Source organism: Mugil cephalus, chromosome 4 (genome assembly GCF_022458985.1).
Source record: "Mugil cephalus isolate CIBA_MC_2020 chromosome 4, CIBA_Mcephalus_1.1, whole genome shotgun sequence".
Classification (NCBI taxonomy): domain Eukaryota; kingdom Metazoa; phylum Chordata; class Actinopteri; order Mugiliformes; family Mugilidae; genus Mugil; species Mugil cephalus.
The window spans coordinates 17,516,344-17,629,912 of NC_061773.1; the positions used below are offsets into that span (position 1 = coordinate 17,516,344).

At 42.0% G+C, this 113,569-nt stretch overlaps 1 protein-coding gene and 1 long non-coding RNA gene across 4 annotated transcripts; one reads left to right on the forward strand and one right to left on the reverse strand.

Annotated features, from left to right (window-relative positions):
- Window positions 1-1,197: 1,197 nt before the first annotated feature.
- On the reverse strand, window positions 1,198-112,608 carry chd6 (chromodomain helicase DNA binding protein 6). Of its 3 annotated transcripts, none has more exons than XM_047582317.1 (45): window positions 109,916-112,608; window positions 91,804-91,853; window positions 62,796-63,441; window positions 60,657-60,792; window positions 50,638-50,791; window positions 49,663-49,812; window positions 48,726-48,791; window positions 48,502-48,563; window positions 45,427-45,544; window positions 44,596-44,682; window positions 44,342-44,479; window positions 42,347-42,468; window positions 40,202-40,445; window positions 38,791-38,967; window positions 37,888-38,031; window positions 37,147-37,245; window positions 36,059-36,215; window positions 34,265-34,475; window positions 33,847-34,042; window positions 32,034-32,198; window positions 31,694-31,873; window positions 31,292-31,402; window positions 29,854-30,056; window positions 28,432-28,512; window positions 28,196-28,314; window positions 27,685-27,844; window positions 27,001-27,090; window positions 24,702-24,805; window positions 24,274-24,403; window positions 20,905-20,983; window positions 19,773-19,830; window positions 17,821-18,190; window positions 17,475-17,683; window positions 16,786-16,883; window positions 14,876-15,709; window positions 14,486-14,740; window positions 14,025-14,346; window positions 12,165-13,628; window positions 11,912-12,057; window positions 11,155-11,418; window positions 9,159-9,824; window positions 8,745-8,984; window positions 8,445-8,585; window positions 8,232-8,336; window positions 1,198-8,148 (listed from the first exon to the last, which is right to left on the reverse strand). In XM_047582317.1, exons 2-45 carry the CDS (start codon window positions 91,831-91,833, stop codon window positions 6,901-6,903), a joined length of 10,779 nt encoding a protein of 3,592 aa, XP_047438273.1. In that variant the 5' UTR covers window positions 91,834-91,853; window positions 109,916-112,608; the 3' UTR covers window positions 1,198-6,900. The 3 variants fall into 3 exon arrangements, with proteins under 3 accessions (XP_047438273.1, XP_047438274.1, XP_047438272.1); XM_047582318.1 differs by lacking the exon at window positions 109,916-112,608 and adding an exon at window positions 108,995-109,138 and having other exon boundaries at window positions 9,159-9,758; XM_047582316.1 differs by lacking the exon at window positions 109,916-112,608 and adding an exon at window positions 108,995-109,138.
- On the forward strand, window positions 72,035-73,504 carry LOC125006359. The gene is made up of 2 exons (XR_007112565.1): window positions 72,035-73,100; window positions 73,297-73,504. It is a non-coding gene; the product is annotated as an uncharacterized LOC125006359 (long non-coding RNA).
- Window positions 112,609-113,569: the final 961 nt, after the last annotated feature.

The window sequence follows — 113,569 nt, forward strand, 5'->3', positions numbered from 1 at the left end:
AAAAAACATTCACAATTATGTAATTAGACCGGAAAATCACCAAATTAATTCTTACTTGAAGACTTTGAAAAAACAAACAAACAAAGATAAACAACGACATTAACAACACTTTTAACACATGCTAAATAAGAAGTCAAAGCATCAGCAGGACCAGAACAAGAGACATCTTATTAAATCTGAAACCTTCAACTGTGTCTGAGGAACAAACAGGATGTGGGGTAAGAAATGATTTATAGTGAAGATTTTTCTAATGTATTTCAGCTGAGCACAGTACAGAGCATTTACTCGGTTTTGAGGTTCTTGAATTTCTTGCTACTACTTCAAATCTACTGTGCATGTCACTGCACTTGATTTTCTGATTCACAATAGTACAAGACATAACTATTAAATCGGGACTATTACAGATTAAACTGCTCTGCGCTGATGCATAATTATTGTCAATTTGAGTAAAATTATTTTTTTCAGTTCATTGCATTGCTATTACTTTTAGTTTTTTTTGTTATTGGTACTTTGACTTAAAGGTCTAGTGTGTATCAGAGCCGTATATAAGAGAGAGTCTGGCCAACTGGGGAATGGACCATCTGAGCCATCCCGCTATGTTGATTGGTTCTGAGCTGGTCAGGTGTTTCACGGGCGCCATGTTAGATACATCTAACCTATATTCACCCACCGAGAAGCGGCAATAACAGAGAATAAAGTTGGATTAAAAGTTAAAATATGCCACAGGGCTCAACCTATGGCTCCAGCACAGGATCAGGAAAACTTCCCCAGTGAACAAAAATGGAGAAAGTTATTGGAGCAGAAGATTAAATGGAAGAACTGGATGTCAACTGATTTCTCCCTATTATGTGAGGTAAATATCAATATCTCTATGTGACGTTTGCTAAGATTTTATATAGGAAAAATTAAGTCATACCATCATTAATGTGAACCTTGATCTCAAAAACACCCAACACTGCCTTACAAATTAATTAAGTTTGAAGTCAACCAAGCCTTATGTTAGCTAGTTAGTTATTAAGCATGTCTTGGTGTGGGGTAGTTTTTTTTTCCCTCCACCTCATCAGTTTAGTTTTCCAGTATTAAGAAACTACTACTGCCTGTGAATCTGACCAAACGCCCAGATATAACAGAGGCAATGTCGGAAAAAAATTCAGTCAAAAACCTCTGCGTTTAATGAATTACTCACCGCGGACAGGGGAAAGTTGAAAGTCATCTTTTATTGCACAATAAAAGATCACACATACCATGTTTTGACTCATGAGATTGGTCCACATGGGAATACAGAGAGCTATAGTTACAAATAAGAAAAAAAAAAAAAAAAAGAAGATAAAAACCCCACAACATAACTTATTTATTAATGACCGTGTTTCTGACGTCAGAATCAGCCAGTTTCTCAACATCCTTGTGAATTACTTTGCACTTGGTTCAGTGATGATAGCATGAGCGGCTGCGAACAGTCAAATGTTATTCAACTTGACCGGCCTTAGTCATACTGAGGTGCTTCCACAGACAAAAACTGCACGAGGGTGGTGACGTTCTCATGTGTTGATATCTAAACCTGCAGTCATCCATTCAAAAGTCTTCATTTTACAGCTTTCTACTGTCACGGTTTGTCGTCATCGTACATTTTAAATAAAACTACAATTACTTTGTTTTTCCTGTCTCAGCTGCTTTTTTCCTTTTTTTTTTTAAATGTCTGTTTCTCTTCAGCTGTGCCTCTTGAAAACAAGGAAAGAAAGTTGAAGACAAGAGTCGCAGATGTTTAGTTAAAGGTCATTTGTGTTTGCTTCTGCACTCGTTTTCAGTTAATATGGAGTTTGTGCGCTTGGTTTAAGTGGGAGCTACGAGAAGTAGTTTCAAGTTTTACGCCACATTAACACGTGAATATTACGAAGGAGGAGAAAGTCGACCCGTGAGCTGTGGATCAAACGATGTACGTTGCATCTTCTACCCAGAAAATATTTCAGTGCGTAGGCTGCGATGGCTTGAGAGAAGAGAAACACATTTTAACACAGAGGTCCGTCAGCTTAGTTTGGCGCGTAGTTTTTTACGGAGCGGGTTCCGAAAGCGGTTCTGAAGCCGCGTGCGTATGGAGCGTCACATTTCCCAATCTATAACGAACGACAACCTACAATCTTCAACAGCGAGGGCCAAAGGTTAGAGTCAGCTACGAATCAGGTGGCAGGGAGTCCGTGTTTTAGTTAAAGACACTTGAGCAGGATGCGCAGTTCCCAACTAGGAGGCCAGAACATGGACGTGTAAAAATATAAAAGCAAATAAGCTGCGTGATGGTGGTAAAACCTGTGACACGACAGAAAATAAAAACACAAAACGTGCTGCACATCTGTTCACTGATTTAGTGAGTCGTCAAATCGCATTCATGGACGTTCAGAATATTTTAAATCAACCTGTTGATTCTGCTGAAACTAAATCTATCTCACCAAAAATTTATATTTATGATTTATTAAAAAAAAATCATGTTGAGGTTTTCAGATTCTGAAGCAGCGCAGATTAACTCCACTGTTTGTTTCAGAAGCTGCAACTTTTCAGTCATATTCTGTCTAGAAACAACAAAAAGCACTTGATTTATTATTTTCTCCCCCCCCAACAGTTAGCTGCTACCCTCGGGCCTAAGAAAGAATCCTGCAAATTTAATCAGCACGATAATCCCCCGATAAAGTGCCTCAAGTTCAATTAATATGGCAACTATGTGACGAAAATAAAGTAGGAAGTGCTCGTAATTCAGATGTGAATCTGCAGATCAGCGTGTGACAGGGGCTGTAAAGAAACTTCCATGTGAACCAAAATGCTTTTGTCTTTCAGGAAACATTCCAGAGTAAATAAAAAAATAAAATAAAATAAAAAAATCAGTCACGAGACAACAATGCAAAGACAAGAACTGTACAATAAATACATTATTTATGATAAAAGATAAATGTTGACATTTTGAGGTGAATGTTCTGGAGAACTTTAAAAAAAAAAAAAACAGGACTTTGGAGAAAACAAAGAAAGAAAAAAAAAAAACACTGTGGTGTGACATGAAGAGACAATACAGAGCCAACGCCATGATTGACCTCCAGCTGGAGTCACTGCACTGATGGGTTTGTTCCCAGTTTTTCCACAAGAACAAGCTGGTGGCAAGAAATGGCCAACAACTAAAAGTTTGCTCTTTAATTTTAAAAACCTTCAGATAATTTAGCTGCGGTGCAGCACAGCCAGCTCCCCCCCTCTCTGATTTGCTTACTGTTTCAGGAATCTCAAATAATACACAAAAACAATCAAATACTTAGGTTGGATACATATTGTGTGCGCGTTATCGTTCTCGATGTGCTAAATACCAAACAGAAGGCCTCGTGCAGTAAGGGAATGGTATGACATGAGACAGCCATCCTTAAAGGGAAATCCTGATATTTCTACATAAAGTATTTAATCACCACTTGGTTTGTAGAGGTTTGAGAAGTCATTGACTACAGCAGTAAAGGCAACAGCAGCAATCTCAGGTTAGTTTATTTGCAATTTTAATTGCAATTAGATTCTTCTGTGTGTTTGAAAATAAAGAGAATTGACAATAAAAATGTTTGAGTCTTATGTCTGTGAAGGTTCTCAGCCATCCAGGTCATGGTAACACAAAGGGTGTCAAAAAGGCAACCGGGATCGTAGAGTTTTGAGAAGAAGTTTGAGTTCTTCTCAAAACTCTACTTGAGAAATTTGGTGCTCTACGGTGGGCAGAACCTCTTTCTACATGTCAAAAAAAAATCTAAATTTTATTTAGTGTCCACGTAAAAAGTTAAGTTGGAATATTTGTAGTCATGTCTAGTAACTACTGTTACTGTGAACGCAGCCAGTGGATCTCATAGAGGTGAAGTTCATGAACCCACTTGCAATTACCGCTTGCTACCACGGGTGTTGCCAGATATAACAAAAAGTAAAACTTGGAGATTGCCATCTGTTTTCTTTAGGACTGAGGTCAAGACTCGAGTGAATAAAGTAAAACTTTCCCTTTAATGAACAGCGTGGCATCATTTATATGGTGAAATCAACATATTTTTACCACTTTCCAGAGGTGGAAACGTGACGTCAACATAGTGTGCAAGTTAAGCCGACAAAAAGAGAAGCTATTTAAAGTAATTTTAGAGGCACTGGTAAGCAAACAGTCACTTTTTGTTGACTCTCCATTTGTGCTTTGAGGGATGACTGATTGACTTTTAGGAATAAATGTAGTGATCTGGACTGTGGTACCTCCCGTTACTGTTGGCTTTTGAAGATAATGCACATCACCAAGGCTGTGTACGCATAAAAAACTAACGGACAAACTGAAAACAAACACGATATAACATGTCCCTATAAAGAGATGTAGCAGAACATCTATACAAAAAATACTATCTAAATAAGGCATTTTACTTTGAATAATACATAATGAAACTAGGAGAGAAAAGAATGTCATATTTGGTGAAAGTTTGGCAAAGCAAAAGAAAAGTATAATAAATTATATGTAGCCACAAACTTGTGACAAGGCAACAACTATGTTTTTTTTTGTTTGCTTTTTTTTTCCCGGACAAGAAACGTGATCTGTAAGGACGAGACGGAAACAGAAACCACGACAAAACGTGTGCGCATGCATGCACACATACACGCTTTCTCCCGCTGTCGCACACGCACACGCACACACACACACTCTCTCACGCACACATAACGCAAAGAAAAGACAATACAGAAACAGGTTAACATTCACAAGAAAAGACAATGTGCAAAAATAATGTTTTCATGGATGAAAACCAAAAAAAAAGAAAAAAAAAGTGAAGTCATACGTAACATTTTGACATATATCCCCAAAATACACACCCTGTTGTGAAAAGACTGAATAAAACCAGCAACTTGCATCCATTTCATTTACAGTACAGTCTGTTTGATACAGAAAACACTGGGACTAACCTCAATGCAAAAAAATCCCCCTCGCATGTGTCAAGTATTTTTTTTTCCCCCAATGGAGAAAACAAACGAAAGAAGGAAATTAACGGTGCGCTTAAAAAAAGACAGCAATATACAGCGATAGATTTACATATTAAGAAACTCTTAGTATGAACTGCTATTAAAACTAATCTGAGGAGAACAAACGAGACACAGAGCAACGAGACACTCAGCCAGAGTGAATTGCACCACGTAGTATCCCTCCACCTCCTGTTTTTTTTTTTTTTTTTTTTTTAATCTGTTCCTTAAAAAAAAAAAAACAGACTATTCCCTTTCCCTGGACAGATGGTCGACGACGCACAGATAAATCCTCTCTGAACACAGAATCCTGTGGTGGATAAAATGATGCTACAGGTCATGATTGCAACCGTCATGCAGCAGTCATTTTGCACCATTCCTGATGAGCTGCTGTTTCACTGATTTCTTGTAATGGAATTAAATTTGAGACACGAGCATCTACATGGCAAAAGAGCACCTTTTTTTTCCCTCTCCCACTATCTGCCTCCCTCAAATAATCAAAGTGTTTGCAGGACAGGGAAACAATCTCATCTGCGTCCTATCGCCCCCTGGTGGTGGCCCGAGCGAGCTCCTCGACATTCCTGTCCTTCATGTTTTCTGATCTGATCCGACCACTTGAGGGGGCGAATCTCTCAAAGTGACTTTGTGGCTGAGTTAAGTGAAACAAAAGAAGAAAGCATGATCGAAAAGCAATAAAACAAATGAACCACATGATTGTTCTTTGCTTTTAACCTTTTTTTTTTATCAACAAAAGCAAATAAAGAGATCTGAATATGCTCCTGTTCTTTAACTCCCAGTGGAAAAAAACAACCTTTTGAAACTATTTTGAGTTAGTGCAGTAACAGCACAGCAGTGATAATAACAAATATATGTATAAGAGCAGTCTGAAGGACTGGCAGGGAGCGCAAAGTTAAAATTTGGATAAAACAAAAATTGTGGCTTTTTTCTTAACCTCAATATTAATGTCACAATTTTGTTCATTTTAGTGGCTATAAAACTAGTACAGACGTTTTTTTCTTTTTTTATTATTTGGCTGAACTTTAAAATGTACTAAATGGGCCTTTTATTCAAGCGTTCACGTCGAGGTGATTTTGAAAAGGGCTGAACTTTGAAATGTATTGTGGCCGCTGTCTGTTTCCTGCTGCGCATGGTGAGTCTTGCATATTGAGGTTAACTTCCACCACTCGGTAAAAGGTGTTTTAGTGTTACATGTATCCGAGAATGCCGGGTTTTTCAACATTGCACAAATACAATCTCCCAAAAAAAAAAAATTAGTGGAGTGTGTCACAACAATAGATAGTTGCACAAATTGCGTGGTGAGCTTCTCAGGACTCTGTGACAAGAACTTTTGATGAACAACTTCAGAAAAAACCACCTGTGACAGCTGTGCTGCAACTTTCCAGTCATGCCCGTGTCCACGCAAACACAGCAAAACAAAACAAAAGAAAGAAAGAAAAGAAATGATAAAAAAAAAGACGAAGCGTGTCCCAATCTTTGCAAAAACGCCACCTTGGAATCACTTGAAAACTGCATCAGTGTTACAGCCGAAGCCGCTCCCCAGTTTAGCTCGTGTTGCCTGCAGCGCGCGTGTTCTTGCTGAGAAGTGTTCCTCCCGACTCGAGTCTCGATGCAGAATGAATGGGAAGAATACAGACGGTCATTTCTTTTTTTTTTCTTTTTTTTTCTGTATACAATAAGGGAGTGGAGAGGGCGGGAGGGCGAGAGGGCGGGCGGGGGCGGGTGGGGTCTTGGTATATAAACATGACCAAGTTGAATATAATCATCATCATCATTATTAGTCATCATCATAATAAAAGTCTTTACATGGACATTGACTGACAGACACGGCACAAACTTTACACTGTTGCTCAGCCGAGAAAAGGGAGCAACAAAGGAGACAGGAGGAGAGAGCTTCTACGCCTCCTCTTGTCCCGCCTGTCTCTGCTCCTCAGTGTCCTGGTCCTGCTTCTCGTTCGCCTCTTCTCCTGTCTCCTCCAGTCTTTCCTCGTTGTCCTCTGCCGCCGCTCCCTCAGTGTGGTTATTGGAGTCCGGTTCCTGGGGCTCTGAGGGCCCGTCCTCGGCGTCCCCCTGCCCAGTCTGGAGCTCGTCCTGCGGCGGCGGATCCGGGTCGGAAGCTGAGGTAGAGGGGGGCGAGGAGGCGGCCGGGTGGGAGGCGGCGCAGGCCTGAACTGTACTTTCTTTCTCCTCCACGTCTCCCACCGCCGCCTTCTCTTTCTCCTCCTCTCGGTCCCCTTCCTCCCTCCCTCTCTTCCTTCTCCTCTTGGGGCTGCCGGGGGATCCATCCACTGCGCCGGGAGGCATGGCGGGCAGCGCCATGATGCCGCCGTGCGGCAGGAACATGTGCGGATACAGCAGGCCGTGGGACATTCCCGGGATCAGGAAGGGGTTGAAGGTGAGGTGGCTGCCGGTGCCGGACGCCAGGTGCGCCGAGGTGATGTGGGCCCTACTGGTGGAGGTAATGATGGCCGCCGCCGCCGCCGCCTCCGCTCCCAACGCTCGTTTGCTGCCCTCCGTCGATCCTTTCTCCTCCCGGCCCCTCTCCTTTTCGCCGGCGCCGGCGGCTCCGGAGGCGGCGCCCTCTCTCTCGGCGGGCGTCGTCGAAGAGGGGCTGCTCGCCTCGGATGTGGACGGCGCAGTCGTCGTGGTGACCTTCGCGGCGGAGAGTAAAGAAGAGGAGGAGGAGGAGGTGGAGGGGTGAGAAGGCGGCGCGTGCGCCATCATCGTGCCGACGCTGAACAGGGCGTGCTGCGGGATCCCGGCGCCGTGAGGGTGCGGGATGCCGTGCAGCATCATGGGCAGCATGCTCAGCCCGTTCTTGGCGTCTTCCGCCGACGCTCCGGCGCCTCCCGCCTGGATGGCCGCGGAGAAGCCGTGCGGGAATCCAGCCGCCATGATCCCGGAGATGGGGATCCCTGGAATGCCGCCGCGGAGGTTCTGCATGGCCACCATGGAGTCCATGCTGCCGATCAGGCCGCCGTTCATGAAGAGCGGCGGGCCGAGGCCGGACGAGGAGGAATCGGAGACGGACAGGAGGGGTTTGGGCATCTCGCTGCGAGGCCGGCGCCCGCGGCGCCGAGAGCCCGGGTCCCTGTTGACTGGCTCTGTCAGGATGCGGGAGAACTTCCCTTCGGGGAGGAAACCCTGCGAGAGGAGAACAGAAAATTTTTGATTATAGTATCTGGGATTGACAGAGAATAACAACCAATATTTGGAACGCTACTCACAGAGTGTTTGACCACATCAGCCCAGTCTGGAGCCACGTAGTACTCTGAGTTTGCATCTAGCCACCTGGAAAGCTCCTTTATTGCAGGAGCCATAGCGCCTCCAAGCTGCAAAGTAAGAAAAACCAGTGCAATATTCAACACAACAACGCCAATTCCTGTTTAAGATTTTTTTGTTCATTGTGTGTGTTTTTCTAATTGTTTTTTAAAAAATACCCTGCGTCCGGTGCCTCGGTGCACGACTGGGACCCTCTCCTCCCCAGTCAAAGAGTTTATATCCAGCTTGGTGGGATCTTTGCAGCGATGCCTCCTCTGTTTTGGACGCTCCACGAAACCATGTAAGAGACCTGCTCCTGACTGCACAGAGAAATAAAACGACAAGATCTTCTTAAATTGTCTTGATGTCATTCGAATGTCGCGAATGACTGCTGCGGCAAACGACGGCAAATGCCTCAGACTCGGAAACAAGCACCTCGAAATCGGCAAGGTTTACACAACAACAGCCTTCGGACTCACGTGAGCGAACGCGGGAAGGTCCATGCTGTAGCCGGGATTCTGTCTGAGCCACTCGATCAGACCTTTGCTGGCCGCCTCTCTGTCGATGGCCACGATCTCCGGCTGAGGAGGCGTCTGGGTGGGCGTGGGCGTGGAGGAGGAGGACGGCGTGGGGGGCCCCGCGGGCCGCTCCGACGGCGACGGGGACGGCGAGGAGGTGGAGGAGGAGACAGAGGAGTGGCTGATCACCTCCACTCGGCCCTGCAGACGGAGAGAACCACACACAGGCGCGGGCGCTTTAACGTTTTCCCCGCAAACCCAATCCGACTGTTTGCCCCAAAATGCCCGTGGTGAGGTTTCTGTCACTCTAACTCTGACGCACATACAACAGTCATACCTGCCCTCACGCTGAAAGGCCCCCCTCCCTCTACCCACCTGTGTCTCAGAGAGGTGCAGTCCTCGGCTTTTGGTGAACTCAGAGTACAGAGCCTCCACATTTCTCCTCCTCCCTCTCCTCCTCCTCAATGAATCATCTCCCCTCAGGCTCCCGTTAACTATCTGTCCCGTTACAGGATGGATGAGCCCGGCCTGCAGTATCCCAGCCATGTCGATGCCCACAGAGCCTTGCAGCGGAGCTGTGATGGGAGGCGGCTGCGGCAGTTTATGACCGCCGCCCGCCCCGGCACTGTGGTGGCCGATTCCCGGCGCGACCACGGCTTCGCTCGTCCCAATGCCACTAGTGGTGCTTATTTCTCCCGAAGACTTGGTCAGATCCATGGCCGCTTCTTGCCAACCGTTTATCAACAAGGCCCCTGAGCGGTGAGACGTCGGGGCCACCACCGGCACTTTCTCACCGCCGGAGCTCGTGTTGGAGGCGGCGTGGCACGACGACGACGGCGACGGCGACGACGACGATGCAGATTTCCCGGCTAAAACCTTGGCAGCTGCAGCGGCAGCAGCAACCTCATAGTCGAAAGACCTCCGACCCCCGGCTCGTTTGAGCTCGGGGAGGAAGGGAGGAGCCACGAGCCTCTCCTGTAAGAGAGGCAAGGAGGTGAGGCGCCAAGCTCCGCGCCCGCATGAGCCGCCCCGCGGCACGTACTGTTCAGGGTGGACAGGGTGGGTGAGGGGTAGACAAGAATGGGAAAGAGATGATGACTTTGTTAAACACACATATGGACTGAGACACAACACAGTGGCAGCTGACAACTAGACCTGGGTAAAATAGATATCCAGAAAGACGCTTCGAGAGCGATATGTCATCTTTGTGAGCTGCTTCAATCGTTTATCTCAAACATATGAGATATCGAGTTAAAAAAAAAGAGCTCATGACCATCTGTGCCCTGGTCTCTAGTGAGCAGCCTTCAGGAAACCATCCATCAGGTTTAATGCTAGGTGTAGTCGGACTACAAATTGGGCGTAAATAATACATATTCCCAAGTCTAATATCCACATATATAATATCAACAGTACACATTACACAGACGGTCAACTTGACAAGTAAGCAACAAAGCAATGGTGTGAACTAGAGGTGCCCAGTGCAACGAACCTAATATAAACTGCTACACATTTAACATCTGAACATCTTTTACCTGGAGACGTCATGTCATTTAGAAATTGTTCTGATGTCTCTGCTACTTCCTGCTTCACTAAGCTACATGTTATTCATTTTAAACCACTACACTTTTTTGACAACTATTTTTCAAATTAAGATTGATAATAAAAAATGTGTTTTTTAAAAATAAAGCGTGATGTGACGAGACTGTACTGTTCTCAAGGGAGAATTTACAAACTACCTGTCTGTATTTGTATTAACACGTTAGTGCTATTCCAAAACATCTAAATCTGCTGCCACGCACGTCGTCCATCTCATCAGCCTCCGTGACTTTGTTTGTCTGATGGTTCTAATTCTAAAGCTGCGAATCGAGCAAAACTCAAATCAAATAGAGGCTGATTCTCACTGTTTTATCACTGGACCTCTGTTTTAGTAGAAATAAATTAGGCTATCTGCAGTGTAAATTTGACTTTGACAAATGCCGTACATGGACAATTCACACAGTCACGCAGGCGTTATCTGCAATTATTACAAATTACCAGAGGTCCCTAGATAAAATTAATCCTGTTCGAAGTAGGGCTTTATTCTCAGTACTGCTTCAAGCTTTAAGGTGATGCATCAACTTTAGTTATGACATATTGTATTTGAACAAAGATGCTGTGTTTTATCAAGTGCATGTGAATGAAATGTTTTAGCCAACTGAAAAAGCACGTCTACTCTACAATTATCCTAATTATTAGCACTTTAAGCAAACTGGACACCACTTGTATGAACCATGGTATGAGAAAGAGATAAATGTAGACATATGATAGATACATTGATATGTACAAACAAAGGGAGTCCATTCATTCAATCGGGTCCCAGAGATGTTCTCACCTTAGGTAGTCTTGTGAGAGGGGGAGGGATGGAAAAGCCTAGTCCAGGATTCGCCTGCTGGACTCTGGCCTGGCCTGGGACGGAGCCTGAGGCCGTGGTGGGGAGGTAACCTGCTCGGTGTTGGTGGTGCTGGGCTAAGCTGTTGGCCAGGCAGGAGTTGGCGGCCAGGGAGCCCGGTGAGTCATACTGCTCACTGGACGAAGGCCACTTCCCCTTTAGGATGGCGTGACAGATGCTGTCCAGGCGGTTGATGATGACTCGGTCCTACGGGGAGCAACACATCCAAAAAAGGACGCAACCTAATCAGCTACACTGACAGATTGCGAGGTGACACAGAAATAAAAATCGATCTAGAAAAGCAGCTTGTTTGCATTTTCTTCTAACATTTCTCAGACTTTCTAAGCTATGCTCATTACAACAGAGCACTGCGCTCACTCAGACTGCGCACCGAACAGCCATAACATTAAAACCCCTGACAGGAGAACATTAATCATCTTGTGACAATTCAGCGTTCTGCTGGGAAACTTGTGGACCTGGCATTCGTGTGGATGTTACTTGGACATATAGCACCCACCTAGACCACACCTACACAATATTATTAAGGTGGTCATAATGTTATGTCCAGTGTCTCTCAAGACAGTTTAAATCCATACATTTGTAGCATTATGGTACCACTATAATTAACACAAACACTGAGCACATCGTGTCATTCTAAAAACCACCTTAACAGATATTATAATCATGAACCGCACTTTACCTTGGGCCACTCGGAGAACGAGTACAGTGCTTTTTCCTGTAACAGCTGAGCGATGGTTGGCTCCCTGGCTTCATGGAGACCGTCGGGAATCTCACACATGGAAATAGGAGCCGCAAACCTGGGACTTCCTGCGTAACTATCCACCACTATGGAAGAGAAAAAAAGGTCTACACTCAACAATGCGCTCGAAAGACGTCACTGGGAACGTGTCTTGTTTTAAAGTGAATAAAATGTGACAATGAATTGTTCTTACCTGGTGTACTTGGCCTCTCCTCCTTCACTTGGCCTTTCACCATCGCGCTCTCCGACGTGTCTACCAGCCCATCGGCCTGCTCAACCTTCGGAGTCAGGACAGTGCTGTCTGCCTCCAACATCTCTTGTTTCGTCTCGGCTTCGGCTTTGACCTCAGATAGAGCGGCAAACTCTGGCTTGGCCTCATGTTTTATCTCAGAGCTGTCTGGGTATGCTGTGAAACCCAGACACTCTGTCTTGGCTTCAGGCTTGATGGCAGATGCGACAGCGAAGGCTGTTAATCCAAAACTTTCAGGTTTTGTTTCAATCTTAAGCTTGGCACCAGCTGGATACGCGGTAAACGCCAGAGCTAATGGTTTGGCTTCAGTTTTGACTTCGCTGCCATCTGAGTAGGCTACAAATTGAAGAACTTCAGGTTTCGTATCTAAGTTCTCAGGCTTCACAGGAAGGCTCAGATCTTCAGGTTTAGTCTCCAGCGTTTCAGATTTAACTGGAGAGTGTAACTGCTCGGTTTTGGTGACCAAGTCTTCTGCCTTTACAGGGTATGAAAACAAATGAGCATGTTTAACTTGAGAACTATCAGGGCAGATATCATCAACAATCTCCATCTTGGTCTCCTCTACCTTGACTGGTAGCACCAATTGCTCTGGTTTCTTGTCAACATCACCACCTGGTAAAAGATCTGATGGGGTTTTGTCAGTGCTGTTCACGGGGAGATTTGGGGTTATTTTAAATTGATTTTGATCAAGCAGATTGTCCTTTCTATCTTGATCAAGGGAGAATCTGCTGCCATCTGGCAAGTTCAGGTTTTCATCCTGATCCGTACAGTTTTCCGTGCTGGCTCCAGCCCCGCCATCACTTTCCCTGGTGGTTTCAGAGGACTTTGATGGTACTGTAGGGGAGGGACAGGATGGCTGTGCATATTCTGAGTAAATGCTCTCCAGCTCCATCTCTGTGGTTTTGGCGTTTTCATCGCAGTACTGTTCCACTGGAGCATCAATAGAGGAAACATGTTCCACCTGGCCTTCTGAGATTTCATCCACTTGATCTGCAAGATCTGTGTGAGCCGTTGGACCGCCCTCTCCAGATTTTTGTGGAATTCCTTTCATTTGTACAAACTCACCAGTTGCATTTCCCACCAAAGCGTCGGTGTCGAGGGAATTTTCGGGAGCCTGTTCCTCCACCGTCTGATACAAAATCAAGCCGTCCACCTCCTCCACAGGCTCTTCAATAGACTCAGGACACACAAGGCTACCCTCCTGCTCCAGCTTTCCAAGATAGGGGTGCACGTCCTGGGGTAAGTCGTCTTTATTCAGTTCTGCTTGGTCAAAGTGGTCCTGCAGGTCTTCGGACACTTGGTTTAAGTCCTCCGTCCTTTTGTCCGGTTCACCCAGGCTGGCATGTGGCCCTATCCCATCCATCTCTGGCAGTACTACGGGTGGATGCAAGACTTCCAAACTTTGGTCTGCACCAAGGAGCATAAAACATCAAAATGTAAAGCAGTTTGAGGCAACAAGTGGGAGGAAATAGTGGCGGGCATGGGAGATGCAGAGGTATTCTGATATATGAGTGGGCTTTAACGTATGACGTATGACTTTTTGTGTTATATTTGGTATAACATCTTCAAAACATCAGCTTCCAAATTCAGAAATGGCTTATAATTTAGTCTAATTGTTTAATTTTCCTCTCAGGAAATACAATTATGTTCACAGCACTGTCTGAAAAACAAAATGATAGCATAATTGTACGGCATACAATTATGCTATCAACTATTTTAAGCCACCTCTACACCTTTGGTAACGTTACAAATACAATATCTAGTAATAAACTAGTAATGTCATGCTGGATATTTTAAACATACCTTGCTGTGTGTTACACTCCTCTCCTTCCAGACTCATATCTCTTTGTGTCTCTGCGTTCTGCTCCGTGGTCTGTCTCGACAAATCCTCCACCTCATCTTCCTCCTTGTCGTCAAACTCAAAACCGGCACTCCCCTCCCGGTCCTCTCCTTCCTCCACAGGATTGGTCAGGCCCTCGGAGACGTCAGAGTGACCCAGGCCATCCTGCGGCTCGTGGGCAGTGATGTCAGACAGAGAGAGGGGAGGCGGAGGGACATAGGGCAGAGGGGGACTGGCCGACAGGTCTGTTTGATCGGCACTGGGCTCCTCGTTCACACCAATGTCCTGAAAAGACAAAACAAAACAGTTAGATTTAAGGCCCAATGTATTCCCCAATAACAATACAATACAGATGAGTTTCAAAATATTGTTACATCTCTAGGTTGCTAATGTTACCCCTATGTCACGGAAAGCCAAAACCAACCTTGAAGAGCATGTAACTCGAGGACAGAGGCTCAACAGAGTCTCCTGCTGAGGGATGGGACGGAGAGGACGAGGGTGGGAGGCCTAAGCACTCCTCCAGCGTCCCACCTTCCTCCCCTCCTCTGTCTCCCCCCTGTGCCTCCTCATCGTCCTCCTCCAGAAAGCCCGTCTCCAGGGCAGAGGGGCCCAGGATTGGATCAGATTCATTGAACATGTGGTGAGCAGGACTGGTGTGGTCCGTACTGTCCCAAGGAGCCTGCGGGAATGGAGGCCATGGCAGAATTAAAGACGACCAAGTACAAAAAAAAAAACAAACGTGTGGATGGACGTGATGTTAAAAATAAATAAAGTAATCCATGAGAGAAATATATATCTGTAGCACAGCACATACCTGTAACTGATCCAGCTCCACTGATGGTGCCATCAGGCCAGTTTCCTCAGACGAGCCCTGCTCACCGACCAACACGTCACTCCTTAGTTTTGAGTCCAGGTCCGTTCCCCCGACGCCGTATGAGTTGAGCATGCTTTGACCTCCTGCAGCCGAGTTAAACGGGAAGCCGTTGAGGGCATCTTTAGACACCTTCCCCCCATGTAGAGCATCAGCTGACATGGCGTCGTGCTGCAGCGCACCCAGCTCCAGAGTCTCATCCAAGGGAGGACAGTCGAGGAAGTCTCCCCGCGACCCGGGAACCATGCCCAGACTCGGTGAAGCCGAATCGTGGGCATCCAGCGTCGGAGGGTGCAGGTGGGGGTGGGATGACGAGGACGAGGAGGAGGAAGGGGAGGGAGCAGACTGAGGCACTGCGTGCTGCTGGTGGTGGTGGTGGTGGTGGTGGTGGTGAGACGACTGGTGGGGGTACTCCGGAGGCTGAGGGGAGTGACGACCAAGGCCCGAATCATACAGGCAGCAGTGAGGATGGGGCAGCTGCGGGTGCGACGATGAGGAGGGGGAGATGCCGGGGTGAGCGGCCAGGCCCGGGTGGTGAGGGTGATGGTGACTTTGGGGGTGAACGTGGGATGGGTGCCCCCTGACGTAGTTCCTGTGAGCCTCGAGGAAGCTCAGCTGGGGGTCGTTCAGGATGTAGAAGTCGGTGCGGCTCAAGCCGTGACGGGCCGCCCCGATGAGGAGGTCCCGGTCGTGTTTGCCAGACTCCCACCAGACGGGTAGGTAGAGGGAGGGGCGGCACAGCTGGAGGCGGGCAGAGAGTAACGGGTGTCGGAGAACCTGAGAGAGACATGCACGTTATTAGACCAGTTTGCATTAACAGGGCATGTTTCCAATCTAATGTCAGCCTCATTATTTACAGGATACAGTACGGTATGTGCCATAAACGTCATCAATAATTTACTAAGTAAGTCACTAAGAAGGGTCATCATTTGACATACAAGTGTAATTTAACAATTTCTGGGACTATTTTTGTTGATTTCAAAGCTTTTCAACACACAGCAACTGTATGGAGGAAAGTCTCACTGGATGCTCTCATTTGTTTCCCTCTAGTAATTTCAAAAAAGCTCATGAGTAATAGCTCATGAATTTGTTTTTAAGAAATGTTCCCATTTATTTTTATGTATTTTATACATTGACACTATATTGTCTTTTCACGGGATGCAACAGAAATAGTGAGTCAAGCTACTTTAACGTTTCTATACCACAGCCTGGCATGCCCCTCCCACCCCAGGAGACGCCAGACTACACGTAGCGGCGTTTTGCAATTGATCCAAAACGTGTTTCCTCATCCACATCTCACGCCGGTGCAGAAAACTCTCTTTACTTTTGGTTTACTGCACGCAACATCTGCTCGGATGTCTCCTGTGTCTACTACACTGCAGCGATTTCAGTGAAAGAAACGGTTATTCAACATTTATTAACTGTTTATTTATTTATTAACTGCAACTCGACATGAGCCGCTCAGTCCAGCTAGCGTTTGAGCTGCATCACAGAGCGATCCCAACACGCCAGCGTAGGCTGGGGCGTACTCTAATATAAATCCAACACTAGTTGAGCTGAATTCACTTTCTTTATCCTGTAATTGTTTGTTTTTATGAATTTTAAGGTTGTAGGGAGTTCCTGTTTTAAACGCCTGTTGGACATGTTTAAGGATATTTACCTGTAGGCTTTGAGTTATGTCACTGAAAAGGTGTTATTTTAAAGAGCTATACTTGACATGAAACGCAACATATAAAAGAGACACCATTAAGTTTCATTTGACGTTTAAGTTTCATCACCAGCGAAACAACTCGACTGATGCTATGATACTGCGATAGTATTTATGTTGACGTTCATTTCTTCAAAGGGCCAACCTGCTCTCTGATCTTCCGCAGCAGCTCGATGCGATATAACGTCCTCGCCGCTCTCTCCTCGGTGAGAGGCTCCACGAGCACAGCAGGATCCACCAAGCCTGGAAGGAACCAGAGGGAGGCACGGCCAGATGATGTGAATGATGAACACAGATGAAAGAACGGGGGATGGGGAAAAAAAGAAGGTCAATACGTTTGCGCAAACGTGTCTTCTGTCTTTGATGAGCTTGCGCTTCATCCTGTAGCGGATTTAAGCGGGTGTGTGCGGCTGTGCTCTCCGCTCTTCATTAAAAATATGTTGCTTGATGCTGATGTTTTGGTTAGAAGATGGAAGATGAACCCCGTTTACGTTCATTTGAGGGCTACATGTAGGATTACTGCACATTTGACATGATACTCTCATTTGTTAAGCGACTATGGAAAGTAAATTGAATGTAAACGAACTGTTAATAAAGATCAAGTGAATCTTTGCACCAGTAGGGGTCAGTAAAACTACCAACTACGAAGTGTACATTCATCGAGAACCTCTTACTACCAGGACACAAGAATGACACCAATAACAGTAAAATGTATTTTCTACTGCAGGTTACAGCAGACAAGCTTAGAGTTGGGGAAACAGCCGATAAGTGTCCATCAGTCATGTCTGAGAAAACCTTGAAGGCATGTTTAGATTAGTTTACCATGTACAGTACCTTCTTCCTTCCTGGGGGGGAGCTTGCAGGCAGTCCTGCACATGTTGACGAAGGAGTTGAAGTATCTCTCCAAACTCTCGTCCGTCTTCCTCTCCAGCCGGGCCAGCGCTCTGAACTGGGACCAGTCAAATGTCTTCCTCTCCGAGTCATACACCACACCGAACGACGACACCGTGCGGTAAAAATCGGCTTGCTCTCGGCGGGTCCACCTTAAACACGACAGAAACGGACAGAAACGAGCAAAATGTGACTAAAACAAAAAGAGTGACACAACAATCATTTAGTAGCTTTAAATCAGATGTGAATTTGTCATTGTGTTTATTCTCGTCTTCTCCAAAAACGTCACCTTCGCTGCCACTCCAGGAACAACGGGTCGGGCTCGGTGGCGACCACAGAGCACCTCCTCAGCTCTTCGCCCAGCTGCCAAGCCAGCGGCCCGCCGGCGTGATGACTGTGAGCCCCGGCTCCTCCGATCCCCATGCCAACGAGGCCGTCGTGAAGCAGGAAGTCGTGCCTGAGCAGCGGCTCGCGCCGCAGCGTGAAGCGCTGGTAGGCGGTGATCAGACGCCGTAAACGCGCCGTCAGCGCGGGGCCGGTGGGCCACAGGGGCCGGGCCTGCACCACATGCAGGGACGCCACCCCGGTCCCGGTGCCTGCTGTCGTCGTCGTGACCAGAGTCGCGTCCTGAGCGCACAAGTCGCCTGACATCTGGGAGTCTGTGGAGAAAAGACGCATCGGGATTCGGGTCATGCGTTTAGTTTAGTCGCTACAAGGTTTATATGAGGCTACTTTGCTTTATTAACACAGAATCCAAACATGCATTATAAAAGACTTGGATATGAACTGGTGCGGGTGCTGTGGGGAAGTGATGAGAGAAGCAGCTTTGAGTTATAAAAGGTTGCCTCTTCTAGGTGGAAAAGAGTGGACAGGATATTGGCAAAAGGCAAAAGTGTAAAGAGCTCCTAAATACAATGAAATGGAACGACTGAGCTATGGTTTGAGACGCAACAATGAAAAATGTGAAAATACTGAAAAAGGCGTATGTTATATATTCTGTATGTGAATTTAGGTTGGAGCATTTTGTTCTATTATCCTCTTAACATAAATGCGTGGAGGACCCACCCTGTCCTCTAGATCATAGGGACCATTAAAATATGAATAAATATAAAATATACACAAGTGGCAGCCCACTGCTCCCAGTGTACACACACTACTGTGTGAACAAATGAACGGGGCAAATGCAGAGAAAGAATTTCACCAGGTGGGATTAAAACAGTATAAATTATTCTAATTTTTTTCTGTTAACTGATCGTTAAAACTCTCCTTATGTAGTGGGTTTGCAGCACACCGGGCTGTTACACCTGCGGCCCCTGAAGATTTAATTTGCTCGTGGCTGAAAACACAAGACTCACCCTTCATCTCCCCCTGAATATTCTGCCTTGAAGCACCAACATGATTGAAATAACAAGAAAAGAATAAAAGAATATTATGTGTTTCCAGAACAATGGGTCCTCCTGCCCTCCATTGATTAGACCGTCATTAAATGAGCCCACCGAGACAGTGAGCGCCATTAAAACTACCAAAACTCATTTCACCACCTTGGTTCTCTGAAGAGTAGCAGTGAAATGACATCTTCATAGGAGAGGTGGAATGGGTTCAGTCATGACAAAGCGCCTCTTATCAGACTACACGGGGGATGTAATCCAGTAGAGAGAAGGGATTTCAAATGATCTGATGGGAGGATGCTGCTTTGGTTTCTACTTCAATTACCATTGTGTCTTCACCATAGACTGTTTAAATATCGACGACGGAACTGCTCCTGAAAACTGAAGCCAAAGCAAGTAGAGCCCCCCCTAGTGGCTAGCTACAGTATAGGTCATAAGCTCCACCTCCTCCATGTTAGTGGATGGGACTTTTTAAAGGATGGTTTCTGCCATTTTAGGCAGATAATATAATGATGCATGTTTAAGTGCCATTTTTTTTGGGATAAATTTTGTTTTAGTTAGTTATTTGACACTATAGAAACAGGATGTGACAGGTAGTGCAAAGCGTAATATAAATTAAATGAAAATGTGTTGTTGGGTCATCGATATCGCAGCTCTGCATGGTTCCAATCTCGGACCCATACTGCACACGCTCTGGCTCCAAAGTCGCAAGACGGCAAGTCCCGTATGTCCAGGAAAGCAGCATCGGTTTGGCCAATGCAAGGAAGTGGAGACACGGCGTCCATATTTATACAGTCTATGATCTTCACCAATGTGTTTACTAATGTAAGAGAAGTAACTGTACTTGTCTCACCTGGACCTGTACTGTCTGGCTTGTCTGATGTATCAGTGCTGGAGCAGGTTTCCTCTCCCTGTGAATGAAAGACAGACACGTTAATTATACAGAAGAAAAGTCCCAATGAATACAGCAGCATCCTCAACTTACATTCCTATGAAAGAATTTTTAAATTCAAGATCTTCCCACGCAACTATCAGTAACATTCTTTGAAACAGAATTAACCTTAGGAATGAGCAACATGGGCTGTACCCAGTTACACATCAAATATAATCGAGTGTGTTCTACACTTGGGCAGCACATGGGGGGAAAAAAAATGACCACAGACCAGCGACTTCTGTAATAAGGAAACAAGACGACTTGACCAGAATGATGAAAACGATCAAAATTTCCGTCACACAAACAAAAAATTTTACGTCTTAAGTTTGAAAAAAGGTATGACATACAGGTTTGACATTTGACTGTTATTGTGTTAAACGATGAAGTGCAGAATCTCAAAAGGGAAAAATAAAAGAATAAATAGATAAATGAAACCCAACGTGTTGAGTAAAAGAGCCAATGGTTAGATTTTAATTTTGGAATTTCTCAGCAAAATCATGTAACATCTGTTCTGGTGTTAAAGGACCAGTGTGTATAATCTAGTGACATCTACTGGTCAGATTAAGAGCTGCAACCAACTGAATTCCTCTCCCTTTATAAGGTATAGTGGCACAAAATGTGAAAATGTGAAGGGCCCTCTCTAGAACCAGTGACTGATTTGTCGTTCCTGGGCTATTGTAGAAACATGGCAGGCTGCTCCCTATGTAGACAGGAAGGGCTCAGGTGTAGAGGACAGAGTGTGGGATTTGGGGAGATGTGTTGGCAGAAATGGAATATAGTGAACTGAATGTGTCTGGAGAGTGTGTGCTGGACATTCTCGTATTTTAGGTAGTCCTAAAATGTCTTCTTTTTGGGTAGATGTGGTAACTGAGATCAAATTAATAATCAGTTCAGACCTCTAAAGTCTAGTGTCACATATCTGGGAAATATTTCTGGGCTGAAAAGGAAGGACACTATGTGACACTACGCTTCAGAGTCTTCAGAGTGGGTGAAAGACAGAATGACAGCCACAAAGATCAGTTATATCATGTCTGAGGAGAGCTGTCCTCACCTTGCTGTTCTCGTCCCTATCCTCCCCTCCATCAGCTTTGTTTTCGGTGTCTTCCTTTGGCTCCTCGGTTTTGCACACGCTGACAAAGGAAACAAGACAGGAGGAGAAAAGCTTTAATAACAGCCACAGTGTCCTACTGAGCCACGGTTGTACGGCTGATGGAAACACGTGTAAGGGCAGAATTAAATGGGATTTAGGAAGCGAAGAGCAGTCTAGGACAAACTGAGTTCCCCTTAATGCCCGAATAAAGATGAAACACCAGAGAACAGAGAACTAATCATGACAACAGAACAAGAAGAGGCTGACGCACACTGACATACACACAGCTGTGGAATTACAACCTGTCAAAACCAAACCAGATGTAAAGAAAGCAGATTAAATATGGGATGAGAGAGAGTACACTATCAAAAAATAAATATCTAAGGCACAAAAAGAAATCTTTTAAACTAATATGAAAAGCAGCTGAACATGAATTCACTTCTCCAGGCAGTTAGCTGATGGCACTATACGAGGAGAAGTTAGGAAACCAAACAAAACTGCACTGATAATGAGACACAAGTACAGAAAAGTAGGAAACTTAGACGTAACAAGCATTTAAATAAATTATTAAATCACATCCTACATCATATACAATATTATAACTCTTTAAGACCTAAATCTCAAAATGTCAACCTGGACTTTTTAGATTATTTTGACTAGAAAATAAGCAGAGGTCCAAATTAATTTACTGTAATGACACCATGTTGGCTTTAAAGCCGAATGTCTTTTTCCAGTAATTCAGCGCACACTGGCGCAAACGTACCTCCTGGATACAATCAGATTGAAAGGATTAATGAAACATATGATTTTTTTTTTTTTTTTAAAGGTTGTAATGAAAAAAATATAATAAAAGATAAACTAAAATAAAAAAGAAATCAATGTCATGCATGAGTAATTTTAGTTTGAAGACAGATTCTCTTCAGGTTCACCTCTGTTGATGAGGACTTTGAAGCACGTGAATATGACCGAGCTCCTTCTTTTAATATTTTAATATCAGATATAAATTTGAGATCCTCTTAAGATTTCAGTTACATCCGTTTTGCCCATTTTCAAAATTTTCAAACCACAGTTTAGTGAGATGTAATGCTTTAAATGTTTTTAATGTATATAAATTAATCAAAGAGAGGAAACTTCCCCGTAACAGAAAACTTTTTACTTTGCAAAACTGAAATGTGAATTTCACTTTCAGAAAATATTTCACGTCAAATCAGCTTTTTAACTCCACGTCACATCACATCACAAATCCTTCCACGCTGTGATCAAAATCTATCCACTTCTTCATTTAATTAATTTAAATGAAATGAAAGAAAATATTTGCAAATGCAATAAAACTCATTCTACAACTTGTTCTTCTGATTCTTTTTTTTCTAGTCTAACTTTCAACATTCTAAGTTTCACAAATGTCACATCTGTCGTGTTGTGGATTCTGCAGAAAACAAACACTCTAAGGGAAATTGTTAGCACACAAAACACTTTCAGACAACCGGGCAGGTTCTGCGCACATTTCATCCACTGCTGCCTCTCCTTGGACAATTTCATCCTTGTAACATCATCACTTGTCCTGTTCCAAATCTGTGTGGGAACCCTGCAGAGTAACATCTTTGTGCTACACAGTCTCTTCTCTCAGCTGGGAGCAGCTTCAGGTTGAACAGGTAACAAAGCAAATGACAACTTCAATTACGCTCAGGAAGAGGATCAAAGCTTCCTGTTCAAATACCCGTCTCTCATCTTCACACCGCCGCCATCAACCGGAGCAGCAGCGGTGTCACCCAGAAAATACATTTCCCACACTGAGGTTTTCTCTGGTTCGCTCTATATCCCTCAGTTATTCCTTTACGGCTTTTGTCAGTTTAGGGTCTTCTTGTAAGAGGTATGAAACTGGCACAAAAAATGAATAGCACAGACATTTTCCACAGGCCGCTTGCCTTTTTTTGAGTTCAGCGTCACGCTATGGCTAAAATCCAGTAACGTGTGGCCATAATATACTTGCAGCAGCCTAATGTCACACTTTGCATTCATATCCGCGTGTGTTTTTATCCCGGTCCTTCTCGGTGCGTATGTAAAGCAGGTGTGTGGGCGGGGAGGTGGCAGCAGCAACACCAACAAACACGGCACCAGAAAAGACAGGATGTGTTTTTTTGGCACAAGTGCTGGCACCTGCTGTGAACACTACTACCGACGGTGAATAAGGCGACGACTGGAGGGACGAAGCTAATTTCTGGATGCGTGGAAGGAAAGGAGGGTTCAAGCTGGGAAGCCCTGAGATCTGTCGCAGTGAGCTGTGGCTGATTCCGACAAAAATGTTGTTCATCCGTCACTAATAAGCCGGAGGTCAAACTTTATTAACACCAATCAGCCATAACATTAAGACCACTGACGGGAGAAACAAATAACATCTTGTAATAATACAATGTTCTGTTGGGAAATTCTTGGACCTGACATTTTTGTGGATGTTATTTAGACATGTACTACCCACCTAGACCAGACAGGGCACCCCCACCCCATAGCAATGAGACTTCACAGCAGGGTGCAGACTATAGCAGGCTAACTAAGAAAAAACATGAAAAACAACACGAGGTGTTGACCTGGCCTCTAAATTAGGGCTGCACGATTAAGGAAAAAATGTGAATCATGATTTTTTTTTGCTAAGAACTGAGATCACTATTCTTTGGCATGATTTTTTTTTTTTTTTTTTTTTACAAAATGTTTATTGCCCTGATGGACTTTAACTCTGTAGGTGACTCTCGCCACTACCACCTGGGGTTTCTTCACCATCAATTTAACACTCTTTACCGCTGACTTCTCTCTGCTTATCTCCCTCACTGTTTCCACACACTCCACACAGCTGCAGATGGGCTTCCTCCACTGACGGACGTAAAAGAGCTTTACCATAGGTCGAGGGAGGAGTCAGCGGCAGTGCTGCCTTTAGGGGCGTTTGAAAAAGTCTGGAAATGGGAGCATTTGTTTGTGATGCCGCTCGTGAAATAAAATGTTTAAGAATCGTTGTGTTGTGTGAATCGAGATCGCAATTTTTTAAACGATTTATCATGCAGCCCTACTTCAAATTCACTAGATCCCAAACTGATCAAGTATCTATGGGATTATCCACAGACCCCTCCCCTTAAAGACCCCCACTAACAACATTCAACACCCTCAGAAGGCCCGTGTCCATTCTCTGTTGAGCCACAATTGGTTTGGAGGTACAAGGGAGACCTACACAATTTTTGGTCATAATGTTATGTCTGATCGGTGTATGGCGTCATGTTGCTGCTTATATTCAACAATCAGTATTTGCAGGTTTCTGGAGGGGTCTGGGTCTTGTGTCAGTACCTGTCGGCCATGTCAGTGACCACCTCGCCTCCTCCTTGCTCAGCAGACAGAGCTGTGACGTCCGGCATCCCCACTCTTTCCAGGAAACACAAGTCTGGATCAGCACGCATGGCATTATACCGCTCATATCCTGTTAAACATTAAAGACAGACACAAAATTAAAAAATAAATAACACACACATCCCAGCACACACACTGATACCCTCCTGCTGAATATAAACCAGAGTTTAGTCTCAAATGACGAGCTAATGCGGCGGCACAACACGACTCACACAAACAACAGATTCCACCCATGTTTGTTCTCTGAATGAAAGCATGCCAAAATATCCGAACCGTCTTGACACATTTTAAAAGGAAAATGCTGATTAAATGTTCTCAAAACAAACTCCGAGCATTGTGTGAACCATTAAGTTGACGCCAGTCCCCACCGTGTTTGTGAACTCCTATGAGAAGAGACTTGTCAGCGTCTGCATCCCACCACGTCACCGGGATCTCTATGTAGTCGATGTCGGGCAGCGACACCTCAAGTTTACTGTCGGCACACACAGAGACACACGCAAACAATCAGTCTGTCAGTCAGCGCTGTCAGTGTCGAGCCGAGACACTGCAAACGCAGGATCACAATATCGGAGATGTCAAGCGGCATTTCGACGGAGTCCAAATACATCGCCCTTTGAATTTTCTGTTTGGTGATAACACAAAACAAGCTGGAAGAGAAAAATATTGAGTCTTTAATTCTGTGTGCACTCACTGAGGGAAGAAAAGATCAACACATCAGAACAAATTCCTCCAATTACAAGTAAGTATCTGATCATTATAGACACTAGTCATGCGAGTTTCAGGTAGACAGCACCCACAGACGTCCTAAATAGAAATAGTCCCAGCAAACAATTAGAGGTGAATTTATTTGGATGAGTGGCAAAACTTCTTCAAGAAGCTCAATGAAGAACAATGAGCTGTATAACTGGGAACATTCACAGACAGATTCTGTATAAAGGCATCAGATTACATTAAATCAATCAACCAGTTCAATAAAGTTAACACACATGTACTAAGTGTGGTTTATACTCGTATACCAACCACTACACAGTGGTAACAATGAAGTTAAATAAGACTCTTCTAAGCACTTCAGAAGTTTCTGATTTGTACTACATGAGGTTATTGCCTACCGACTTTTACGGACACAAATTTAAATAACGTACAGTAGAGTGTGTTATGGATTAGCATTTAGCAAACTACAATAGTCCATAATTGTAGTTCCTGGAATGAATCCTTCTTTATACGTACAAATACAAAATAATGCAGTGAACTATTCAGATTGCAGGCCTGTGTGCACCCTAAATGTTTGTACTTGGATTACCATAACTGTATTGTCACAAATATGTAAGGACTCTACACCTCTGATTTCTGATACAGCTCCGGGTCCTGCCACCCGCAGAAGTTCTCTAATGACTCTGCAGTGGTAGGTTGTGTCAGAGATGGACAGGAGGTGGAGTATAGGACACTGATCATGGACTCTGTGGAGTGGTCCAGGGCAAACTGCCTAATCCTGAACGCGGACAAGACCAGGACAAGGAGCTGGTCACTGACTTCAGGAGGAAGATCGACACCAGTGGAGCCCATCACCATCCAGGGCCTGGAGGTGAAAGTAGTGGACGACTACAAGTACCTGGGAGTCCACATGAACAACAGACTGGACTGGAGGGACAACAGAGATGCTGTGGACAAGAAGGGCCTGTGTAGACTCTACTTTCTCAGGAAGGTCAAGTCTTTCAATGTGTGCAGCAAATTACTAGAGTCTTGCTACCAGTCTGATGCAGAGAGTATCCTGTACTCTACTTTCGTTTGTTGGGGGAGTAGCACCAGCAAAAAAGACATCGGTAGGATCATTAAAACTGATCCGAAAGGCTGGACATGTGATCGGTAAGGAGTTGGAGTCGTTTGTCTCAGTGAGGGACAGGAGGATACAGGATATACTGCCCTCCATCATGGATAATCCATCCCATCCACTACACCAAACATTATATGGACAGAGGAGCTCATTCTCCATCAGACTGATTCAGCTCTGCTCCCATAATGAACCCCTCAGATCTTCTTTTATTCTCTACTCTGTCCAACTGTAGAACTGCTCATCTTTCTGTAACAATTAAGCCACTTCGACCAATTAATTTCCCTTGTGGATCATTACAGTCTAATACCGTAAACAGATCTGCTACCTTTGCAACCTTAATTACCGGTCACCAGAAGGGACATTAGGACCTGCAATTAGAAGCGAGAACGTGAATAATTTAACATAATTGTTAAATACATATGAAGTATCAATTAAAAGTATGACACTTTTTACAGTGGTCCCATCAATCGTAACTTTAACTTCATTTTGTTTTTAGAAACTTTGTGACAATAACAATGGTTATAGAGTACTATAATTTAAAAACTAAAATGGAATTACTTTTCTTTGACAAAAATAAAAACAGGCATTTTGAAAAGCCATTTTTTAAAAACAAAACTTAACACTGGTGTTGAACACTGATCATTTTAAAAGAAATCACTGGGACACAGAGAAGAGCAAAGACGCCTGAGTAGATGGTGAGTAGGAGGCTGAACGAGTTACATTTCTGTGAAGGTTCACATCAAGGTACAGCCAAAGCTACACCGTGCCTATGCCCTAGAAGTGTTGTGAGACCGTAAATCTGGCTTTGGTTAAGAGATATTTTGTCTGTTCCATACCTGGCAGGTATCCCTTCAAGAGCTTGATTGGCAGCCTCACCCAAAACTTCCACCTTTAGGTAGTACAACATCCGCACCCTCAGCAGCACCCTGTGGAGCGAAGACACACGACACGAAGTTTTAATAAACCCTCACTCAATCTACAAAAGTCCTGACAAACACTCTTCCCCTATTAAAATATTGTTTTCAGGGTTAATTTCATTGATCTAAACACTGTGAGAGCAAAACCACTTTATTAGTGATGATCTTTGTCTTTTTAAGTGTCTTTTCCTGATGCTTTGTAATCATATTGTTACGACAAGTGAGAGTCCTTCCGTCAACAAGCTTTCCGAAAGTTAAAAAAAGAAAAAAGGCAATTCTGTTGCTATACAAAGTAGGAGTAAACATTCCACATTGTAAATAAATAACACACTTCAGGGTGAAATTAAAGTCCTTGAGCGACTATAGATTTAACAAGCAAACAGCTCTGTGTCTACAGTCAAGCTGTGCTGTTGTGTTGTAAGACGCTTCAGCAGTTATTTAAACATAAACTGCTGATCGGAGTGTTTCTAGTAGCTGCAGATCATAAATGATAGATGGTTGAACAAGACCAAAAATAGATATAAACAAACAAAAGGAGAACAAATATATCGTCATGTACAAGACTGAGCAAGAGGTCGAAAGACAACGATACTTGTAACTGACTTGTTGCAGTGTTGTTTGAGATGTTTCTTGTAGCTCTCGTCCTGCAGCACCACCTCTGGGTTGCAGTGGACCAGCCAGTCAGCGTTCTTCACCTCAGGAACATTCAGCTGATTCTTCAGCTTCTTCCCCTTCCTACCCCGAGGAACCGGAGCCGATAAACCTGCAACACCGAGACTTTATGCTAGTAAACTGCATAAAGGGCATATTCAGACCTTGAAGAAGGTCGCGTCTGGGTAATGCAAGCGGTCAGCGTAAAAGAGAGGTAAAAAAAAAACACACCCAGGACGCAGTGAGACTGAGTTTGAGACATCTGATCTCTGACCACATTTGAAGGTGATCTGGCCACATTTGACCTTTTACGCTTGGTCACAATGAGTCCTGAGATGGGTTTATTCATGCTTAAGAGTGTGAAACTTCTCTGAAAAGACCAAGACCATTACCTTAGCTGTTTGAAAGTAGGTTAAGAACTGCACGGCCTTAACTTTACAAAGTAGTATAAGCGAATCCTAACCAGAGTGATTGAGCAGCGCCTGGTCCTGGCCTTCCTTTGTTGGTGTGATCAGATCCCAGATGAAGCTCTTGATCTTGTCATCACCTTTGTAGTGTCTCAGGCAGTAAACCAGCAAGGCCCTTCACCAAATAAAGAACAGTTTGTTTGAATAGCATCAGGGCAGTAGAGCACAGAGGCTGATGTTTCTAAGTGTTTAAGTCACTGTAAATCAGGACATTTCACAATTCATCACTCACCTGCATATCGCCTCCATGTCTCTCTCAGCCAGGTGCCACTTAAAGCGGCCGTGGTTCAAGATGTCCTTCCACCGACCCCAGCTGGAAAGGCGGAGACGAGACAAGGTGTCAAGGACAAGAACAGAGGAACAGAGAGTTCCATAATTCAGCAGGTTGCAGGAATGAATGTACTCAAGCGAACCCACTGTGAAACCTTTGCTCTGGCAAGAAACCAACCTTGTACACGACAATGAGTTTGAGATGATTTTGGTTGTGCATTGTGAAAACCTTATGGGATGTTGCTGCCAACTAATACCACTTTCACATCATTTCAAAGTAGAGGGTTGACACAGGATTTTCAGACCCTTGGTGTGCTTTCACATCGCCAGCAGTCCCCGGTCTGACCTCCGTCTGTGAGAACTCCGTGTCTGTTTTTCAATTCCGTTCATTATACATTTAAGTGCACTGGAACACTGCGAGGTAAACAATGGACGGCATGGTGCGTCCCATGCCTGCTGCTCATCCTGCTGTTTATCAGGAGGTTTTTAATGGTTTCAGTTTGTTGATGACCTGAAGAATGGACCGGTCAAACCCCTGCTCTTTCTGCTGATATTAGAATAAATCAGTGTGTCCTGCACAGTGCCTGATATCAGTCGCCAAATCTCCTCTTCTCCATGGATGCAGAGCAACTCCTGGATCTCACAATCTTGCCAGTGCGTTGCCATGATCAATAAAAAAGTGTGGGATATAGCTATATAAGCTATCGGTGCAATTTCCCGAACGTGACGCAGGGCTAGTTCACAATTGCACTTCCATCTACGATCGTGTAACAACACATTCGATTTGTTTGATTGAAAAAATGGACAAAAATCTCTGCCCTTCAGAGATTGGTCTCAGGGAGACCTACAGGAAGACTGATCTTCTGATATGATCTGGGAGTAGACCAAAACTTTGGAGGAGGTACATGAACGTCATTGTGTAAATTAGCGAGTTGACAGGGGATATCTGCTCACATTGAAGCTGAGCCAAGCTTACAGACATATCTGATTTGAATGGGATTAATATCACGGACGACCTTTGACGTTATTATAAATTAGCACAGGTTCCCAGGTAACACTAGTCGGTGTGAATTGGGCTTCAGTTAGATTTCAGTGTTTGCAATGTGCAGGTTAAGAAACCACATCTTTGTCACTTCCTGAACATCTAAAACAAAGCGAAAAAGACAATTTTTGGGGGATTTTCATCCAAGCGGCTTCTTCGGTTCTTAAGTTTGGTTTCAGCTTTGTGTTGGATATAACATGCCCTGAATGATTGGCAATCCTCTTGGACTCCTTTGTGCATGTTTAAGTGTTGTTGTAATTTTCAATTTTCACCCAGTTGTGACATGTTATAATCATTATTATTATTATGTATATATATTTTTTGATAAATCTCAGGTCTTACCCAAAGATCAGCAGATTCTTCTCGACCCGGAAACATTCGGCGCGGAGGTATCGCCGGCTGCGTTCGCCCAGGCGCCGCGTCCGACAAGGCCGCTCCTCCGAGTCGCTGTCCAGCTCTGAGAACTCCATCAGCTCATCGTCCTCGAAAGAGTTGTAGTGACGGGTCTGCTTCCTCACCCTGGGAGTGTCAATCACCAGAGACTCCTGCCAAAGAGAGCGAGCGAGGTGAGGATGGAAGAAGGGAAATAGATGTGAGTGTTTATCGTAAACAGATGAAGCGGGCAGGGAGGGATTTGTCGGAGTTCTATCTTGCGTTTGTTTTTCTAAAAAAGAGAAGGACACCTGAGGAAAAATAAATGGAGGAGAAAAAGAAAAAAAAAAAGAAAAAACTCGTTCCAGGGCTTTCCGTGTTTTTCAGGATTCAAGGCACGAGTCATTCCACACAAAACACACACACACACAGTGGGACAGTTGCAGTGTTTGGTGTGCAATCTGCTTCATTCATTAAGGCAGTCCATCTGTTGGAGAGGGGAGGAGAGGAGAGGAGAGGAGAGGAGAGGAGAGGAGAGGAGAGGAGAGGAGAGGAGAGGAGAGGAGAGGAGAGGAGAGAGGCATGCTTCTTTATCCTCCCTTATTTCACTAATATTCATCCTAACCTTCCAAACCCATGTGGGGTTCAACATCTCCTACTCTTTCTCTTTACCATTTAAATATGGAAACACATCTCCTCATCAGTAGTTGACACCAATGAGCCACATCGTTACAACCACTGACAGCAGACGTAACTAACACTGACCATCTTGTGACAATCAAATGTTTTGTTAGGAAACTTTTGGACCTGACACAGACCAGGCATCCCCAGCCCACAGCAAGGACACTCCTTGATGGCAGCACGCCATCCCCAGCAGGATGCAGACACACACAAAAACAATTTAACTAAAAAAAATAAACAAAAAAAACATGAAGGTCTTTTTCTGGTCTCCAAATTCCCCTAAATTCCAAACTGATCAAGTATCTATGGGATGCACTGGATCAACCACCATCCACAGAGGCCCCTCCCCTCAACCCACAGGATCCCCACTAACAACATCCTGTGCCCAGACACCACAGGACACCCTCAGAAGAGGCACGTCCACTCTCTGAGTCTTAACTGTTTTGGAGGCACAAGGGAGACCTACACAATAGTAGGAAGGTGGTCATAATGTTGTGTCTGATCGGTTTATGTTTCATCTCTTTTCCTTTTTCCTTGGCTCCATCGCCTACCTTTATTTAATCCTCCAGTTCAGTTCATTCTTTCCTATCTCCATTTTTCCTTCTTATATCTCAATCTTTACTTTCAGTCTTTGTTTTTAATATTCCACCCTGTCAGCCCCGGTTTATTTAAGCTCCTTTACTTCCATTCATCTTCTCCCGCTTTCATTCCATCCTTGGCTCCGTACCTTCTCTGACTTGGAGTCTATCTCCACCTCTGCGATCTTGGCCCACTTCTGCCAGAAGTTGGGGTCGTCCAGAGAGATGTCTGTTCTGTTACCAGACGAGATGAAACTGGCCTGAGGGGGGAAAAAAGGAAAAAAAAAAAAAAAAAGCAGAGTTAAGATACGATTGATGTGAACTGAATTCTGACAGATGCTGGCGCTCGACCAAACATTTAGACTGAAGCTGCCAACTGCTGAAGTTTAGCACAAACATTTAGAATCTGAAACGTTTGATGCTCGGGCCAAATTATTCAAAGTAGTCAAGTGTTTGACGGAAAAAAGCGTGCGACAGCAAAATAAAAATAAAGAAAAGCAATCAGTTCAGTTTAAAGTCTTTCCGCAGCTTTAGACTTTAAGGATTTACACCTTTGCAAACGTGGATCCTTTCCCCTCAGTCTGGATGGTGATGGTCTGAGTTCGCCTCTGGAGAATTTGATCAATGTCTTCCTCGCAGAACTTGGAGCCCTCGTCTTCTTCGTCCATCAGCGCTCCGTATGCTCCTTTTTTCAACAAATCCTCCACTTCTAGTTTAGAAAGCTGCTGCACCTGCGGAAACAGACGGACAAACAGGTTGGGCATTCTTCTGATTTCTCTTTATAATTCATATTCGTGTTTTAAACAGTGACGCCGTCGGAGAAAACGCCCAAAGGAATACGGTGCAGCATTTGGCAGATTATTAATACTCAAACAAGAGTGGAGCCGTTACCCCGTTGAGGCTCCCTTTACGGTTGATGTCCTGTAGGACGGCTTTGTCCAACCCGAGCTTCAGGCTGGCCTTGTCGAACATTTCCCTCTCGTACGAGTTCCTGGTGATCAGCCTGTAGACTTTCACCGCTTTGCTCTGGCCAATCCTGTGGCAACGCGCCTGGGCCTGGAACAGAGCAGCGACACGAGGACCGACGTTAGAGCAACTCGCTTCTATTAAATCTGTAAACGCTGTGGGATGCACTCGGGGGTTTTTATGAATGAACTGGAGTTAAGCCGAACGTGTGCGATTTTTGTCTGCATCAACGTTTGTAACACAATAATTGTAATGTTTTATAACCTGACCTTAATGTTGTGTTTTAATGGCCAATAAAACAGACACAACAATCACTGAAGGGAGATCTGCATCGAGAGATCAGCATGGGAGCCAATCAAGGCATTTTTATATCAACTGAATAACCAAAATTTATTTATTTATTTATTTTTAACAGAAATTAAAAGAGATTTCTGTTATACAATTTTATAATGCGGGTAGAGTGGGAGTTGTTGTACCTGTTGTAACAGTGTGAATGTTAAGCCACAGAGCTGTAAATTAAACCTTGTTAGCTGCTTGTTTATCATGATAAAACCATCCAGTGGTGTTTTTTTTTTTTTTTCAAACAAGCCAGCATACTTCTAGTTTCTTTACTGTTTAATGTAAAATGAAATGAAATCTGCACTGCACAGCTTTTCAGAGCGCGAGCATATGGTCATGCATTAGTTTATTGAACTTAATGCAGTTGCACACATGATCTGGGAGAATAGAGATGAGAAAAGCCTTTTTGAATCACCAGAGGAAATATTTATGTATATTTACATTAATTGTCCATCATCATTAAGTGTGATAATAATAAAACAGTTGAGTAAAATTATCATCTATTCAAACTTCTCCATATGGATTATGTTTTATATATTTTTATGTGTGTGTGTGTGTATTTATTTATTTTTTACAAAAAAAGGTTATTAATGATGGACAAAAAGGTTTTCCAAACAGACTATGATGACCGTCGCTTGCATTTTAACCAGAGTTAATCATTTACAGCATCGGTCTTTAACAGGGGTCTGCAGAGGTATGTTGTCTTTCAGGAGCTGTCTGGACATCGCACCGTTTCACACAGAGCGCTACACTAGCTGAGACCTGTCAATCTAAGCCTCCTGTGCACAGTAGGACCCCATATTCAGCCCCCAGGTGAGTCCCCAGACTCACACTGCTATGTTTATATCAGGTGTGTTTAGGTCCAGGGCAGTTGGCCACCCTGCTGTTGCACATGTTTGGAAAAAAAAAATTGAACCAGTATATTATTTGAATAGCTGAATACAAAATGCAAAATGATATATATATAATTAGGCTGCATTTAATAAACTAAATCCAACATGGCAAATTCTACTAACAGTTCCACGACAGACAAACATTCACAACCACTAAATGCCGAACGCACGGGTGGAAGATATTGCTCATAACTCCGCTGCCTGATTCCAAACGTGCACTGCATCAGCACAGTGATGAAGATTCATACCCACAGACTTAAGCAACACTTCACCGCTCACTTCATTATTCAAGTCATCCTTTGAACCAAACATTTCCTGAACTACCGCGGTCCCAAAAGGCAACACAAATGCCACTAGATATTAAATGACTTCGACGAGCAGGAATTCATCAGAGTCAAACGGGAGCACCCTCCTTTCACTAAACAGATTCATTCCTGCACCCGCAGACACCCGGCTGTCGCCGGCCGTGACGTTTCCGGCCACGTCACGCGGGTCTCTCTGCCCACCTGCAGGTCGTTCTGAGGGTTCCAGTCTGAGTCGAAGATGATGCAGGTGTCGGCAGCCGTCAGGTTGATTCCCAGGCCTCCGGCTCTGGTGCAGAGCAGGAACACGAAGCGGTCTGAATCCGGCTTACAGAAGCGGTCGATGGCCGCCTGCCGCAGGTTCCCCCGAACGCGACCATCGATGCGTTCATACGTGTAGCTGGACGCAGCACGGAAAAAAAAAACACAACACACATTGATTTTAACAAAAAAATAAAAAAATTCTTTCTCCTCTTTGCCAAATGTTGCATCACATCACGTTCTTTGTTCACCTCTCCCAAATCTCAATTCTGCGTTTTTTTTTGTTTTTTTTTCATTTGTATCTACAATTCCCTGTCTTATTTCCTCTCTTCTCACCCCCCTAACCCGTCCGAATCCTCACCGTCTCTGAATGAGGTAGTCCTCCAGGATATCCAGACAGCGGACCATCTGGGAGAAGACCAGGACTTTGTGTCCCCCTGCCAGCAGTTTGGGAAGCAGCTTGTCGATCAGCACCAGTTTACCAGCTGCCTGGATCATGGCCTGCAGCTGGAAGTCTGGAGCGTCCGGACTGTGGCACTTCCTGAAGCTTTCCAGAATCTTCTCTTCAGCTCCTGAAAGAGAGGAAGAGAAAGGGAAAGTGGGTTATTTGTCAATGACAATGCATTACCTGGCAACCTCTAGTAAATAGTAATAAATATAAAGGTCGTTTGTGATCAGTGTAAAGCGTTATTTATTACTTGTTACTGTAATTTTAAAGTAATTAGTTACATTATCATATTACTGTCTTTCAATAGTAAGATATTTCCTTACTTTTAAGCTAAGCTAAACTAAGCTAGGCTTAACACTAACAACAGTACAATATAATGGCTGCAGTTATGGCTCATGGCTCAGACATATTGTGATAGAGATTTTTGAGAGAAATTTAGGAATTTAGAAAATCAATATTGCTAGAAGCCACTACTGTACATTGTAACCGAACACATAAAGAAAGCTGGCACCACGCTACACGTTTCCTTAAATTACTTGTGCTATCTTTTGGTTTCTAAGTGAAAATAACTATAATGTTCTTCGTATCCTCTCGTGTCCTGAAAATAATGAGCATATGTCCATCTCGTGAATGTAGAGTCCAACTCCATCACTTTCTTCCCAGTCAGCTGTTCTCTAGCACTAACAGGAAGTTAACATTTGCTCAGGTTTTTTCTCCCCTCTGCTAATCTCTATAAATGTACACAACTTAATTAATTTAATTGTAATAATAATAATAATTTATACTGTATTGATCCCGAGGGGATTTTTTTTCCCCCGCTGTTTGACTATTTGCTCACACAGTTGCGTGTACAGTTGGAGCAGTGGGCTGCTGAATGTGGTGGGTGCGCCCGGGGAGCAAATCGGGACTCGCTCAGGGCACCACAGCCATGGAGAGAGCGGGAGGCGAACCTGGGACCATTCGGTCTGGTTTAAATTTCATTGTAAAGCGCGTTACTGACATTTGTATGGCGTAAAATATTACAAATATTCATGTTTTTTAATCATTACCGCATTACAGCAAAAAGTAATGGGTTACAGTAACTGCATTACTTTTGCACTCCCAACACAGCATGTGATCTTAATCCTGTGTGAATTTGTTTGGTCTGTCATTTGTGAAATAAAAATGACACTGCAAATTTACCTATCCTATTTCAACTAACACAGAGGCCTAAATCTTGTTAAGAATTATCGTCTGTGTTACAGATCAGAGACGAACAAAATAACGAAGGTTAATGAGATGGATGGTGTTTTTTTATTAAGTTGATGATGAATAACATCAGTAAAAGTTAATCGTTAATCCGAATTTGAAAAGTAACTAAAGCTGTGTAAGTGTAGAAGTATAAACTGTACTGATATTACCTATTGCCTGTGTGACGTCTCCAGCTAAAACTAATCCCATGCAAGTAGAGCATCGTTTGTTTGTCTTTTAGAAAATGTGAGACCTGAAAACCTTTTTCTTTGTTTAGTCATTATCTCTCACCATCACTCTTCATTTCCACATAGCTTTGACCTCCTGTTGTTTGATGCTAATTTTTGTAAAGGCATAATAAATAGCTACTAAATGGCTCATTATTGACGAGTGGGGCAGAACAAGGACATGGAGTGTGTATGGGAAACAGAGCATAAATTATGCATGACACTGAAGTGCTTTCTCGTTTGTTCTTACCTGTGATCAGATACGGGTGGTTGCAGCACTTGCGGAGCTCCATCATGGTGTTTATGAGGTTGGGCATGTTGTGCTGGTTCGCTCCTTTAGACAGGAAGGAGAAGTTCTTCTCCAAGATGGCTCGGTAGTATTTCTTCTGGATGTTGGTCAGCTCCACCTGACGAAAAACGGAGGAGGGAAAAAGGTTTTATTATAGAGGCAGAATTTTAGTTTTTAGGTTTGACGCTGACAAATAATGAAGCTAATTAATTAGTCAAACATTATCCTGTGTGTTAGTATTCCAAAGTACAGGTTACATACTATGTGAGCAGAGGGAAATTTGTTAATTTGGGAATTCTTGCAGCTTGTTTCAGGACACATCAACTGGACTTTTTTCTCATGTGGTGTCCAGTTACTATTCTGTGACTGGTCAGAAACTGGACATGGGTGTGGACAAGGTGGAGAAATGGAAATGGGAGGTCTCTATGAAGACTTCCCCAGAGTTCAGCACTTGAGTTTCTTGTGTAAACTACCTGTCCATAAAAAAAAATTTTTCTTGTTCTCGCAGCCTTAGAAATGGTGATTTCAGGCTGGTATCAGTGATACCGGTCCGATACTTTGTGTAAATAAACCCTAATGTGTTGGGTAACCTTAAAAAAAAGTAGTGCGTTTCAAATCGTAGCTTCATAAAGAATACAAGACATCAGAGTAATTTATTTATTTATTTTAAAGTCAGAAGTATACTGAGGTAGTGGCCTCATTTCCTATGTAGCCGAGCTAATACAAACAAAAGGACGCGATCATACAAAATATGTGAAAATGCGTTTCAAACACAAAAAAAAAGAAAAAAAAAAGATGTAAGTAAAAATAATAAGACGATTAACATAAATTATTGTTTAACTATTAATATAAAACCACTACTATAAAATGAGGACTGTGTTGCCACAGCTCAATAATTTACTTTAAACTGTGTGTTACTACATCACCTTAAACGACGTAGTCAAGAAGTATCAAAAGTATCGATATTTTGATTTGAGAATCGATTGTAGAGCATAACGACCTGGCGTCAGAAGTATCGATATTTCAGTATCCATCACACACATCTTTACCTCTATGATGGTCTCTTCTTTCGGAGCTAGATTTTTTTCCACGTCATCTTTCAGTCTTCTCAGCATCATGGGCTTCAAAATGGCCTGAAGCTTCTTCACCTGTTTGAGAGAAAAGACGAGGTGTGAATGTGATATGAATATGATACGAATGCAAATACATAAGTTCTCCTGTCTGGGTAGAAGTTAGCAATTCTTTATTTTTTGTGTTTGTACTGAGGAGTTACTTTTTTGCTTAACCTCTTAAAGCCTAGACCTCTTTCTCAGACTACTGCTTTAGAAATTTCGTGCCCTGAATAAACGGAGTATATCTGAGCAGCTGCAGCATTTAACTATTCAAGTTGCAAGCCTGCAATTTATTTATTATTATTTATTACCTTAACGATAGTTATGAGTCCCGTCCTCTCAAATGCACTGACAGACAAATTATCTCAGGAGGATGGGTTCAGCTATTGTACTGCTTTCGATCATTTCTGTTTAGAGCCACTTTAATTTGAAGTTTCAGAAAACATGTTTTCTACTTTGTCTAAAGACGACACATAAAATAGCTGCAGAGATTAATATCGTTAGTTGCAGTTTGACTAAATGTAAAAATTAAAAGTGGTCAAAAAGGCAATGACTTATCGTCGACCAGAGCTGTGACAGTGGCTAAAAATGAAGACTAAGACTGAATCAAAAATGTCTCTCAAAATTGAACACTGTTCAGCACAGACTTGTCCCGGCAACATGAAAATAATTCTGCACCTGCTCATCCGTCTTGAGGTCTCCAAACTCTTCCAGAAAGGAGGTTTCTGAAGGGAACTGCAGCGGCTCCAGGAAGTTCAACAGACTGAACAACTCCTCGACCGAGTTCTGCAGAGGGGTTCCTGTCAGCAGAACCTTGTGTTCCTGTAAGAATATGGACGGAAACGTCTTTTAAAAATTATGGAAAAACAACCCAAAAAAAAAAAAAAACACATAGGAATACCAAACACCATTTTTTTCCCGTTATGATATGAATGTTTAATATACCGGCATACCATTGTACTTGATTACACAGCGTTTAGAATGTTGCGCCGCGAGACACAGTTTCAGACCAGACCATTTTCAATGTAGCACTAAACTGGTGAAGATGGAAAGGTCGAAAAAATGAAGCAGCACTTTTTTTTTTAAACTCCAACTATTACTGTCACACTGCTATTGGCAGCAGTTTAAATATGAATAAATATGTCAAAATAAATGACACTGTTATTGTCCCTGTTTCTTCATTTAATCTTGAAAACATTTAATTCTTTTTTTTTTTAATCTCCGAGCTGTAAATTTCCACAGATTTCCACATCAGGAGGTAGTGCTGACACAGGCTTAATGCAAACTTGTTTTACTACTAGTGTGGGATTATTCTACAATATTTACTCATCATCACAGTAAAATAATCCATCCTTAGTCAATCTACTGAATTAATTCCTCTCTCAACCAGTAGAAGATGTTGTGAAGATGTGACTATGCATGGAAAAAATACCGTTTTTGGTCATGCCACACAGCCCTATATAGGACCTTCTATATTTATTCAAACAGAGGTCATTAAAAAACAAGAGGGCACTAACGTGTAACAGCTACATGCTAATAGTGCACGTTTTATTCACCAAACACAACTGCACACAGACTGACCAGGTTCATGAGTTTGAGTCCCTCCAGCAGTTTGCAGTTCCTGTTCTTCAGTCGGTGGGCTTCGTCGATCACCACGCAGCGCCAGTGCAGCTTCTTCAGCTCCGGACAGTCAGCCATGATCATCTCAAAAGTGGTGATCACCCCGTGAAACTTCAGCACACCGGGAATAGTGTTACCCTGTGAAAGAGAAGAGGGAAAGGGTGGTTACCTTTAACATCTCAGGAGAACATCACAATCAGAGAGCTCTGATGTGTGTCCTAATCTCCTCTATTCCTGTTCAACGCAAAACTATAATCATTAAAATCACATGGACTCAAGGACAAACCTTCCCCTTCTTCTACGTTTAAATATTTCAATTAAAATGACAAAAAGCACCCAAAAATTGTAAAACTGCACAACTTTAGAATTTTGTGGGCGTGACCGAAATTAATATCTGCAAGGAGGCAATTTAAAAGCTGAATGATTAATGATAACCTTACTCTGTATTCATCCACGGCAATGGTAAAACACTGAATATTTATAGCAAGCAGTCAGGAAGAGAGGAAAAGGTCATCCTAAATAGCTACGCAGCCAAAACGGTCGACTATGAGCCTTCCTGACGTACGAATTTCTACGGCAGCTGGCGATTAGAGGTCTACTGTGAAAAAATGAAGAAAAAAATAAAAGTGAGATAAATAACTAACGGCCGATCCCCCTGAGAAAAATCCCTCTGGACATAGGAGGGATGTAGAAGATGGAAAGACAAAGAATATTTTTCAAGATGAGCTCATCTTAAATTAAAATAGAGCCTGGAAGCCTGTACATGATAAAAACCAGAACCTGTCAAATTTATTACTGAATATTGAAACTGATGTCATATTTCAGTCTATCACCTACAGATCAGAGGAAGTGAAATGGAAAAAAGATTTAAGAGTGATTTTTTTCATGATTCTGTCTTCTCAGAATTCCAATGAGAAGGTTCCTGAAAATATAGAGAATTGTCAATAGAAATCTTAAAAGTATAAAGAAAAGTATAAAAAAAATATATATACAAAAAAAACAATCATTGCAATTTCTTGTAGCTCAAGTTCAGACTTCTTTATATTTTCTACTTCTATATATTTTCTCCAAATTCAAGAATATTCAAAAATAAATTCACAAATTCACAAATAAAGCAGCAAACCTTTTACATGGAATGACAATTGATTGATTGATTGTCTTTATTTTAAACATGTACTTAATGAAACGAAGTAAAAAAAATAAAAGTATGGTTTTTCTATTGTGAACCAAGGATCTTCCTGGTTTGCTAGCGGATAGACAGATAGTCAGTGATAGACAACAGACGATTTAAAGACCAGACACCTACCTCCTACCTACGCCTTGTATCGTCATGTTTGTGTATAAAAACTTCCCACAGCTGACTGAACGTTACCTGCGGGTCCCTGTAGAACATCTCATACTGCAGGATCATCTGCCGGCTGATCTGGGAGCCGTGGTACACGATGACGTTCATGTGAGTCCACGTGCGAAACTCCCTCTCCCAGTTGGTGATGGTGGACAGCGGGGCGATGATGAGGAAGGGGCCGCGGATCCCCATGCTGAAGATCTCGTACAGGAAGGTGATGGACTGGATGGTCTTCCCCAGCCCCATTTCATCTGCCAGGATACAGTTTTTCCTGGAAATAAAGCAGAAACAATGACAGTGTGAGAAAACTGGACTTGATGATTTGGTCAGGATTCATGTTGTCCTCAGTGCAGAGAAATACCATCAGGGAGGCGTATGATTGACCTCAAATGTATTCTGCACCAGGACAAAGAGCTCAAACATCAAACAAACCCAAACAAGAACTGTCTTCTTGATGGCATGGCCCCCACAGAGCCCTGATCTCAACATCATGGAGTGTGTCTGGGATTACATGAAGAGACAGAAGGATTTGAGGAAGCCTACATCCACAGAAGATGTGTGGTTAGTTCTCCGAGACGTCTGGAACAACCTATCAGTCGAGTTCCTTAAAAAGCTGTGTGCAAGAACCTAGAACGTAGGTCTTAAACGGGGGGTCCGTGGAGGTACTGCAGGGCTGGTTGCAAAATCCTTGGTTGATTAGACCTTTTTTATATGTATTTTTTAAATACACATTAACATGAATCCAACATATTTTAGTTCAGACCTTCACTCATTCAGCGCACAGTTTCATAGAGAGCGTCACACTAGACCTGTCAATCTAAACTTCCTGTACACAATAGGCCCCGCCCCTATTGCTGCTGAGCCAATCAACATATGAACCTGTGTGCTATTTGAACAGCTTAATACTGAATGCAAAAAGATGATAATAATGTCTATTTAGAAATAACACTAGGGCGAGTTTAATATAGAACACATGTAGCAGGTAGGGGGGTCCCTACTTAATCTCTCCATCATTTTGAGGGTATTTGGCCTGAAAAACATTGAAGACCTGATTTAAAATTCTCTTCTATTCTATATTCTATCATTTTGTTAATTGAAAATAAAACTGTAACTGCACTCATATTCTATAGTGCATCCGACAACAACAACATTTGACAATTTGGTTTTGACTCTATTTACAGTGCAGCAATTATGTGTGGGTGTTTTCGTATTTTTACCTTTTTGGTGGATTTTTATTCTCATTTATGACGCAGTGTCTTTCACATTAGAGAGAGAGGATTGACTTCACCTTTAAAAGGCGCTTGACTTTATGAAATGAAGTTATAAAAGGTGCTCATACCTGTGGTAGGTGTGCACTTGTGTGTTTGATGTCCACATGAACACTTGAGAAATGTCAAGTGCTGACTGAGTCATCTCCATTTCTCCACCTTCGACCTATTTAACGCCTGCAAATTAGTGTCAATGTTACGAGCAACACCGTGTCGCTGCTATTACGGTTTTCCAGTTTCAAAGTCCACATTTGCCACCACTCTGTCAGAGTCAGTGTCGACCTCCGGGCAGATGTCAGCTTGAAGCGTAAAATACAACTGTGTACAATGTGTGGACGCACTATAATACCCCGTACTGAAGTAACTGAGAGCATGGATAGCATGGATACATTATAGTAGTAGTGTTCTGTTCAGCTGGCTGAGATGTTTTTCATTGACCTGTAAATTTTGTTGATCCTCCCTCAAATTAATCACGTTACCTGTGTCATACAGATTCACATCAAAATAACGACTCTCCTTATGTCACTTATGACCCACTAGAAGAGTGTGGCAGTTTATTTATTAGCAGAATTTTCATTTTTTTTCCTGTTTTCTGGACATTTCTGTGCTGCAAACTTTTGGGCAGAGGGCGTGTAGCTCTAGTTCAATGACAGAAAGTCTGATGATTGACGTGGGGTTTTGCTCCGGAATGTTACCACTGTTTTGTTCTTGCTAACGCCGCTCCCTCTCTTCATTCAAGCCATTGAGGCTGATCGACCACCACTGCTCTCTCACTCTCTTCGTCTCATTGCGTCAGGGAAGTACGGCAACGTTTGAATTTTTTTCTTTAAAGAATAATTATACCTCTAAACCCCAATCAGTGAAATTATTCCTTATTGTTCCAGTCTTTTTTGTCTTCTCTCACCTGTTGTACCAGTTGAACAGGAGCCAGTTCATTCCCTCTAACTGGTATTCTCTGAGCTGGTTTCCGTTGCGGTAATCTCTGGACTGCTCCAACTTCTGCCATTTGTCTGGAGGAGGACGTTCCTGTGATAAACACAGACATACAAAACATAAATATATTGTTCTGTAGTTTAATGCTCACCAAACAAAATGTGACGCTGCTTCAGTTCAATTATTAAATTAAAGCGGGACTACCTAAAACCTATTCAATATGAACTGAAACCTTTAAGAATATTTTATCCAATCACTTGTGAAATTTTTATATTTATAGGTAAGTTAAGGTGATTTTGGATGTGTTATGGACAAATATGAACTCAAGTTGTGCAACAGATTAACGCTGCCACGCCATAATAAGTGATAATACTAGATTTGAAAAGGTGCTATAATGTACTCTTGTATGCGTGAGAAGAAAAGACTGCAGATAATAGCTGGTATTTAGGCAGCCCATTTCTATTCACAATCCTGCAAAATACATGTATATCCAGAGTTAGGAGTTGGAGTTTTACTACTACACTGCACGGTGAAGCACAGATGTGGAGAAGATGCAGGTTTTTAGAACAGAGGATGTCTCACATCAGTTTGGTAGTGACTGAAAATTTCCATTTTATGTTTAAAAACAAGCACAAAAAAAAAAAAACTGTTGGAGCAGAAGCTTGAGGAGAAAGAAAGCCACACAGCACGTGTTTCCACTTATTAGGAGGACCTGAGATTAAAAGCGAGTCTGGGATGGTGACTCTGAAGGAGTGTGGTTGTAGAGGTGGGGGCTGTTCTGCAGAAAGGATTGGCGATGAAACATAAAGTCATAACCGTGATGTATGGTTTGCCCCCATTTCTATGATCTTTGAGCCCACATAAGCACAAAATGCAAATGTGTTTTCTCGCTGTACTTCATATCTTTTCAGAAAATCTCAGCTCGAAAAGAAAAAGGAAAAAAAGCTCATCGGAGTCTGTTGATGCTTTTAAGAATCTCACCGTCACATCCCGAACCAGAGCCAGCCAGTGAATAAAAAAATGAAGAAAAAAAATCAATACTGGCCAACATGATGTCAGACTCAATAATGAAATTTACAGAAACAGGTCTTGTTATTATTAGTCTTTTTAATGTAGAATGGAAACTGGTGACGTCCACCTTTTTACTAGATTTGATTGAGGTGAGTTGTGTTGTCTTCATATGCTGGATGGTGTGTATCATGGGCCTCACAGACTCAACACAAACTCTGAATCTCTTACTCGCTGTTGTGTCCTATATTCAAAAACGAACTGGTCTGCTTTATGAACCCGAGTCACTGGTTTTTATTCACAATTCCATTCTTTGCATGATTCCTACATATTTATCTTCTCTTTTAAGCCTGAAATGGAGAAAATACAGTCTCCGTTCCAAGGACATTGTGCAAATTGTGGTTCCTAAGGTGCGAACTGAATTGGGAAAGACGGCTTTTAGGTTTTCTGCTCCTGCTGCACGAAACAACCCACAGTCTAATCTCAAACCGAGCGAGTTTAAAAAGATGGGGAAATCTGTTGAGTCCTGTTTGACTGTGTTCTACCTGAGTATTTCCACGTTATGCAACCCTGTGATTTTGAGTTATGTATTCATGTTAATTCTTGTTGAAACTGCGCTGCTGTCACTCTTGGCCAGGTACCCCTTGTTAAAGCGATCACTGAGCTCAAAGACACAAACGTGGTAAGACTACATAAAGATAAAAAGTGAAGGGTAACAGTAACAAGTTAGATCTACGAACGCAGTTAAATGTTAAATTATTTCTTGGTTTCATTTTAAGCATTTTCAAATGTTTCAAAGGTTCCTTGTGCTATGTTCTTTTCCAACCTTTCCAATATCTCTTCTCCAAACCTTGTTTGTCTCACATTCACTCCCCTGCGTCAAAGCACTCCATCAAACTGCACCGTCTTCTCCATCATCTCCATCTTCTCATCACCCTCTGTTGTGTAGTTCACTCACCATGTGTCGGAGGTCTGGCGGCAGTTTCTGGATCTCCTCAAACTCTTTGATCTTCTCTGGGTCCAGGTCCTCCTGTAGCTCCCACGTCGCCTCCTCATACGACAAACTGCACCACTTGACGAGGTAATGGGTCACCTCCTGCAACGACGCACAGAAACACACGGTGTGTCCTCCAGAGGAGACCGAGCCTGCACCAAAGCTGAGGACATTCAGTAATAAATGCTTTCAAGCACTGCCGTTTCGGTCTTATCTACCTCTCCAGTCTCAGTATCTGTGGTAACAGCCACCTCCAGCACTCTGTCCACCTCTACGTAGTCTGGGTTGAACAAGTCCTCGTCGGGCTAGAAAAAGTGACAAAGGCAGAGGGGAAGGAAGCAGGAGTTGACGAGGTTTTGATTATTAATCAGGTGAGGGATCGCTACAGTTAAAAATTACCATGAAAATACATAAGAAAGTAGAGAACACATAGTTATTCAAAATTATTACTGCTTCTTATCAGGAGTTTTGCTGTCATTTCTTTCTTCTCTGTAAGTATGGCACCTAGACAATAGTTTAACAACCCTATCCTCTGTTGGAGCAACAACTGACTAAGTTATTGCAATATCAAAACCACATCTTCAAGAGACAAAAGGAATAGTACCACATGTTTACCACCCCTGAGCCCGCAGCAATTTTTCAGAAAACCTTCAATAGAGGCCAAAAGTGAAGTCTGACGAGGTCGGCCACAATGAAGATTAAATTATGCCATAAAGGCCAAATTATGCTTCTGTGTCAAAGTGTTGCCTGGTTACAGCATGTCGGAGTTAACCCGATGACCTTTAAAGCACCTTCAAAGGCGCTGCAGCACCACTGGATGAATGTGTTTTGAATTACCAGGCAGCGTGGCTCATTCATTATACACATAAAGTCATCACATTTACATTTTCCTAATCACTCTCTAATGGGTGACACGGCTTTTGTAATGGCATAGCGAGGCAATAACACATGCATCTGTCCAGCACGACGAGGAGATTAACATTAGCGCTTTCTTTCCGGTCCTGTGCAGTACACGAGGACAGCAAACAGTAGATGATGGTGACAGTTACCTCAGTGAACAGGTGTTTCATCTGGGCCTGTTTGGTCCTGAAGCGTTTAATCTTCTGGTGGATTCTGGGATCTTTCTCTAGTTCTTCCAGAGTGGCCCATTTGCAGTGCAGGTAGGAACTGAAATGAAATAGCAAAAGAAGGAAAGCGGCTTTTAACATGCAAATAAATACATGAATAAAATACTCTGTTAAAGTTCAACACTCAATAATGAAAAAGACCAGTGGAAGCTGTGGATTATTATTATTGTAATAAGCCCATAAAGCACGCTAATAAACCACATTTTTTTAAAGGTCCCATATTATACATTTTTTCAAAAATTTCATATAAGTGTCAGAGGGCCAACATCACTGTTTTCAAAGTGTATCACCCCAATTTCAGCCTTGGTTCGGAATTTCAGCCAGTCAAAAAGTGTCTCTAGTAAGCTCTAATGAGAACAGGCTGCTTCTGTGTCTGTACCTTTAAATGCTAATGAGCTGCGTTTGTACACGCCTACTCCACGCCCCTCTTAGAGAGAGGATGGGAAGAGAGAGGAGGTTCCTGAAGAAGTTCAGACGTTTCTGAATGGTTAGTTAAGAATGTGTGACTTAGTTAGTTCGTATGTATTGTTACAGTTGCTACCATGTGGCTAACGCTAGTTTCCACTTACTATAAAGCTAACTGTTACAGTGCGTTGATGCAGCCAACAACAGAGCAACGGCTGTGCTTTGCTAGTACCTTTGCCATGTGTATTTGCGAGGGTTTGCGAGGAGAAAAAAATGGCGCTCATTAGGTAATATTTTTTTAGGGCGGGGTCATCTAACAGGGGGTGGGTCAGAGGCAGTATCCACTACTGGTGGGAGTGGTTATTTCCCCGTGTGACGTCAAGAGGGGAAAAATCTCAAATATGCCTGTTTGAGCACACATTCACTAAAAATTGGAGCAAGCGAGGGAAGTGACAGATTTTTTACACTTCTGGGGCCTCATACACATATTACTGTTGGAAAACCTTTATAAAGGGAATTTTGCATAATAAGAAAACTTTAATGGTGAAGAAAATGTCATAAGAGAAGAATTGTATCAGTTAAAAACAAGAAGTTGAGTAGACAATGAAGCCATAAAACAAAACAATAGGAAAAAACGCAATTTTGTACTAACCAGATAAAACAATTAATCAATTATAATTGTGAAATGAGAGCAATTAAAAGCAAGAGAAACTATCAAACAAGTAAATAAGGCAGGTTTTCTAAACGGAAACTGAAAAAGAATCTCAGTAGTTGACAGCTGGTCAGTAGTGGAGAGTCCAGGTTTGGTCGCCTAGGTAACCCTCATATATTTCCCACCCCAAATGTTGCGTGTACGTAGACGTCTTCTTGCCATCAAAGGTTTCTATTTTTTTCCATCTCATTCATCTGATCCAAGCCTGCTATTACCATGGTGAACTTGGTGGTAGTAACCAAAAGTCATGGACAGTGTGTGCTTGTGGCAAACGTTTGGGGAGCCGTGTTTGCGCCATGTGAATGAATCTTAAGGCAGAACAGATGCTGTCACCATGGTTACGGTGTGACATGTATGATTTAATGCATAAACCACGATCTATAAATGTCACTGCAGTGTTCAGAGTATTGCAGTGTGCAGTTCCTGCAAACTGCCCACGCAACAACTTGTGCATTTGATAATGCATTATGTATAGTAATGATTTCTACAGCACAAACACTACATTTTTTCTATGACTTTACAATTTGTGAATACATCATTCTAAATGAACTGGTAGCAAAGCTAAAATCAAGAAAACTATGTTTTATTCATTGCCCCAGTGGCTAAATTGCTATAATAAAAAAAAAAAAAAAAAACTAATATGTATGTGTAGTGCCTTTCTAAAAGACCCAAAGCACTGGGGAAAAAGAAATATTCTCCAGAGACACCTGGACTGGGTGGAGGAGCCGAGCGACAACAAACATCACTGACTTCAGACTACTGCTGGAAAGAAAAACTTACAGTAGGAGAAATCAATGTAAACACATTAACTGAACGACTCTAATAAATTCAAATCAAGACAGCATTGCTTAAAATTTACGAGGGTGACTTTTAACACCTCTGAGGCTGCACATGCAGACAGTGACACGCAGGACTTGTGGGTTCACAAGAAGGGATTCTGAACATCTGTGGCTCAGAGACGAACCTGAAAAAGTAGCCTGTCTTAGACTTTCAGGTTGGCGTTTAGTCATTCTGAAAATCAACCACTACAAAACTGGTCTGAGCCAGGAGAAACATGGTTTTGGTTTTGGATCGTTAAAGCATCAGAGATATGGGAGTTGTCAGTGGAGTTTGGAGGAAAAAATCTTGTTCTCTTATATTTCCAGCAGCATCAAACACTCAACAAGACACAGCAGGAAGATTTACTTTGTCTGTGATCAGAATGATTTTAACCAGGCTGGAGAAAAATTGCCCAAGTAAATGTAGCCAATGGCCTGACATGAAAACCATGGTGCACTGCTGATTCAGACTCTACCTGCTTCTCTTTCCCATAATGAGCACAAAACAGGCAAAGGAAAGTCTGCACTGTCATATAAGAAAGAAGCATTCGGTAGCACTTGATACATTTGGTCGGTATAACAATTCTTCCCTTAGCGGACACAACTTAACGACAAAAATGTCGGTTTTTATCAGCGGTTGTACAGACTACTCGATTAGTCCGTTTGTCGACTTCACTGCTGGGTCATGACGCTTTAAGCGTCGTGTCGATTAGTCACTAATCACCTGACATAAGAACGGAGAAGATGAGTGAGTCATTGCTATTGCTGGTGAATTTGAAGTTATTCAATGTTTAGCTGCAGTACATGGAAAAGGCTCCAGAGACATAGTGCATTTCTTTTCTTTTTTTTAACCCGTCTACACTATCCCATCTGACGACTCACTGTGGAGTACTATTAAATGCTATTGATTGCCGAGTTGCAGTTTTTATACAGGCTATACATATCTGAAGCACACAGTGCGTAGCCCATGAGGAGCTGAGGAGTGAACTTCACAGAGTCGTGCAACCCCACATTCATATTGCATGACAATATATCTATGAGCAGATATGAAGAGACACTTACAAATTTCTGTACTTGACATAGAACTCCTCCGTATCGTCCACTTGGTCCTCAGATGACGAAGTCTACGGACGGAGAGAAAGACCAGATTATTAAGAGCAGAGATCTGTAGGGGAGTACACTTCACAGCGCGGAAGAAAAAAATAAGACGATAGATTTATAATCCAACAAATACTGAATTCATTCATGTTTCGTATGTGTGTGTGTGCGTCGGTTCTCTCCTTCACCTCTTTCTTCACTGTTCTCACAGATAGAATTTTCTCAATGATGTTGGCCTCGTCCTCAGGCGGTTCCTGAGAGAGAGAGAGAAAGAAAATCTGAAGATTAGCTATGAGGGTGAAGATAAGTTCACGTTGTGTTCATGCAGCAGCAGTGCCATAAAATCGACACCCAATTCAAAGCCTTAAGGGAGCACCGCAGTCCTTGATTCTCAAAGGTTTTGAAATAATGCCAATAATTTAGAATGTGTATTATGCAAAATCAGGTCAATAATCCATAGACACTGCATCAGGCTGAGAGGTGCTTGTTCTTCTTTTTTGTGTGAGTGTAGAATAAATATTAGTTAAAGTACGGCAATGCAACACGTTTCAACAGCAGCACAATGTTCTGCAATAAAAGCAGAAAATTATAATCATCCTGAAGGCAAAATTAATTGCACGGCCGTTCGCCTTAAACTGCTCCGGACAAGAAGACGCAACACGAACACTAAAACTAAATCGGTGAAGTCAAATCGAGACTGACAGTTTTTATCGACACGCCAACAAACGTTTCGGTGGAGATTTGACAGACAAGTCTCCACAGAAATGACTTTCTTTCTACTGCAGTGGATAATCTAGACTATTCAGTTTCAGTTTTTTTTAATGTGATTTTATTTATTATTTGCTTTGAAACCATGATAGAGTGGCAAGAGAAAAGAAGCACTGAAATTTGAGAGGAAAGAGGAAGAACTGTGTGGGAGTCTGTGGCCTTGTTAAGAACTTGGCTCTCCCACTTGGATCACCCACTCGTTCATTCTTTCAGAAAAAAAAAGACAGAGCCGTCTTTTTCAGTGACAGCCAGAATCAGAGGCAGCGGTATAACTGAAGGTTAAGGTGCTGTCATTTTAGGGCCAGACGTGAAAACGGGTAGTTGGATACTCGTGATCGGATCACTCAGAGTGCTTACCTCGGCCTGCCACGCCAGAGCGGTGGCGTTGAGCGCCGAGATGCGACCAGCTCCGAGGACAGCGATGGTCTCTCCATCGTCGTCGACCACCTTGAAGTCCATATCTTCGTTGTATTTCCTCCTTTTGACTTGTCGCCCCGAGCGCCGCTTCTAAAGAAGGAGAGAGGAAAACAATCAGCCAAAGAAAACAGAATCAGAATACTTAGGGTTAGGGTTAGAGGAAAATGTTTTGTTGCCGTTGCTCCCATAAAGCGACAGCTGCGATCTATAGAAATAGATTAAAATAACAACATAAAAAATATATAAAACAGATATAAGATGCATGAAAAGAGAGCCAATAAAGGGATGAGAACAGTTTTGTGAAAGCCGCGTCGACGTGTTAATTTACACGATGACGTTGATGACCTGCCCATCACATTCTGATTTTGTCACTGGGAGACCTGTCAGACTGCGTCATTGTAGAAGCTCCAGGGCTGCGAGCAGCTCAGAAACAGAGCAAAGTTTTGGTCTATTCCCAGGTGAGGTTTTTGTCCATTTTTTCAATCAAACAAATCAAATGTGCTGTTCGTTATTAACCCTACGTCATGTTCGGGGAAAACGCACCAGGGAATCTTGATGTGAACTGCGCATGAGTGGCTGTGTTTATATACAAAAAGTGTACATATGATGGAAGGCTACTAGAACGCTGACGTTATGCTGCACGTTCATTCATCCTGTATTTTCAGTCTTATTCCAAACTACTGCCGGCTACTGCTGTATATGTAAAACTAGTTGTCGAGTTAAGTAAAATGCCTTGATGTTTTTGACAAGTGTATTGTTTCTATTTTACGCCTGCATTATAACAGCAAACCTTTCTACCTTTTGTCTCTCAGGCTGAAACTGACACCTATGCACCATATCATCTATTTACTATCATACAGTCCAGCTGTGTCACCCGCTGTGTCTGGGCTCCATCTAGTCTCACTGTGCACTCACTGCGTTATCCAAGGGATCCTGGCTGTCCTCCCCGCCCATGTTGAGGGCTGACATTGAGGTAGCGTCGTCACTCTCCACCCCCTCCTGGACAGCCGGCTCCTGTTTTCTCCTCTTCCCCTTCTTCTTCTTCTCCACCGGCGCTGCGCCAGGATCTCTGTGTGGGGAGGAATTCTGATCAGTGATTAGCAGCTCCGAAGCATCAAGTCAGCCACTGCAGGCTTAACTACAATCTGGGGATTTGTGCACTTGTGCAGGGGAGGTTGAGAAAGTTATAATATACACCGATCAGGCATAACATTACGACCACTAACAGGAGAAGACCTTCTCCATTAGTGGGAGAGTAGTGGTCACGCCTGGCTCTTAATAATCTCGTATAACAATGATCCAACTCACTGATCATCCTCATTAATGTCACTTGAGTGTGAGCAAAGAAAAGAATGAGAAATAACAGAAGACAATTAATAAGACACACATATGCTAATCAGCCACAACATTAAAACCACTGACAGTAGATAAAATAACATACAATACAATAATGTTCTCCTGGGTAACTTTTGAACCTGGCCTCATAGCAATGACACTAAAAATGACACAAAAATGGGTTAAGAACAACTCAGAGAACAGTTGTTGACCTGGTCTCCAAATTCACTAGATCCCAAACTGATCACGTATTTGTATGATGCACTGGAACAAGACTGATCCACAGAGGCCCCTCCCCTCAACCCACAAAACCCATAGGGCCCCAACTAATAACATTTTGATGCCAGACACCACAGGGCACCCTCGGAAGGCAAATGTTCATGAATCTGATGAGTCTCAACTGTTTCAGAGGCACAAGGGATCAGTGTACAACCGCCACAAGATTGTGAAACGCGTCTCAGATTGAAAGTCGCCACGACTGACAGGGTGAATCAAAACAGAAGAACTGAATGAAAAATCTGGGTGTTTCCTGGTTTACAGTGGGCCCATGAAAGTGCTGACTAAATGACATATTTGCATATTTGTGGCATAATCATCTCCCTTTCACAGAGAAAGTCACAGAGGACCATTCTCTAACAGACGATGAAATGTGATTAGTCATCCCCAGCTTTGTTCACGGGCATTGATGTGATCAATTCAAAGTGGATGGGACTACAGCGAGCATGGGTGTCTGGATAACAACAACTAGCCTGGGATCTGAAGCAGGAACGGACAAAGAAATACGCACATCCCAGACAGATACTGACCGGAAAACTTCGCTAATTATCAGCGGAATATCATACAACCTCATATAACCTCCTCAATCAGAGGAGGCTGGAAGGGACTTTTTTTTAACCAGATTGAAGCAGAAGGTGTAGATCTCTGATGATCTGTTCCAACAGAAATAACATTATATCGTTTCACTCTGGTTGGAATAAATCCATAAATCCATGTTTATGTGCATACTTGCCTCATGTAGGAAAAGCATTATGTGATAGGACAAGTTTATAGTAGGGGCAGAAACGTAGAGGGTGCTCTTCACCCTGCTCACCCACTTGGACTGTGTTCCAAGCTACAGCACCAACCATGTCGTCAAGTTTGCAAACGACAAAACTGTGTTGGGCCTCATCACCAACAACGATAAAGCTAACTACAGAGCGGAGGTGAGCCTACTGGTGCAGTGGTATAAAGACAACAATCTCATCCTCAATGCAAAGAAATCTAAAGAGATTCTTGTTGGCTTCAGTAGAGGTCACACCCCAGCGTCCCCTGCTGACCATCAGAGGTGCTCCTGTGGAGTTCCTGGAGGTGCACATCTCAGAAGACCTTTCCTGGACTATCAACACAACATCAATGGCCAAGAGGGCTCAAAAACGCATCTACTTTTTATGCAATATGCGAAGAACTCAAGTCCCACCCCACAGCATATGCTCGTTCCACCAGGGCACCATTCAGAGTGTCGTCACTGGCTGCATCATTGTGTGGTACAGAGGCTCCACTGCCTCCTGCTGAAACACTCGAAAGACACTGCACAAATAGTGAACACAGCCACCGAGAGCCGAGATCATCGGTGCCCCTCTGCCCTCCCTCACGGACAGTTTCCACATCCACCTCACTTGCAGACCCGTCAGCATTGCCGGTGACCGTTCCGACCCCTTACATCCCCTCTTCAGCCTCCAGCCATCGGGGAAAAGGTACTGGACCTTCCGGGACAGCTCAACCAGACTGTTGAACAGCTTCATCCACCAGGCTGTCAGGACTGTCTCCTAAACACCGCACAAGCTGCTTTCAGTCGAGATAAGACACTTTTATAGCTATTTGTACAGTCTTCATGCATATATTTAGGATATTTTGCAGAACGATCATCTGCTGCAATCTGAACATCAGAACCACTGTAGCAAAAACAATGCTCATTCTGTATGTATGTCAATAATGATGTGTATTCTAGATAAATTCTTGTAGCTACGGTTGTATTTGCCTACAGCAAGTTTTTCTTTTCATCTTTTCAGCAGTAGTCTGAAAACTGTGATGTTTTTCTCAGTTGTCACTGCTGAGGGACGCTCAGCTTCTCCAGCCGGTCCAGGTATCTCTGGAGACTATTTGATTTTTTTTTCCCCAGCACTTTGAATCTTTTAAAAAGGCCCCGCACAGATGTATATATTAGTTTTTTTTTATGATAGCAATTTATTCACTGGGGTACTGAATAAAACATAATAAGTTTTCTTGATGTTAGCTTTGCTACCAGTTCATTTAGAATAATGTATTCACAAATTGGAAAGTCACAGAAAAAGTATAATGTTTGTGCTGTAAAAAAAAAAAAATCATTATTATACATAATGCATTATCAAATGCACAAGTTGTAGCGTGGGCACTTTGCAGGAACTGCATGGTGCAATACTCTGAACACTGCAGTGACATTTATAGATTGTGGTTTATGGATTAAATCATACATGACACACCGTAGCTATAGTAACAGCATCTTTTCCGCCGTCTTTCCTATTACCAGCGGTGCATGTGGTGCATTAAGGGAACGATAATTTCCTGAAGTGTCAGTAGTATACAGCACAACACGTCTTCACTGACACCAGGAGCCCCAAATTCGTTTCATTTTGTCATTTCATTACTATAGATTACTGCACAGCTGTTCTTAAGGTGGACACTTAAAGCTTATCACAGTCAATGTTGTAATATGCAGACTAACTGAGGGCCTCATTGTGTTTTGTCCTACTTATTGAAGAGCTTGCTTTTACCTGGTGAGAATAATACAAGTCAAACTTAATGGGTGTTCGTACTTGAAGAGACTTGCAGAGATGTGGCAACCGGAGAGTATGGAATGAAATTCACTGAAGTTGTAGTGAAGTTGGGAGGGTACCAATGTGAAAAAATATCGACAATTGAAGCGACAACCAATAGGAGAAGCTGGCCCAAAACAAAAAAAAAAAGTCACCGCCTAGATTTAACTTAGCAAACAGGTACGATCCTCCTCTTGGATAATTGCTGCGTGGATGATTATGTTTCAGCTGGCAACTGGTTATTTAACCGCAAGTGATGCAATGAGTAGCTTCTTAAACAACCATGTCAAAGGACACATCCTGTGGTTGTGGAAAAGATGTCTGTTTGAGAAGAATCAAATCACTGGCATGCATCAAGCGGAGCAACCATCCAAGGAGATCGAAGAAACTACTAAAACTGGGTTAAGAACCGTCCAACTCATTATTAGAAACTGGAAGGATAGTGGGGAACCGTCGTCTTCCAGGAAGAAATGTGGTCGGAAACAAATCCTGATTGATGGTGATCAGGAAACGTTAGTAGAAATGAAATCAAAGAAAAACAACAGTAGAACTCAGGGCTGTGTTTAATAGTGGAAGTAAGACTCTTCCGACATCACTGTTTGTAATTGCTTATTTTAATTATTATTTCTTAGTTTTATTGATCTAGGAATAATTCATATTAATTCCTGTTGTTTTGTTTGTCAGCTTATTTTTCTAGCATATGATTGTTTTGTTTTTAACTTACATTATAATGTATTCTTCTCTTATGACTGCATTTGAACTGTTTTTGCATTTCTTGCATGTTCCTCAGCATCTAGGAAAATTGCTAAACTTAAATACAACAATTTACATGTGATTTGCCCTTTACCGTTACTGAGTTGCAAGCTTCCGCACAATTTATGTATTTATTTCAAAAGCTGAGTTCCTTCCATCTTCCTTCTCTTTTTTTGTATATCTTTCATTTAGAAAATCTTTCTTAATACATTGTAGTGTAGTAGATAGAGTAGTCCAGCAGTAGCTGCAGTTGTACTTGTTATTGTGTCTTGTCAGTGTATTTGTAGCACAGTGGGACCAGAGGAAACAGAATTTCACACATGAAGAAGTGACAACAAACATGGCTCAAATTATCCAGTCACCACTGAGCGACTTTTTACCCCATTCATGATACTGATCCCACAGATTAACCTCAGAGAAAAACTCTCTGTCTACAAGTGCAGTTCATTCACATGAGTAAAACATAGGGATGTCCCAGTCAGTCATGGGAGATCGGTATCAGGGCGGCTCCAGGCATTTCTAAAATCGGACTGGTATTGGGCCAAGGACAATCTTATATAGTTGTTTATTTTCGGTCTGCCGTAAACCAAAACCATGTCCCTGCAGCATCAAAGCATCATCTTCCTCTTCATTGGCTAGCATCAACGCTGCCAAAGTCACGTGACTAAACATGTCTGCCGGGTGGAAGAATTTCACTCTGGGAAATGAAGTCAATCAGACAGAAGTCAAAATTAAATACTATCAACTCGATGCGCCACAGAACAAACACTGAAACCTAAAAAAATGCATGCAAATACAGAAAATGTTGTCTTCAGTGTCAGCAAATACTTGAAAACCAGAAAACACGTTTACAAATGTTTGCATATTATTAGTGCAGTCAATCTGCAAATAGATCTAGCTTTTCGTCAGCTTATTAGAATTGGTGAGCTAACAGTAAACAAAGGGCTCATTGGGAATTATACAATAAGGATCTTAAAGACAAAACTAAACCAAAAAAAATAAATTAATTAATTAATTTCCATAACCTATGAATAATAACATATAAATAATCGTCCCTGCCAGGTTCATGGCTTTTTGGAGACTCCTTGAAATATCTATGCACTTCTTTCAGCAGGTTCCTGTGTTGTTGCCGTTGTTGTGTGTGAGCATTTGCTGCACACGTGCCGTCAAAATGATGAAGACACTTTCTCACTTCGCCCGTGTTTCGTCTATTTGCTGTCTTCCAACTGCACTTTCTTTTCGTCGCAGTGCGTTGAGCTCTCTCGGCCACCGCGTATAAGAACTAAATTGGCTTACATTATTTCAGTTTCTCCTGCACTCACCCACGACTTCACACTAATCGGCTCACGTCCACTCCTCTTCAGTCCTACTCTTTCGACTCAACTTCAACTCATTTCCCCCTCACATCCCTTCTTGTATTTTTACTTCTAAATAAATCCGTATTTATACGGTACAGCACTATATTTTTAATATATGAATTGATGGGGAAAAATGAAATGTGATACGGTTACAGATGTTCCTCATGGCTCTTGAAATGCCATAAAATCATTTATTTTAGGATGGAAAAAAAAGTGGCAAGGATGTGGTTGTGTAGTGTGACAAAACCAAAAAAAATATACCTAATAGGATAAAAGTTCATTGTGGATCTTAGTTTTTTTTTAAGGAATTTACCCTATAAAAATTAATAATATAATGTAGCATATAAATATAGTACACAGCATGCCATGCTACTAAATTAATCCATCACTGATTTCTAAGTGTTAATCAGATGTGACCCTGGCACGTGAACTGAGGGTCTACATTGCCAGAATGGTCCAGGAGACATAAAACAAATCTTCCCGTCTCGTCCCAGTTAATGGTATTCTTCTCTCTGCACTAAAACTCCGGCAAAGCAAGCGGTGAGAAAAGACAAAGCTGCAGATTAAGATTAAGAATGAAGCCGCGCATCACGACAGCTTTCTAATCTCCTTGTGGCTGGTGTTATCTGAACTTAACGTGAACCTGATACCGGAGAACAACCTGGAAATGACCCTGAGTGCGTAAAGTAGCGAAGTACGCAATGACTCCTCTCTTTTTCCCCTGACATCAGCGGAGGGCTTTTCTCTCCTTCACATTCTCTCTTATCTGCTCTCTTCTCTTTCATGTCATTGCCCTTCGTCTTAAATGAACTCAGCGCCCTCTCCGTTCCCCCTTTTTTTTTTTTTTTTACAGCAGTCATTTTATTTTTTCTCTATCTATATAGACCGTCTTTGTGTCAATACGTCTACTGTTGCCTCATCGTTTCTATGCTGACGACGCTGTCATTTACTGGGAGCAGTTACAGTCTGATTTTAATGTTGTCCGGGCCCATCTGTAAAGTCTCAAATTGGTTTTAAACGCCAACAAATCTAAAATCATGGTTTCCTCAAAGGCTCCTTATTTGAACGGAAATATATCCACTGTTAAAACTACTCAAGGTGTCCCAATCGAGACTGTTACTAATTGCAAATACTTGGGTTTCATTTTAGATTGGGAGCTTTCTTTTAAATTACACATTGAAACATTGACCTGGTAAAAAAAAAAAAAAAAAAAAAAGCTGGGGGAAAAGGGCATCGCTGCACCGCCAACGTGGAACAACCATCTGACTTTTAGCGACTTTCGTCGTTTCCTAATGGATCGACACCAAGCATCAAATGGACATTGCCTTCATTTTTAACCATTTCTGCCACTACGACCCCCTTGACGTTGTTCCATTTACATTTAATTGTTGCTCTATTTCTGATGTATCTATAATGTTTGTATGAATTTATGCACACTTTCCTATATAAATCTCAATTCAATCAGATATCAATAATAATAGCTTTTACGTGCAGTGGGCAGTAGTACTATATATCAAAAACTGTGAACATTCACTGTAGTAGGGGTTGGGCTTTAAATAGACACATCTCCCCATCGTCACCAACTCCCCACTAGTCCTTTACAACTGAAGAAGCTACTGCCTTCAACATGTCTCTACATGTCCAGTTGCCTTTCTTCAACGCTTTTGCATCAATCATGACTGAAAACCTTCACAGCACATTCACTGAATAGTTGGAAGTTACACTCGCAGGAGTTTGCATAGCTGCTGTTTAGAAAATAGTTTTGTTTTCTGTGTCGTAATAGTGTAGTATATAGAGTAGTGCAGCAGTGGTTGCAGTTATAGAAGTTAAATTGTGTGTGTCTCATCAGTGTAGTCGTAGCACAAGGGAACTAAGACGCCTCTTTCTTTTAACGTATTGTGGACTTGACAATAAACTCCACTTGAATCTTACATCTTTTTTTCTCTCCTCTTTTGTTAAAAGTCAAACTTTCTGTTTTGATTCAATAACCCACATTGTGGCATCATAACCCTGACTCTGCGTTGCTCTTTACAGACAAAAATGTTGTGTCTCGTCTGTGTGTGTCTCCAATTATATACAAATATCTATTGCTACTGACTGAGTTGGCATTATTCATCTTTTGACGGATGAAATATTTACAAAGTCCTGGACTAGTATGTGTATGCTTAACAGTACTGGTTGTTTTACTTGTGAGCAGAGACGTCTCCCTGTTGGGAGAATATCAGCTGTTATTAGCCGCTGTGGCCAACGAGAAGTGAATCTAATACAGATATCTGCACTTCATATTTGTCAGATTGAATCTGGAGAGGGTCACGGAGACAATACTTTGTTAAAGAGCTGAGGATGAGGCAACAGCAGAGCGGCTACAGCAGTGGCTACTTTTGTGACTAAAACCCACGTGTCGCTGCGTCCTCTATCTTTGCTCCCATTTCTCAAACTGATAAACAGATTTTCTGAAGCAGGCTGGCACAGAGGAGAAGGGGAGAAAGACAGGGAAAATGCCAGAAACCGATTAGGTGAAGAGAGTAGGAACAAAAGAAAAAAAAACAAGACAGGATAAAAAGTAGGGTAGTTTGTCTTGCCTGTCTTTGAGTTTTTATTTAAATACTGAAGAACAACTCGCCTTATAGGGGACAAGGAGTATGTTAATGTGTCCGTTTTTATCCCACAAGGGTCAGAAGTACTGTACTAGAAGTGCTGCTTCGCCAAAACACAAAGTTTTAATAATGACACATAATAATGATAAAAATAATGTTTTTTTATCATGCACTTTCAGAAAAAAAGTCAAAATTCTTAATACTAATTGTTAATTAAGCCCCAACGCTCTTCCGTGGAGTATCGGCGGTACAATACGCATATAGTACTGCCGGTTTAAAGGTCTGCTTTATACTTTCGACCATTTTCTCTAAATTTCAACTTTATTTCTCGAAATTTCGAGAATTTTTTTTCTCATGGGTGTCCTTAATACTCATCTGTACAATTCACTTTAATTTATAATTCTTGTCAATATTGTGTATATAGTATATTGTGTATTCCTGCTATATAGCATGTTTGGTGTCAAGTGGCTGTACATTGCTGCTGCAACTGTGAAATTTCTATCGATCTATCCATCTATGCCTCGACATGGGTTTGGTATGCAGATTAAAATTCAGCAAATAAAATTTCAGCTTGGTTAAGACTGAAATTCGAGGTGCACATCTGCATTTCAAGAAGAGAGGCTTGGTTTTGTTAGTAACAAAAATGTCACAAATGCATATGCATCCGTTATGACTGGGAGTCACATGAGGTGTGTTGTCTACCTGCATGGTGCTGTTCTCCCTCCCTGCCTGTAGGGGTTGCTGTTATTTATTTCCCATGTTGTTTTTGAGCTTCCTGTATGCGGGGCAGTGATTAGAGGAAAAGTGACTGGGTATCCAGTTTAAAAGGGTCTTTGTGGAGAAGACAGCTGCGTGTTCTTCATGTTCATCTTCATGTTTTCTGTTGTTTTTGGGTCAGGGAGCCAAGAGAAGGTCTTTTGTTGTTTTGTAAGTTGTTTTTTTGGCCGTGCTTAATAAAGATTAATGCTTAATCTTATGGTGAGTAAGGATTATTCTGGACTGAGAGTTCATTAAAGGACTGATTCTTCTTGGGAGCAGGGGAAAGGGGGGGGGGTCATCCTTTATGCTAGGCACTGGTTTCCCTTAGGCGAGTCGTAACACATCTGTATTTGATTAATGTATCAACTTGTGATATGGGAGTAAAGATTTGAAGGCTGAACAGGAAGCGGTTCCTTGATTATATTTTGGAGCTAGCCAGACTCTCATCAGTTTGAGAGTTCAGCACAACCAGAACAAAAAAAATGCCCAATGAGAACAGACGGGCCCGATCACAAGGTTAATCTGTTGAATAGAAAAATATTGTCTAAATTCAGAACCTTGTAAACTCTTGAAACAACTGCTTCTCTCTCCTTGGAATAAATCCAATCTTTCTGCCCATGTTTGTCCTCCAAGTTTCCAGGAGAAACAGAAACGCAGAGGCAGCAAAACAATCTGTCTGATCGAACAAAGATGATGAACAAAACCGGAATTAATGTGCTCAGCAATGTTGAAAGTGTCTCGCCATCTTTGTCATCGTCCTTTCAGTAGAGTCAGTGTCAATAAAGAAACCTCCGTCTTCTTCTCCCGTTACATTTCCAACAGATTCAACGCTCCACGGCGAGCAGAACCACTCCGCTAACGTCAAAGTATTCTGATCGACGTTTTGTGGCACATAAAGAGCCCGGTTGGAATCTCAGATCAAAACGACTTTAGAGTTGAAGAAATATTATCCAAGGTAATCAGCTCATTCATGCACATGACATCTCAGATTCAACGTTCAAGCTTTTCCAGATTCATCTTGCTAATGTGCAAACCACTCAGCTTGTTCGTGTCTTCTCGGATCTCGATAAAACGCTTCTTCCTACCATCTTTTCCAACCCCAAAACACAGCTTGGAAGTGTGATGTACTGCGTAATTAGATGGGACTGACAGGTTTCCTGCCACATTTCTCCATCCCTGTCCACTTTCACTTTCATTTTTTTCCACCTTCTTTTATTTCCTTCCCGTGGTGTTCTCGTTATGATCTTTTCTCTCACCCCCCCACCCCCACTGGGAATCGTTAGCCTGTCAGGATGTCTTACCTGGGTTTGCGACCCCTCTGTTTTGGCGCTGAGGGAGCCGGCGTCTTGCTGTTGGCCGGCCCGTGGTTCTTGCCGTGGCTCTGGGCGCCCCCGACGTGTCCTGAAACCTTAGTGGGAAGTCCTTGGCTAGGAGGTGCTGCAGCATGAGCGGGAAGAGGGAGTCGGATATTAGCGAGTGAAAGCAAGCCGCATGGCGACACTGAAGTCTTGGGGGAACGGTGTAAACAGCTGGACATGTGCTAATTAGTGCCTAATTTCCAGCGAAACATGCACACAATGGAGAAATATGAGCCTGCTAACACCTGATTTGTGCAGTACCTCCAATAATTGGAGAGTTGTAATTCACAGTCCATTCACAATACATTTCAGTATTGTTAAAAAAGGTACATCAAAGCACTTAGCAACGACCAAAAAAATAAAATAAAATAAAAGTGAAATGTGGTAAAAGCATGAGGAGTGCATCTTCAAACATTTATTGATGTAATTCTTGAGTCTTGCAGCCTGTCTGTTTTGCAGCACTGAAAGAATGCTAATGCACCCACCGACCCACCCACCCACACACACACACATGCAAACACACAAGCACGCATCCTGCGTCTTAATTAAATCTAACAATCACATCATCATAAGCTTCATTTATCCCGACACCTCTGATCACGATTTCGGGACATTTAAGAATAGAACAGGCATCATCTGTGCCTCCCAGTCAGTCCTGAAATGTTCCAGCCCTGGCGCTCGGCCGCGTATAAGAAATCTTGACTACGGTTGTTGTCGCAACAGAGACGAAAGCGCGCTATGCGTTGTCACGCCTGACGCGTCACTGAAACTCAAACTGAATTAGATGTGAGAGATTAGCCTGATTTGGAGGCCTAGTTAGAGATACGACCAACGCGGTCATCGTCACGTCACCGGCTGAGTTTGAAACACAAACACCTCCAGACAATCAGATTCCGTATTATTCCTAAGATACCGTATAGCACATTAACAGCGCCCTTATCCTCCCCTGCCCCCACCCCACATCTTCTTGTGTGGGTTCCTGATGTGCAGAGCTCCACATCACTCATCTCTGCTCCTGGTCTCATCAACTACCCTGTAGTTATCCACCTACCTGAATGCATCATTATTTATCATCATTATTTAGCCCACAGTGGCATAAATAAAGCATTATCTTATCTGAGCTAACTCACCTGGAATAGAACCGCTATTAATTAACTGTTTGGTGCTCCTGTGCTCTGGTTTATATTCATTTTCAATCTCTCATGTAACATGCATGTCTCGCCCCTCCTGTCCTCTCTGTCTCTCTGTCTGTCTGTCTTTCTCCCTGCCCGGCCGGCCTCAAGCAGATGTGTCCCTCACATATGAGCTTCAGGTTCTGCTTAAGGTTTAAAAGGGAGTTTTCCTTCCCACTGTCGCCTCAGTGCTTTCTCTGGGGGTTTCAGGCCGTGTGCGAGACGGTGTTCTGTAAAGCACATTGCGACAATTTCTATAGTTACGGACGCTAAATAAATAAAATGTTATACAAATTGAATTTAATTGAACTATATAAAACGGATAGTGTCAAACTCAGGATGTCCCAACAGGTTTATACTTTTTTTTTTTTTTGTAACAAAATGGGACCTTAATGCAACTCTGAAGCCAAGCCTGAGTTCACCTGCTCACAAACGAACAAACATGTCATCTAAACACCATTCACAAGATTTAGTTTACAACCAAATCGCCGCCGTTGGAGAAGAAAATGTTTCGACTCTACTGTAAAAATACGCAAATAGCAACTCCAGTGTCTTTGAGCATTTGTGGTTCCGATTGGTTGCGACGCTCTCCAATTGAGTGCAGAGGCTACGCCAGGCTAACCCTTTGTGATGACTGTTTATATTAATTATTTTAATTGTTGTAATTGCACTTTATCGACACCGTCCAGGTCCAAGAGTCCAAAACAGAATCCACAAGGTTACGAGTCGGAGAGAACGGAGTCAGAGCTCATTTAAGTTTCTCAGTCTCCTTAATTAATTTTCAAAACTTTCAAACATTTTCTATCAGTCCGCAAATTGATTAATTCTCTAACGTCTGAGTTTAAAACGAACACAAACTCCACTCCATCAGCCACAGAGACAAACCCACACACTCAGAATCCCCGCAGACCTTGATTCTTGGGTAGAGGAGGTAGGACTTTGATCTTCGGTTTTCTTCCTCTTTTGCCAGGCACCTTAACAGGCACCTGAGCAGGTCCGGGTGCCCCCGCGGCGCCCGACGTTTTCCCCCCCGCCGCATTCTTCAGCTCTTTGCCACTGTCTTTCCTGCTCTCCTTCCCCTTGGCCCTGCGCTCCTTCCGCTCCTTCCCTTCCTTCCCTTCCTTGGGCTCCTTGCTCTTCCTCAGCGTGACCACCGTCGCCTGCCTCTCCTCCCTCCGTTTCTTTGGTTTGCTGCTCTCCTTCTCCTCCCCCTCCACCACCACTTTCTCCCATTGTCTCTTGTCCTTTTTCTTCCGTTTCTTCTTCACCCTGCTTCCGCCTCCTCCGTCATCCTCCTCGCTCAGGGAGGAGGGGGGCCGCGGGGCGCCCCCGGAGTGCCTGGCAGCGTGGGCCCCGGCCGCCGTGCAGTGATTGGATGTCGCCGTGCTGCCGACGGGGGTGAGGAGGCGGAGCTGGTCCTTGGGGCCCACAACCAGGTGTCCCCGAGGGATTGTGGGAACTGCGTTTTGTGCGTTGCTGTTTTGGTCCGAGGCGGATGAGGAGGCTGCTGCAGCGGAGGCCGGAGGTGGTGTGTGCTTCAGGAGGCCAGTGAACATCTGAAAAAGAAAAAAAAAAGGGAGTCGTAAATCAACTGCTGTGATTTTATTTTATTTTTTCACAGCCTCAGTTTTTAATTACGAGGGCTGTCAAACATACCGGTCGGGGCCTCAAACCGGCCCAGCAGAGGGTCGAACATGTCCGTCTGGAGGAATTTACCAAGTGAGAAACCAACATATAAAACATTGGGGACAAGGGGTCAGTTATTTTTTTCGTAATATGTTTTGTAACAGGATAGTTCATTAACAGTTAACTTTTCCATAATGTATATGTACTTATTTGCAATTAAACAAAAGGAATAATTAGGACTTTTATAGTCACATTGGTGGTTTCAGTCCAACTCCATGTCTTTTACTGAGCATTAGTCAGCAACCAGCTTTTATTTTGTAGTACTGTCCATTATTTAAATATCAGCTTTTAGTTGACAGTAAGGCTATTGATTACTACTATTATTATAATTTCTATTCAATTTAAAATATTTAAAATGAAGCAAATTAAGTCTGTTTGAAGTGTCGTAGGTGCAGAGAATTATCCCCCGGCTCTGAACGTCCTCCCAGCTCCATGAAACATTCAGCACTCATCTGTTTTTCATGTCCAAGCACCAACAGCCCAAACTAAACAAACAAAAAAACAAAAAAAGCTACCTTTGCTTTGTGTGTTTCCTAAAAAAAAATGGCAATAAAGTCTTTTCTTTTCAACTCAGAACAATTAATATTTGATCATTTGACTAATGGACGTTGGTAACGTGGCCAAAACCTGGTCATATTTGTTGGGTGGAGACCAAAACTGAGCTAAAAGTAGTCAGCTATAAAGTAACTGGACCGACGCCTATTTGGTAAACCCATTCAGGATCAGGTAATCAGTCTCAGTTTTATGCCAGTTTACCAAAGCAATATTGGATAAACAGTTTTCAATCCAGATTACCAAATCCAGATTACCAGTGCTCTGAATGGGACAACATATCACAATGTGGGCTACCGTCTACGTAAAGAACAACAGGTAACATATGTTGTATTATTTGACCAATTTAGAAGTTTTACTACATTTTCTTCCTGAAATCCACCTTGAAATCCTAATCCCCTGTTGGGATCAGGATATTCCTGTATTTTTGGGATCAAATTTATCTAAATCCAACTGAAAAGTAGGGAACAACACAAACTGAAGGTTTAATCCAGATTGAAACTAGGATTGGATTACGTGACCTAATCCAAATTCAGAATCCTTCTTTCCTTTTTGAACAATCCATTTTCAAGATTTGTTAGAATGTTAAATTGTATATTCCAATACAGGTCTGAACTGCAGCAAGCTAGTGTATTCTTTGTTATCATTTATACAAATTTAACACAAGAAAGAAAGAAAGAAAGAAAGAAAGAAAGAAAGAAAGAAAGAAAGAAAGAAAGAAAGAAAGAAAGAAAAAGGTTAGAGAGGGTACAGACAGAACAGAACACACAGTGAGACCAAGGAGAGAAGAAGAGTGGACTATAAAAAGGAAGAGGATGTGTTTATTTGAGCGATAATGGACAGACAAAAATGGGGAGGAAGAATCCTATTCTGGGCACGCGCTGTTTGATGCGTGAATCACGTTGTGACTAAAAGCTTAATATGCATAATATTCCTCCATCAACCCCGAGGACGTTGCAGCCTTTTGATGCGCATCTCAAACGGCTGAACCACCAGGACGCCCTCAACATCAGCGGCTCGAAACGATCCGCAATATTCCACAAAACAAAAACAAGAGTTCGCGGAGTGCAGGCTCCCAGGTCGTAGGAGACGGGCTGAATGAGCCCCGTGCTACTATTAAGCCTGTGACGGGTTCTGTCTGATGAGTCAACATCTCCTCCGTTCGCAGCGCAGCCAGCGGAAGGAGCCGGTCGTACATCAGCGCCGCTGCCGCCACGTGACCGCGCTGCAAGTGTTTTCTGTGAATCCACAAAAGGAGAGGCCCGAAGCAGACATGTAAACTTCTCAAGGGAGTTAAGAATAGATATCACTGCCGCTGCTCAGTGCTATAAAAAAAAAAAAAAGAAGAGGAAACACGAAACTTCCTCTGTACCACTGTAACTTTCTCTGAAAAGACCCCGTGCGGTAATGACGCCAATAATAAACACGAGCACTGTGAATCAGCATCATGAAGGCGGAACATGAAGAGTCTACAGTCTACATTTCTGTTTGTCTCGGGATCAACAGGATATGGATTATGGTGAAAGCTACAACCCTGAGACGCCAACAAGTCAGTCTGTGGCGTCAAAGTTTCCAACACCCTCATCCGGAAAAGCTTGAACCACACTATCCAACATCCACTCTACAGCACTCCTCCCATGTTCTCCAACTCTACAGTGTTCTTCCACTCCTACTCAGCAGATCCTGAAACACTGGTCTCACTGCTGCCTCCTGCCTCCTTTATAATATCAAGAGTAACATCATGCAGCACAGATGGGTTCTATATAAAAACATATATAAGAGATTTCTGTTTCTTTGTCTAAATCAAACTACAACGACTGGACCTGAGCGTCTTACGGGCCCCGTTAAGACCTCGCATTGAGACGCGTCCCAGACAATCAGATCACAGACTGATCAGCTTTAGGTAAATGTGTTCACACCGCGCCTCAGTTTCTCTGTATGCAAATAAACCCCGACATCATCTGGGGCGCAGGAGAATATTATAACAGCTGCTGCCTCTAATGGACCTCCACCGCTGCTCCAAACCCGAGAACGTTTTTATGCGCGTGCGTCATGACTTTGGCACACACTTTATTATTTATTTATCTCCACCCCGACGTTAGTTAGACCTGCACGAAATTAAGAGCACTGTGGAAGTACGCAATTTAACCGCACATGGCTTCTTACGCGTCCACACGACCACAGAATCATCATTTCTAGATTATTACTTAGATGTATTTACTTTTTAGTTAGTTAACAGCTACGAGAACAGAATGTTTTAGGAGGTTCTCATTAAAAGTGAACAGACTTCACTTTTGAATCATTTCTAATAGTGGTGCGTTTTTGTTTTTGTTTTTTTTCAATCAATGAGGCAAAACTAAAAGGTGGGTTTTAATGTGATTCAGGATAGATTCTGTTCACGCTACCAAAGGAATGAGGTCGATTGGGACCCAGACTATATCTAAATGTGGTCAGAGATAGGATTTCTCAAATGCGATCTCAATGTGTCCTAGGTGTGTTCACATTGGTCTTTTACACAGGTCACTTAAATTCGGATTACCCAGATCGGATCTTATTGCAAGGTGTGAACAGACTCAAAGTTAAATCAGCCTAATAGCATAATTGCCTAAGTAATTTTTTATTTACTGTTACAATATCAATAAAAATACCTAAGTGCTTGCTAAAAATAGTTTTTTTTTCTCTTGATTTCAGAAAATATTCAAATATGACTTAAGCAATTATGCTATTAAGCCAATGGAATATTGACAAACCGTTACTTTTGCCGAAATCCTGCAAAGCAGAAAATAGAAAAGACACTGTGCTGGATGGTGGGCATGACCACTGAACTGCACGAAGCAGCAGTGAATTTTCTGTTTTTTAAGGAATTTGCGGCCACTGAGAGACATGGACGAGAAAATGCATTTCAGACCACCACAACATAAATCAAACATAAAAGGGTAAATCTAGCTTAATGGATGATAGGCTGCACCCTACGGGAACTTCAGTGTCCATCCATCCATCCACCTCTGACTTTTAGACCCGGTTGTCATCAGGCAGGAAGCAGCGCTTAAGTGTATTTACCTGATACATATTCTAATAGTATCTGCGTAAACACTTGCAGCCATAAATATTCATGGTTAGTAGGTGGACCTGAAGGTCAGCGTAGCATGTGGGCAAATCCATTTAAATCAAAACTGCAGAAATGCTTCAATATCCATTGGTTACAGAGCATGGGATTGCAGTTACGCCAAGGTTAAATATAACGGTGCTCTGCGGTATTCTAAGGAGGAATTTCTGAGGCATTGCATCCACCCACTTACTGCAAACTGTTCGAGAGAGCAGATGCAGTGGTGTATCACTAAAATTTAGAATGAAGCAAATTTTTTTTTTAATAGCTACTTTTGTATTGTTACAGCCCGTTCCATTCGTTTTTTTCCAAAGTAACAGCTTTTTGGAGATTCAAGTTCTGGCTCTGCAGCCGGATCCAAAGGGCCCCCTGCGGAGCTCCAACTCAGCCCCGATGGCTGCGATGCTCCACTAAACACGAGAGTAAAAAAGATCTTCAGGTTGTAGGAGGCAAGAGTAAGAAAACATCATCATAATACTCCAGTATAACAGACGCTGCGTATCTGAAACCTGATAAAACAGTCAAATAATTAGATGAATATTACATGATGCAACAGTCATGAAAAACTTGTTTTGACGCAGCACTCACAGGAACTATTAAAAAACAATGACAGTGTTTGTTCAGGGTTTTAGATTCTCAACATGTACCTTAATAACTAATGTGCTTGTCAAAAACAAGAAAAACAACAAACTGTCTTAAAATAGAACTCAGATCCAGAATCTTTAGTTGCAGCAGAGAACTTAAAAAGTGGAAAGGAGCACAGCGTTCCTAAAAAACAAGCAAAGGCAATCCATCAGGATTACGTGCATAAAGCCAAGCTATATCAGAATCCTTAACTAGAAAAGCCTCAGTTTCCCAAAATGCAATGGAAGAAGGCTGCAGCGTTGCCAGTAAGAAAGTGATTCATTGTGGTTTTGATGTGTTGCTGCATTGTTCCCATCTGATTTCTTGGATTTCATTTTTTTTTTTTTGCCGTCTCATTGTTGTTTAATTCAGTTGTGGTTTGAAGCAGCAGTAGGTTTATGGTGAGCTATCCAGGCACTCTTGGTAGGTATTGTTTTATTTATGTCTAGTTTATTTAATTGTGTCACAAAGGCCGACCGTTTTTTCCATTCAGTGATTTTATAATCACTGCAACTGGTGCCTGTGTTTCGCAGTTATCTCGGCTCTGTGGTCGGACACTGAGTGAATAACTCTGACTTAATTAAACATTGATCAGGAGGACTTCACCAAAGCGAATCACAGATTCAATTTCCACGAGACAGCATCCTCCTCACGCTTTACACTCCGCAGGTATGAATGTCAGCGTGTGGATAATTAATTCTATTTTGATGTGACTAATAATACGCTACCTGCAGGAAAATGCTGTCGGAACAAACAGCTGGCCGGTAAACGTCACACTGCAAGCGTGTCCTGCCCAACAACACCTCTGCTCTCATGGACAAAGAATTGAATTTGCATCGTAATGTTGAAATAACCTCCAAACTGAGAGTGTAACGCCCTAAAGTTACTGATCAGAATGCGCTGTGATGGTCTTGTTCATTACCAAGCAAATACGACATGAACACCGCAGTAAACCGACACCTCTGCTGCAGCTGCTTAAAACACCTGTGGCTGTCTTTACACATCTCGGGCATAACATTAACCCTAACCCTCATAAGTATACCCCCGCACAAACTATCAATATTTTAAACCAATCAATTCTGAGGTACCATTTAGTGCCAATGTGCTTTTATCCTCTATCTAAAAGGTTGCATCAAGGGCAGGGAAGTCAATATTCTGGTTTACAGCGTGAAGGTGACAGCGGAGTTGTTCCGATTCACATCGACCAAAGTCATTGACGGACACTTGGCTACCTAAAGAGCGTTTCCTCTGGTGCTACTATCGAACACAAGCTACGCCAAATCCACCTTCCATTAAAGGCCACGTTACCATTTTTCTTGTGTTCTCACATTTTTTTGCATATTATGGGTCGCATCTGCACTCTGAAGGTTCTGAAGGTTACCCCATATAGATGTACAAACACAATTCAAAAGTGACATAAGAGGAACCTACATAATGTAAGACAAAGACCCTGAAGTTTGTGATGAAAGAATAATGCAGCTCCATGTCATTAAGCATCAGACTTTATAAAAGGTGGACGCCATGACATTCGTTCATTTTCTAGAATGCCATCCGGGTCGCCAGTCTATCGGAGAGCTAACACAGAGAGATAGACGACCATTCACACTCACACATACCGCTAATTTAGAATCCTCAGTTAAACTAACGAGCATGTGTTTGGAGACGGGGAGGAAGTACCCGGAAAACACCCACACAGACGCAGGGAGAACATGCAAACTCCCCGGAGAAAGGTCCCAGTCGGCCAATGGATTCGAACCAAGAACCTTCTCGTCGCTGTGAACAGCATGACAGCTCTACAGAAACAAAGCCAAAGCATCGGGAGCTTTCCCTGGGGGCTGGCTGCAGTATAGGATATAAGCGCCACCTCGTCCATATTAGTCAATGGGACTTAGGGTTAAGGCCAAATGATGTCTTTTGTCTTCTGTCATTTCAGGTTGTTAATATGATGCTCATGCATGTTCAAATGTCCATTTTTCTTAGACGTTTCATTTGAGTTATTGGGCAACATAAAAACTGGACGCGACATCGTGATGAGTGACGGTTGCCATGACAACCGCTCAGAGAAGCAGTCCCGTAGGGACCCGCAGAGTAGAAAAAATAAATAAATGAACACGGTCTATAACGTGGCAGACAGTACAGTACTGCTCAGACTCTGGATCCAAACCCGCAAGATGGCAGTGTCCGTATTCCTGCAGTTCTAGGGTCAGTTTGGCCAATAGGAGGAAGTTGAGAGGCACATTTTACACAGTCCATGGCGTGTGTAACATGAATTCCTTCCAAAGCGTTCAATGTTCCTATGAGATCCAAACAATCACTGCCAGAAGTCTATTCATGTTCATAAAGACACACACGGAGAACAAAGTTAAACTGAACATTTTTGCAGTGCTACAGTCTTAGATGATGCTATCATGGTTAGCCTTGAAAGTAAATGTAATTAAACATGTACAATGTGTCAACTGGGTCCCCATATTTTACTGAACAAGCAAATCAATTACACATGTTGGTCTTTAGTGGACCTTCCAAACTCTGGTGGCCTGTCTCGTTTACCTCAAACGTTTCACAGTGAAACAAGCACAACATAAATATTTTCTCGCCGACAGTATGTCACTATGTGAACATGCCAAACCGTGAACTGCATGTACCCATGTTTAACACCTTCAGTATCAATCTCTCCACATTAAAGGATTACAACTCACAGCTGCGTCTTTGATTCCTTTTTTTGGCATCAATAAGCCTCAATTTGAGGATTTGTCATGAAACTACATTCGACGTAGCCCCAGTTACCGTTTACATGTGGCTAAATATGAAATGGTCTCATTTAACGAGCTGCAACGTGAGGATACAAACAGTCCAATGACAAACAAGAAACTACTCGAACGTGACGTTTGCGGACACATAACCACGGAAATAACATGTTTTGATGCGCTTGTTGCAAATATTACACACTGAGATATTCTTGTGCAAGCAAACGCACTCTTTACATGATCGGAGCACGCTGCAGCAGATTGAGACGCTTGGCAGGGATGTTTAGTTCGCCCCAAAGACAAAACACCAAGGGAAAAAAAAAAACAGAGCGATGCTGTTCAGCTCAGTGAAGAATGTACAGACTTTTACACTGACGGAAACAAAAAAAAAAAAAAAAAACATTTCACAAACATAAGGCTTGGCGCAGGAGAGCCAGTTCGCCAGGAAACAATTCAGCGGTCCACCTACTCCTGGGGAACAAAGGACACTCCTTAGAAGACGAAGGCCTCCGCATTTTAGCCGGAGAAGACAGACTGTTTGAGACGAAGTAAAGGAAGACATCTTTATCAAATTGGTAAATCCTTCTCTGAACAGGGGCGGGTGAACTGAGATATAATCTGCCATGAACCCAGTCTTAACTTCTGACCCCAAGAAGTTTCACACCCATACACACCTTGAGACTGGAGCATTAAGATCCGTTCTGAGTAACGGAGATCGCATATAAGACATCCCACCTCTGACCACATTTGGATGTGTTCTGGTCCATGTGTGTGCCCGCATTCCTTTAGCAGTCTGAACGCAATGTGTCCTGGGTCGCATTAAAGACAGGAGCCACATTTGGTTAAGCTACGTATTTCCTCAATCGACGGTGTCCTTATTCACCTCCAGCTCTGGAGCAGCGGAAGAGACTCATTAGAGCCATCAGCTGTTAAAATATTACTTCCAGATGATGTTTTTGTTTATTTACATACACAGAAACTGAGATCAGATCCGGAGAGTCGTTTGGAGTCTCGTTGTTAATGCTAGGTCTGAATACGCGAACTTAAGGCCGGTCACTTGCAATCAGATTGACCAGATGGGATCCTAATGCAAGCTCTGAAGAGGCCCGAACCGTTTCCTCTAACGACAGGTCCTCCTCCACCAGGCTAGAACTGAAAAAGCTACTCGGACCAAACGTCTTCAATTAACTCTTCAAGTCCAGCTGCCTTTCTGTAACGTTTTTGGATAAACCATGACCTGGATGGCTGAGAACCTTCACAGTGATTCTTATGACAAAACTCCACACAAACGTAAAGCAAACACAATCTCAGACCTCTGTACAAACACATTTATAAAAAATAAAAAAATTAAAAGCAAACATACTACCAAAAACTAAACAATACTGTGAAATGACTAAAAGCAATTTAGTGAACACCGAGCTACAAAAAAAAGCAGATCACTGATGAAATATAAAAGCATTATGCGGTTAGGGAACAGAAGGAGATTAGCAAAAATGAGCCACTGAGATTAGCCCTGACTTTCTTTAAAAAAGATTAAAAAAATACTGCAATTCTTTCACAAAAAAAAAAACACTTTCCTTTACAACAATGAACAGAACCCCCGCCCCCCAAAAAAAGGAAAAGGAAACACCTCCGCATGACAAGAAATATTTAATTTTTATTGACACCCCACAATATAACGTGCTGCATTTTTATGCATTTTTATTTAGAACACACTTAGGTACAGTGTGCTGCCTCTTGAATATAAACTCCATGAATCCGCAGGTTGACAGCTGGCGGTTGCTACCTGTTTATGCCCCTCGAGCCAAACTGTTGAATATACATTCAGTGCTACAGTATGCACAGTATGCACGGGGTGATCTGCCGTCTGTTTAACGCCTCTTTCTCTGCACGTGTCTGGTCGTAATGTGAGAGACTGTACATCGACTTTATGTTTTCCATACCAATGTCACCACCACAAGCTGTAGCACTTTTTTTTTTTTTTTTTTTTTGCTCTTGGCAGAGGAAGTGAGTGCATTTTGAAAGCGTTCCAGCTCAGCCCTCGTCTCTCTGATTATGTGGAATATTCTGCGGGAAAAGGTTTTAATTCTGAACGCAGCACAACGAGAGCGCAGCCTGGAACACATCAGGCGGCCGACGGCAGCAACACAGACCATCGATTCCTCCAACACACCTACGTTTGTGAAAAACGACCGCACGGTTCCTATGACAGCGAAATAGGGGAGTAAAGGGTCTAAAACCGGCTGTGGTCCTCGCCGACGCTTGACAGTATTGAGAGACTAGGCAACAGGGAGCGAGCGCTCAGCGCGGGGACCGGCAGCTCCAGGTCGGGCCAATGTGAGAAGACTGAATGAGGGACCGTGTCTAAATGCAAACTCTCGTGACGCGAGACGACACGAAGCAGGTGCATGTTTTCGCTGGTTTCACGCAGCAACTACGCCGCCGGCGGCGCCGTGACGTGAGGCCGATGCAGATGTGGTACCGGGTTCAGCTCCTCACGCAGGTATGAGGAGTCGTCTCAATGAATCACACACACACACAGGCGCGCAGCGAGCGCGCCGGCCTCGTCGGCAGTTTGGCGTGAGGCGGGGGTATCGAGGCCGTTGCCATGGAAACTGGCTCTCTATGCCAAAAGCTGCTGGGTGGAGTGGGGAGGCGGACGTAAACACGTGGTCACCATGGTAACCCTTTCGTTGCAGCCTGCCGTGGACTGATTCCACCTCTGTGTCTGATGTCTGCCTGCGCGTCAAAAGCAGCGTCACGTGTTCCCGTCTGCACGTCGAAATATCTGATAACAAGAGAGAGAAATGGGAACAGCAACGTCTCCGAGCGGCGGATTCTGAACCTGCTTACTATTCCGGCAATTTATCAAATAATCATTCCGGGATATTAAATATTTCAAATCGATTTCTTTGTCTGAGCAACAATCCAGAAAATGTGCAGCGCGCTCACAGCAGCATGAAGAAATTTATTTTTGCTGTCATTTAAAATGATAGTTTGCTTTCAGTTGAATAATCACTTGACGTTTCAGCGCTATGAAAGGTTTTGTTTGCATGTGGTTCTGTGAAGAACAAAATGTTTTCTGTGCCCAGAGAAGAGGAAAAGTTATCATAGCCATACTGCAAGTTTTAGAGAACAGTATTTTTTTTACTAATAAAATAAATAAATACATTTACATTAATTTAGTTTAGTTATGTGATGGTAATGCATAGTAGTAACGAAGTTAAAGTTGATTAATTATATTGTTATTATTTGAATTATTTACCCTTCATTCAGCCAATCAGAGAAGATCAAGGAAACATTCTCAGGTGAAATCAGGTTCAAATGTGATCTTCAAGGTTCACCTCTGCATGAACTCTGAGCATTAGTGATATTCAATACCAAGTAAAATTCAGGCGGTTATCGGCAATACCAATACGATATGGATACTTTGTGAAAGATATACTTAATGTGTCTATTAAATCTAAAAAAAAATTTTTTTTTAAAAAAGTAGTGTATTTCAAATTATAGCCTATAAAGAACACACACATATACAATACACGTTACCTCGAACAACTGGAGTTTCAAAAGTATCGATATTTTGACTTGAGAATCGACTTTAAAGCATAAAAAGCTGGTATCGGAGGTATCGATCCGCACGTCACGACTGAGCCTGACTGTTCTATTAGGTACCATGAGGAAGTGTCCTAATGTTGTCTAATCTGATAATATGTTGACAAGTGGCTGAATCAGCACTTATGTTCTGATGCTCTAAATACATTTATATTCATTTACCACTTAAGGTCAAGGAGGCATGTATAATTAAATTCATTGATCTTGATTTTCTCTGTGAAAATAAAAATAAAAAAAGGAAAAATTTCATTTTTTTCATTTTTCTGACGTCCTACAATAACACTCAAGGGTTGAACTTTAAAATTTATCTCAAAGGATTAAAAATGAATCTACAGTCCTTTGCATTGGTGAGGCCGTGCCGTGATCCCCGTCCCCACAGGGAACTAAAGTGAACCAAACTGTGATTACACACTGGGGTGTCATGCTGGAGAAACTGTAAAACACACTCGTCAATATGATTTTCAGAAACAAACCAGATGAGCTGATCAGCTTTTTGTTTTGCTTTTTTCTGTACCAGAGAAGACGAACCCGACTGCAGAGCAGAGACGTTCCATTTAGACAAAACTATTGCAGTTATTTGCTTTAGATTTTTCCGACTTGTCAAATATCAAACTTTGCACGACAGAAACTTTTCTCTCTATAGTTTATGTGACCTTTTCTTTGTAGTTGCACAATGACACGTAAATGCAAAAGAACAGTGAACTTTTCCACTGGTTTGTAAAGAAATAAAACTGGAGGTGCTTAACAAAGGGTCAGGAGCCAGAGGAGCAAACGTAGGCTTCTGTCAAGTCCCGACACGACCAAAACAGCAGAGTAATGAGTCTGAAACCCAGAGACAGACCCTGGAGGAAGAAGTAAAGGAGTCTCGGGATAAGTGCTCAGGTTAACTGTTGGCAGTTTTTGCTTTAAAGACGAAACCTGCGCTCACGTTAAAACCTTCAAGGAGAGAGAGCAGATACACATCAGGTATCTGAGCACCTCAAGGCTGACACAATGACATCCCACCACTACATTTCTTACTAAAATTAGTTCCTATTTCAAGCATTTCAGAAACATACAGATGCATTTAATTCCTTTTAATTTTTCCAAGATATTTATTAATAATAAGATGGGTTGAATCTTTGGTAGCCGTCAGGTCCTACGTGACTACAAACTTGAACTCGGTTTTCTCTTTTTTCCTCTTTTTCACGTTGTCCACCCAAGGACATTACACAAAATAAGTACACAGCTCAAACTGGAGTGTGTATTATGTCAATATTGTGTAACAATTCATGTTCACTTTCTTTTCATATACTTGTACATACTTCTTTATATATTTATTGGACTCTGGACTCACCATGTGCAATAATTTCCCAATGTGCAACACACTTTATATTCAATGTTATTGTAGAACTCGGAACATAAGTTCACTTACATTTGTACATATTTTTACACATATTTTATTATATTTTTTTATTATAATTTCCTACTTATTCTATATATTCTTATTACCTTCATTGAAAAGTAATTTCCCCTTGGCATCAATAAAGTAATTCTGATTCTGTGTGGAAGTCAGACCTTATGAGTTCACTGCTCCCCAAAGACATTTAGACATTTGTTCGTCCACACGAATATGATTTTTGGGTGAAACCACATAAGTCTTGCATGTTTAGGTCGACCGTCATGATGGATCTGGATTTTTTGGTGACTGGAATTGCACCTCTTTGAATCCAGGTCCCAGGGTGAAATAAAATACGGAGCCTGTGCAGTTTCTTCATTCGTGTGGACGTCTGATACTGCTACTCTATGCATCGATATACTCTATGTTTGTGCAGGGTTGATCCAGGTCTGGGTGATGAAGCCCATGCCGTAGTGTAAAAAATTGCAGTTCATCAAGTGGCCACTAGAAGCTGTCTCAAAGGGGAGGGAGCATATCCCATAATCCCCATAGACCCCCATGTTAAAAGCCCAATATTACAGCATTATTAAACATGTTTACAACCTGGTACAGGTCTCAACAGTTTATTACACTATTCGTGACAACTGTACGGGGGTGATTTTGTTTTGCATTTGTTTATTTTTTATTAAGGTTTAAAATTCTGCATAATTAAGGGAGTTCCAGCTTTGAGTGACAAGCGGTAGCCTGAGCTAACAGGTAGTGGAGAGTCTGATGGGCGGGTCTCAACGTCCAACACAAACCCTCAAGTCCATATTTGGAATATCCCCACGTGGGCATCCAACATGGCAACGGAGCCCACTTTAGGCATTTAGAATTTCGAGGTTAAGTATCCAATGGGTGACATCATAATGGGTTTGTCCATATTATATACAGTCAATGGTTAACACGCATGTTAGACCTGTTTTTTTTTTTTTTTTTTTTTGTCTGAGTTCCCTAACAGAAACAGCGCTACGCATAGACCTGCCATATGTACTACAGGCTTTCTACAACTACATGCAGTTTTGCAATGGATCCATCTTTACAGAGAAATTCTCAAAAAGACACCAAGGAAAACCAGAGAAAAAGGACTGTTTCAGTACGTGTGAATGCAGCCATAAGTTTCGTTTGTCTTGTTGATGTGCAACTCTTGCATGCATTCAAATTTTCATGACAAACGCAACAACATCATTAGAAGCGATGCACTGCTGTGGAACGTCTTGGTCCTGCTTTTGCTCAGTGTCAACATCAACAGCTCAGCAAACACGTTGAAAAATGGCTCATGCACACACTATGGTTATTAATGCTTCTGTGCCACAATATTGAACAAACACAGAAAAAATAATGAGCAGATATGATTGAGATCTTAAAAAAAAAAAGAACACAATAAGTTCTAAGAGATTTTCCTATAAATAAAAAAGTTATATCGGCATCTGTTGCGGATGCAAGCTATTTCCCTGAAAGGGTTCCTTTTGATGACTACTTTAAAGAGACTTTAATCTGGCTGTGGACATGAGAGCGCTGGAGAGCCCAAGCTCTTAAAACATCGGTCTTGCTCCAGCTGGGGCCAGGAAGGACTTAAATAAGTCTTACAGGAATAAATAGTGCAAGCAACGGTTTATTACATATTCAGGTTTCCACCAGAGCAGCAGATTTAAATCCTGAGCCCTGATTTACACCTGGGATCCAAAGTGTGAAAGAATGCAGCTAAACGAATCTGACAACTCAAGCGACAGCACACCGAGATGTCTTGAATTGGGATTAACAACTAACCTGGATGACCTGATTTGCATAACTGGGATCATATCTTAGCCCAGTTTCATCTTAAAGGCCCAAAAAAAGTCTAGCGAGGGCTCATGTGACCTGATTTCATTTGGGATAATCAGCTAATAAATGGAGTTATTCACTATTGAAACATGAAAACACGGGGAAATTATGAAAAAAAAAAACATTTTCATAACTTCTGCAGTATTTTCTTTATTTTGAACATATGAGAAACAATTAACTGAAATTATACACAACTCTGTGCAGCGTCTGAAGAGATGAAGGACAAGGGCGTAACTAGGCCACTCGTACCAGAGTGAGTAACACAACAGAATCATGGCTCGTCAAGTAGGCCACATTTGCATCATGCCACAGTCTCCATCTGACACGAAAACATAGCTGAAGCAGTGACCGTATCGCCAGGCAAATGTGAACTCAATACTCCTCACAGATCAATGACGTCCGTCTCACGATGTTATTGACGAGCGTCAAATGTCTAAATCGTTCGAAAACACCATAGTCTACACCAGTGTTCTTGTTTGTACTTCATCCACATATCACTACGTAAAAAAAAACGATTTCCAGATGTTCAGTTACAGTGATGCAAATATTGAGCTGCTTCAATGTATTTGCGCCTCAGAATTTGCTGCATTTCTGCACAAAAGTGAGCAAAAACATTATTTTCACACCAGAGAACCCCTTCAAACCAATGAGACAAAAGAAAATGAACCATATGTATAGATCTGTGAGGGGCAAAACATTTTAATTTTATTTTTCCAGTATTTGCTGTGACCTCTTTATGGAGCACTAACAGCAAGCAAATGTTTTTCCAGTAACTGCTGATCAGTCATCTACAGCATCTTGGAGGAATTTACCCCAATCCTCAGAAGAGACCCCCTTCAGTTCTGAGAAGTCGCTGGGTTTCCTTTCACTAACTGTTTGCTTCAGGTCCATCCACATCATTTCTGTTTTATTAAGGTCAGGGCTTTGACTCGGCCATTACGAAACAATCATTTTTGTTCTTTTTAAGTCTAGTTCCAGGACTAGTGTGAACATCCACCAATGTTTACAGTAGGGCTGCACAATTAATCGAAATTTAATCGTGATCGCAGCTGCCACGATCTAATGAATCGGCCTCTCAACCACCGGTCAGCCAACCACCAGGGGGCGAACGCATGGTTAAGGCTTCATGAAGCTGCCTAAATAACAAGCGAGTGCACCTTGGAGCGGAAGCCTCAAGTTACCCGGTGTACTAACGAGAGCAGGTCATCGTGGACTTGTTTTGGATTTACCTTTTGTGACGTGAAACAAGAACAAGTTACATGCAAAGAGTGCAGCAGAGTTGTGTCTGCCCCGTAGGGTAACACAACTAATCTGTTCAATCAACTAAAAAAAACATCACACTCCAAAGTACGAGGAACGCATGTAGGCCAAAGCTAACGCTGCTTCACTAAATGAACGCAGACAACCATTTGTGTAAATTTTCTTTTTCATTATTAAGCATTTATTCTAATTCAAAGTTTCATTTTGCACTGAAAACTATTTGAATATTGTTTCTTTAAAAGTAGTGCAATAAAAATACAGATGTTTTCCCAAACATGATGAATAATTACAACAATCGTGATTATCATTTTGGCCATAATTGTGCAGCCCTAGTTCACAGTCATTTTTATGCAGAAATGTAGAAAATTAAATAAGTAAAAATACTTTTTTTAAATACAAAAAAACGGCTGCTCCTTCTCATTACTGCATTACGTATTTAGAGAAACTGCCACTTTAAATAATTTGTACGTCATTAGGCTGCTGAAGATTCCACGTTGAATATTAATATTATTCAACATGCACAATACCGATTGAAGTATATAAATAGATGATGGTCCCCAAATAATTAGTGTTGTCCCTGGTTGGGCTTTTTGTGGATAATGTGATGTATCACAGTCCATTAATCTAGCCTTGGCTTCAACTAAAAATTGTAATAAAGTAATGAAATAAAGTAAAAGAAGCTTTTTCAGGTGGGAACAAATTTAACACATGCTAAAATGAATGTAGTTAAACTGGCTAACAAAACTGCAAATTGGGAAGTGTGATGAAAAATGATTAAAAATGCTTTTCTAGAACATAAAAGGACGGCATATAAGTTAGAAGAGACAGAAATTATCAGACTACAAATCACACATCACAGGAGCCATATTTAAAAAATAAATGGCACATCTGTGAACATCATATCAAAACAGCCTTTGCACACTCAGCAATGCCTGACTTAAACCTCAGGCATCTGTTTGATTTACTGCCGTCTTGTAACCTCACAAGAATGTGCATGGCCTGCTATAAAAACTTAACTGATCAATATTTTTTTCTGATTTTTTCTGCATAAATCCCTTAAACCACTTCAGAACTTTACAAAACTATCAGAAAATTCAATAATTTCGAGGAAAATAACTCTTTAAATGCCAGTTTGATTACTCTGAAACAAAAAAACATGAAAAATTAGCTATTTTCCATAAAACTGATATGACCAACATCATCTAAAATGATAATGACTTAATTGTATGATTAGTTTTTGTGTAGCATCAGATTTAAAACTGACTACCCTCATGTGACCTTAGTGGACAAAAATGTTCCATTATAATTACATTTTTTATTCTCCCAGTCATGACACAATAAAATCATTCATTCGATATTCATGAAAATAATCTTAATCAATTAAGTGTTTACAGCAGTTTTGGGACATTTTTTCACAGTGTGTTCTGTTGACCTATTAGAATTTATTTTTATTTTTTATTTCAAAATTTGTGTAGAGATAGACTTTGTTACAAAAAACTGTGCCATACGCACTAACACAGCCAAAATGAAGAGGAAAAAATCAAATAAAACGTCTCCAAAATTCAATCCTAACCCTTTTGCTTCTTCGTTAATGTCATTCCTTTATCAAGGAAAAATCAACACGGGTAAACTGATCCGTACACCTCAACACCAACACATCACGTCAAGCACGTCTTTTAACTTGGATGATGTATTACACAAGGATGCAGTGTATTTAGTCATTAAACATACACTGAGAGACAATCTCCACACCCATCTTGTTCCATGTTCATTTCTTTGCCTCCTCACACACAAAAATGACTGGGCAGACACAGCTACAGGTAAACTAGAGACTAAAATTAGCCGCTAAGCTAAGTCGGGCTAAGCAATGACCTCAGCCACTGCCTTCCATCTTCCACAACAACGGAGCAACTGCAGCCCACTCACAAACACGCAAACACCCAGGCACAACAACATCACAGCTTCACGTCATGGTTGAATGTGCTTACATGACTGACTACACAGGCATGCACGCACACATCTAATAGTTTCAACCACACGCCCACGCCGACATGCCGCGGCTCAACGTGCTTACATGACTGACTACACACATACACACGTACATACATGACATACAGCGGCCCCTTTTAGAAACGCAACACGCAAATGTTCGCGCTGAAGCTTCACGGTTCATTGTGCTTACATGGATGACTACATGCATAAAATAAAAACAGCCTGTCTGTCTCTCTGTCTGCTTCTTGCAAACACACACACACACACACACTAACACACAGCCTTGCTCTTCACATAAACACTCCGTCTCTTTCCCAGACACACGCACACGCGTGCGCGCACACAGCCTCCAGTGACGTGCTGCAGTGTAGCAGGCTCTGCCAATCCAGTCAAGCCGACCAAACACAGCTGAGGGAGGCTGCCTGCAATCAAACTGCCTATGAATCAATAACGCTGCCTCACAAACAAGCAACACACACACACACACACAGACACACACAATGTTGGTCTCTCTGTCACGTACGTAGACCGTGAGCACTGCAGTCTCATCAATGCTGCTGCTTCCTTTCGTAGTGTTAAAGAATAGGACTAACGCCGCTTTCATCGCCGTGTGGTTGTTGTGAAACGGGTCAACCACATGCGCCGCTTAGCGAAGGACTGAGGAAGTGATCGTAAACATGCTTTAAAAAAAACAAACGCTGCAAACCGATCTATTTATTTATTGTTAACGTCCGTCAGTTGAGATCTGTGGAGGTCACAGCGCCCCTCACAGGACTCGTTGAATCGCCTGTTTCCGACTTCCTGACTGGCTGTCACGATGCAGAATGAATTTGGGTCCGGTGTGACAACTTCCCAGATGGTACTGCATGATGGATAAGATCCTAAAGATCTACAGAGGCAGCTACTTTTGCGCAACTCTTGGCACACAACTGAGCAGCCAACCTTCCCCATGGCCTGGGTAATGTGGAAAAACAACCGACACAGATATTAGCGCACAACGTGGTCGTGTAATAGGGGTTGTAGAGATAAGTTAGCGGGTCAGTTTAACGTCTTCACGGTTGTGTCCCGACGCTTTGAGGATCACGTTGACCACTCACTGATCGTGTGAAAATAAGAACATGGTGAGGAGCCCGGTGGGTTCATCATCAAATGTGTGGAAATACTTCACCAAAAATGAAACACTTTCGTGATATGCAAAATATGTAAGTCAGACCTGAAATATAACTCAGTGTTTCCTCTACATTCATTTAGGAGTGGCGGGCCGCCATTCTTATATCCTTCAACCTTCAAATTAGTTTTCTTTGTTTTTTTTATTGACGCAAATACACCGTTGCCACATGCCTCCACTTTCACAGCAGAGTTATGCAGTGCGTCGGGTACTCGCTAGTACTAAGGTAAACAACAGATAATATCTACTCTCTGGGGTTCTTAATCTACCGGTTACCAGTTACCTTCACTTTGTAAAACTTTGTCAAGTTTCTCGATCCGCTGAACGGTGCTCGGTTTATCAATAAAGAATCAGTTTATTATGGCCCAGAAGTTTAACACCACATGTCCGTTTCTGTTTATTTTCTCCTCTTCTGAGCGCTGACGTTCTCACTACACGCCGGTCTGTTGACAATCTCACATGATGGTGGTGACCGACGCTGCACATTAAATTACGGAACTACCGCCACTTCTTAGACGAATCCTAGAGGAAACACTGTAACTACTGCAATGCTCACTCATCTGGAAAAGCATCTACTAACGCTGGCAGAAGAAGAATCCAAATCTTCTAGATTACAGCAATCAATTAACAACTTACTACGTACTGCAGTAACAGAGAGAAGGAGGCTGCAAATCTACAATTTGTTGGTGAATTTCATTAACAAAGTTATTAGACTTTTGGCTGCAGTAAACAGAGAAGTCCTCAGAGAAATACTGCATTTTTCTTTTTTTACTCTGCTACACTATCTAATCTTCCAACACACTGTGTAATGTATGTCTAAAAAAATGCTGTTGATGGTGTTGAGTTGCCGCCTGTTTTTATACAGGCTATACATATCTGCAGCACACAGTATGTAGCAGATGAGCTGTCTGTACTCAGCATATATGTATTCAGGTCAAGAATATAGATTTCACTGTTAAAAATTATTGCTTTCTACTGTGTTATTATTAGTGACGTCATCACTAAATGTATAAATCTTGTTTCATTACAAAAAACAGCAGCACAGCTACAACTACTGATTTACATTTTTAATATTTAAAGCACTGATTGACTAATTTATTAAACCTTAAGTTTTATAAATAAAAAAGCAGCAAACCTTCACGCTTAGTTGGGCAGAACCACTGAATGGTTGACGTTTTTGCTTGACAAGTGACTCAGACGTTTAGCATTCAAAACGTTCTATATAAATAAAGCCCCCATGCCTCGCGGCGTAGTGCTTAACGACACCGTCACAGAGTGGTGATTTGGTTGGCTCGGAGTCCGAGGCATCGACGATGAAAGGAACAACATCACTGGTTCTCTCCCTTCCAAGTATAGCAAATAGGATTTTTTTTTCTTTTTTCCTGCCTCCTTATTCGGTACTGATTCTTTAACATGTAGTAGGATTCCCCTGGAGATTCCTAAAGATTTTTCCGTTCTTCCTTGTATTCTCCTAAATGTGACTGGATCTGGCCAAATAAACAGCGCTGTCAATGTATTGTGGAGAGGATAGGTCATACCTTGAGAATTGTGTTCTCTGCTCCATAAATGGTCATTCAGTGTTTGTTCTTGTTTTGTCGCAGCCCATGACTAACCCTGTTCTTTTTTTGTTTTGTTTTTTCCTGTACTCAAGTTGGTAGCACTGAACGACGATCTCCTACTACCACCACTATTTCCACCTCACTGACTTTTTTTTCCCCAGATTAAAATTCTTGGACACAGCAGGCATGTTTCGTCACGTGGGTTTGCTTCCCCTTTATCTATTTCGATTTTTGGCTGCTTTGATGTTAGTCAACCGCCTTAACACAGCAGGTGGCGCTGCAGGGATGTGGTTTCGGTTTATGGCTAAAATAAAATATATAACTACAAAATACCAGGCTTTGCTGAAGGCCAATACCGACCTGATCATCTTTAAAAAATGCCTGGATCGGCCTCCATATACCAATTGGCAAATCCCTATATATTGATAGGTAATTCATTAACTGAATGTCCCACCAAGATTTGACTATTTAAGTATGTAATAGTTTTCACTGTTTATAGAAGCTGTCTGGTTTACCATCTGTACTTCTTCTTTCATTTTAACTGTACAACCTGCACTTTTTTTTCAGCTCATAAAGCAAAATGTAACCTTTTTTTTAAAGTTAAAAGGCTCATCATTGACTATCATTCCTCAAAGATGGATACTTACAAGGTGAAGTGGATGGTTTTGCAGCCGAAGCGAGTTTAGTAAATATTTAAACAGAAGTTAGTCTATAGGGTTTTCAATGCGGTGATCAGTTTTTAATGTAAGCTTTGCAATGTGGGCTTTCAAAGTGTTTGATACAAATCTAACCATAGCAAGACAGCTATGCTCATCTATTACAAAGTGCTCTTTCACATTTAATTAAGAGCAAATAAAATGTGCTTTTTTTGTGTTACGTACTTGTTATTCCCTGTAAAAATAAATAAATATAACAGGCAGGAGGGGGAGTAGCAGAGCGCTGCAGACGTTTGGGTAGGTGCAGGAAGACGATGAAAGTGGCTGAATCTAGGCCTCAGACAGAGAACACAAGACTTTTCTCTGCCTCACTTTGAAGTGGAGAAATCCCAGTTTCATGCTGCAATTGCTGATTCATGGATTGTGGTGGGAAAAAATACTGAAGAGGGGGGAAAAAACAGTTGCCTTTCTATGCATTCATAGGATAAGGAGCCATTATAGTGTGAACGATGCTACAACTGACCCAGATCATCACGGCTGATTTCAGTGCTGCCACAAACAGTAATACATGAGTCAGAAAATACATTTCATCAATTAAATAAAGCCTGAGCAGTTTTACCTGGAGGCGTCATGTGAGTTACAAATAACACCCTTGTGTTTAGTGTGGAGCATTCACACAGAAAAGGGTTTATTCTAATTTACTATACATGGTCATGATGTCTGTGCTACTTGCTTCACTCTAAGACACGTCAGAAGAAATATCATACATTTTATGCCTCTACACTTTTGGACAGATTTAGAGCATTTCCAAATTCGGATTGATAATGAAATGATATTTTTAAATATATGATGAGACTGTATTGATCCGCAGGGGATAAATTACAAACTACATGTCAGTACTAAAATCAGTAGCACCACCTTTAGTGATAACACATTAACGCATCATTTTGTTTCTGTGAATGGGTCAGCGACATCTGTCCAGGCTTTGACCTACAACACATCCTTCACAAATTCTTAAGTGACAAGAGGCAGAACAAAGCAGAAAATCAGGCGAAACCCATGAAGAAAATTACTTTTCAAATTACGTACATGGCTGATTCACAGGGGATTAAGATCTGTAATTAATTAATTAATCAAATTACAAGTGATCCCCAGGTAAAACTAGTCCTGTGTGAATAGGTCTTTAACTCATCAAAGAAAATGTATGTCGGGAAAATGTGAGCATGCGCTACTTTTCATGTGACATGTGAAAAAAAAGGTTATTTTGGAACCTGGTAAATGTCGCTTTTTTATTCTTTTTTTTTTGGACAAGCAGCAAAATGACTTCTGAAGGCTGTCTCCGAAAACTGTCACCATAAACTTCCATGTTAAAATGCTAAAATAAACATGTATTTGTGTCTCTATAGGTAATTTAACGACATCTGTATAAGATAAATAAAAACTCACCCTTTTAAATGATAGTCTTGAAGTTATGAATTAATAAACTGGCTTTGACTGACAGGTGGGGGCCCTCAGATGTCAGTCGCTGTCTACACAGGCATCACCCACTCACCTCAGCTTCAATCCCTCCACTCCACCTCTTTGCACATTTTTCAGTTAGGTTGCAGTAAGGCACTGCAAGATGGCACCGCCTGAGCTTTAAAACCACTTTCCATGAAACTTATGTACACAGAGGGTTCATCCTCTTTTATATACAATCTGTGTTTCTAAACTATACAATTTTGATTCAAATTCACTTTAATTCACAATAAAAAAATAAGATTTGCTGCTCTACTGAACTCAAACAAACTGCGTCAATTTGACGCTATAGCTAAGACTCAGACCTTACACAGACCCTATAATGAACTGTGATTGGTCCACGTTGTAATATTTCTGCTTCAGTATTGCTGCTTCTCCTTGTATGCAATTTTCTTTTACAATTGTTTTGTATCAATAACAATGGAACAAACAGAAGGTTAACTGAGGATGACTGACAAGCACCACAGTGTAAATGCCTCACACCAGAATCGGCTACTCACGTATGTTACGCCATCTACCTCCAGCGGTACTTTAAATGAGCCTTAAGCTCCACACCTCCACACTGTGAACTCAGGAGCTTAAAGTTTTCATGCTCTCTTTTCATTTTCATCAGTTTGTTTATTTTCTTCCGGTTGAGGAGCAAAAAAATAAAAAATATCCTGCTCCTATTCTCACCAAGGAAAAATAGGTACAAAAAGCTGCATGGACAATACAAAGCCCTACTTTCAGTTTTTTGTTTTTTTTTCCCAGCAGCACCACACAGTCAGCACATTTCTATCAAACGTGTCAATCTTTGTCACAAACACTGTGAGAAATGAAAGTAGAGCAAACATATCAGTCCAGGTCTGACACACAAAAAGGTGAAACAATCCCCTCGAAGGGGAGCACGAACACAAATAGTTGCAAATAGTTGAAATAATTGAATCGCCAGCTGCTCCGCTGTTAAAAAAAACTTCCCTTTATCTCATTTGAGATGCTTCGTTTAGGGCAGAATGTAACGATAACAACGTCTTCTTCTCTTTGTTGTCATTCCTCGATCATGATGTAAGCGCCTTCTCCAAACACTTTCTCCTACACAGACATACACCCACATTAGTTTCCTCCACATCACTGTGGCGTGATGACATTATCGCTCTGTTCTTCCAAGATGTGGCACACAGATAACCAGATAACTTGAAGGCCACTTATAATATCAGATCAGTCAGAATCCCATCTCCTTTCTCCAGTAAACAAACTGATAATAAAAAAGAAAAAAACTGTAAACCAGACCGTGCACATTTAAGGAGGAAGTCACCGTACACATTCTACCGATTTTGCCCGACATGCTTTGTTACAGCTTAATCTTAAACATGTTTAGTTCAAGGCCAGGGATTTGAAAATAAATGATCTGATTGGTAAGTGGTTGAGTCCACCCTTTTCGGGCCTATGTAAATAAAACCTTAAATGGTCATTGAGAAAACCAAACTATCTAGATCAGATGACATTCAGCCAGGTTTTACGGAGAAAACACAGTCCTGTCTTTCATTTTGAATATAGCCAGTAGGGAAGTTTCCTTGGCCCCTGATCCACAACAACGTGAAGGAACCAGTGCAGACCATGATGTTGTTCTAGCGTAACACAGGTTTAAGATTAATGCTAAAGTCTCCCTGCTAGCATGCTGCAAAGACACAGCCAGTATCCCGATGTTTAGCGTGTTTTGAATCACCTGTTTACAATACGGCACTTTCGGACTGCACGAACGCCTCCATGATTACTACAAACGTTGGACAAACATCTTGAAATACCAACTAAAACAATATGTTCCTTATTAGCTTTGCAGGTACAAGAGGAACCTGTAGGGACGCAAGTATACAATAACTACTTGAGCACGTAAATGCATCGTCAGCTACCACCGTTAAAAAGAGTCATGTGTAAATATGGGTAAAAACATTTCACCAACATTGAGCAGGGACAAGTCTGTTCAAAAAAAATGTGTTGCATTAGCACCAGTGCTCTTTGGTAAATCTTTAAAAACAAATGTGTCGCTGGCAGCATTACCGTAATGCAGTCACAGTTTGAGACATTGCACTTTAAAGCCAATATTAAGGGTGGGTAATTGCAAGGACTTCACGATACGTATCACGGTACTTTATTCATGATACGACACATTATTGCCAGATTATGATATTGCAATATATTGCAATATTCCACATAAGACACTGAGAAATTTTAACAACTGACCCAAAATATATCAATGTTAAGACCTTCAAAGCAATATTATATCAGAAGAAAAAGTATCGTGATATACAGCCATACTGATATTCTTTCCCACCTCTAGCCAATGTGGTGTCATTACGGCTTTTTTACCTGTGCCTTTCTCGGGAATGATATTACTCTCTTATGACATGCGATGAATTGTAAATAGCTGCCAGATATTGAAAGTTCCAGATATTCTGGAAATATTGGCAAAAGAAGTCACTAAGAGAACATTTTCTGACCGTTTTATAGTCAAAATAAGCAAAAAGTCTGTTTTCAAGTTTTGAGTCTTAGGTGTTAAAAGGATAAAACGTGTTAGAAAATGATTATGTGTTTTTTTTGTTTGTTGTTTTTTTTTTTGCAAACATCTAAGGAAGACATTAAAGTGTACAGAAGTGCCCCATTTTATTCAAGTTCATTGTCACTTTGATACATTTAACTTTGAACAGACTATAAATAGTGTGTCGATAAAAATCAGCTGGTGTGTTCCCATGGAGCCGCTGAACAACAGGAAATTACTTTATTTTACCAGTGATCAAGAGAAAACCCTGACGACCAGGTGGGTACAACCCCCTAATAACGGTGATAATGAGCGTGTGATCACGTTCTGCCGGCGCCCTGTCGCTGCAGCATGGACACCTCGGCCCCAACTGAGGGACTGCTGTGTCACCTCACACTCGCAGAAACTCTGACTCATCACGCCACTAGGCTTGACTCATAAATATTACAAACATTGCCCAGATGCAATAAGGAACACTAAACTAACGAGCAGGGAACAATCCAAGAAGCACTTCAAACCTGAAAACAGGTTGTTAGGGTGCCTTTATAAACACACCGTTGGTTGTAACGGACAAATGAACTGCTACAACAAGCCTTTCTCTGCACTGTGGTGGCTTGAGGAATAATCCTTTAGTTGCAGACTTGTGTTATATATATTATATATGCTATACAAGCAAACAAGTATGGTTTTGCTCTAATTCAGTCAATTAGTATCTTCAGTAAAGGATGTATTCTCACCAAAATACCAAATCCATCAAAAGCTTTTGCATTTGCTTCTGCTTATTTGAGTGCAAACAAATAGAAATGTAATACAGAATAAAACTGAATATTTTAAAAGAGTAAAGCTAGTGCTAAAAGTGTTGCACTGTATACATAGTATTACACACTCACTTGCCACGTTATTGGATACACCTGTTCAATTGCTTGTTAGCACAAATAGCTAATCAGCCAATCGCATGACTGCAATTCAATGCATTTAGGCATGTAGAGGTGATCAAGACAACTTGCTGAAGTTCAAACCGAGCATCATAATGGTGAAGAAAGGGGATTTAAGTGACTTTGTATGGTTGTTGGTGCCAGACGGGCTGGTCTGAGTATTTCAGAAACTGCTGATCTACTGGGATTTTCACACACAACCATCTCTAGGGTTTACAGAGAATGGTCCAAAAAAAAGAGAAAATATCCAGTGAGCGGCAGCTGTGTGGATGACAATGCCTTGTTGATGTGAGAGGTCAGAGGAGAATGAGCAGACTGGTTGGAGATGATAGAAAGGCAACAGTAACTCAAGTAACCACTTTTTACAACCAAGGAATGCAGAATACCATCTCTGAACGCACAACAACATTGAAGAAGATGGGCTACAGCAGCAGAAGACCACACCGGGGCCACTACTGTCAGCTAAGAACAGGAAACTGAGACTATAGTTCACACAGACTCACCAAAACTGGACAATAGAAGATTGGAAAAATGTTGCCTGGTCTGACGGGTCTTAATTTCAGCTGTGACATTCGGATGGCAGGGTCAGAATTCGATGTAAACAACATGAAAGCTTGGATCCATCCTTCCTTGTATCAACAGTTCAGGCTGGTGGTGGTGGTGTAATGGTGTGGGAGATATTTTCTTGGCACACTTTGGGCCCCTTAGTACAAACTGAGCATGGTTTAAATGCCACAGCCTACCTGAGTATGGTTGCTGACCATGTCCATCCCTTTATGACCTCAGTGTATCATCTTCTGACGGCTACTTCCGGCTTTCAGCAGGATAATGCTCCATGTCACAAAGCTCATATCATCTCAAACTGGTTTCTTGAACATGACAATAAGTTCACTGTACTCCAATGGCCTCCACAGTCACCAGACCTCAGTCCAATAGAGGAACCTTTGCGATGCGGTGGAACGGGAGATTCGCTTCATAGATGTGCAGCCAACAAATCTGCAGCAACTGTGTGATGGTATCATGTCAATATGGAGCAAAATCTCGGAGGAATGTTTCCAACACCTTGTTGAAAGTATGTCACAAAGAATTAAGACAGTTCTGAAAGCAAAAGGGGTCCAACCCTTACTAGTGAGGTGTACCTAATAATAATTGTAATAATTGTATATCTTTGTATATCTTATATACTATTTTGTATATTTTATAAATACCTCCCACACATTCTACCTCCCACCTATATAACAGACAGAGGTACAGCAGTTTCAGATCAAATATGCAAAAGTCGTGTGTAGTATCCTGCATGAGAAAGTAAAAAATGACTTCTTTTTTGTTGTTTAACATATTTTGATGATTTCCCTTTGGAAAATGAGTTGTGTTTCTGATTTAACTTCACCTATGTTCAAGGCGCATGGAGGAGGAAAATAAATATAAGTAATATTAGGGGGTGAAAACTCACGTAAACTTGTAGTATACAGAGCTATTACTTTTTTGGTAGACCTTCAGGCTAAAAGGCAATAAGCGTGAGTCTATTAGAATAACATTTTTCTATATGTGAGGGTAGTTGAGTTTTAACCTCCTCAAAGTGCCCTTGTAAAAATACCAAAAATAATGATCGCGCTGCGTAGTACTGAGCTCGTACTGAGAGCTGCTTTTGGGTCAGTTGGCAGCACTTATCTTATCAGGGTTATATATCTATAGGAGGCTTTTGTTCATGTGTGTGAACAGTGACACACTTAACCTGAGCTCTGGGGCCGAGTTGCAACATAATGAAAACGTTCTTATTTTACAGCGAGACTGAGGCATAAAACTACACTGACGGGTGACGTGAATAACATTAGCTGGGTTTACATGGAAGCAAATATTCAGATTTAGAAGCACAAACTGAATAAAAATGCTCCATGTAAACACCTCAATCGGAATAAACAGGCCCAAACCGGTCTTACAGGGGTCGAATATTCCTTTTCCCAAACCGATCCTAAGTTAAGTAAACGGTGAATCGGAGCGAAGTCAGGCTCCGTTCTGTCTGAGCATGCTCTGTCTTGACGTAAATATGCAGTGACTATGGAGTGATGTTTCCTCAACTGGTCTGCAGCGAAGCAGAGAGCTGGTCTTTAATAACAACTCTGAAAGAACTAGACATTATTAGACGGCAGAAAAAGTAGAAGTATTGAACTGTTTAAAAAGGTCCATCAAAAATTAATTGAAGCCAGGACAGACCGAAACGTGGAACAAATTCAGAATCGCTGCAAAACCTTGAAGACCGCCTATTATAAGGCTAAACAACACAATAGCAAAAGTGGATATGACCCCACAAACTTTCCCTATCAAGCCGTAGGTTTAACAATAAAAGTGTAAAATCAGTAGCAGCTGGCATTCAACATTAGCTATATAATGTTAGACATGTACCACCCACCTAGACCAGACCAGGCACCCCCCACCCCATAGCAATGACACCCTTTGATGGCAGCAGCCATCCCCAGCAGGATGCAGTTCAAGAACAACTCAGTAAACACAAAACAGCACAAGGTGTTGACCTGACCTCCAAAAATTCATTAGATCCCCAAATGTTCAGGTATCTGTGGGATGATTCACAGAGGCCCCTGTTTTACTGTTTTGGAGTAAAGAGTAGGAAGGTGGTCATAATGTTATGTCTGATCGGTGCATGTTTTAACCTAGCATCAAAGCGGCTGCGTTGCGTAAAGGTTTTTTAAAACTCTTTTCCTCGTGTGTGTGTTTATGGCATTCATACAAACCTGCTGCTTGTCCTTCTTGAGTATTTTCATCTTCTATCCCGTCACTGCATCTGTTAACACAACACACAAATCACATCACTTCAAGAAATGCACACAAAACAAACAACGATTAAAACCTTTTTACGTCAGTCAAAAGATCTGTAGAGCTGAAATAACGCAAGTTCCAGGAAGGTTCTGGTATTCTGCACTACTTCAAAATAACAGCTTTTGATTCAGCTGTGGTTTCATCTTCGGATGTGATCATCCAGTTGAATCAACACCTTCGTTACGCTATTTCAACAACTGAACGTAGGAGACAGCGTGAGCAGCAACACCCTCCTTCACCTTCCAGTTATTCTACTACATTTACTAACAGCCTGAACACGCTCCTCACATCCAACACGGAGAAACACACCGAGAATCTGAAAGACGGACTGTGTTTTTTTTTTTTTTTTATTTATTCATTCATTTTTAGCTCAAGGTTTTCACACTATGCCAGCTATTTAAGGCCAGGGCAATGATGAGATATGTGAGAAGTATGGAATGATTTCACGCCGGCGGTTTAAGGCCATGTGTGTCTACTTGTGCTATTTAAATGATGGATTAAAAAGACGTGAATAATGGTGAATCTCCTCGCACAGCCTTTCTCCTAACAGGCTGTTCATGGTGTGTACGGCTGGTGAGGAACCAAATCTGAGCGCACGTAACGCATGAACTGGCCTTAAATCTTAACCCATTGACGACGTTGTAATATAAGGAGTCTGTATTTATTTTTTGTTTGTGTGAACTGTGAACACATCATTTTGCATTTATCACCAAAGGCTCCACTTCAAGAACATTCGCCGTCATGCTCTGCACACATCTGGCCATCCCAGTCCAACTTCAAGGAATATGTCATTGTGAAAAAATTTTGCTTTTGCTATTTAAAAGCGTCTGCAGAAAATGGTGAGGGTGGAATCATGCAGATGTGTCTGTCTAGTGTTAACAAGGCCCTAATAGCTTCCTATAAGGTTACAAATGTGAAACTTATATAAACTAGAGTTTACAGTGTCTCCACTGTGTAAAAAAAATGAGGCCTCTCCACTTCATTGATTACTTTCAATTCCCCGGAAATACAACTATAAGACCATTTTCAGTATCGATACTATGCAGGTTATTTTCTTGATCTGTCCGAGCAATAAAAAGTCCAACGTTTTTGCACCTGCCTCCTTTAAAACACTCGGATACCTGATATGGACCACAATGATCTGCGTTGTAAGGTTTCGTGTTGCGCGTAAGACGCAGTATTGATGTGTGCCGAAGCCAACGGCGACCACAAAGCTCTCGTGGCCGGTCTTCCCAACAAGCAACCCGTTTTTCCGGCGCAGCGTCAGCGTCATCGCCTTACCTCAACTACCCCAAAGTAATCACTAAGAGGCCGACTTCTTCTCCGTCTTCCCTTTCTGTTTCTTTATCTTGAATTCTCCATTATTAATTTCCCTGCGTTTAACTTCGTTGCACCAGGGACGTGTGAGGGATTCAGACTGTGGTGGGTCTCATGCTGCTTCACTTGCTTTACGCAGTAGCAGAAATCACAGAGAAAACGAGACTTAATGAGATAAGGTGAGACAAGGCTGGAGGTTTACCAGAAAAACATTACTTGAAACCTCACTGTGTCAGTTCTATGACCCACTTCACTGTGACACTAAAAGGTGAATCTGTGTTATATTTCTGAAATGACAGCTCCCGTACCTTAATAAATATAATCTATGACTGAACCACACGACACTAAAAGGATCCAGTTCTTGCTTCGGTGCAACAGAGAAACAGGAAAACTACAATCCGGCTCAACATTTGAGCGACGTCCGTCAGGCGCATCCAGTCTGGCTGGTTGCCATTTTTAGACCAGTAATTTAGACTGTCAGTTTAACAACTACACTCGTATGTCTGCATCAACACCTGCACTGCTCTGAGCCCGACAGGACGCGCGGCGTCTGGACGTTGGACTCCGTAAGTTTTACCCAGACATTCGAAAGCAGCAACATTCACACAAGACAGCACGTTCACACCTGAAAAGAGAAACGTGTAAATTAAACAGAGCTAAACGTTTCCCGTTTCACTTCCCTCTGGGGTTTCAGAATCCAAATTGAACCCTCTGCTGGGATTTGTGTGCTTGCGTCTCCACGTGGCAGACGTCCCGTGTAAACACAAGATTTACATTTCAGCTGCCGCGTGATTTTAATATCAGCCGTGATTCCGCCAGGTGCGCACGCCGAATATTTTAATAGAAAAAAAGAAAAATTCTGATTGATAATCGTGAGTCTCAGTACATAGAACAGTTCGGCCTCGTCGGGTGGTCAGATGTGTCTGAATACGTGACGTGTCGTCTGAAAACAGGTTAGACGGCGGGACAGCAACTGGTTCCACGAGGCTACACGACCACTGCTCAACACACTGCCTTCGAGGCAAATACCACTCATGTTACGTCAGACCGGGACATATTGTAGAGTGTTTCTCCAACACTTTAAGGCTTTGGTTTAGTGTTTTCTTTTTCTGCAAAGTTTAATCAACAAGAAAATCACCAATAAGATCGATGTATAGGGCTGCACTGTGGATTAATCTGTCCAGTTATTATGGCCTTTATAATCTCCTAGTGTGTTGTTTTGTCTGAAATGTTAAGTTGAAACACGAATGTTTAAACGTTTCTAACCCTGAGACGCAAGTTTTTGCGCTAGCGCATTTGGGATTACTGTACTTACATCAGGGTTTCTGTCATTGGAGAAACTCCAACAGAAAGTTGAGAGATTGTACTTCACTTGGTCCTGTCCCAGAAGGTTAGTAAAAGGTTATTAAAACATGCAGTAAATGGTATGTAACATAATAATGACAGATATTTAAAGTTACTCACTCACAGGACATTTCTGAGCTTTTTATACTATGGTACAATTATTAATTCATCATAGCGACTGATTAATTGGCTGAGCAGTAGCTACATGACCTTACATCCAGAGATAAAAATCTTTTCAGCACAAAAATTCAACATTTTCTAGAATTACTATTTAATTAATTTCTTTGGTTCCATCCGTCTATTTGGATGTTTAATGGTTTGGCTCCGCACACTCGTCTTTCCTGCCAACACAATCTGAAGTGTAAAATAACTGGAATTTACGGGTATTTACTGGTGGATTATCCGTATTGTGACTGAAACAACCTTCCATGTGACACAGATCTGATGTTTCCTCGTCAGTGGGCAGCATCAGTCTGCATTAAGTCACATGTTTTCCCACTTTCTTGCAGGGAACACATGTGAGGCACAAAATCAGATCCCAGAGCATGTGACCTACATGTTACTTATGTCTGGATACCAGAGTATTCCCGCATAGATTCCACACAAAGTTTTCTAAAAGCACATACGACTTTTTACTTTTTTTTTTGCAGAATACAGACATATTTGGTTTAAGCCTGGGTTTGCTGCCAATTTAGTTCCTAACCAATCATTTTCAAAATAGGCAGGAGCAGAGTGAATCTTTAAGTGCAGGTGCAACACAGCACCGCTGGAACGGAAACAACATGGTACATTTTAAAATGCACTTTATGTCTTATGTTGCAATTTCACAGTCTGAGGCAGGAATTTCTCCCATATCCATTATTCACTTTCTTTTGGTTGAAAACTCTAATTTGCAACTCTAATCTAACTATCAACCGTGAAATTCAAAGTCAAATGCAGCTTCTGTGGAGAAGGAACAAGGATATGGTGGACTTCGCTCCGCACTATTGACTAATGCCCCGTTCACACCTGGCAGTAAGGTGCATCCTTAGTGATACGATCACACGTGTCCACACCTGTGATTAGCCTTCCTATTGTCCGCCAGGTCGAAATTTGACCCGTTTCTACTGTTTCATTGTTTAGTTTGAATGTGGTCTACCATAGCGCCCACGGATTCTGGATTCAAGCGTACAATATATAGTAATTAGTTGAGAATAAGAGGAATTATTTTAGGCCTATGTAGTCAAACAGATCAGAATAGAGACAATACGAGGGTTAGAATGTGCCTCCAGACAAATAACTTATTTGGATGATAATCCATACGCCAAAGTAATGTCACTGCTCTAACCAACCAGCTGTGAGACTGTGAAACAGAAACGTCTCTGTAATATAAAACTTGAAAAATATTGGGGCTTCAGTAAGCATATCAGATGTTTTGCTAGCAGGACGAAATAAAACTGTCCAGACAGCCGCGATGAAGAAAATAAAAACAAGTACGTAATGTCGTACTCTCCATGTTGATTCCTTAAAATTACCATCAGCCAATTAAAGTTAAAGCTACGGCGCTCGCTTTGAAGATGCCAGTATGCTGCGATAAAATGTTGTAGAAATGGGGTCAAAATTTAGATTACATTGACTATAAGTGAGACTTCAATCTGACCTGTTAGAGACTTGTGGTAAATTGTTTATCTCTCTGTACTGATACCAGGTCCATTGTCTCACTTTTTTTCCCCAAGCAGTTTCAAATACTTGTGCAGTTTTTTTTTGGTTTGTGTGCCGTCACTACAACAATTTACTTGTGTTGCTAAAGTTCATTTAATACATTTTTAATCTCCAGAAGGTGCTTTGTTCTGCGTTTTTTTTTTTTCCTCGCCCGCTTTTGTGCCAGCCGATCAGATTTACACAAAAACCTAATCAAGTGAAAACTGGAAGCGCCTGTGGCTTTTCGGATGAACTGGAAACACAATCGATGTAAGCCTTTTTGCTGCCCGCTCAGTCCCTCATCAATTCATTCTTTTAACTTCCTCATCCATTTCCGTCTCCTCTGGAAAGCTGCAAGGAAATCCAGGAGAGCTGAGATAGCCGGTAACTAGCAACAAGACGGAGCAGGTGCTCCTCGCATTTTCAACAGCGAGTACATGACATTCAGCAGAGTCCACCTTTCGCGGCTTAGCACGTGAATGATAAAATGGCATCTGTGGTACACGGTGAGATACTCCCGCCAACTGTCTCGCTGAACCATTAACAACTACAGCATCTGCAAGGAAGTTTAGACAAGACTTATAACTGCCTTTAAAGGTGTGACGCTTAATCCTTAGAATAAACACTGGATATTCTCTAAATACACGGTTTAATTGCAAGCGGAGGGGACGATCGAGCCACTTAATCTTTTGCTGCGTATCTGTCGTAAAGATCAGCAAATAACGCACAGCCGCAGAAAAAGCTCTTTAACTTTATTAGCGCTACAAACCGATATATAGAAAAGCAACCGACAGCCAGAATTAGGCATTTGTAGTTCTCAACATCTAATGTTGGATGGGTTTTGATGGAGAAAAAAAACCCTCTGACATGAAGGAAGAGATGTATTTTAACAGATATCGGAAAAAAGATAAAAGAAATAAATGCATCACTGCATTAGAAGAAATAACTGGAATCCAGGCACAGAAACTTGGTGCGTCAGGTGATATTAATTCATGCTGTATTTTGTGATGAAGTCATACCTGAAGTTACTTCTTAAGATACGTTCTGGAGGGCTGTGTGGATGTTTGTGGAATAGCCGACAGTAACTATTTCAGTTGCAACAATAAATAACAATAAAACAGTTATTTACGATCACAATCACCCTTCATCCTTTTGACGTCCAGTCGGACGCTACAGTATTGTATGGCTAACGTTACTTCTCAGTAAAGCTCTTAGCTCTTATCTTTTATTTAGCGACATTTATCATAACAGAAATGACCTAAAACTTACTGAAACTGAGGCAAATCCATACTAGTTTGTATGATCAGTGTAGAGTTCAATCGTCCTTGTCTCCTTAACTGTCCTCTCGCTGTATTTAATGCTAAATTTCACCAAGTTTTTGCCACTCAAGGGGGCGTGGCATCAATGCATTCCCTGTATGAGTCTGACCTGGTAAGGAAGGGTCTTTGGAGGTAAGGCACTACACCAGGGGTGTCCAAACTACAGCCCACAGTCCAGCTGTGGCTCATGTTCCATTTTCAATTGGCAAAACATTCTTAACGTAGAGTCAAGTATCGTCCACATATAGTACTTTTACTTTACTGTATTTTCCTATTTCATAGTAAGAGGCGGTAGAGTCTTGAACGCTGCAGCATCTCCACAAAACAAGATTTATCTAAGAAGACTTTGGCCACAGGTGAAACACAAGAGAGTAAGTGAGTGCAAAAAATTACAGAAACGTTGGTAAAATTAATATTTCTTCACAGAAAACAAGGGAAAGCGTTTCTGTTGCTGTGATGATAGAGTGTAATATATGATAACGCTATGAAACCAAACATCAGACCATCACTGGTGTCCAATGAGAGCCTCCTAGTCTGAAGCTCTTCAAACAAAACACAGGAAAATTCCAAAATAGCCAATTCCAAGGTTCTCAACTCACTGCCCGACATGAGAAACCATTCTCAAGTGGTAAATGCATGAAGTCAGAGGATTAATGTGCCTGGAAGAAAAGGCAGCATTCAACGACTGTAGCATGTCTAGAAACACCATTTCAGCGAACTGAAGACTTGTCATTTGCGTGTGATGAGATTCCACAATTATTTCATCTAGAAGGTGACGACAGCTGACTTTACATTCCAGAAAAGCAGATTGAGACTGAGAATGACCGACAACTATCTCGACCACAAACCTTCCTCCCGGCCTGCAAACCATCCTTCAGTCCAAATCATCACTGTTCCCACCGAATGCAACAAAGAGCTATGAAGTCTATACCACAGTATTCAGATGTCAATAACACAAATTACTTATTTATACAACAAGCTTGAAATATACTCTTTTCCCCTTTACCCGCTTTTTTACCCATTATCCAATTTCAGAAGAAATATGAAGCTTCTGTTTTATGAATGAGCTCCCAACTCTTTTTACAACCCAACTAATTAAAACTGTGATGTAGGCTGTTTTATTTCTTAAAGCATTATATTAAATCAAGCATAATTTACCTAGATGAAATACTTCACTCGAGCGACTGAGCTTTCCATACATTTTTCCGTATGCAGCCCTCGGTGAAAAAGGCTCCGACGCCTCTGATCTACACCATGAAACATGAAACATAAATACTGGACTATTCATATACTGGGGAAGTGGAGGCTGTGTGATGTGTTGTGTCTGTCATGTGGGAGGGTGGTTCACGTGGAGGGCATGGAGTGAATGAACACAGAGGGAGGGCGAAACGGCAAGGAAACAGGCCAACAATGCAGCACCAAACCCTAATCACTTCATCTCCTGTTCCAAAAAGCGCCTAAAAGCCGTTCTCCCGTTGCCATAGAGACGCTAAATGCATTCGTCCGTCGAGCAAACTTTTTGCAAAATATTTTTAAACCGAGTTGGCACTTGAATGCATTTTTATCATTTGAAATCAAACTGTCAGAAGAGATATTTTTCTGAGTTTATATATATTTTTTCAACTTTTTCCACCCTTAGCTGCATTTTAACAGCCTGCTGGCGTTCTCCTTCTCTCATCCTGGCCGTCCACGGTGTGGTAACACGTTTCACAATTCCACCGCCATAACGCATTTTTAATCTTCAGCCGGAAAATGATCACTGCCAACATTCACATGGACACTAATAATAATCAGAATAAAAATGCCTCTCGTTTCCACCTCGGTCAGAACGGACTTTTCGGTCAAAACTGAGAGGCGTGTTCATTAACACTTAATCTGATTGTCTCTCTGGTTGGAATACATACACTGTGCTAAATAACAAGGTGGCGTTGGACACCTGGATTTGCTGCGCATGCGCCGAATGAGTGGCTGCAAGTCCAAGTAGCTCGCTTGCTTTTGTGCTACGGTCAAGCGCAGCAATATTTCATCTCTACCGCACAAAGTAAATATTGATACAGATTTTGAAATGAAGAAGTATCTGCTCACAGTACTGATCCTGCCCTTGATTTTGTGCAGGAAATTAGGCTCAGGAGGGCTCCGGCTTTATGCTGTAATTATATTGAAGCATTCAAAGCCACACTGCATTAAGTATAAATCGTGTTCATCTATTTGAGAGCAAACGTATTCATTCCAGTGTCTTATTAACGAAAATATCCACGTATTTTCTACGTATATATGTAAAGAAATAGGTCCTTTGTTCTGATTGGTCCGTTGACCACCAACCGTAAGGCTCCAGGCCTTTGTCAAGTCCTGAATCCTTACGTTGCTGCTGCGAGACAAGTCTTTTCGGCAGTTTTCAGTTTTTATATATAGGTATTTTCTCAACTATGCTCCCACTTATCAATTCTGCGTAATAAATTTTTTTAACCAAGGGACAATTTAGACGCCAAAGTAAAAATGTGTTTTAAGAGACACGAAAATCCTTTCGAAACTGTGAATCACAATGATTCACTGTGACTTACTGTGTTTATCTGTAAAGATGAGAAACACAAATACTTTATTCATCTTTAGCCCCGCAGGAACCTCTACCACTTCAACCGACGGCACAAGTTCTAAATAAAGTGCTCCGCTATCACTTTAATTTGGACTGAAGTCGGTAGTAGAAAATGAAGACGAGGCAGAGTTACATGGCTGCATATCACCGCATCTGACGTCTGTCTTTACCGGCACCCTGCAAGCAAAAGAGAGCTACAGTACAGTTTAAATGTCATAAAAATGACCTTTCAAAATGAAAAAGGGGTAGTGCGCATAGCTCGATTTTTCTCATAGCAGAGGACACAGCAGAACCAACGTTACAAGCAGCCAACAGTGAAAGCTGTTGTGTGTTGAGTCATTATGATACAGTTACGTGGCCTTAGAGTGAATAGGTATGACGGAGATAGCGCAAGAAATGGGAAATATAAATGTACAGGAGATGTGGACTTCCTGTTCAAGCTGAAAATACAGCGAAACCATGAAAGCAGTTAAAAATGAGAGAGGACGAGGGAGACGTGGAAGATTTTTCTGAGTTTGGTGCCAAGTTGTTTTATCCCCACACACCTGTCAGCCATGAATATTGATGCAAGAGCATGCTGTTTTCAGAAATGAAACAACCATCCACTGCTCACTCGTTTTGCAGCCTTATGTGACAGGACTCACACACACACACACACACACAGATAAACAAACACACATATATCACAGGGTGTGTGAACAACAAAAGCCACAGCTGAAATGTAAACTCCTTTCTATAGCAGCTAAAGGCGACGTCTTTACTTAGATTAGTATGATGGCATATTGGAGCTGCAGATAGTAACAGGTTGATTTTTTCGATATTAATTAATATTTTCTCAGACATGTTTTTAAACTCTCAAATATCACTCACATAAGTATCACGGGATATCACTCAGGCTATGTGATACTGTACATTTATATCTAAAAATAACCTTTCACTAATTGTTAATTAAACATGTGTCTGATACTCTTATACTGAACTGCCAGGTTCTTAAATTATATTTAAAAAAAAAAAGTTTTACAGGAATAAAAAAGACGTGGCTGATACAATCACAGTCTACAGAAAATGAGAGTTCAGAAACAGTCAGTCAGCTCAGATTAGTGTTACTGAGTGATGGCGTTTGAGCCTTTCATCAATCTTATTAATCTCTAGGGCTGCAAAGAGCACAACAACAGTAAGCAGGTTTTATTCTGGTCCACTGTCAAGTTACACGTTGTATTAACATAAATTAGCTATCAGAAGTTTACATAGCCTACCGTAGTCACACTCTGTCCTTATCAGAATAATGGTCTAGTAACAAGTCATTTGGTTTTCATTGCAGGGCGTGTTTGAACCAAAACAGAGAAGAAAATATCCGCACACGATAGGACTTCAGATTTGGTCGACTCTTACATTATGAAAGTCACACACAGTTGACCAACTTTTCGCTGCAAATGTGTCGTGGGCGGGGGACGTCAGCTGGTCAGCTTATGAACAGATTAATGATAATCTGATAACTGTGTTTACATGCCCCATAACATCAATCACATTAGCACTTTTCTGACATGTGCAAACGGGTTTTACCTGCTGTGGAGAATTGAATCTGTTGGATGTATGACAAAAGAAAAAAGTTCTCCCCAGATTTATTCACAACGCTGAATTCATTCAATGGGAGTTGATTCTACCTTCGTCCATCTTTTCACACCTGTTTTCACTGTTCTCCTATCTCCATGGAGCAAGCGTCCACAAAAAGAATGGATTCATTCAAAGAGAAGTCACATCTAGTGTTCACATGGTTCTTAGGAGCTAATATTTTCCCAATAAACACATTAAGAAACATTTCCACCATCTTTCAATCCGAGTGTATCTATTTCTGACCAAGGCGGTCACCTGCGCTATTTTTTTCTCTGACTTGGTTGTCATCTTTATTATTAATATTACTGGAATATTAACGTCCATATAAACAAAGCCAATGAGAGTGGTGAGGCAAAGTAAAAGACGGAGGAGAAATAATGGATCGGTTTCAATCAGACCCTGGAAAAGGTTCAACTCGGGTTTCACGACAGGATCGGTAACTACTCTGACAGAACTCACTGGAATACATGGAGGAGGAAATTAGAAACCTGCCGTGACTTCTACAAAACACACGAAAAGAATCAAAATTTGATCAACTTCAGTTCATCCAATGCCAATCCATTAAAATATGCCTGGATCAACCCTGGCGCCAATCCTTAGGATCGGCTCGGATCTCTAATCCGTGTTAATATTCAGATAATGGTTCCAACCGAGCTGCCCGGCCTACACTGATAAATCCACTTTGAGATTGGAGCGTCAAGTCAGTCAATATTTTAGTCACTTAATTGTATTTTCAAGAGCCAACAAAAAAAAGTTGGCTTCTTTCATAGACACGTCCTTGAGCTTTTAGAAATGGTGACAGATCCCTTTGTATTTCTTCTCTCGTTCAACCTGTAATTGAGAAAATAATCAACAGAATAATTGCGCCGAAATCTTTTCTGTGACCTTGAGCATTTATCATAACCTGCAGACATTTCCTCACCTACCACAGACGGGAAGACTTCCTCGTCATCTTGTCCTCTTTCCAGTGACCTTATTCCCTTCACTCCGTCACTTGCCCTTGCACAAAAGAGCGGAAGAGCCTAACTGTTGATGCACCTAAGAGTCATCGGAGGACGACAACTCGCTGGAGGGACGGGGAGGCTCAGCAGGCTGCGCGAAATCAGAACCAAATCTGTTTTTCCCCAAACGTGTGCACGCGTGCGCTAGCATGCATGAAGAGGGAAGCACGTCTTTAAAATAGCCCACACCTCCTCCTCCTCCTCCTCCTCACTCCATCCCCGCTTCAGATGTGTGATGCCCTCACGTGGGAACAAACAAAGAAGCGGACCGTGTTTTCAGACGCAGCTTAGTCTGGGTTACGATACAAGGAGACTCAGCCTCCTCGATTAATTAGATGGACTAATCACCTCCAAGTTGCAACTCCTGCAGCATCTCCTGATGACACAGTTTCCATCTTTCTCTTGTGGCGAGCGTCCAGCTGACCGAGCCGGCTGCTCCGGTACCGTGACACTGACACAGGAAACCATTGAGTTACACATTAACGTCACAGCTGTATTCTGCTGCCTTCTCCGGCCTTTGAAAGACGTCACGACAATGAAGCTGTGAGCCACGTTATGATATTTTCACAGAATGACTAGCAGCTTGGAGCGTAGGTCTTCAACAGGGGGTCCGTGACCCCTAGGGAGTCTGTGGAAATATATATATACATTTTTTTTTTTTAATTTCAAATTAAAAAAAATTTTAAATACACATTAACATGAGTCCAACATATTTTAGTAAAAGGATGAGGGATAGCTTAATATTGAATGCAAAATGATAATAACAACACATTTAGTAGGTGGGGGGTCCTTAATTAATCTCTCCATCAGTTTGGGGTCCTTGGCCTGAAAAACATTGAAGACCTCTGGCTTAGGGTGACGTCTCTGCACAGGTAAACAAAAGAACACTCCAGACCGATACTCGCCTTGAAATGTCGAGTAGTTATTTGTTTTTGTATTTTTATTCAATTCTTTTTAACAATCAACCAAGATTTTAATTTTGCTGATTTAAGAACAAAGAAAAGCAACAACTCGCCACTCTGGACAACTCTTTGGGTTTACCAACTGCATTCGCTTGGGTTTTTAGATGTTAGGGACGTCCCGATCTGTATTGGGCCAATCACATTAGGCATTTTTTAACTGACCCGGACACTATTTATTGGAATTAATGCAGTCATATCTAGGACAACACAAGTAAGAGGAGAAAAGACTTTAGGAAAAACACAACAGGGGAGGAACTCTAGGACACTTAAGACTGGATTGCGACTTGGATCGGCCAATGCTGAATATTAAAACTTCAGTATCAGATCAAGGGGCAAAAAGAAAAAGAAAAAAACACTCAATCGGGACATCAAGCGGGCAAGCGTGAAGGCAAGCGGGGTGATATCAGAGCCTCTGACTGACTCCTCATGATAAGGCTCAGAAAACAAGATGTGACAGAATTACTCAATTGAATCTAAAGCATAACATTCACTAGGCATATAGGCCACATTTGTGAACAGGTTCACTAACAACATGTCAATAACACCTGGGCTACTTAGTACTAAATTCTGATGTAAATGCACAGCTGTGTTCCCAGCCTGAAACACAAAGCAAATGGGGCAAAAAAAAAACAAGAGCCTTCCATCCCTACTAATTGAGATGCTGATAGACACTAATTGAAACACTAAACTGAGATTCACTCTGTCTGCTTAAAACTAATTCCCTTTTCCCTCCATCCACAGAAGTAACAGGCGTAAGAACAAAACACACAATCTACCTCGTAGAACACCAACAAACGAGCACCCCAGGAGAAAGTTGAAATAACACTGAATCCTTCAGTAGGAAACAACCCGACTCAGACTGCTGCGTGAACTTGGTGTCATTTTACTATAATTCCAGATATTTCATTTAGTTTTTTTTTCCCCCCAACACGGTCGCCTGTCATAACCAACACTGGCAGCCGAGCGCTGAACCTGTGACCCATTAATGAAAGGCTGGTGCCTACAAGGGAACGCATGAGGCTGTAATTTTTGCCATTATCTGGAGCGTAACAACACTGAGGGAAAGAAAAAAAAATGTTTTATAAAGTGCAAAACAAGATATTTTTGCACAGCTTCGCCACATGCACGAACACGTTACCGTCTCTGTAAAGCACTTAGCTTCGCAAGTTTTGAAAAAGCAAATGCTGTTGTCATTAAAGCTTTGATGACAGGGATTTTAGACAAATGTGGGCAATTTTTTTGTTCTTTACAAAACCATCAATACAGACTTGCTGTACGCGAGTGTAGATCGCACGACGGCAACTTGACATTAAAATGGTTGAGGGCACCATACGCCCCAAAGCCTGCTGATGCACAAAGTGGGAAGTTGCAAATACAATCACCAGATTGTCTTGTGATGTGTCAAGAAAGTACCTGCAGCTGCTCTGCTAAAATTCCTCAGAAAAGACGATTTTAACCAAGAACCCTTCCTGATGTTGTCCTCTGTATTCACCAGTTCTCACGTCAGACTTCAGCTGTGTCGCATATCCACACAAACTGGTGATGAGGTTGTGTGTTCACTAAATACGTTAAAAGATGTTTAGTGATGTAAACAATTCTCCATCAATACCATGAATGGCATTAATAGGATGTAGCATCACACTGCGACACATCAAGTGACTTCTTTGCTTTCCTGATATATAAAGTCGGTAAGCCACCATCGGCATTGTGCCGATCCAAGCACGTTTTTAAATGATCTGATCTATTCTGGCTAACGTCGAGCGTGACCTTTTCTAATTTATTGACTGATTTGTATTCATTTTTGCTCCGCCATAAACCAAAACCACATCCCTGTAGCGGAAAAACTGTTTTCTTCCTCTTCTGTTTTAACAGCAGCTGGCTAGCATCAAAGCTGCCAAAAATCAAAGAAGAAGAAGAAGAAGAAGAAGAAGAACCAAAATCACGTGACTAAACCAGTCTGCTGTTTGGCACGACGTTACTCTGGAAGTCAGTCGGACAAAAATTTGTAAATTGTGCAACGTAGACAGAACAGAATAGAAATAGAAAAGCTTTATTTGTCCCAGAATGGGGGAAACTGCAGTTTGCACCAGCATACATCAGGGGCAGAAAAGTAAACAAGAATAAGGAGCGCACTGTGTAAAAGAATGATAAGACAAAATGTTATATCAGGTAGTAGGAGGCAATCAGTTTAATTCTATTAAAAAAAAAAAAAAAAGAAAATGAATAAACACTATTCACTATATTTAAAAAAAACCTTCCTGGAGTTAGCATCAAGACAGTCTGGACTCTGATTGGTCAATACTGAATATTAAAATTACTATATTATATCTTTATATATTAATATAAAGACAGTTTCCTATAATAACTATTCATCCTACACATAAATCCTTTGACCAAACTGTGGTTAAGGTGAACTTAAACAAATTCCTGCTGGTATGACTAATCAAGAAAAAGCCAACATGGCTACTAACTATACAATGACTGGGCTTTTTAACTGCTGCATCATTCAAACATGCCTCTTGCTTCAATATACACATGCAACTGTGGATCTCTGTCCTACATATGTGGATATTCTATCACCTTTATGTTGAAGCAGGTAGTTTACATTTCTGTGCAGTTATACCCTGGTTATGGCTCCGACAGGTGGTTGTTATGTACTAAAATGCACCTGTAATGTTTGGTGCATGGAGAAACTTAATGACTCTTTCATTAAACTGTATATACAATCATATAAATAATTAAAAATCTTAACAAAGATAAAAAAATATATATATTTAATTCATGTTAATTAAGCGAGGGCGCAATTTGATTTGCCCACGAGGAGCAGAGAGAACAGTACAGTACAGTTCAAAGCAAAAACAGTGGAGAGGTTGCATCGAGATGCACGACTGAACATGAAATTGTGTCAAACTATAGCATTCACCTGTGTAAATGTCGGTAATAATGTTGCGAGTTAATGCAGGCGTCATGGCTCATGAATACTTGTCAAGATTTATTATTAATCACTATAATCAGGCTGTGTTTTGTTTGGTAATCCTCCCATTCATCCATGAATACATTTTTAAAATAACTGGAGGAGAAGGAGTTTTGTGTTGTTTTTTTTAGCTTAAACACGGAAAATACTTCATTTTTTGCCGTGGCACTTCGAGCTCGAGTGTTACCGAGTCTGCGTTTCATTTCAACAGGTGGCTCTTTCGAGGTTTCCGTTTCGCAGTACTACTAAAAGTCCACCAGTGGTTTGGGAAATGCAAAAAAATTGTTGTTTTTGCACTGAATCAGTTTAAACGCTGACCCTTAACAGTCAGTTCGGCGAAGAGAATTACAACAAAATTACTAAATAATCCTAAACAGAGTAAAGGTGAGCAGCGATGTAAAGATGTAAATGTTCAACACCAATACTAGTTATTGATCAGCTTTGAGTAAGTCCTGAAAATGTCAACATTAATCTACGGAAAGCAGCTGAAACCAAGACGTGCTCATCCCGCATCAGCAGTAGCTTTAACACTGCAGCAGTTTCTTGATTAAATAATGCGATAAAGCAAATCTTGGTGGGCTATAACATAACTCAACTATGCGGAGCAGCCTCGACTCCCACTATGACCGTCAGCTGTCTCAACAACAGGGAAGAGGGCAAAAGTTGTTTTTTTTTTTTTTTTTCTTCCTCGGCTTCCTTTGATGATGGGAGTCAAAACACAGCAGCAGCAGTTCTGCAAGGAGGCAGTAAAAAGTGCAACTAACACAACGGGTGAACAAGTTGGCAGACGCACGCACACACACACACACACACACACATTAAGATTGGAGTCCTCAAATAGCCTTAGCTGCATGTCTTTTCTCACCCACAGCCACAAGTCCATAGTCCCCGGGGGGAGTGTATACACCAACATGTGAGAACAGAAGAACAGGACTGGGTCCTGACACGCACGGCATTGGACAGCGTGGTCTTGGAAATTGAACCAGCAACCACTGCAAACCAATCACAGCGCTACCCGATCACACAGATGCAGAGAAATTCCCATAGAGAGACCAGTGCTGTCGCTACAAAGTACAGATGATTGGAAGATTTCCAGCAACATTTGCAATCCATGGAGAGGAAACATCACATCAAGCCTGACCCTAGAGCAGGGGTGTCAAACTCATTTTACTTCGAGGGCCACATACAGTCCAATTTGATCCCAAGTGGGCTGGAGCAGTAAGATAATATCATAATAACCTATAAATAACGACGACTCCAGATTTTTTTTCCCGTTAGTTTTAGTGCACAGAAGTACAAGGAAATCAACAAAAATGCTTACATTTAACAAACTGTCCTTAACAAAATTAACTTGAAAAATAAGTGCAGTTTTTGCTGCTGTGTAGTCCTGGGTCTCGGCGTTGTGTTCTGTTTAGGAACAGCAGCTATTTTCATTGAAAAACTGCAGTCTTCTATGTAATTTTCGCACTTTCGCAAATTCATGTTGCTTGCGGGCCAAAATTAGACCCTCCGGTGGGCCGCTTTTGACCCGCGAGCCATACGTTTGACACCTGCGCCCTAAAGTGGGAACATAATGTGGAAACCGGGATGACTTTAAGGGTTTTCACTTGTTTTTGCATGTTCACGTTTGCTCCTATTATCGCTGAAAGAGCCCACCGTGACGGGCGGGAGGGGAGGAGAAGGGGAAGGGGGGGGGGTAGGGGTTTAGCTTTTTGGCACCCTTTGTCTGTCGCCCGAGGGTGTTACACCTGGCCAGGTGAAAGTGTGTGGCATTAGCGGACAACACTATCGCCTCTCACGACTCGATGTGACTGCGTGACTCACTACATCCCCGCAAACACACCTGGCTGCCACGGCTACAAATGTTGCGGCAAGCTAACGGGGCTAGCAGCCTAGCTTTGATGGGAGCTCTTTGAGGTTGGGGCTCTGGTGAATGCTAGCAGACGCAGGGGGCTAGCGCAGGGCTAGCTTCGACGTAGCAAGGGATTGCCACAAGTTGGGAGAGCTAGCTGGGAGGGGGGGAGAAGAAGTTCCTGGCGAAGAAAACGGCGAGTCGGGATGGGGAAAAAAAAAACACGCGCTGCACACGCCGACGGAGAAAAGGAGACACCGTGTCCCGGTTCACGTTAGCACCCGTAGCTACCGCGCTAGCTTTCTCCGCTAGCCGTGTAATGTCACTGCACCGCTGGTTGTAAATACATTATAACAGCCCTCTCTCCTTACACGTGCGGGGGAGCCTCTAAAAACTCCTTCCCGGGGACATCTCTCCACCGACAAAAACCCTCCCCGGCGGACAGCTCACCTGCTCCGGACACCGGACACACGCTCTCACCGGCAAGACATCCCCCAGCGCTCAGCCCCGAGAAAGGAAAAAAAAAAAACACTGGCGCTTTTTTTATTTCCAAGGACACAAAATCGCCATGACAGTTTAGAAAAATGCATAAAAAATTAGCAGGCGAGGGAGGGAGGGAGGGGAGAGAGAGAGGAGAGAGAGAGAGAGAGAGATGGGGAGGAGAGGAGGGAGGGAAAAGGAGGAGGAGGGAGAAAAGAGGAGAAGGAGGAGTGGAACTCCGCGCAATATCTATTTAATCCACATAAAGCCAGCAGCAGCAGCAGCTCCACGGAGTTCATTCAGTCTGGATGCACACAGTTTGGTCACCAAGGTCCGGTCTAGACAGCGCGGCGCACACGCACCCGCAAAGAGAAGCCGCATCCAAAAGTTAAAGGAGCGCTTCTTACCTAAAATGGCCACCGCAGCGGCGGCAGCAGCAGCAAACACACAAACAGCTTTTCTGTTTCTTTTATTATTATTATCACTACTGTTACTGTTTGGTTGGAAGTTGTAGCCGTAGCGGCGGCGGCGGCGGCGGTGTGGCTGCTGCAGCCAGCCTAACCTCACCATTTTCGGGTCCAGCAGAGCTCACCATTTCAGATTTTTCCATTGGCTGCAGCCTAGCGCAGCTGGCTCCGTGCATATTTCCATTGGCCCTGCAGCTGTCAAGCAAGCAAACCGAGCGAGTCTCTCCTGGGTTTGTCTGAGAGCTATCGCGGCAGCCCCAGGCAACACCATTGTGTATTGTGCGTGTTTTTTTTTTTGTTTTTTTTTTACCCCCCTCTCCCTTCCTGGCGATTCGCATTGATGTGAGCCCCACGCACACTGCCTGCCGTTGTGTTTGTTTCCTACGTGGTGCTGGTGGAGGTGTTGTTCTGTTGTTGTCCTTACCGCAGACTTGCAGGGAAATCCTTCTCGTACCGGGGGAAGCTTCCCACCGCACCGACCGGCTGGCTCCTGCTGCTGTCATTGAAGGAAGGAGGAGGAGGAGGAGGAGGAGGGGGAGAAGAAGCAAAAAAAAAAAAAAAAACAAGAGGGGAGCGTTCAGTTTTCAACCCCCTCGATGCAACAAAACGAAGGGGTTTACATTTCTCCTCGGCCGCCTGCATCCACCAATCATGTCGCTTTTTGCTCCTCCATCATTACCGGGTTTTGAAGGGCGGAAGACAAGAAATAAGGCATTCCACGTCTTTTGCAGATCAGGTCGCGTTTCCCGGATGTTCGGCTTGTTTGCTGGACCTAAAAACGCTATTCACGATCTGCGGTGTTTATGAAATGTCCCTTCGCTTAATGCCCGAGAAGGTTCTCAGTCCTCCAGACCGCGGCGTGTGTCCAGAACCGCTAAAAGAAAGGAAGCTGGATTTGAAATGAGCGGCGGAACGTCTTCAGGAAAGTCCACAAGTTCAGCTGCGTTTCTTTTGCGTTTTCGGACATGTCCTTTTGATTTGTTAGTTGTTGTTGTTGTTGTTGTTGTTTTCGTCAGGATTAAGCCGGTTGAAAACTGCTGCTTAATTGTGGGATGTTTTAACAGGTCTTCTTTCCCAACTTCACCTCAAGTGTGAGGGCATTCAGCTTCACCTTCGCTTCTGCTGTTACTTGAGGAGAAGCACATGGTTTTATATAGTGACTGAAAACTGTGGAGAGAAATGCATCTAGTCTCATTTAAAAGAGAAGACACACTAAGTTTTTGGGTCCTAAAATAACACATGGATATCATGTGTATTCCCCAGGACGGGATTGAAATCATCCTCATTACAGAGTAACTGTTTACATGGAAATAAAATTATCTGATAGAATACACATTCCCCCAAAACATCAATCAGAATATGACTTTTAACAAGTGGATAAGTTGTATTACTTTATAATATTGCATTTACTAAATTAACCATCTTGATTCCATCCTTGTTCATCCCTTATAACACGGACAACAAGCTGCACTGATGCACAGAAAGAATACATTTATTCCTTCAAGAGAGAAACGATCAATAAGATCAAGAGTTCACATTGTTATTAGGAGATGATCATTTATTATTGAACAGAATTTCAACACACAACATTTTTATTCTGATCATCGGTGTCCATGTAAATGCACCCTCGGAAAAGTCAAAGCTCTAAATGTGGTGAAGACGATCTGGAGCTGAACCACCAATCCACCTCCTGGGTCTTTTTTTCTGGAGCTTTTGAATCATATTATACAGCCAGTTTATTTAGTCTATGTCAGGATTCAGGAACAGGTTGGATTTGAAAGCTATGCATTTCGTTGACAGCCGCTGTATTCTAACGTGTATGTTTTTATATTTATATTTAAGATTCAAAGATTTTTTATCGTAAGTTCTTTATATTTCACAGAAGAAGGACATTCAGGAGAATCAAAAGGCTGTTTTTTCTTTTCATCTTGTAATAAACACTTATGTACAACAGTGACAGTAGTCCAAGATAGTAGCAGTTTGTAGAGATGTGCATGGACAGGAGTGCAAATGGTACAAAAATTCACAAGCAGACCTGCATTGCTTTTTCCTGTTTCCTACAATAAACTGCTTTCCCAATTGTGTTTAGGTGCAACGTAAGCACCAAGTCTCAGCCTCCTCTGCTGGAAACTGAAGCCAGTGTGGAAGTGGCGAAAACTGCATTTCCTCTAATAGTTGCCTGAGGCTGGCTCCAAAAGGGGAGGGAATGCCCGTCATCTCCAGTGTTAAAATGCCTGTCTTTACTGCAGATACACAGCCTGGTAAAAAAAAAGAAAAAAAAAAAAAATCCGGTCTCTGTAGCTACAATGGTGATACTCGCCGACTTCAGCTCCGCTCCTGCTCCACCTCAAGTCCGGTGAAGTCAAACAAGGACAGGATGGCGATGGTCGGAGACACCACACAGATATTCAAAACCGCCCTGTGGGTAACAGAGGATCCATCCATCTTTATGTACAGTCAGTGGTAATCACTGGCTGGATTACGTTCAGACAGAAATGGTTTCGTAAATGAATGAAAAATGAACGCCACCATGTATGAGCTGCATCAGAGTCAGCAGGATGTGGTTGGGCTTGATGGGAAAGGAAAGGAAAAGAGTTTCGTTTCTGATAAATGTCAAGTCGAGATGGATTTGGTTTCATTATTGGACCAGACAACAGTCCTTCCCTTACCTTTACCCCGAGCCTGAATGTGACCATAAAAGTCATAATGATGATGTAGACTGGATATTGTGCTGTAAGCTCAGGTGACCCTGCATAAAAATGGTCCATTATTTGTGTTAAAAAGTGTAATTTGTAAAAGGGCATTAGATGCTGCTTCCATAAAATGTTAATTCGAAAGCCTATTGGAGGCTTTGCATCAGGTCAGACCACCTTTCAGAGGTCAGATGGTCGAGGAACGTGTCGTGCCAGCATCATTTTGTCATAACTTGAACGTGCTGCATTCTTAAATACTTCACATCCTTACCCCAGATTTCAGGGATATTCCAGACCTCTGTCGTGCCGGATGACCGACCAGTTTGAGCTAAAAGTCGTGATCATCAAGTTCCGAGCTGTCCTTGGGAGTGAAATACAACCATCTCATTAACATTAACATCTCTGGGAAACATATCTGAGTTGCTGAGGTTTAAATTTTTCAGACAATTATCTCTTGGTGCGGTTTGAAGTTGCTGACATTCGAAGTTGACATGTCTACATTAACTCAGACATGTCAAGAACGAGGTTCTGTTCAATGCCTTGTGTGCTCAAGAGTTATTTGGATGCAAGTTTAAAAATGTTAGGGGATATATAGAATATTACCTATTCATTCAGTGTGGATCTGAGCAACTCGTTAGCCAGATTACTGCTGACCTTACGATCTCTGTGAGGTTAACACAGCTGAAGGCCAGCGAGCTGAACTGAAGTTTGTGTTATGTTGCCGAAGCTCTTGTGGAGGAAGAACAGGACTGAATACTGGCTGAACCAGTTGGTATAAACACAGTAATTTCCCCGGCTTCTCCTCCACATTTTAACACGCAGTTTTTGTCTGACTAAGTGCAGAAATATTTTTGCGAATTGAAATGCTCAGTTTTGTTTTTTTCTACACCCTTTTCCGGCAGTACCACGGCTTTAAAGTAAAACTACAACATACATAGAGGACTACTCATTACACCAGCATTATTCAAACAATAGCAACTGTTCAAAATGTAATTTAAAAAAAATAAATAAATACAAAAACATCTACCAGAAATGTACCTTAGATAATAAAAGCAAACATACAGAATTCAGAAAACATCTCAGGTCAGAGCAAACCTCCAAAAGGTTCCATCTCCCTCTCTTTTTTTTTCAATTGTAAGAATCATTTGGGAAACAAAACGATAAAATAAAATAAAGGTGCCTTGGTAAGTTACAACTGTGTCATCATTCCTAGTACACTAGGCTGAATGTTGAATTTATGGGACATTTTTCACATGCAGTAGGTCATGTACAATGTCAGACAACCAAGTTGAGATTAAGAAAATTTTATGATGCAAATGGTCAATTTCAAGTAAAAAACATAGTTAAAAATGTCTGTATCGTCAATCTATGTGTATTGTTTGATT

Coding starts and splice junctions, on each gene's coding strand:
- chd6 (XM_047582317.1), bottom strand. CDS start 91,833: ATGAAAATACTCAAGAAGGACAAGCAGCAG. Junction 50,792..60,656: donor CAGAGGGGTCGCAAACCCAG/GTAAGACATCCT, acceptor CTCCCCACACAG/AGATCCTGGCGCAGCGCCGG. Junction 37,246..37,887: donor ACCTCAAGACGGATGAGCAG/GTGCAGAATTAT, acceptor TCTCTCAAACAG/GTGAAGAAGCTTCAGGCCAT.